This window comes from Sinohyriopsis cumingii, chromosome 16, assembly GCF_028554795.1.
Source record: "Sinohyriopsis cumingii isolate HCF-2022 chromosome 16, ASM2855479v2, whole genome shotgun sequence".
NCBI lineage: Eukaryota > Metazoa > Mollusca > Bivalvia > Unionida > Unionidae > Sinohyriopsis > Sinohyriopsis cumingii.
In genome coordinates this window covers 83,163,358-83,307,536 of record NC_142976.1, presented here as the reverse complement: position 1 = coordinate 83,307,536, position 144,179 = coordinate 83,163,358, and the positions used below count along the sequence as shown (strand labels likewise).

General features: G+C 37.5%; 3 protein-coding genes across 7 annotated transcripts; 2 read left to right on the top strand and 1 right to left on the bottom strand.

Moving 5' to 3' along the window:
- Positions 1-28,329: 28,329 nt before the first annotated feature.
- Positions 28,330-70,643, bottom strand: LOC149780909 (SH3 and PX domain-containing protein 2A-like). Its single transcript, XM_089938007.1, has 3 exons — positions 70,143-70,643; positions 67,757-67,854; positions 28,330-30,826 (listed from the first exon to the last, which is right to left on the bottom strand). The coding sequence occupies exons 1-3, from the start codon at positions 70,435-70,437 to the stop codon at positions 30,701-30,703; spliced, it is 519 nt and encodes a 172-aa protein (XP_089794133.1). The 5' UTR covers positions 70,438-70,643; the 3' UTR covers positions 28,330-30,700.
- A 28,248-nt stretch (positions 70,644-98,891) lies between these two features.
- LOC149780907 (large ribosomal subunit protein mL52-like) lies at positions 98,892-119,740 on the top strand. Of its 5 annotated transcripts, none has more exons than XM_089938006.1 (5): positions 98,892-98,981; positions 114,275-114,395; positions 117,544-117,611; positions 118,203-118,267; positions 119,455-119,740. In XM_089938006.1, exons 1-5 carry the CDS (start codon positions 98,963-98,965, stop codon positions 119,578-119,580), a joined length of 399 nt encoding a protein of 132 aa, XP_089794132.1. In that variant the 5' UTR covers positions 98,892-98,962; the 3' UTR covers positions 119,581-119,740. The 5 variants fall into 5 exon arrangements, with proteins under 5 accessions (XP_089794132.1, XP_089794127.1, XP_089794129.1 ...); XM_089938001.1 differs by lacking the exon at positions 98,892-98,981 and adding an exon at positions 103,962-104,106; XM_089938003.1 differs by lacking the exon at positions 98,892-98,981 and adding an exon at positions 104,593-104,685.
- Positions 99,306-101,761, top strand: LOC149780908 (uncharacterized). Its single transcript, XM_089938000.1, has 3 exons — positions 99,306-99,623; positions 99,914-100,025; positions 100,436-101,761. Exons 1-3 carry the CDS (start codon positions 99,359-99,361, stop codon positions 101,622-101,624), a joined length of 1,566 nt encoding a protein of 521 aa, XP_089794126.1. The 5' UTR covers positions 99,306-99,358; the 3' UTR covers positions 101,625-101,761.
- Positions 119,741-144,179: the final 24,439 nt, after the last annotated feature.

The following is a 144,179-nucleotide window of genomic DNA, read 5'->3' as shown; positions in this document are numbered from 1 at the left end:
TATGACAGATGATAATTTTATCAAATATTCGTATCGTATACGTGAAAATAAAAAACAAATCAGCAGGGACGATACAAAATACGATAGACTTGTAGATGCTATACGTAAACTTGAAATTCCACCATCGCAACCTCAAGAAGAAAAATCACCGTTGCAACACACAGAACGACAACAATATCCTTCACGGCGAAGAGCAATAGATCCTGACCTAACTCCGTTAAGTGAATACGAGGCTGCATCTGAAGGAAGTCCGCGGGGCCAAAAATTCAAACAAACTAGGTCGCCGATAATTAGCTTAACAACATCTTCTGAAAGTTTGCCTCAAGACATTTTATCCCCAAGAATTGTACCATCAACAGGGGAGGGTTTAGGATCCGGTTTTATTGCCTGCCCTAATAATATCATCGATGATGTATCACGGTTGGAAGTTCTCATCGGAGGAAGACGTGCCGGAAACAATTCTCCGGAAATTATAAATGAAGCCGCAGATATCTGTCAGAGACTATTTCAGCGTGGCATCATGGATATCAGCATCTACCGGGGGCTCATTGATGAACTCGCAGACGGTTACCACAGCGACTAATAATTAAATTTGCTAGCAAATTCAGTTAGATAAACAATAATTAAATAAAATGATACTACACGATTCTTTTCGCAGACCAAGAAGTGTCAGAGTAGTAAACTCACGATTACCAGTATACGAGGTTGTTTACGGAGATGGAGTCGGTGATGTTGTTAGGGATTTAGTCACAAGAATCGCTCCGAAAGCTGGACCGTTAGCAAAACAATTCGCGATGAAAGCCGCTGATGTTGTCAAGGATAAAGCCATTGGCACTGTTGGTAGTCTTGCCGGGAAAGCATTTCAATCAATCAAGGATCGACTAGCACAGCTGATACGAAAAAAAAACCCAGTCGAGAGGTTGGTGCCAGTAAAACTACCATCCACTGAAGCTATGCCGGCAAATGTTAGTAGCGTAGTAAATAAGGCCGTAAATCAGAAATTAGCTGAGATCGCAACAGCAGGAATTACCTCCAAAGCGTTGCAAGATAGTGTAACTGCTAATTTGATAGCTGGTAGTGGTTTCCGGTGACGATAACATTTTAATTAGATCATCACAAATAATAATAATGTTTGCACGAAAATCCAATGACGCGTTTGATATGTCCAAACCAGTACTTAAAGATGATTCTGTACGTGATTTTCAATATTATTCTTATGAAGCACGTGATCCTAACCAACGCGGAAGAATTGAACTACAGGTCCAGGATACAAGTAGATACTTCTTGCCCGCTGAGGCCTTCATCGAAGTTGAAGGTAGGCTTTTAAAGAATGATAACACTAACTACGGAATCGGCGACCGAGTTGGATTTGTTAACAACGGCATCATGGCGTTATTTAAATCCGCTATTTACATGATAGATGGAAAAGAAATTGAAACAATTCATGATAACGTCGACGTTGCCACAACAATTCTCGGGTTGGCGAGATACTCGGATGATTACACCAGATCAGCCGGACCATCAATGATGTTTGCAAAGGATATAACCGACAGCCCCGAGAACAGGAATGTAACAATGAATAATGCCGGTGACGCAGTTGCATCGATGAACGAAAATTTTAATTTGGGTTTTGCAACACGTAGATCGATGTTAAGTGGAGATGAAGAGTTCTCAGGTGTGATTCCATTGTCTCACATCTTTGGATTCTGCAGAGATGTCCACAAGGTCATATTCGGTGCCAAACACACAGTTGTACTTGTGCGAAAACCTGATGATAATGACGCTATCTGGCGAGATGCTGCTGTTGCCCCTGGTCAGGTAATACTAACTAAACTGTGGTTGTGGATGCCAGTGTTGTCTCCGTCAATCACCGAAGAACAACGACTGTTGTCTTTCATGGACACGGGCGGTAAATCACTGCTATCCTGGAAAACAACAACCACAGACGTTATTCAGGGTGATAATGGTGGGTTGTTTACATGGCATATATCATCGCAACAAGGAGTATCAGCACCACGACATATTTTCATTGCATTTCAATACCGTGCTAGAACAGATAGCCAGGAAAGAAATCCAATGGTATTTGATACACTTGGAGTTTCTGAAGTTTCGTTGAGAATAAATGGGCATCAGGAGCCATCTGAGGATATATTAATAGATTTCGAACATCATCGTGTCGCACGCGCGTATCATCGTCTGATGTCATTTATGGGGCGCGACCTTAATGTAGACACTGGCCTGCAAATATCACAGCGAGACTTTATGAGTTTATATCCGATTTATTACTTTTCGCTGGAACATCTTGATCTGGTTAAACAATCTGTTGTCGACCTACATTTCCGAGCTCGTGTAGGTGTTCCTGCTGGTGGTTACAGAGCGATTGCTGTCATACTCTCCGATAAAGCAATGCTGCTTGAAGGTGTTGGCGGACGAATGAGGGTCATCGACGCTCCAATCGAGAATATGTAACGCAATTAAAATCAAACTTAGGATATAATGTCATACAGTCATGTTAATGTCACCTTGACTTCCGGTCAAACGAAGAAATTGCAATCAAAGAACGCAAGCACGTGCGGGACATCAATAACACTAAAACGAGATCAGATTACTGGTGGTCCAAACAAATTGTCGTTGACTAATACTCAGCTTAAACATTTTAATAAGGCACTAACAGCAAAAACCGGTGTCCGACTTGATTTCTCTGCTGCAGCTATCAAGGACATGACTAAAACCGGTGGAATATTTCCTCTTCTCGCAGCAATACCGGCGTTGATTGCCGCGGCAGCACCAGCCGTAGCAAAAGCCGCAGAACTCGGTGCAGTTGGAACTGCAGCTGGAATGGCACTAAAAAGGCAACGGGAAAAGGATACAAGAAAAAAAAGGGACGCGGTCTAAGACTACCAGGAACTCCACCATCATGGTATCCAAAAAAATTCTAACGCCGTTGAGCAATTTTGATTTACTCGATGCTGTTAAAAAATTGCGTGTAAAACATTTCAGAGGCGTATTTATGCGAGATCAATTACCGCAACGACCGAATAATCCAGAAACTGGCATTATCAATCTCGACAACAAAGATGGTCCGGGAACTCACTGGGTTGCTTACGCGATCGATCCACGTGGAATTATCTATTTTGATTCGTACGGTTTAGCACCGCCAGTTGAGTTTCTCAAGTATGTCAGCAGATTTTCTAATGTTCCAGTGTGGCAGTCGACGTTACCAACACAAACATTAATTGATCCGCCCATTTGTGGGAGGGAGGTTTTAAATGTTCTTGATGCAATCTCAAGAAATCCAGCAACTCCTCCTCATAAAGTAGTGTATGAATATACCGCATCGAGAAATGCTAGCATTTGAAAAACAGCAATAAGAATAATGGTGGATATTTACGGAAGACCTTTCACACGAGGAGGTAAACCAAGCACAGATGCTGATCTCTCAAAATATGCGACCAAAGATGAAGTCGATAATCTTTTGAATATAGCTGGAGTTGACCCAGATGAAGTTGCTATTTTCCAAGACAGGCAAGGAAAACTAAGAACGAGCAACATTAAGTGGAATGATATAATTCGCAGAGTTCTTGGAGCTACCAAGGATAACTTCGTTGCATTTAGTGATGGCGGCCGGATCAAGGACTCGAATATATCAATCGCAAGCATCAAAGACAGTATTGATAAAGGTGTTGATAAATGTGTGAAAAAAGCCGGTGACACGATGACAGGCGAACTCAGCATGAGCGGCAACAAAATAACCGCGTTAGCGAATCCCGAATCCGACCAGGATGCGTCAAACAAACAATACGTGGACATCGTCAACGGTAAACTAAATACGCTGCGTGCAGAGCATGATGTTCACGTGGGCGCGTTTACAAGATTTCGAAGAAACTTCGTAAAAACTGATGAGGTCGTGGATAAGTTCTTTGGGACTCCTCCAGTCGTCGATGTAAAACTCGCTGATGTAAAGACCGACATTAACACGATCAAACAAACACAGCAGGATATCGTATCGGGTATTCCTGATATCGTTAACAAAACCAGTTTGATTAAAGTTCCCACTGGAGTTACTCCGGGGCATATCACCAACATCGTATTCACGGTATCATCGGGATTCGCAACATGGTCACGACAAAATAACACTATCAAATATACAGCAACAGCCACCGGTGTTTACAGGTTGTCTGTGTTTTCAGCCGCTAAATTTGAAATCTTCACAACATATCCTTGGAGACATTCCACCGATAAGTATTCCGGGGTTTGCACTGTAATACTAAACAGCGGAACCGAGGAAACATTTATGCTTGAAGCCGAGGACGATAGTTTAACAGCAACATCTTACTGGTTTTGTTTGGAATTCGTCGCTGCAACGCCTCAATTGGTTACCGCGTAATTGAATAATGTCAACGACGCCAGATGCTCAACAATATCGATACAATCAAGTCCGTGAGTGGCAATCTGAGTTAAAAACTGTCATCGAAGTAACTAGTCAAAAAGTAAAAAAATACAAGCGCCGCATAACAGTGCTGGATATTATGGTTTATTCAGTATCTGCCGTTGTTGCATCTGCCGGAGCAATACTATCAGCGGTCACTCCGGTAACTGCAGCAGTCGCCGCCACGATCTGTGTTTCCGCGGCCACAACAACAGCTGGAGTTTTCGGCATCATAGCAAAAAAAATATCATCATGTGCTAACACAAAATTACACGATTACACGACAAAATTAAATACAGCCACGACCGCATATCAGAAATTATCATCGCTGATATCATCATCGTTAGACGTGCAAAGTAGCGACGCTACGATATCAGATTCTGAATTCAAACTAATGTCAGATGCGTACAATGACTATTTGAAAACTAAACAAATAAATAATGTCAATAGAACTGCTTCAACAAATAGTCACAAACACAACACCGGTAAGGACCACAATGATCTCAGTGTCCTCGACGACACCAGAATTCGGTATTAATTTTCGAACTCCAATTCCAGTGAGTGAAATCGCGTTAGCAAAGCTCAGTGTGTATCACAGCTGGCCCAATGTTAGGTCGGCATCATTTGGTGGTCTGCAGCCAAATAATTCATTCGTGTTCGGGAAAAGCAAAGCCGACTCCGGCGAACAGGGTGAACTTGACTGGAATACAATTACACTTCCCACTGGGAGTTATCAGATCGAAGAAATCAATAATGAGATACAACGCCAAATAAAACGAATCACCGGCAAGGAAGCCAAAATATCTATAACAGCTCATGAACCAACGCTGTCTGCGGTCATTGAAATCTCAACGCCAGGATACGCCGTGGATATTTATAACAGCTCAATCCGAACATTATTAGGATGGCCAAAGGCCCCCGAGGTTAAACCTCGTCCACCAAAACCTGAAAAATCGGATTTTATGACCTATAAAGAAGCACTACACGACCTCGAGTACAATTATTATTTACTCCTTGCAGATCAATTACTAGCAAGAAAAAGTACTTTAATGCCCGATACTTGGAGTATAGAAGCTCCACGTGTTAAGGGGGGGCAGGAGCTCCGTGTTTACCGTCTAGATGATATAGAATCTGAATTATTTATTCCGATCAATCTAGTACATAAACAACAGCTACAACTCCTGCGAGTATATTTCCAAGATTATATTTCTGATTTAACAAGTCCGCGTGATAATATTATCACAACCATAGAAAAACTAAACAAACTCGCATCGGCCATGGAAACTATAAATCTAAGAATAATTCAGGCTTTACTGGATCTTAAAGACTATATCGATGATAATTATAGACAGATAGCCAGAGCAGATTTTGCAATTAAATATGGTATTCAAGTGAATGATATTTCAGATTTTAAATTTCCTGGATATAACGTGCCCGAGCTGAGAAAATCAGTCTCTGATCTCATCGATCAATCTTTCGAAGATATTCTTGCCGCGTACGAACGAATAAAACCACAACCTGTTATTCTCAAGCACGACAACAGTACAGCATCCGATGGCAGACACATCTCACCCGGGATCGTAAATATCACAGATGTTATTGCGGTCAATCTTGTATGTGACGTCATCGATGGCAGTTACAGCGCATCAGATACTACGACGGCACAACAGGGGTTTATCCTGTATACGTTCACACCAAGAGACCCCCCTGGTTTTCTGATTGTGCAAGAACCAATCAATCCGGTCTATCTACGGTGTCATAACCCGTGGTTGTCAACGATAAATTTCAAACTCACCGACCAGAGGGGGAATTTGTTGGACCTGCGTGACGAGACTGTTAGTATAAACTTACTGGTGAAGTCCTAAGTCAAGGGATCCATAATATTTATAATAGTTTTTTTTTCTGCACTGATCCATTTTCGTCATTTTATCGTGCAAATACCCTATCAAAACCAGCATAAGTTATCGTTGAAAGTGCTAGCACGCATTTAAAAAAAAACGGTTGTGTATAATGTATCAACCCGAGTACATTCATGCACGAGTTCATATTCATGATAAGCAAATTCTTTACGAGGCAATAAAAACCGCATTTCAAATACAGACATTCCCAGAACAGTATTTCCCCGTTAAAATAGTTATTGACGTGTATGGTGACGAAGACTTCTTGTTAACTCCGTCACAATTAACAGAGCTACAGCAAAATCATATGATCATAGTTTGGTGTCAACGAGAACAGATTATGAACTATTCTCATTCCTGTATTGATGTTGAAACGCTTAAGCAAATCCTGAAAATCTGAAAGCGCCCTTCACTTGAGAAACTCTTTGAGTTTCCAAGGGCAAAAAAAATAATACACTTTTTTTTTTACCCGTGGAAATGTGCTTTACACTCCAAGCGGGGGGGGGGGGGCGCTAGCGTTCTCAGGTTCTACTTTCACTTTGTGCTGTGAGTCACACGCTATGCGGTTTATACTTCCTTGTCGGCCTCGTAGTCAGAAACACTAGTATTTTTGTCAGAAATGCAAGGCATTTCCGTGTCTAGATTCTTTATATAACCTTTTAACCGTCTCACCCTGGTGCTAATTAATTTTCGAGTCTCATACTCTTGTGACAATCCAAGACGAATCTTCTCAACTGCACGGCACTGTGGAATAAATTCAGATACCTGATTTTTAGTTATCCCGGCAAGTGATCTGTAAACACGATCTTGCAAACCCTTAATGAACCTATAACGAGCAGGGAGATTGTTCTTCCCCAAGCGTGATAGCTCATTCAAGGATTCAAAATCTGACATAATTGTTTCAGTGTCTAGTAAAATATTAAAACCTCGCTGTTGTAATTCTTTAATTTCAACAAGTATGGTATTTATATTTTCGTGATTCATATTATTATATATTTTTATATTTTTAATAGAAACACTTTGCATGAGAAACGCTAGCTTTCCAAAACAAAACGAGACAGTCGGAAACATTTATCCCCTGCAAGGGCCTAGATCGTCAAATAACGTTCTAGAACCCCACGAGGACTGCTTCCGACATGACAATACAACATGTAACACGAAACACTTTATCCCCTGCAAGAGCCTCTAGATCGTCAAATAACGTTCTATAGGCTCAAGAGGACGTGTTTAGTGAATTGACAAGGACAAACATATAACACGTAACTTATCCTAAGGACGGACCCCTCTGACTGCCAAGTGACTCAGAGGCACATTTATTTACAAGACGAGACAGCCCTGGCTTCTAGGATCGAGTTCTCTAGCAGGCCCGGCAAACATTTATTTGACAACACAAACAACCTTTACCTCTGATTCGAGTATCACAGCAAGCAAAGGTACAATGAACATGTAATCTTATCCTAAGAGACGGTACAGAACAGACAACCTTTACCTCTGATTCGAGTATCACAGCAAGCAAAGGTACAATGAACATGTAATCTTATCCTAAGAGACGGTACAGAACAGACAACCTTTAACCTCTGATTCGAGTATGACAGCAAGTAAAGGCACAATGAACATGTAATCTTATCCTAACTTATCCTAAGACCTTATCCTATGACGACACAAACATACACAGGTGGGTCATTTTCTACGGTCAGCAGCAGAGCAAAACCATCCATTGAATCGACCATTGGATGGTGCACAAAAGACACCCGCCATTGGCGGATTAAATTTATGGTTTTGCTTGCGCGTGCTGACTTTCGATCGACCCAAAGGTCTTAGGGAGCGATTTCGTATATAACCCAACTGTTACTTGCGAGTTGGAAATTCGCTCTAGCAGTGGGCGGGACTTGTTTAAAATATTTTAATTGTATGTTTTCTTAAGCGCGGTCATATAACAAGCACAGAAGAGCAAAACAGTCGGATATATTCAGTAAAACGAGGATATTGTTTGTAAAAAAATATATATTCTACGGTAAATAAATGATTACATGTTATGAACTCGATAAAATATTTTATCAAGGTGGCTTTCTTAGGGGGAGCAAATCCTCTGACCAGCAACGACAACTCTGCAAAGCGTTACACACTCTCGGAGGAGTTATCGTCGTTTGTGTCAACGATAAGAGTTATATAACAGAATGAAATCTTCTGTTTGAGCTTCTTTGAAAATGCTGTTTTGTAGATCCCATCTGCGACATGCTGTACAGAAGGTGGACAAATACCGAAATACCTACCGGCTGCGCTCATTGATTGAAATATTATTTCTTCACGAGTCTCAACATTCACAGATTTCACTGCTCTTCTTATAGCTGTTTTACATTTAACTCTTCCTCGTATGGTATTCTTGCTCTGAGTGATCGCTTGAAGGTTTTCAATACTGTTATCAAGTCTGTTCCCGTTAATATGATCAATGACAAGGCCTTTAGGGATCTCTCCGTTAAAAACCTCATAGACGAAACGATGACATAAATACCTCCCTTTCCTAACAGTAAATCTTAAATAACCAGCATTATCAACTGTACCAACTTGTTTCCTCAGCCTGTAGTTTCTCACTATGCCATCTCGGTTTGCCTCATAATTTGGAATAGTTGGATGTCGGACGAATTCTTGATTCATTATACTATAAGCAAATCATTGTCTAATTCATAATTTGTCTGAAAACTTATTTATGTAATCACGCTCGCATTTGAGAGCGTTATCACAGTCTGGATTTTTTTTATCATAATACCGTTTTAGTTCTCGATAGCGTTTTCCACCACACGCTGAACATAATTGCGTTTTTCCTCGTACTCCAATGCCGCATCTGATACACGGTATCGGTCCTAGACTCCCACCGCGGACCTGTTGAGCATGTTGTCCACAGTATTCGCCTCTGCAGGGTTTGCTACACGGCGCTGATGAATTTAGTTTGATCCACTTGCATTGGTTCATCATATAATATATTTGTCTATTTAAATATTTGTCTTAATTATAATAATGGGTTTTGAAAGACTATCCAGAATAAAACCCATATCAGGTTCTAGATTCGATCTTGACCGGTTAACCGCTGATCCACGACGAAGAGAGTTAGCAGAGGTAATTGGTGTTATCAAGAATGCCAAAGAAGAGTTTCGTCGTGATGGTGCCGCACACACGTGGTCTTCGTATAAAATTATCCTCGGAAACGCGAGCGTTTCTCGGGAAATGCAAAGCATTTCTCGTGACCGTATCATTGATGCTACCATGAACGATACAATCGCGCGTAACATAATTGGGTATCTCGACGATAGAAGATATTTCGTACAGATAAAATTTATTGTTGGAGTCGGCGAGGGAACGTGGATTATCAGAGACAAACTAGACCCTGTTCTTGATGCCAGAGGCGTTCGTGGAAAAACCGTTCTGTTAAGTAAAGACTCAAAACCGGGAGTACTTGTTGGGATTGATATACCATATTATGCCAGAGCGTATCCTGTGACCGCAGTTGTTTATGGAATTTATCCGATGAAGAAACCACGCGTTGATAAACTCAAACCGATGAAGGTGTCGGTGTTGAATTGTGTAGCTGAGCGAGTAATGGAACATTTTAAAAATGCAATGCGAGGAAACGGCCTAACACCGCTAAGACAAACTAAAATAACAGCGTGGGCGACACGAGTAGCGGATAAAGGAGCGTCAATAAATGATGTTGCTGAGCTAGAGCGATTACTAAAATTTCCTATAACGGTTTCATCGTTAACCGGTGAGGTATTGTATGAGTGTAAATACAATTCCCGTGGAACACCAATAACTATTATCGATCATAACAGTCACGCCTGGACTGACTCGGTTAGGATATTTCCGCAAGACCGTGTTGTGAAGTATTATCCGGAATTGCAAAGCAATTCTGGGAGCATGTTTGATTTTATTTATCAGATAAGTAAAACCGATCCAGTGTCTGTGTGGTTATTCAGAAGTAGCGAAGATGGAGAATATGATCAGTTTGTGAGACCCAACGGGGAAATATACAGAACAATGGCGTTACAGCAGGAAATGAAAAAACTCGCAGAAAAATATCATGCTGGCAACACTGATACGTTACTGACACACTGTTTTACTGTCCCGGGTGTTGTCGCGCATGTAGCCCGGGAACGAAATTCATGGAGACTAACTCCGAAAAGTTTTCTTGCTGATATCCAGCAGAGCTGTGTCGAATACGGACACGGCGGTTTGTGGAATACTCAGTATGATCACCGCGGTATGATATCCGTGGACATGACGGCGTGTTATCCAGGAAGTTTCCTTGGGCGTGGAGAATGCAGCGAATATTTTAAACGGTTTGGCCACGCTGGCAATACCATGACAAGAGTAGCTGTCAACGGTGTTTTACCCGATTTTGACTTGACCGGATTTGCTTGTGTGTCGTCGTTTAAATTCGCTAAGGATTTACATCCTGTGTGTTATGTTTGGTTTGGCAGACATTTCGTTGAGAAGCGATGGGCACCGATAGTGTTATTGCGATACATGCTTGACAGTCGAATACTGTTGTCGCTGACGGTCAGCGAAGCGATTATATGTTATTGTCGTCAAACCGAAGTTTGGTTGCCAACTCCAACGCCGGTTACGTTAGAAGAAGTCATCGAAGATTGGTCACGAGAATATCCAGAAACTTCTATCGACGCTATCATCAAGAAAGCTCCTGAAGTACTTAAAAGCAAACTCAGAAATGATGAAAGCACAGCAAAAGATCTAGGACGAAGAATAATAGGGAAATTCACTCAAGGTGGAGCGTATGATCATAAACAACATCACAGTCGATTAATCATGGACAAGACTGAATTGGATCTTATTGTCGCTGATGCAGCCACGAACAACATGTTCTGTAACCGCAAAGATGTGTTTCTGTCAAACGGGGAAAAACTAGGGACTGTTTTTAGTTATATTGACGGAGAATCATCTCAGTACATACATTTGAGATCTTCGATGCTGGCTTATGTATCCATAAATTTGTTGTCGATGATCAATAGATTCCCTGTTGCCGCAGTGAGAGTTGCAACGGATTCATTTTATATTGATAAAAAACACTCAGCGCTGTTGGATAATGTTATATCGGATGATCCATCGTGGGGCTCGTGGAGAATAAAGAATGAAATGTTACACGGATATTGTAAATCGGCTGATGTTGAAATCGAGGATGAGTATCGCAGCGCAGAAATATCTTCGATGGTTTCGTCGGGGGCAACTTCGTTGTTGCCGCCGGTGCACGATCCTGTTACAAGACACAAAACAGTTTATCTGAACGGTCCTGGTGGTTCTGGTAAAACAACTCGAGCGATTGAATTATTTAGAAACTCTGACATGATTGTGCTAACACCCACACACAGACTTGCCAGGGAGATGAGACAACGGGATGTTAACGCGTGCACGTATCACAGTTTTTTCAAATACAGCGGCGGCACGTGGACACCTGAACGAATGGGAACGAAATATATTCCCGAGAAAATCATCTGGGATGAGATAGACACTGTGCCGTTGGATACATTAAAACAGTTTCTGGATTGGCTGCTAAAGAAAAATACCACAGTGGTGATGTGCGGCGATCATGGTCAACCACCCCCATTTACAGGTGAATCTCCACACGAGTGGCTGAAAACTTTTGTAGATTATTATGAGGAAATAACTAACGATGTTAGAGCACTCGATGAAACGCTGAAAGAGTTTAAGGCACTGATCAGGCTACAAACCAATAAAGTCCAGTGTGAGATAATGCGTGAAATAATTCCAGAGACTTGGCTGAGCGACTTTTGGGAAACGTGGAAACCAGGTGATTTAATTGTGGCAAGTAGAAAGATAGTCAGGGACACACTTCAGCAGCGGTTATTTCAGTTACATCAGAAGAAATTTCCCATGTTGCCAGTGCCGTTGTGTTATAGACCAGCTGATACGCGATTGCAGAATATTGATGTTGATATTCCAGGGCGCCTGACTGCGTCGGGTCCGGAGAAACAGAATTTAGTATTAAACGATATTGTCACAGTTGATGTTGATGCTGTTGAACAGGCACTGAAAATGAGCAAATCCCCGTGGACGCTAGGATACGCTATGACCATCCACAGTTCGCAGGGACTAACTATTTCAAATACAACAGTTTGGATTGTTGATGATCGCATCGAGTGGTCAAATTTAGTTTATTTAGCCGTGTCAAGAGTAAGAAGGATAGGTCAGTTACGAAGAATTGTATTAGATGATGTTGTCAACGACAGCTCAATCGCTGATGACACAATAAGAAAGAAATTAGCCGGTTACAAACAGAGCGACAAAAAAAATGGTAGAGAGTTTGATCCCAAACAAAGTTTGGATGTTGAATTTGTAATACAATTACAACAACAGCAGAATAATCACTGTGCGAGTTGTAATTGTTTATTGCTGTGGCAGTATTCGAAAAACGACCCAAGGCAATTCACCGTAGATAGAATAGATAGCAGTCGCGGTCATACACGTGAAAATGTGATGTTGACCTGTCTTGAGTGTAACCGACGCAGAGGTGTTGCTGCAGTTATTTAAATGATTGAATCACTTCAGTGCGGATCACTTTAGTGATCGGGGTGGTAATTGTGTATCCTCGGGAATCACCTGAAGTTGCTCGCGTTTAAATCCGCGTTGAGGAGCAGTCGAATCTAATCTGTAGATTGCGTTTCTCCCAGTTGATCTGGTTATGCTGGATATCTTATGTGTAGTAACACTCCATGTGGGATCGGTTGCTCTTTTTTTTCCTCCTTCTAGTTCGCCTGGTTCGTATAAATACCTAACGGTGACATTACTCAGCAGTGGGGACGCTAGCGTCCCTGGCTGCGTTGAAACATTTTGTTGCTGTTGTCCGCGTTCACTGACGCGGGGTATATATTTTTTTGTGATTGCATTTACAGGTCTCATGTTTGTTGTTCTGGTAATTTCATTATTCAGTGCGGCTATCACGTTTGGCAGTCTTGCAACCCATTCACGAGATCTCGTATCGTAAATGAATTCCCTCGCGTACTGGTATCCGAATAATCTCTCAGCGAGTGTTCTATTAAATCGCTCAACAATTGCCTGATCCCGATGAATTTCAGTATGTCCTCGTCGTATGGTAACGTTATGCTGCTTTGTCAGTGATGACACCGCGCCCTGAAATTCCTTGCCAGGATCAACTTGTAATAATCGTGGCCAGTTTAGAGGTCCTCGTTGATAAATTCGTTTAAACGCAGAGGCGACTTCGGACGCTGTTTTAGTCGCTAACGGTTCTGCTTCTTTGTATCTACTGGCAACATCAACTACTGTTAGCGCGTACTTGTATATTTTTCTACGGACAGTATCATGAGGCAGGAATAGTATGTCAGCCTGATGAACTTCATTGGGCACACTAACATCAAAATGTGCAAAGTTGATTTGTCGAGGTGGTGGTAAGTAGATTTGCCATATTGCTTGTTTTGATAGCCAATTTTTGGCAACCTCGCGTGTTACTGATGCCGCGTTGGCGAGTTTATTAATTGCTGAGTTACCTCTCCAGTATCCGATTGGGGAATAATAAATCGCTTGCATTTTTATTTAATTATCCAGCGCCTAATACTAATTTAGATTTCATCGCTGATCTTACTAACCAATTAGCGAGTGACTCCTTAAATGATTTATTTTTTATGGCGCTTAGTGCATGAATTAATTTCACATCCGCGATATGCCTGTCTTGTAGATCTTTACTTCGATAAGCAACATCATGTATGTGACACGCTGCGTCGATAGCGTTTATCGGATACTCTCCCGGTTTTGGTTTAGATTGTTCATCAAGTCTGATATCTAGTCGGGTCCCTGGACCGCAGTAATTGTATCCTGGGAGATGTTTTTCTCCGGGATACTTTGCCCAGGGAGTTCCGGGGAGCTTTCCAAGTTTGGCTGCAATGTCACCTCCGCTAAATTCTCGCTTTTTTTTTGAAATCTAAATTTTTTTGTGCCACATCGCGTACACTTACCAGAAAGTGCTTGTCTGTTATTTTTTGTTGTAATGGTTGTTAGATCATTCGTAGGGGTTCGTGCCTTACACTTCACACAATATAGATCCATAATTATTATTCTTTATATACAAATGGAAATTACAGATTTTTCTGCGACAATAAAGAAAGAGCCAGTTAAGCATAATTCAGTGCTACCAAACTCTATCCGCGCGATTATAATTGGGCCATCCGGTTCAGGTAAAACACAGCTGTTGCTGAACTTGATAATGAAGTGGATGAAATGGGATAAACTGTATTTGATAGCTCCATCTGTAGATGATCAACGATGCTATAACGTTATAAAAGATTTTAATGAGAGTGCAAGCGCGCTGAGTAAAGACGGTGAGGATGTTGTTGAATTTATCACTGATATCGAAGAAGCCCCCAGCGTCGAGGATCTTGATGAATCAATTAACAACCTAGTAGTGTATGATGATGTTATGTTGGACAAGCAAAAAAATCCCGCAAGAATATTTTCCCGGGGACGTCACAAAAACACTGATGTGATTTATGTTACTCAGCGTTATACACAAATTCCTAAAGTAATCAGGGATAATTGTAATCTTCTTGCGATATTCAATGGAGTTGATACACATACACTGAGAAATATTCATCAAACCTGGTGTGGTGGCGATATGGATTTAAATAAATTTAAAAATTTCTTCAGTCATGCTCAAAGAAAACCTCACGGATTTGTGACAATAAATTTACACGATCCCAGAACAAGATACCGTATTGGACTTGATACACTATTTGCAACATAAAAATGTTTTTCCTTGGAAACTCATTTCCCAGAGCAGCAGAGGGGATGGACCCGACCCATGGATTTTTCAATAACGACCCCGCCACGGAAACTGTTTCAGATTTATTGAAGTAACCCAAGTTGTCAGTGCAAACTCAACGAGTTTGTCCCTGGAAACTCTTCGAGTTTTCGGGGGACATTTTTTTTTGTCCTGTATTCTGAATAGAAGGGTTTATTTCGTCGAAATAAGCCCTCTATCGAGGAATAGTTTCCTGGAGGGGTTTATTGTGCAAAAAGTTTCGGTCTGTACAGCCCCTCTGCTGCTGAATGGGATTGCGGAATGGGGTAAGTCAGATTGCTTCTATCTCTTTTTTGTGTTTGGTACATTTTTTCAAACTCTATTTAATACGAATATTAATGAAAAGAATATGGATGTATAAGAATTCTAAATGTTTAAAGGAAGTAAATCAAGCTTTACTAAGGTACTATTGATAAAATGTACATCTTGTATCAGTTGAAATTCTGCAAATGTCAGGTAAGTTTATGTATGCGTGAAAGGTATGCAAATTCTATTAATACTATATATTAATTCTCAGTTTTATTAATTATTGTAAAGAAGCATTCAGTCAAAGATATTCAATTACATTCTTAAATCCGGGAACTAGATTGATAAAGGAAAACACAAATCGTTTGACATTGTTAACATGTTTCGTCGCGTAACAGACCGTAGGTGTCATTAATCGCATGAAATTTGTGGCTGACAGCTGCTCATTCTGCACGTGATGTAAAACGGCTGAAAGGAAGTGTCAGCCACACGTCACAACGCAACGCATTTTATGAGAGACTGGCGGAAAGGTAAACATTTAGAAAATAAAGGCTGAATCCTCCTATATAGGCGGAGTGGGCAAAATGTGCTCATATTTTGGATACTAATTATAATGTCCTCACATTTTGGATACGTAATTATAAAGTAAACACGATCATTTTAGATAAGTATTATACAAAAGCTCGGATTTCTCTGTTAAGTCTATTGTAAAACATTTTTATTTCTTCGTTCGACACTATATTTAATATTTTTCAGACAGGTATTTTAATTTATTCTCGCGATTGTGACATGTTTGGGTTGTAGCTGATACACAAGCTGTAAAAAAGGTAATTGCATCCTCGAACTCAGCTGGATTTAAATTTCAAATATTAAATATGTAATTATGAGGAAATAGAAATAAACAACGAATAAACCTCGCATCCGCCCTCAGTTTCGTTTGATCTACAGATGCATTTGGTTCTTTTTGCCTTCAACGCTAGCTAGCAGCTCCATCCTCTTCTTTTTCGGAAACAAAATCATTATTATACTTCCGTGATGGAAAAAGGAGCCAGATTTCTAATTAAAAATACTTTAAATCAATTTATATATGTTTCCCTTTATCCTATTTATATATCACCAGCATCTACCCAAATTAGGTAAATGACGCTCGCCCAACATCGTTTGGCTAATTTGCCTTCCGTTGTGTTAGTGAATCGGCCAAATTTTTGGCCACTTTTAGCATATACCGGGTGGGCATTTTGACACTAACTTTACATCCTTGAGGCGGTGGTGTTGTGCTAACATAGAAGGTAACCCACCTTGTTCTTGTTGTTGTTGTTGTTGTAGGATTTAACGCAATTTTTCAGCACACGATAGGCTATACATGGCGGCCAGTATTAATGGTGGAGGAAGAACCCGGACAAATCCCCGGAAAGAACCACCAACCCACGAGAAGCTACTGGCAAGCTTTCTCACATACCCACATTGGTTGAATCCGAGACTCGAACCCACGCAGACAGAGGTGAGATGGCAGTGATCCGTAACGGAGAGCGCTTTAGACCACTCGGCCACTCGGGGCCCCTAACCCACCTTGAGAAATATGAATGGCCCAAGAGTAAATAACGCCGGACAGCTGACGTGTTTTCTGCAAGATTTTGAGCCGTAAGGAACGTGATATATGAACGCATGTGTTTACTTTGATGCCAAAGCAGCTTTATTATTCAACGAAGTTCATGTTTTAACGACAATAATATAGTATATGACAATTAAAATCAAAACAAAGAACCCTTAGAGAAATCGGCAATCACAGCATGTCTTGTAGACATATGTGTATAAATTTTCAGATAAGATTGGCATATGTACTTAGTTATTTAATGATTGAATTTGAAATCTGACCAAGGGCAACCAATCCAGCTATAGCAGTCTGAAATGTTTGGCAAATTAAGTATTTGCAGCAATGTTTAGCGGTTCATCAACACAAAATATGGCAATATGGTGCCAGCTCAAAACAAAATTTGAAAATAGAGAAAATGAAGACTTGCACATAACACCTTGTTAGAGAGACATTTCTAAATAAATGTAAACATGTAGTACAATTTAAGTCTACGCGTTGATGACAGTACTATTGCTATATTATTGTACGCATGTTTGAATATAAATATGTAGTGCGCACATTTATTAATATATATTAGGGTTATAAATAGAAAATTGTTACTTTCATTACAACTGTTTTCCCAAATTGGTCGCTATTGATAAAAATTGATATATAGAAGATATCTGCATTTTTGAAGTAAATATACGGAAACATCTCACGAGTAAGACGATGTTTCCAGTTCACGAATGAAATATTTCGGTATATTTACTTAAAGAAATGTAGACATTTCTTTGTTTATTATATATTTTCAAGGCAAACACCATTGATTTGTATGGGATTTCTCCATTCTGTGACAAGGCGATTAACAGCTGAATTAATATATCGATAAAAAGAAGTTCCTAAACTTTAAAATAGGCGCTTTGCCTTGAACAGCGTCTTCTCCACCAGAAGCTACAACAGTGCAGACTGCGACTCCGACCACGCCTTCGTGATCAGCAGGGTGCGCCTACAGCCACACACACTACGCTCAAAACCAAAAGGTCGCCGTCGCATCAACACTGCGCAGATGTCTGTCAAATCCAAGGTGGAGGAGTATGTATCAGCCTTGGACCAGACTCTCCAGGACCTGCCAGAGCACGATGCCACAGCAAATTGGAACACCATGAAGGGTGCCATTTATAGCACAGCCATGTCCGCGTTTGGCAGAAAGGAACGGCCCAGTCAGGACTGGTTCAACGCTCACCTTTCAAGAAAAGAACCAATAGTCGGGGACAAACAAAAAGCCTTCATAGCTTACAAAAAATAGCTTACGACAAAGCACCAGGTGGAGACAGCATCCCGCCTGAAGCTATCACACGTGGGAAACCGACATTGCTTCAGCCGCTGACTGAGTTATATTGCCTCTGCTGGGAGGAAGGAGCAATCCCCCAAGAATTGCGCGACTCCACCATTGTGACGCTTTATAAAAACAAGGTCGACCGCAGTGACTGTAACAATTACAGAGGGATTTCGCTCCGGAGCATCGTTGGCAAAGTGTATGCCCGCGCCATTCTCAACAGGTTGGAGCTCATGACGGATCGTTTGTACCCGGAATATCAGAGCGGCTTCAGAGCAGGCAAGTCGACAATAGACATGATCTTCTCCTCTGACAACTCCAAGAGAAGAGCAGAGAGCAACATCAGCCAATCTGCAATATGTTCATTGACCTCACTAAGGCCTTCGACCTGGTCAGCAGGAAAGGCATATTTGAACTTATCATAAGATCGGCTGACCACAAAATTCTGCAGCATGATAATCTCTTTCTATGCAGATATGAAGGTAACAGTCTTGTACTATGGATCATCCGCATACTCATTCCCCATTAACAGCGGCGTGAAGCAGGGCTGCGTTCTGGCGCGGAACATTCTCGGGATCTTCTTCTCCCTGGTCCTTTCATACGCCTTTGACTCGTCCACTGATGACGTATATCTGCACACCAGGTCAAACAGGAGGATGTTCACCCTGGCACGATTGCGCTCGAAGACCCCAAAAAGGTCGGTACTCATCAGGGAGAAGCTATTTGCTGATGACGCGGATCTAGTGACCCACACCGAGGCTGCCCTCCAGAGACTGGGAGACAGTTTCGCTGACGCCTGCAAGTTGTTTGGGATCACCATCAGTCTGAACTAGAAAAACGTCAGCCTGCAAGATGCCACCACTGCCCCTTCCATCGAAATCGACGATGTCACTCTGGTAGCAGTCAACAACTTTACCACCTGTGGTCAACCATCAGCAGCACTCTCTCGCTCGATGTGGAGCTGGACAAAAGGCTTGGAAAGGCAAACAACACCATGGCACGACTAACGAAGAGTGTGTGGGAAAACAACAAGCTGACAGCGCACGCCAAGATCCAAGTTTACCAGACCTGCGAGCGCAGCACCTTCCTATATGGAAGTGAGACCTAAAGCACCTGTATGAGGTATGAGGGTCGGCTCAACTCCTTCCGTATACGGTACCTAAAACGCATTCTGAAAATCAGCTAGAAGACCGATTCCCACACAGCGAGATCCTGCAGCGTGCAAGTATCCTGAGCATGTACTCCCTGCTGAGCAAACGCAGCCTTTGATGGCTGCGATACGTATGACGCATGGAGGATGGGAGGCTGCCAAAATACATCATATATGGACAGCTCTCCACTGGCACCAAAAGAGTCGGCTGCCCCTCATTCCATTTCAAGGATGTGTGCAAGAGGGACATGATGGCATGCGATATTTCACCCGAAGGCTAGGAAGTGCAGGCCGAGGACCGAGACATCTGGAGACAGACGGCATGTAAGGGCATAGCAGTCACTGATATGAGGAGAGGCTAGCGGGAGGCAGAGAAACGTGAGAGAAAGAAGAGCGCGGCAGCAACCACAGCAACTCTGACTTCCCAGTACGTATGCACCAACTACAATAAGGACTTTCACTCACGTATATGCCTGTATAGCCAAAGCAGATATTGCCAACACCCCAGAGAGAGAGAGAGAGAGAGAGAGAGAGACGACACTCCAAGGGCGCTGCTCGAGTGGTCTCTCGAGACTGAGCAGCCAATGATGATGATTTTTCAAAGCAAACGCCGTCGATTTGTATGGGATTTCTCAATTCTGCGTCAAGGCGATTAACAGCTGAATTAATATATTGATACGAAGAAGTTCCTAAACTTTACAATAGTTTTTTGGCAGCGACGTTTCACAACTTTAGTTTGTACAGATCATGCATCAAATTGCATATTGTCTCAAAATAATGACAGTATTTGCATTTGATTGCATAAATATATTTAGATTGTCTACAGTTCACACATTTTAAAATATGTTCATCTTGATATGGAGGGAGAAAGAGAGAAGGAACATAATAAGGAAGGACTAAATATGGAAATACGGTTTCGAATAACATATATAAGACATATTTCCTAAATGGGAAAAATTAGTCGTGAAAGTTATATCGCCACTATGGAATAAAAAGTGACATCGCCCTATGTGGCAAAATAATATTTCTCCAACTGATATATTTTGTTTTCTCACTGTGAAATATATAATAAACCGAGACTGAGGGAAGCATTAAACCATTTATAGAGTATTGTTGTTTATATTTCAGAAAGCCTGCTCAACATATTATATGATGAGTTTCACTATCTCTTTAGCTAAAATTGATATAAACTTCTATCATGGATCTGTCTAATACAATTTTGCCAGATACTATGAGGACATTCACACGCCAAATTTTAGCCATAGCTTTGACGGAAACTTTTATGAATTTATAGAGAGATAATTTAATCGGGGTCTACAGGACGGAGTAAGCCATATCGAGGCCTTACAGACAAGTATCAATGTAAACGAAGTAAGAAAAATCATTAAAAGTCTAAATAAATCAAAAGCGTCGGGCCATGATCAAATTTGCAATGAACATTTGATCTATGGCAGCGACTACCTCATCGAGTGTATGACAATTTAATATACTCAGATGATTGATCAATCTTACATACCTGTAGATTGCAACAAAAAAAAAAAGGTTAGTAATATCACTGTACAGTGGTAACCGAAAATCAAGGTTACAGGCCTGTTACTTTACAGCCTTTTATCTACACATTTTTGGAGAAAATTATTCATGAACATTTGGTAACTTGGCTCAAAGATACTAATTCTAATATACCCAGTTCACAACAACATGGTTACCAAAAAGGTTTAGGCTGCACAACAGCGAGTTTTTTGATGTTGCAATCAGTATAATATAATGTAAACATGGGTTCACCGGTTTTTGCTGCCTTTTTATACAAAAAAGGCATTTGATACCGTGTGGCACAAAGGACTACTTTTTAAATTATTCATGTTGGGAATTACGGGTAAATCCCTTTTGATATTTGTTAACATGTATACAAATTTACAGAGTAAAGTTCTTGTCAATGGACAATTTTCGGATTGGTTCTCAATTGGCCAAGGAATGAAACAAAGGGGTGTTTTATCAACCTTGATGTACACAATATTTATAAATGACTTGCTGCTACAGTTAGAAAATAGTGGATCTGGAGCAAAGATTGGATCCTTAGCTGTGGGAAATCCAACCCTAGCTGATGACATTTCACTTTTGGCTATATATCCTAGCAATCAACAAAAGCTGTTAGATATAGGATACAACTACAGTAATAAGTGGCGATTCGAGCTTAGTGTCACAAAGTCATACATTATCAGTTTCGGTCCCCAATACAAGAATTATGTCAATGAAATGGTATCTTGGCCCGTCATGTTTGCCGGTTACTGATTCGGCAACGCACCTGGGTCACCGGATTAACTCAAAGCTGACGTCGCATGACGCAATACTCGATGCGTGCAAAAAAGGAAAGAAATAAAATCTTTTCACTGTCTGTTTGGTATTGGCATTAAACCGAATGGTTTAAATCATTTGGTTGCTGCAAATGTAATCGAAAAGGTAATTTTTCCTTCAATGTTTTATGTAAGTGAATTATGGTGTAACATTTCAAAAAGTGACCTCTCTTCATTGGATAAAACTCTGATGTATTTTGCCAAACATTTACAAGGCTTCCCAACACATACAAGATCAGACATCGTCCTGGGAAAGCTAGGATGGACAAATTGATATTTTTTACACAGACTGTGTTTGATGCCTAATAACGTACATACTAAACGTATGTTTAACGTTGTGTTATTTCACTTCATTTTGAGCGGACGCATGTCAAGCTACGGATTAATTTCAAATTTATATTATACGTCAAAGAAGTTTGACTTGCTCGGGTATCTAACTGATTATTTGCATCATTCCGAAATTCAAGATAAACAAAATTGGAAAGAAATTGTAAGGTCAAAAATTGCTGGTTTTGAAAATAGCCTCTGGAGAGTTCGTATGTCTAATCAAGCCGATTTTGATAGATTCTCTTCGATACACGAATACTTACGACCTGCCTCACTGTGGAAGTCGCCTAAAATCAGACAGCACACTAAAGTATTTACATATTTAGCTAAACTATGGGCTGCTGTTCCTCAAACACAGCTCGATATGTGTATTAGATGTGGGAATGTTTATACAGACTTGATACTTCATTGTTGTGTTACTTGTCCTTACATGTCGAATGTCAGAAACTCTTTCTGGGATTTCCTTACTGATAAATTTCCAAAGAGCCTGCACATTACGTTATTTAATGCAGAAGATGAGCTGCAACTACAGTATCATCTAGGTAAAAGGTTACCAGAAGGTGTAATCGACAAAGAAAACTCCAAGCTATTCGTCCTGTCTGCAGTATAGTTTGTCATGCATTGTGGAGCTATCTTCTGCACATAAGGTACTGAAATTTGCAACTTATACAGTTGACGAACACTGTTTGATTGATATACTGTAAGAATGTGTATTGTAATTCTGTTATATATACTTATTTATTGATTGTATTCAGATGATTTATTCTTATATCATGTAATCTTCTATGGAAGGAAATAAAGATGATGATAAAGATGATGATGACTTAGGCATGACATATAATATAGATCATGTTATTAGAAATGCTACTAGAGACACGTCTAATGTCACCTACCCGAACCACAGAAACTTTAGAACTCATTGCTTGAGAGGTTGATTCTTCGATTACCAATGAGGGACAGTGGCATGTTGTCTTCCCAATATATATTTTTACATTGTGCTGCAGACAGGTAGGTCCCTCGTTCCGAAAACGTTGGATTTTATCTCACATCGCGGGCCTATTGTTGCGCAGTAAACGTTTTGCATTTGAATAATAAAAAGTATTAATTCATGCCTGAAACGACATGTATTGAGCCAAACTGTTCGCATAAGTGTAGGCATATATTTCCTCAAAATTAATAACGTTGCAGTACGTGGATACAAGGCCTGACGAGCAGGATTTATAGAGTAGTCACCACGAAGCAAATTTAGCTACGTTTGCAAGTTACATTTTACCGAAGATGACTACGAAAGTGTAACTTACATGATAAGTTTATTTAATTCTGTTTTGATAATAACACTTTTTATCGTGGTAGTTACATACTAACAATATCATGAATAAGAAGTAACTGCAAAAGATAGTTATAAAAAACCGAAACATTAATTATTTTCGATAATAATAATGCAGTGTACTTGGTGTGAATTTCAATCTCAACATGATGGTAGGTGTTTTAGTGCCAATATTACAAAACAATACAAGAATGCAATTACAAATTACCCATGTCAGAATCTACAATTTAAAGTGATTTCTGGTTTGTATGACGTATGTATGTATGTATAACACTGTAGACAGGAAGATAAATCTACAGTTATATTATATACAACACTTTGCAATCAAAATAACATTGAAAATTTTAAGATACAAAATACACGATACAAGAAATCTTATTTAATGATCGTAGTCTAAAAAACATTAATCACTACCCCTGGGCTTGTTATTTTACCGACATCGTCATCTGAACAAATTTAAACACCAAATTCACGTTGTAACTGATCAATGTGACCGCCCTTTTTAATGGTGATGTCAGATCTATAGGTAATTCGCTTTTTAACTGAGGCTAGACAAGCACTTTTCTGAAAGTCTTGAGTGTTGAACATAGACGAAGTAAACCGGAAATGCACGGCCCTACATGACTAAACCGCTGACTTCAATACAAGGGGATATTAACTAATCGATTTCTCCTATTACCAACTGCAGATGTATATAGTTGTCTGACAAAATTCCAGAATATCTGAATGTAATATAGGCGCTTGAAGAGAAGAATATACAGGTGAACAAACCATAAGTTACCTTTTGTTTAGAGAAAATGGATGCCGTATAACCGCTTGCAACAATGAAAGAAAAAACATACCTCTAAAGGACAAAAGAGTACATTGGCAAATATGAGTTAAAACCAGAGAGTGGCGACGACTTCACTTTGTCAAAGTGCACTCTTCCCATTAACAGTTCAAATTAAAACGTAGACAGTCATGAAATGAAGATGACTAATCACTAATATAGGATGATGAACTCCACTGGAAACCATGGATAAAACGGGAAAAAAATGGAATAATTCTCACAATGATGGTCGGAATGAAGTATCAACTGTTGGGGATATCAGTGGTGCTTCTTAATTTGAAAGTAATGCAAATATTCTGCAGAGAGCAGAAAAGGAGAGTTCTGATATTTTAAATGAAATAAACCAGAGTGTGAAGAAAATGAACCCTTCTATATAAATCTCAGAAATATCACACCAGTCATTGGGACACGTTGTTGCGAAGTAATATGATAGAAAAAAAAATTATTCCATATAATAACTGCATAATGATATGTTTTGGAACATTCATAACACTGAATGCCAATCAAAAGCTGACAGCTACAATTGCTGAGTATCTAGACGTAACTATAGTCTATTATAGGTGCTCTGTTATCTTTATAGCGAGCTAATGCCTATGTAAAAAAAACAAACAGATTAATTAAAATGACTGAAAAAATGAAGAGCAATTGCTTGTTCAACTCAGACATAATCGGTGTTATGACACTGGAGAACATCTTGAGCCGTATTCTTTAGATCTTTTCAAGTCGACCATCAAACCCAGTATCTAATCACAAACGGATCCGATAACATTCATGTTACACTTAATGCAGTGACCGCTCCGGTGACCTAGTGGTTAGAGCGTCCGCCACAGATGCGGGATGTAGTTGGTTCGATCCCCGGCCGAGTCATACCAAAGACTTATAAAAATGGTACTAACAACTACCTCGCTTGGCACTCATCATTAAGAGGTTAGTGTTATGATTAGTCGGCCTGGTGTCAGGATAATGTGACTGGATGGGACATGTCTGCGGCATGATGTCTCAGTGGTAGACATCACTATAAACTGCCACACTGAAGACATCGTAGCGATATGACTGAAAAATTGTTAAAGCTACGATAAAAATCCAAATCACACACACACACACTTAATGCAGTAACATTTATGTTGCTATGAAAAGAGAAGACGTATGGAAGTTAAAAAAAATTTGGCGATATAGGTTCAAGCATATATAGTATGCAAGAGTGAGATCTCAGTATGACAGCTATTATGCCTCAAACGCTTCTGCACTTAAAGAAGCTGAAATAGGTGATATATGTAATTCATCAGGTAAAGAAATAGTATAGATGAAAACACCAATTACTGGTTTACAGGCAGAGATATGCACACCATTCAAACTTTGGATCATCCACCTATAAATATGACACCACAAAAGGATAACGATGAAAGTTCGAAACAAAAGAAACTTACTGAAAATGTACATAGCAAATCCACATTAGTGGAAGGAGAAATATTTTGTTCAAGAAGGGAGTAAACTCTGAATGATGGTTCCACATTGAGAGTAAAATGTTTGAGCAGTATAGAAAAAAGAACATCACGAGGATTTTTTTTTAGATTTAGTTTGGTTTATTTAATTATGAGAAGCAGACATGCTGTGGATCAGACAGAGTATGAAGGAGTTTCAGAATGTGGAAGAATAAATGTGTCTCAACGTTTTATGTGACGTATTTGTAAAGATATTGTCTAAACAAAAACTGTTTAATATGCACTGTGAAAGAAAATGTGTACTAAAACAACGTCTGTAAGAAAAACAATTTCCCTTTCTCAGCAGATGAAAGACCAGTGTTTCATTTGTTGTTGCTATTAACACCAAAGGTCAGGAAGAAACAACAACGAAGAAAAAGAAAAAAAAGCAAGAAAATGGACTTAGGATAAAGCCAAAATCTATGGCAACTTTACACCTTTTGACATTCGAGTTACAATCTGTCCTAACAACCTCTTGTTATTGAACATGGTAGTGGTAAGTATATATTATGAAAGAGAAGCCTACTACTATAAGTTCACACTATTCACATGGAGATGGTAAGCCAACATTCTTCCTAGGTGAAGAGATACGGTGAGGTAGAGGATCTTACATTGTTGGGACTTGTCTTACCGTGCATCTAAACTCTATTACTAGTAGAACATCCAACATCAAGGGAGTTGCTCGCTTTTATGTTACTTGTGGTGGGAATAACATAAATCAACGTGTATTGTGACATTCTATAATGTTCAAACACTTGAAAACAATAGGCACATATTAAACAAAAGTTTCTAAAATATGGACGATGCATGCTAGAATTGGAAGAAAAAAAAAAGATTACAGAAGTGTATATTTCTTCACTGTGGAAAAGTGTGTTCTACCTTGCTGGGAAGGTTAATGCCTTATAGTTCAACTGACGTTTATAGACTTACTGGAGCTGAGAAACAAATTCAACAAGAAAAAAAAGTGCTTGTGGAAATACAGGAAAGAGTAAATAAGTTAAAGACGAAGTCGACTCAAGTCGAGAATAAACTATCAAAGAGCCTCCTTGTGAGATATACATGAGAGGTGATAGTGACCTCGGATATAATTAGAGATTAGAAAAAAATCGATCATAATAATCCTGGCTCAAGGGCATCATCCAAACCGGTTACTTTCCGAAGCTTAAAAGTGCATATATTGTCCCTACATGCATCATAATCAATACTTGATGAATAACATGAATATTATGTCCATCCCATTCAGTAAATAAGCGAAAGACATACTTCCGACTTCCCATGCACACAAGGGTGAGAATACTGATTAGAGTTAAACATCATATATATTTAAATCTTTCATTGCCACAAGGAAAAGAGTTTCTTTTGGTTCAAGCATTGTTCATTATTGATGAATAATGTTCAGAAGTATTATCTGATTGTGGGAAAATGAAAGGTTTATTTCTGTAACGTGGTTTTTCTTCAATCACAAGATTAATACAGAATTTGCTGGCGTTTTATTGTCAGAGAATATATATATATATATATATATATATATATATATATATATATATATATATATATATATATATATATATATATATATATCAGTCGATATATTTGTTATTACAGAAATTGCTGGCATTTTATTGTCAGAGAATATATCTCGGCCCATATCTTTGTTATTTATTGCACTTACTGGCGTTTAATTGTCAGAGAAGATATATCAGTCTGTGTCTTTCGTTATTACAGCATTTTCTGGCTTTTTCATATCAGACTATATTCACTTTAGGCAGCGGAATAATCACTATAATGACAATAAGGACTGCTGATTTTACAAATTTCTAAACGTGTTGAACTACTGACTGATCTTAATAAGCAAAATAGTCTTAATACAGTATGCTAGATATACCACAATACAGTATGCTGGATATACCATAATACTGTATGCTTGAAATACCATAATACAGTATGCTTGATATAACATAATACAGTATGCTTGATATGCCATAATACAGTATGCTTGATATACCATAATACAGTATGTTCGATATACCATAATACAGTATGCTTGATATACCATAATACAGTATGCTGGATATACCATAATACAGTATGATTGATATACCATAATAAAGTATGTTGGATATACCATAAAACAGTATGCTTGATACACCATAGTACAGTAAGCTTGATATACCATACTACAGTATGCTTGATATACTATAATACAGTATGCTGGATATACCATAATACAGTATGTTTGATATACCATAATACAGTATGCTTGATATACCATAACACAGTATGCTTGATATACCATAATACAGTATGTTTAATATACCATAATACAGTATGCTTGATATACCATAATACAGTATGTTGGATATACCATAATACAGTATGCTTGATATACCATAATACAGTATGCTTGGTATACAAGAATATAGTATGCTTGATACACCACAATACAGTATGCTGGATATACCATAATACAACATGCTTGGCATTCTCTATCAAAGTTCTGTAATATAGAAATGTGCTTATTTTTTATTTATGCTGTGGAACTGAAGCTTTTCGCATTCTGAGTTCTGATAAAAGACAATAACATAACATGTCTCCCATCCACAAAGTTTACAAAGTTTCTTTGAGGAAGAAAGTACCAACTGCATATATCTCCTTTATCAGAAATGAAAATAAAAAGAGACTTGTTTTAAAAATGAATTGAAACCCTTTCCATGCTTAATCATTTTATTTCACCAATGATTAAAACAGAACAATACGTCCTTTACAAAAATATTGCAAACCAGTAAATGTATAAACAAGACAGATTTGTACAATTAACTCATACATTCAACATCAGATATCTCAAAATGTATAACTTTTTTCAACCCTAGATTTCGTACTTCAACGACTTTGGTTAATGTTAATATTAAATTTTTTTTTCTCAACCTTTATATATTACAACCATCAAAGTAGATGAGTATATGTATCTATATTAGCACCGGACCCCTAGAAAAATGTACCTGTGAATATAACATTTTTCTGGGTCGGATTACGTTTTTGGATTTAGTTCATAGCCACATCGGTCTTTGTAACCTTCTTACATATTGATACACCTGGAATCACTCACTGAGATGTTACATTTTGATCAGCACCGCTTATTCACCGTATATACCAAAGTAGGTCACAGTAATTCATGTTTCGAGCATTACTGACCTTGGTTAAGTTTGGTGTTTTATTGTTCATGCTTGAATCTTTAGATTTGATGACTATATAACATCTCTGTGTAGTACTAAACCTTTACCAAATGAAGGTCACTTGACTTTCGTTTCACAATTTACCGGCTTTTGTTAATTGTATGTGTTAGCTAGTGATAAAACAGTTAAATATTTTGCTTGCATGTTATGGACATGTTATCTGATCTAAAATCATGAAACGTGGCAAGGAGATGCAAACTAAGGACGCATATTCCCTTGCTGCATAAATTTCAAATGTAGGTCATTATCACTTACATTTTTATTGATTCAATGAATTGTGTTAAATGTTGTGTTTAATATCCATTTACCTAGCTCTGTTGATGCTTGAATTGTGAAACTGATGCTTCTAAGTATTCCATAAGATCACAACATAAGAAGATCACATTGATATATATTTCATAGTATACTGGCTTTGGTATTTAGTTCATGGATACATGCGCTTATAGAATGCAAGATGCGTCCTATCTTAGATTTGGGGGCCCCAAGTGGCCGAGTAGTCTAAAGCGCTCTCCGTTACGGATCACTGCCATCTCACCTCTGTCTGGGTGGGTTCGAGACTAGGATTCGGCCAATGTGGGTATGTGAGAAAGCTTGCCAGTAGCTTCTCGTGGGTCGATGGTTCTTCCCGAGGTTTTCCCGGGTTCTTCCTCCTCGTTTGCTGAAAAATGGCGTTAAACCCCACAACAACAACAACAACAATCTTAGATTTGTGAAACATGTTGTGCGGATGCAGCCTGATAAGTATGACACCCTTATTGCAAAGCTAGGTCTCTTTTTTCTATAGTTCATGCTTCCGTGACCATGTTGAAATGTTGCATATAAAGCTCATTGTTTTGAGCTATGTTTAGATTCCAATAATAAACAGCTGTAGCTGCATTGTTAATGCAACACCTTTACAAGTAAAGAAGGTAATGGGTAATTTAAGAAAACCTAATAAATGAACTATAATTCTTATAGAAGCAATCCTGACTATCACCGAGTCCTTTTTTGCAAGATAATTATTTCATGTCTCCGGGACTACTAAAATTTCGCACAGTCAAACTATGTGATAGTCGATTAAATTCTATGTGTGTGCATGAGTGTTTAAGGAGTTCAGGGGTAGGACACATATCTTAAAAAAGAGCATATTGTTTGAAGAAGAATCAGATACAGCCTTTATCAAAGCTTGTTGTCAAGAAATGTTGTTCTTCGCTATGGGTATTTCATCACATGTTAAGCTTTACATGACGGCCAGTATATTTGCTGGAGGTAGAACTCATGCAAACCCCGGGAAGAACCACCGACCCACGGGAAGTGTGCTTCTAGTAAGCTTTCTCACATACCCAATTTGGCCGAATCCGAGACTCAAACCCTGGCGAACAGAGGTGAGATGCCTGTTGTCTGCAAAGGTGAGCGTTTTAGACCACTCAGCCACCCAGGGCTCCATGTCGTCAATAGAGAATATTTAATTAGAATCACACAATAAAGTATGTGCATTATGGGCTCGATTGAAGAAATTATTTTCAAGCTATTTATCGGGATTGCAGAAGATTGTTTGGAACCCTCTGCTAATTTATCGTTTATTTGATGTCGTAAGCATTGCAAAACGTAGGATAGAACATTATTAAAGTGAGTGTCAAATCAATGTATATAACTGGAACATGGTATACATTTTGTATGGCTACGAATCAATACAAATTCATTTCTCGAACAAAAGGGCTTCTGTGTTATCATCCCCACTGGCGCCACCTGGGGGTGGCCTGTATGGAACAGGGTCGCCTGGTCGGTATTCGAAGAAACGGGTCACAATATCATTACTAGATATCTGGAAAAAGAAAGGATACTTTAGTAGGCTAGTAGTACAAGCAGGCACCCTCAGAGGCTGAGAAAGGCTCGGGCCGGTTCGAACGTTAGAGATCCCTAGGCGTTAGTTATATTGAAATTTGGAATGCCGAAACTATCATATATAATATACTATTTAAAGATTTAAAAACAACTAAGTACACACAGAAGTATATTTAATATTTATCAGTTTCAGAATTCTTCAATTATAAATGCATTTCGAGGCATCTTAGGGGTTGAGGCTATGGCCAAATGGCCCCTCCAGGGCCGCCTCTGACTGGGCCTGAGTACTAACAAGCTTATGACTAATATTACTATAAATACTAGAAGTAGTTGTGTAGCAATATTAGCAGTAGTTGTAATTTATGTAGTATAAAGTGTTGTTCATCATAATGATGATGGTGTTGTTGTCGATGATGACTATTACAACGATGATAATGACGGCCATGTTGGTGCTATTGCTGCTGATTATGATGATGAGATATGAAAAATCTTGGACCATCATGGCGACCGGCTTTCTAAAGTTTATGAAACATTTCTGGGCCAATGATCTTCAAAATTGTCGAAACTGTATAAAAGGAAATCCTAGACCAGCGGAAGGCAAATGTTTATAAAAAACCACAAAAACAATATGGCCTTCTTTGGTTTTCCACTTTTTTTGACAGAAAACCAAGTTCAGTGTTCTTAACATTTTATAGCAACATTCCTGACGCATTGGTCCACTAAACTGTATTTTAAAAACATGGGCCAATGGCCTCTAAAAATATATATAGATAACTGGTCGCTAGTAGTCAAAACCATGCCGCTGGTATTCAAAATGTTATAAAGAAACCTACGGAAGTGAGTTTTAAATTTTATTAAAAAGCCCACTAACATTCAAAATATATTTTATGTAATTCAAATGCGATCCACACATCTTATGCGTTCTATGCTCCAAACAAAATAAAATAAAAAGTCAGATATAACCGTCAATAATTTTTCTTCAAATTTAAAATTGACTATGAATGCAAATTAAATGAATTTTGTTGCCAAATGCCTACACTAATATGTAAGGTCTCTCCGTTGTTGATAAACATGTTCCCGCCAACCCCAACCTCACAAAAAGCAAAACAAAACAACAACTTACTCAAAGGGGAGAGTCGCATTTCTTTGCAGGCATTTTGTCCTACCCTGCGCTAAAAAATGTTTATATGTTCAACATCACAAAATTCTTTATTTATATCATGATATACACCAATTATAAAAGTTAGCGTTAAACGTAATCATAATTGTTTACGTCCTGAATGCAATTCGTCTTTTTGTAAATCCTTTTTAGTTACCACTTTATAAGTCTTGAAACCATGATATGTTTGTTCCTAATCAGTTAACTCACTCATTTAAATATGATGCTAGTCCTGTTAAGGTAATTACTTGAGGAAAATATAAGGTAATTTGCCCAATTACATCATCGTTATGTATTATGCACTATCAAATAGACTTATAGCATTATTAGTCAATTATGTAGGGTCATTTACATCATAAAGATTAGATTTGCAACAGCAACAAATTTACCTATAATATCAATAAATTCCTTACGTGACAGTAAATACACGTATCTATTCATTGGTTTTATGATATGTTGACCACGCCAATTTTATATTATTTACTGTCCAATTTCTGCAGTGATGAGTGATATTTAATATATTTTGTTGATATCCATAGCAATAGGAGATATAACGTCTACTGAAAAATTTTGTGATGTGCCATATGTATCATTTTCACTATCAAAAGTAATGTAGTTTGAAATACCAAATCCATAAAAGCGTTTCCTTGTAAATACTAATTATGTTTCTTTGTTAAAGCCTTTGGATTCGTACAACACTTAATTTTGCTAAAATTATTTGTTTAAATTTCCTTATCTGTCTTAATGAGAATATCCCGTTATTTCTACGAATGTTTAAAATAGATATTTAAAGATTTATTACTATAAAGATGTTGTTGTTGATTTTCTTGTTTTATTCAGCAAAACCTGGTGGAGCATAATCAAGCCCTTAAGTGGCAGCTACTATTTTTGGTGCTGGAAAATAAGATAATATATAAATAAAACCGTTTAAATAAACTTACTTACAGTTTACAATATTGAATAAACACGTGATTCTCTTTCTGTATGAACCGAAACATACTGAGTGTCCATAACGGAAAAAGGTGATATACCTCCGGGTAGTTTATCTAACCTTATATAACTATCATCCGGTATTTTATTATGATCAATCACCAATTTACCAATATTATCCATCTAATTATTCGTTACTCTCATATCTATGTTTACTCTAGGTAATCATTTCTCTCCTGACGATTGATTTGTATCAATTCTTTCACTTAATGCAAAAGTCTTTTTTTATCTAATTCATTAATAATCTCTTTATCATTTTCGTCGGTTTCTGTTTGAATTATATATTTTTTATATATAAGTATAATGTTTTCTTAATAAAACTTATTAGCCGTTTGTTTCTGTTCCTTTTCTGAGATTTGGCATCTCGCCATCTTTGAAACGTATTTTAGAATTTGACTCATAAATCAGTAAGTCGTATAATTATATTGTCTTCATTTATCTAATCATACTTTCATTCATATTTACCTCATTTTTAAGTAGCTATCTTGTTTATTCTGTAATCCTTAAAGATTTATTGACAGCAGTTAGCCTATCTTCCAGCATTTTCCACCAGCAATAAAGTCCTCAAATGACTTTTTAATTCTCTTCTCTACATCTGATCCTTCTTTCTGCAACTATTGTAGTTGTTATTGCAGTGTAATGTAATTGTCTGGAGCCCCCACCACCACCACCACCACCACCTCTACACTCCATAAGGCTGATATTTAACTTTTGTTCACCTGGTTCCAATAATTTCGATATGTTTTCTACAGACTCTTATGTTAGAGTTTGCTCTTAATGTTTGAAAGGCTTGTAATACATTTGATAAAGTAATTAATCTCTTAGTAAATAAATCTTTTTCTTGTTTTCATATATTACCTTTGACAATTATGAGAGCTAAGTTGATTTTTTATGTGAGACTTTTATCCACATTGCTTAAATTTTTATCAACTTTTTCTGTTTGCATGCATGCATACATACATACATACATACAGACAGACAGACAGATACATACCTACCTACCTACAGACAGACAGACAGTTAGACAGTCAGACAGTCATGCATACATACATACATACATACATACATACATACATACATATGTAGCCGCTGGTAATGAAGCAGTTGATCTGTCCCTTGTATAAAGATGCATAAAATCAAGAAAATAGCCTATTTCTGCATGCCTTTACTTCTCAAGAAAGAAATTGACATTTCTGGACCGGCATTAAGTCGTGCCTATCATTTTAAATGCCTAATCAAGCACTTCTTTTCTTTATACAACAGACGGCCAAATTGACAACCGTCAAGGTGAAAAAATGACTCAAACTGTTCTTGGAGGAAGTTATAATCAATTTCTGAGACCTAGCATTACTATTGTGGGACTATGTATGCTTACCATACATAGTACCGTGTATGGACATCGAAGAGTAATTTAAAACGGCTTCGTATTTCACAATGACTTAATATAACAGGATTGCGTCACGTACGTTTTCACCAGCGCGGTTTTATGCAACTAAGAGTTTGAACTTACTTGTTAAGAGTTCTCGCTGGAATAATCACGTACAGTGTCATATTGCTGATCGAGTCATTGCAGGTTTGATTCCCACTCTCGCAAAATATTTTTCTTTCCAGCTGAAGACATGTTGAGCTTAAGTTGGTTGTACATTAAAGTGAAAACCAATCTGAAGATGTGCTGTTGCTATACATTATAATTACGAGACATACATAATTCTTTGCAACGTAATTCTGTTTGAAAAAAGTATGAGCGTCATAGTCCTGTCATTTAGCACGCCACGGGTCCGTTTGACGTTGCAAATACAAACCGCGGTAATTATTACTGATCAAATATGACCTTTGACGGTTAGAAGTAAAAGTGCAACAGCTTAACAGCAAGTGCAACAGCTTAACATCAGATGGAATAAATACTGTTTGACAAGCACAACTCAAGCTGAGATTGATACTATTAACATAAAGCGAGTATATTATTAAAGTATATATCTATGCATGGCGAATCCACTGCCTGTTGATGATTTAGACTTTAGAAAGGATTAATGTGGGAATGATGTTGTCCGACCAATGGAGTGTTTGTAATTGTTGTTGGGTTTAACATTTTTCAGCAAACGAGAGGCTATACATGGCGGCCAGTATTAATGGTGGAGGAAGAACCCGGGAAAACCCTGGAAAGAACCACCGACCCACAAGAAGCTACTGGCAAGTTTTCTAACATACCAACATTGGCCGAATCCAAGACTCAAACCCATGCAGACAGAGGTGAGATGGCAGTGATCCGTAACGGAGAGCACTTTAGACCACTCGGCCACTCGGGGCCCCATAAGAGTGTTTGTAATGGCAAAAAATATGAAATCAATGTTACGCTTCAATGCGTCATACAGATTCGTTAAAAAGGCTCAAAACATGTATGACTTTTTAAATACGTGTCAGAAGTTTTAATAAATTAATCGTTTCGCTTAATGCCTTGCATTAGAAGAATAACGACGGAAACGCGGTGAAGATTATGAGAACAGTTTGGAAAGTCATTAGACCAAGTAGAGTTGTTGACATGATTAGTGAATACAGCGATGACAGCGAAATGAGAAGTGAAAATAGCTAATACAGCGAAGATTATTTAAGAACAAATTAATTACGGAGATGTTTTCAACTTTATAATCTTACAACACCATCCACAGTCGACTTCTAATACTAAATGCTGTACAACGCTGCAGAAGCATATCAGCGTAAGCACTGAGAAAAATTCTTAGAAGCTATTGGTACAAATAAGTGAAGCAAACGAAAACTTAAATATACAAGCACACCACCATGTTTTGATGTATTACTCTATAACAGGTCATTCGAGCTCATTGGGATAACACCGTTTTGGAAGATATTTTATTTAAGTTTGCCAATCAGTTTCATGATCCTGGCATGAACAAGCTTCTGTATTTGCAAAGGCCTGAGTTACCCATTTTCATTAATGTGATACGAAAATATGATCGGTTGCTTGATGGACTCCGTAAAATTCTAATATATGATCTAAATTGTATTCTCCTGCTATGCATGCATGCCCATGATTAAATAAAACGGCTGTTACTGGGAAAATACGGATGGAATCAATGTAAAAGTGTATGCCTTGCAAAACGTGAACTTTGCCGCAGATCATCCCATTATGAATACTGTAAATCCAACTTTCTCGCATTAAGTATTGGTCTCGGTACTCGACCATTCTTAATATGTGGTATCAGAGTTAAGTCACGTAATCAGCTTTGCCGAACATGCACATCTGTTTGACAATGTTATGTATATAGAAGTCAGTGAAATAATAGCCAGGAATGAAGCGATTGCACATTGTGTACCTGGTAAAGTAAAAACAATACTACAAAAAATATTGAATTAGATATTGATTTTTTCTTATATACCAGCATGTCGACTGTGAATTACAAGACACCACGCAGGATAAAGATTCCAAAAGGCAGGGCAGAGCAGATATGTGTACTTACCTTATTCGAACTTCACATGGATCAATCGTCTATGACTGCAAAGGAACGCCGCACAGCAGTAACATAGCTAGGTATCAAAATTCCTACACGGACTAAGGGGCCGAAACAGCAGAGCCCCATGGATGAAACAACCCCTTGGTTTACGATATACAAGGGTGTTGTTGTATCATACGTATTATTGCTACTGAGCCTGAGCAAAAGTGCGACGACTCCATGTTCCCGAATCTGACCTATATAAACGTTGTGAGGATTTACAAGATTATCGGGTCAGTATCAAGATTAAATACGAACAAGATTTATACGCTACAAATCATCTCATATCAACATTACAGTACGCAGGCATATCAGCGATTCAAATGGAGACTTTTCGACATGTGCATCTGATTATGCCGTTTAACCGAGACAGCGATGATGTGTTTGAAATCACAAGCCCGTTGATAAACACTGGTTCTTGTGGGACCTTAAACCGCAAAGACACCGAGACCATTAATGATGAAATCGAATAAATATTTGCATTGATTTGGATAGCCTGTAGATAGATGCGTGGAAGCTCAACTGCATATTTCCTCGTCAAAGCTTTCCCACGCATCGAATTATATTGAACGCCAAAACATGTTCCCAGGCGAGCATTGATCGATAAATAAAAAACAAGAATAATCGACGTTGTAAAGTTGCTCGTGAGCATCTGGAATTGATCCATATTTTATAGCCGGCTTCAAACTTGTAAAAACGTGTAAAATACCTTACAGTCGAGACAGATTGCGCGTGAAGATCTCACAAAGGACTTTAAAAAAACATAATTGCACCACTGATCAAACCCATGGGTGAAACCCATGAGTAAGTTAAGAAAGTCGCGGAAACCACTGGAAAAATTCTGGGAACAGAAGGTGAACCCGTTCCAATTGTCAGAACAGCTCGAGCTATTAAACGCTTGCCAGAGACGCTAGCGGCACTAAATAAGAATGGTGGAGAGATACATAGAAATATTCCAGAAAGACAACCACCCGGGTAAAAGTCAGAAATGAAAACAACTCCCCCGTGTATCCATCAACTCAGCTCCTTTGTTTGTCACTATGAGCACACCCCTCACCCAGCTAACACACAACGTTTTCACAACGTTGCTATATGGTTGTGTTTTGGTTAAGTGGGAAAATAACGTTTTGGCAACGTTGCTAAAACGTTACACATGAAATTGAACTTAAATAGTCCTCTGATCTAAAAGATATAGTAAATTACAAATGGTATGTATATGCATTGATCCTAATACTATGGACAAGAATTAATATAATTATTCCAAAGAAATTATATAACGATTTTACAACGTTGTACCAATGTTGCGGTTAACTTTACATTATCAAGGAAAACACTCATAGTTTCGTAGTTCATCCATTTTTATTTTCAAAGCCAATAACTAAAAGGAGGTTGCAATTTTTGTAGGAAAACATTTTACTCGTCAGCTTTTTTATTACAAACATGAGGTACTGCCATTGCCTTAACAATATTTTACGTAGCTCATCCTGTACCAACCGAATCGCAATTGAGGAAGAGACGTACCTCCTGTTTCCCGCTATTTTGAACCACCATGGTATGAACATTAAATAGTTAAATAGTTAACGTATATTCGCATATTTAGTTGCAGAAAATAACGTTTTTTTTATTGGTCGATGTCTGTTGATGCAATCAAGCACTTGTAAACTGCTACGAGCTAGGCGCGAGGCAATGCCTTGGCCTCAATCGCATTTTCAAACAAAGAAAATGGGATATATCGGCCAACATGTTCAACTTGTAAAAATGACCTAACTGCTTGGCATATTTCTGTGACGTTTATCCGACTCGTATTAAGTAATTTATATTGTTACACTGGTACATTTTTGGAACGAAAAATATCGAGGATAGGATAGGTTACAGCAGCAGAGAGGGTGAACAGACCATAGAATTCCGACAAAACAAATAAAACAAACAAATAAATCATCTCGTAGAAAGGTCAAGATTTTACAAATGAACTTTTCCTTGAGATGTTTATTTTTGCAATGACCGATTGTACTAATAAAACCTCAGTTTGAAATAGTATCTGAAAAAATAAAGTACTCTACGTGTTTATTTATTTCTTGTTTATTTTTTTGACGACCAACGTTGCTAGGTACCCTCTCTGCTGCTCCTCTTCTGCTGATATTAATTAAATTATTATGTTATAATAAAAATGATACATCCAGAATCTCATACTGCAAGAACAGCTCGAGAACGATTAGAAGCAATTAAAAAATTTCTTCCTGTCAAAGACTCATTTAGAAAAAATCTACAAGCGCAGCAAGAAGCAAAATTTGAGTTTGAAGAAGGAACTAAAAAACTATTTAAACCCGTCACTGCAGCTACTGAACAAGTTACAACTGTCATCAAAGAAGATCTTCTTCCGGTATCAGAAAAAATAGCAAGAAGAACTAAACAGGCAAAGAAGATTTTACGAGACCTTCCAACTGACATAGCTACAGCTCAGCCTCCACCTGTTGGTGAGGAAATACTTGAAGGTATTGGAGAACTTCGTACTGAAGTCGCCGATGTGAGAAAAAAACTTGCATCCAAACCCAAATCAGCAGGAGAAAACTTAGAATTAATTGAAAAATTTAACGAAGGAGTTGTTGAGGAAATTAGAAAAACTGAAAGAGAGAAATTACCTGAGATGATATTAGATAATATATCTAATAAATCTAGTATTTTAAAACCCGGTCATGAAAAAACAAATGATGATAATTTCATTAAATGGATATATCGCGTATATTACAACAAAAAACAAGCTAGAGGTCTAGAATACGAAAGTCTTGATAGAGAAGTAAAAAGACTTTATAGAGAGAGACTGAAACAACTAGAACAAGAAGAATTCTCCCAGTATCAGCTTCCTCCACCTCTGCAACAAATAGAACAACAACAATCTTCTTCGCCACAGCAAAGGTTGAAGTCGGAACTTAAAAGGGTTAAAGAGTCACTTAAAAAATCACCCTCCTCGAAGAAAATTTCTTCACCTTTACGTAAAATTTCTGCACCGGATGTAACATTTACACCGACAGGTTCACCACATGGATTTCGAGAAGGTGACTCACCCCCGGCCACCACTGAAGTACTTACTCCGGTAATGCAACCACCAGTATTTAAAACACCTCAAGATGAACCTAAAACAGGACGTGGTTTATGTCCTGATAATATCATCAATGACGTGTCACGGTTAGAAGTTCTCATAGGAGGAAAACGAGCTGGAAATAATTCACCAGAAATAACCAATGAAGCAGCTGATATTTGTCGGCGACTATTTCAAGGTGGCATCATGGATATCGGCGTTTACCGAGAACTTATTGATGAGCTCGTTGATGACTAGTTGTTAGATAAATGGTAAATAAAATAAGATGATTGTGCATGATAATCATCGTAAACCCACACAGGTTAGAGCGGTAAACTCACGATTACCAATCTATAGTGTTATTTACGGAAATGGACTTGGTGATGTCATTCGGGGATTATTCACGAGGATAGCTCCAAAAGTAGCACCTGTTGCAAAACAATTATCGATGAAGGCTATTGATATTGTTCGTGATAAAGCTCCTGGTGCAATTGTCAATGTTGCTGGTAAGGCGTTCTCGGCGATCAAGGAAAGACTAGCACGATTATTGCGACGAAAACAACAACCACCGGTGAAACTGGCAAGTACTGAGGTGATGCCCGCAGACGTAAGTAAAATAATAAATCAGGCTGCAAATCAAAAACTAGCGGCGATATCTGAAGAAGCAGAAAAAAATATAACAGCAAATTTAATAGCAGGAAGTGGTCTTCGTCGACGATGATCATCATTTGGAAAAATGGTAACTATAATAAAAATGTTCAGGCGCGAATCAGACCCAGCATTTGATATGGAGGCACCTGTCCTTAAGTACGAGTCGGTACGTGATTATCAATTTTATTCTTATGACGCAAGACTACCAAATCAGCGGGGGAGAATCGAATTACAGGTTCATGATACAAGTAGATATTTCTTGCCCGCTGAGGCGTTTATTGAAGTAGAAGGTAGACTTGTAACGAATGTTGTAGCTAATACGGCATATGCTGCTAATTTGCGTGTTGGTTTTGTCAACAACGGGATCATGGCATTATTTAGTGGCGCCACATACATGATTGATGGAAAAAATATTGAATCAATTCAGAATGATGTCGACGTTGCTACAACAATAATTGGTCTGGCGAGATATTCTGACGACTTTACAAGATCAGCCGGTCCAACAATGATGTTTGCTAAGGATATTACTGACAACGCTGATCATGTTCAGTATACCAAAGTACTGGTAACACGAGCTACTTCAGTTGATCCACAAACGGCTGATTTTGAGCACGCAGACAGACCAGGTGCTGATTTTGATATTATAAAAAGTGTTAATGCGACTTTCAACTTGGGATTTGTAACACGCCGATCAGCTCTGTCGGGAAATGATAGAAATTTTTCGTGTGCAATTCCATTATCTCACATCTTTGGATTTTGAAGAAATGTTAGAAAAGTCATCTTTGGAGCTAAACACACAATTGTGCTCGTAAGAAAAGGTGATGATAATGATGCAATCTGGCGAGGTGCTGGTGTTGCTGATGCTGGTAAAGTAAATATATCAAAACTTTCACTATGGATGCCAGTAATGACTCCATCTATTACTGAGGAACAAAAATTACTATCTTTTATGGATCAAGGCGGTAAATCATTGCTATCATGGTTAACAGTAACCACAGATGCTGCTCAAAGCAATATTAATGGTTTATTTACATGGCATATAGCATCACAACAGGGTGTTTCTGCACCACGACATATTTTTATTGCACTACAAGATAATGCTCGGACGAATAATCAACAACGTTCACATATGATATTTGATAACCTTGGAGTTAATGAAGTTTCCTTACGGATAAATGGACATCAAGAACCAGCCGAGGATATACAACTAAATTTTGTTCAAAATCATGTAGCGCGCGCATATCATCGTTTAATGTCATTCATGGGACGTGATCAAAATATAGATACAGGTTTGCAAATATCACAACTAGATTTTACAGGTCTATATCCGATTTATTATTTTTCACTAGAACATCTTGATTTATCCAAACAATATGTTGTTGATATACACTTTCGAGCTCATGTTACTAACCCTCCTCCTGATATAGCTGGTCCACCAATTGTTCCCGGCTTCTACAGAGCGATCGCGGTCATACTTAGCGACAAAGCCATGTTACTTGAAGGTGGCAGTGGTCGAATGAGGGTCGTTGATGCACCGGTGGAAAATCTTTAATCGTGTTATTTAGAAAAATATTATTTATATAAAAATGTCGTATAGTCATGTTAATGTTACTCTGACTCCTGGTCAGGTAAAAAAGCTTCAATCAAAAACCGCCAACAAATGCGGAACTAAAATATCACTAAAACGAGATCATATTAGTGGTGGTCCAAACAAATTATCGTTGACAAATAATCAGATTAAACATTTCAATAAAGCCCTAGAATCAAAAACTGGAGTTCAATTTCATCTCTCCCCGAGCGCCATCAAAGACATGGTTAAAACAGGTGGTATATTTCCACTACTTGCGGCCATTCCGGCATTAATAGCTGCAGCTGCTCCAGCCGTAGCAAAAGCGGCCGCGTTAGGTGCTGTTGGAACAGCTGCTGGAATGGCACTAAAGAAAGCAACAGGGCAAGGATACAAAAAAAAGGGACGCGGTCTAAGATTGCCAGGATCTCGTTGGGGGAGAGGCCTAAGGCTTCCAGGATCATTTCGTTAGACGTTCCAGCATCAAATTTTGATTTACTTAATGCCGCTAAAAAATTAAAAATATCTGCCTTTAGAGGTGTTTTTATGCGAGATCAATTACCGAAACAACCAAACAAACTAGAAACAGGTATTATTAATCTTGACAAACGTTCCGGACCCGGTACTCATTGGGTATCATACGCGGTTGACCCGCGTGGAATTGTTTATTTTGATTCGTACGGGTTAGCTCCACCTGTTGAATTTATCAAGTATGTCGCACCACTCCACGCAACAACCAGAGGTTCCAAAGTTTGGTATTCAACGCTACCCACACAAACAATGACAGATCCGCCAATATGCGGCCGTGAAGTAATTAATGTACTCGACGCTATATCAAAATCATCCAGGCCGCCACATAAAGTCGTGCACGATTATACAAGCAACCAATTTGTTGCGCGTAAAGCATTTTAAACAACGGATCTTATTATAATGGTTGACATTTACGGAAGATCTTCTTCACGCGTTAAGAAAAAGCCCGGCGACGTTGATCTGTCGAAGTATGCGACTAAGGATGACCTCGCTGATATCATGAACCTGGCTGGAGTTCACCCAGATGAAGTTGTTATTTTTCAAGATCGATATGGTAAACTAAAAACCAGCAATATCAAATGGAATGATATAGTCCGGCGAGTACTTGGTGCAGTTACAGATAATATTCCCGTGTTTACTGATAGCGGCAAAATCAGAGATTCAAGTATGTCACTTAAAACCATCAGAGATGAAATTGCAAAAAGTGTTGCTAATCGCGTGAGAAACACCGGTGACACAATGATGGGTGAACTTAGCATGAACGGGAACAAAATAGTAGTTTTAAAAGATCCAACATCTGACGAAGACGCAGCAACAAAAAAATACGTCGATGTCAACTATGGCACCGTAGACGGTAAATTATCCACGTTACGGGCTGAGTATGACGTTCACGCAGGAGCTTTTGGAAGATTTCGAAGAAATTTTCAAAAAACCGATGATACCATAGATAAATTCTTCGGTACTCCACGCGCCATTGACATGAAACTCGTTGATATCAAAAATAACCTAGACACGATCAAACAAACACAGCAAGACGTCGTAGCGGGAATTCCTGAGATTGTCAGCAAAACCAATTTGATTAAAATTCCAGCTGGAATAACTCCCGGGCATATCACAAACATCGTATGCACGGTATCATCGGGATTTGCAACATGGTCGCAGCAAAATAATACTATCAAATATACCGCAACAGTCACTGGCGTGTACAGGTTGTCCGTGTTCAGTGCTGCAAAATTTGAAATATTTACAACGTTTCCATGGCGTCATTCCACAGACAGGTTTTCCGGGGTTGTATCTGTTGTATTAAATAGCGGAACCGAAGAAATATTTATTCTGGAAGCAGATGATAAGAAATTAACCGCAACATCCTTCTGGTGGTGTTTGGAATTTGTAGCTGAAACACCTCAATTGGTTACTGCATAAAAATATATATGGACGGTGCACAATACAGATACAATCAAGCACGTGAATGGCAGGCGGCGCTAAAAGATCAAGTCGATCAATATACAGTAAAAGTAAAAAAATATCGACGACGATTGGTTATCGTTGATGTGATTGTTTATTCAGTATCCGCTGTTGTTGCTGGAACCGGTGTCATATTATCAGCGTTGACAACGATGGCACCAGTAGCTGTAACTATTTGTATTTCAGCAGCAACAACTATTGCAGGTGTGCTTAATATCATCACAAAAAAAATATGTACTTGTACGAACGAAAAATTATCCGATTACAAAATAAAATTACATACAGCGACGGTAGCATACTCGAAATTATCCTCGTTGTTATCAGCGAGTCTCAGTGATGGAATTATATCTGATTTCGAATTTTCAATGATAACCAAAATATACGACGAAGGTATTAAAGATACAAGTATCAATAATGACAGAATTACTCCAGCAGATCGTGACCAACACAACTCCGCCAAAGATAACGATGATCTCGGTAAGTTCAATTAATCCTGAATTTAGTGTTAATTTTCCCACTGCAATTCCAGTAAAAGAAATAGCACTAGCACAATTACGAGTATATTACAGCTGGCCAAATATCAGATCAAAATCATTTAATGGTACACCAGCAAATAATTCGCTTGTATTTACTAACAAGAACAAACCCGATGGAACACCTGACTGGGTTGTTGTTGGTATACCAACTGGCAGTTACGAGATTGAAGAGATCAGTGAGGAATTTGCGCGTAGAATAAAATCAATAACAGGAAAAGAATCAAAAATATCAATTAATGTTCATGAACCCACCCTGTCCTCGACGATTGAAATAAACTCGCCTGATTATGCCGTTGATATTTATCAATCCACGATAAGATCCGTACTAGGTTGGCCTGAAATATCACCACCGATAACACCGATACCACCAGAACCGAAAAAGTCTGATTATGTCACGGATAGACAATCATATCATGAAATTAATCCATCATACGGGGAAGAACTACGTATTTTAAAAGGTAAATCGATGCTCAGCAGGTTTTTCGTTTTCAGTTATGATGAGTTATGGGCTTTTAACAATTCCGGGGAAAAAGCAAATAGTTTTAGTCTTCATCGGAGTGATATTATTATATATTTTCAGGAAATCAATCAAGAATGTAAAAAAACAACTAGATCAACTAAATCAATATTTTAACGAACATATTTTTGACATATCAGCGTCATCGCGTGAAAAAATCATCACGCGTGTGGAAATATTAAATCAGCTTATATCAGATATGGAATATTTTAATAACCGAATAGTTCAAGCGATGGTTAGTTTAGAATCATTTGAAGGATATGATGCAAAAAGATGGTTAGAAAAATATAAATTAACAGAAGCCGATGTACCAAATTTTAAATTTCCCGGGTATAGTGTAACCGAGTTAAGAAAATCTGTCAGTGATGTCATTGATGAGTTTTTTCCTAAAATACTCGATGCGTGGAAAAAACTAGCACCACCAGCAGCTGTTCTTAGACATGATAATGATCCACACGGCGGTGGAAGACACGTATCTCCGGGAATCGTTAATATAACACCGACGGTCGCGGTCAATCTGGTTTGTGACGTAATCGATGGCAGCTATCAAATAGATCTCGGAAGATCAAATCAAGCTCAACAAGGATACATCCTGTACACGTTCACACCACAAGTTCCCCTGGAAGTTTAATCGTGCAAGAACCAACTAATCCTGTGTATTTACGGTGTCACAATAATATGTTAACGCGAATCAATTTTAAACTCACAGACCACCTTAATCGCTTAATTGACATACGTGAAGAAGAGCTTGTAATAAATCTGTATGTAAAGTCGTAAGACTTTTGTCGTAAGACTTCCGTCGTAAGGATTTCTGTCCTAAGGACTTTTGTCGTAGATCTTCATGTAATGGAGGGTTTTTACACGCGAGGATTTCTTAACAGTTAGAAGAACATTTGTAACAGAGATCAGAATCAAATTCGATCAACTTAAAAAAATAAATAAAAAAATATTTTATTATTACTGGCACAAATTTGTGTTTGGTACAAATTAATCGGCCCAGGCAACTAAAAAAGCTGGTCGATGAAAGTAAAATTAAAATTTCTATCACAAAAAAAAATAGGATTTATTAATTTTCCTGATTTTTACTGAAATTGTACAAATTACTTGATTTTGATTACCAACTACCCCCTCAGAAACATAAAAATGCACGAATTACTTGATTTTGACTACCAACTACCCCGTCAGAAACATAAAAATGCACGAATTACTTGATTTTGACTACCAACTACCCCCTCAGAAACATAAAAATGCACGAATTACTTGATTTTGACTACCAACTACCCCCTCAGAAACATAAAAATGCACGAATTACTTGATTTTGACTACCAACTACCCCGTCAAAATCAAGAAAGTTCTAACTTTGTCAAATTGTTCCTAATAAATTTTATTTATTATAAATTAATTTTATTTATTAATAATATTATTTTTACTGAGATTTTTATTTTTTTTTTACTAAAATACAACGAAATTGCTCAATTTTCCTGATTTTGACTACCAACTACCCCGTCAGAAATCAAGTAATTCGTGCATTTTCTTTGATTTTGACTACCAACTACCCCGTCAGAATCAAATAATTCGTGCATTTTTCTTGATTTTAGTAAAAAAAAAAAATAAATTAATTCAGTAAATAAATAAATTAATTCAGAAATAAATAATTTGTAAAATTAAGAAATTTGTACAATTTTATGTTTTTGATGGGGTAAATGGTAGTCAAAATTAAGAAATTTGTACAATTTTATGTTTTTGATGAGGTAAATGGTAGTCAAAATTAAGAAATTTGTACAATTTTATGTTTTTGATGGGGTAAATGGTAGTCAAAATTAAGAAATTTGTACAAATTTGTTAAATTTCAGTAAAAAAAAACAAATTACTAACCCATCAAATTCAGAAATAATATTTCTGATCAAAGATCTCAGTCATCTTCAAAATTACTACTTTGGATCGTTTCACCAGTAACGAAGTTACTCTGGATCGTTTCACGATCTAACATTATTTTTCTTAATAGTCTTATACGGGTACTAATCGTTTTCTTTGCCTCATACTCGTGGGATAATAACGATTTAATTCTTTCTACGGCGGCAGAGAGAGGAACGAACTCCTTCACATGATCATCTTCTACGGTAGCTAGCGACTGAAACATTGCCGATTGAATCCGTTTCATGAGCCTGTATTCAGATGATAGTGTGTGTGTCCCCATGGTTTTACGTTCTTGTAAAATCTCAAAATCAGAAACTATTTTTTCAGGATTAAGTTCATCAGATATATTAATTCCATCTTTTTTCAATTTTTTAATAGCGACAATTACATCATTGATATTTTCATGGTTCATTATATAATATATGAATCTTTAAAATAAAAAAAAAATATCCCTAGAACACCTATCGAGTGTATTAGCGAGTTCGTCGGGATGTTTCAGGGACAGCACAACCAAGAACTCGTAGCTTGCCACCGCAATCTACCAAGTTCATTAGGCAAATATTCCCTCTACGAGAGCCCCTAACCCGCCAAACAACGGTCTAGAGGCCCAAGAGGGAGGACAGCACAATCCTCATTAAACTCGTAGCTTGCCACCGCAATCTACCAAGTTTAGAGGATATACATATAACATATAACTAACTAAGGACAGCACAAGGACATCACAATCCTCATTAAACTCGTAGCTTGCCACCGCAATCTACCAAGTTTAGAGGATATACACATAACTAACTAAGGACGGCACAATCCTCATTAAACTCGTAGCTTGCCACCGCAATCTACCAAGTTTAGAGGATATACATATAACATATATACAATGAAATGGATATATACAATGAAATGGTTATATACAATGAATGAAGAGCCCCTATCGAGTGTATTAGCGAGCTCAGATTATGAATGAACGGCACTAACTAAGGACAGTACAAACATGTACGCTCAGCAAAATCCCACCCACAATAATTAATCCAGTGGGTGATACGAAAATATGTATCACCCACAAGTCAATGTTGTGGGTGGGAATTTTGCTGAGCGGGGGGGGGGGGTTTGCGGTTCCCCCCACTATTATAAAAATCGCAATTATGCGTACACCACCGACAAATTGTCAGCCATGGGGGTTTGATCCTGGACCGCGAGCGTCACAGTCCAATACCATACTGATTGAGCTATCAAACATTGTTACGAACATATGTTTCGGAAGTTAATATATAGTTAGCTATATAGCTAGCTATATAGCTAAGGAACCAATATTTACACTAAACAGCGGTTTCTGAATAATAACAGTTTCTGTATTTATAACAGTTTCTGAATAATAACAGTTTCTGTATTTATAACAGCGGTTTCTGAATAATAACAGTTTCTGTATTTATAACAGTTTCTGAATAATAGTTTCTGTATTTATAACAGCGGTTTTCCTAAGCAGACTGAGAATCAATAACAACAGTTTCTGTATTTATAACAGCGGTTTTCCTAAGCAGACTGAGAATCAATAATAACAGTGGCATGAACACACACCTGCAGGTCGATTACCATGACAACGGTTTCTGTTCCACACACAGCTTCCTACGGATCAATAACATTATCATGATCTCTCGTAATGTTGTATGATGGGGAAATATTTAAAAAACATAAATAATACTTCTACGAGTAATTAGTTAAACTGACTAATTACGATCATAAAAAATCAAAAATCTACGAAGAAAACTATATATTACAAAGTAATCTCCCTTTTATATAATCAAAAATTCAGTAGTGTATGGAGGACCTACTGTGACATAAATTAAAAAAATTAATTCAATGTGGTGATGATAGTTAATAATGTGGTGATGATAGTTATTGATACTTAAAGATAATTTTCTGTTTATATTTTTTCGATAAAGTAGATCTGGTTATATTTTCTGCGACGTATTTTACCACACGCGAGTCAATATCAAAATATGTCGCAGCCGCGTTCATAGACTGAAACATAATTTCTTTGCCGGTTTCTATGTTTGTGGAAATTACCGCCCTTCTAGAAACTGTCTTACATCTTCCCGTATTACCACATGCAGAGTTCACGCTTCGTGTGACAACACGAAGGTTGGATAAATTATTGTTTTGAGGATTTCCATCAATATGATCAATAACAAGACCGTCATTGATCATCCCATTATGACACTCATAGGTAAATCTATGACACAGATAATGTTTCTTCCCAACAGTAAACATTAGATAGCCAGTATTAGAAACAACGCCAACTGGTCTCTTCAACTTGCAGTGTCTGATGATACCATTAATATTTGATTCATAGTTTGTTATGACAGGATGTGGGACAAATATATTTTGCTCCATTATAATAATATTATACGTTTAAATCATTGTTTGTCTGAAATCTTGATATATAATCCCTCACGGATTTTATAGCGTTTTCACCGCTATTATTTTTTTTGTCATAATATCTTTTAAGTTCTCTGAACCGTTTCCCGCCGCACTTCCCACATAATCCTGTCTTTCCTCGCACTCCAATACCACACCGTAGACATGGTATTGGTCCTAGACTTCCTCGTCGTATGTTTTGTGAGTGCATCCAACAAAATTCCCTTCTACAGGATTTGTTGCATCGATTTACCGAGCCGATCATCAACCATCTGCATTGGGACATTGTATATATATATATAATTTTCTTTATTTAAATATTTGTTTTAATTATATGAACGAGTTTGAGAGATTATCCCAAACTAGGCCTGTTAAATATAAATTCAACCTTGACAGATTATCTTCTGACTTGCCAGTACGAGATCTGGTTGATCCGAAAAATAAAAGTTTGATCTCGAAAATTCACGACGCCAAGAAAGAATTTTACACGGATGGTGCATCTCATACATGGTCAACGTTCAAGATTATACGCAACACTGGCAAAGTCAGTGTCGACAAAGTCAAGGACGCTGTCAAGGACGCCACAATGAACGACAAGCGAGCGGCAACTATCATTAACTACATCGCTGAATACGAGGGCAATCAAAAATATTTCTTCAGAGTAAAATTTATTGTATTAACAGAAACAGATAGTTGGATTATCCGTGACAAATATGATCCTGTCCTTGGCAATAATAAAACTATCATATTAAGTAAAAATTCCAGACCGGGTCTACTGACAGGTATTGACAAACCGTATTATGAACGAGCGTATCCTGTAACGGCGGTTATTTATGGAATCTATGAGATAAATAAAAAACCCAACGTTGATAAACTAGCGCCGATGAAATTTTCAAGGTTAAATTGTGTAGCCGAACGAGTAATAGAACACTTTACAAACGCGATGCGTGGAAATGGATTAACCGATTTAAGGCGTGAAAAAATAAACTCGTGGGCTGATTCAGTTAAGGATACCGGTGCTACAATAAAAGATGTTGCTGAGTTAGGAAAAATATTAAAATTTCCAATAACTGTGGCGACAATAACGGGAGAAGTACTGTACCAGTCGAAATATAAATCGAAAGGAGCTCCAATAAATATTATCGATCATAACGGCACGCATGGACTAACGCGGTAACAATATTTCCACGTGATCGAACTGTTAGATTTTACCCCCCAGATAATTCTGGGGCAGATAGTATGTTTGATTTTATCAACGAAATAAGTAAAACCGATCCTGTATCGGTATGGTTATTTAAAAGTAATGAGGAGGGTGAATTTGATCAGTTTGTCAAACCGAACGGTGAAATATATCGCACAGAATCCCTCCATGACGAGATGAAAAATCTTGCGACGTTTTTACAGTGCAAGCACGCGGAAAATACTGACAAATTACTAACTAATTGTTTTACCGTTCCATCTGTTGCGGCTCATTTCGCCAGAGAACGAAATTCATGGAAACCAACACGATTTGATTTACTCGAGGACGTACGCGCAAGTTGCGTCGAATATGGACATGGCGGATTATGGAATACCAAATACAATTACAATGATGTTATTTCGGTTGATATGGTTGCATGTTATCCAGGAAGTTTTCTGGGATGCGGAGATTGTTCTGTGTACTTTGAAAGATTTGGTCACCCTACAAACGAGATGACGCAAGTGGCAATTAATGGACCATTACCTGATTTTGATCTGACTGGATTCGCCTGTATTGAATCATTCGAGTTTAACGAAAATATTCACAAGATTTGTTATGTTTGGTTTGGTAGACATTTTTGTGAAAAACGTTGGGCACCTATAGTTTTGTTGCGATATATGCTAGATTGTGCGATACTGACATCGTTGGTGGTCAGTGAGGCGATTATATCATATCATGCACATACGAAAGTTTGGTTGCCCATGTCAGATTCTGAAGTTATTAGCGAGTTTAAGGAAAAATATCCTGATATTTCCGGAGATGATATTCCTAATAAACTCAAAACCGCAAAAGATCTCGGTAGAAAAATTATAGGTAAATTTACTCAAGGTGGTGCATATGATTATAAAAGACATCACGCACGATTAATTCTAGATGATGCCGAGTACGATTTTATAATCGCTGATACAACGGCGAAAAATATATTTGTAAATCGAGAGAGTGTTTATTTATCCGACGGAACAAAATTGGGTACGATCGTTAGTTACATAAATGACGTATCCCCACAATATACTCATCTAAGATCTTCCATGTTGGCTTATGTTTCTATAAATTTATTATTGATGATTAATAGATTTCCTGAGACCGCAGTCAGAGTCGCAACAGATTCGTTTTATATTTCAAGTAAATATTTAGAACCTGTTATGAAATTTACAAGTAATGATGAACGATGGGGTTCGTGGAGAATAAAAAAGGAACTATTACACAATTATGTAGAATCAGCAGATGTTCCAGTGAGAGATTTTTATCGTGAGGGTAATAAAATATCAGAAATGTCGAAGGCACCATCGTTGAGTGATCCAATAACTAGATATAAGACAGTATATCTCAATGGACCTGGTGGATGCGGCAGAACAACTCGAACGATTAATGTTTTTAGAAATTCAGATATAATCGTGCTGACACCCACACATAGACTTGCACGTGAGATGAAACAGCGGCAAGTACAATCGTGCACGTATCATAGTTTCTTTCGGTGGCGCGGGGATACATGGACTCCTGAACGGATGGGAGAAAAATATATACCTAAAATAATTATTTGGGATGAGATATGCACGGTCTCATTGGATACATTAAAAACGTTTCTTGATTGGTTGTTGACGAAAAATACCGCCATAATAATGTGTGGCGATCATGGTCAACCTCCGCCTTTTGTTGGACCATCTCCACATGATTGGTTAAAAAATTTCGTTGATTATTACGAAGAAATAGATGATGATCATAGAGCTCTTGATGCAAATTTGAAGGAGTTTAAAAAATTAATCAGATTACAATCAAACAAAATTCAGTGTGAAATATTACGCGGAGTGATCTCAGAGACATCAATGAGTGATTTTTTGAACTCATGGAGACCCACCGATTTGATCGTAGCAAGTAGAAAAATAATCAGAGACGCTTTACAACAACAGTTATTTCAACTACATAAAGAAAAATATTCAGAATTACCCGTACCGTTGTGTTATAGACCATCAGATACACGAAAACAGAATATTAATGTTGATATTCCAGGACCCTTGACAGAGTCAAGGAAACAGAATCTCGTATTAAATGATATTGTCGCCGTTGATATCAGTGTGGTCGAAGATGCAATACACGCTGACAAATCTCCATGGGTGTTGGGATACGCTATGACGATCCACTCGTCTCAGGGATTAACTATTTCTGACACACGAGTCTGGATTGTAGACGATCGCATCGAGTGGTCAAATTTAGTTTATTTGGCGGTATCGAGGGTCAGAAATATATCTCAATTACGTAGAATTATAATTCCTGAAATCGTTGATAAATTTAACATCATCGATGATGATATAATAAGAAAAAAATTAATCGGATACAAACAATCTGATAAAAAAATAAACGTGACTTTGATCTTGATGTTGAATTTATTATTGAGTTAAAACAGCAGCAGAACAATCATTGCACCAGTTGTAATTGTATAATGTTATGGCGGTATTCGAGTAATGATTCAAGACAATTTACCGTAGATAGAAAAGATAATAGTCGCGGTCATACACGAGAAAATACCATGTTAACCTGTCTTGAGTGTAATCGACGCAGAGGCGCTAGCGCCTTGGGTGCTAGTTAAGTGATCGAAATCACCGGAGTGATTTTGGTGGTAGTTGTGTATCCGCGGGAATTATTTGTAGTTGTTCACGTGTAAATCCACGTTGAGGAGCGGCCGAATCTAATCTGTAGATTGCGGGTCTGGAAACGCCTACATTTCTTCCAGTGGATCTTGTCACGGTAGATATTTTGTGTGTGGTAACACTCCAAATAGGATCAGTTGCTCTCGCTTTACCACCTTCAAGTTCACCAGGCTCATATAAATATCTGACTGTGACATCACCTAATATTTTTTGTTTTCCAGCATCTTTTCGTTGTGTTGGTATATTTTTTTTTGTGACCGCGCTAATGGGTTTCATGTTGGTTGTTCGTGTGATCTCATTATTTAATGCAGCTATCACGCTGCCACCCATTCGCGAGATCTTTTATCCTGAATAAATTCCCTCGCGTATTGATATCCAAATAACCGCTCAGCAAGTGTTCGATTAAATCGCTCAACAATTGCTTGATCACGATGAATTGCAGTATGACCTCGTCGTATTTTGGTATTATGTTGTTTCATCAGCGATGATACTGGACCAAGAAATTCCTTACCAGGATCAACCTGTAGTAGCTGTGGCCATCGCAGACCACCTCGTGGTCCACCACCTTGTGGTCCGAGTCCTCGTTGATAAATTCGTTCAAACGCATCGGCTACTTCAGATGATGTTTTCGCTGATAGCGGCTCTGCTTCTTTATATCTACTTGCAACATCAACTACGGTTAGCGCGTATTTGTACGTTTTTCCACGCACAGTATCATGCGGTAAAAACAGAATATCAGCTTGATGAACTTCATTAGGAACACTGACATCGAAATACGCGTACTGAATTTGTTTAGGACGTGGTAGATAAATTTGCCATATTGCCTGCCTGGACAACCACGCGCTAGCAGTAGAATGTTTAACCGCCGCTGCATCAGCGAGTTTACCAATTGCTGCTTTGCCTCTCCAGTATCCTCTCGGTGAATAATAAATTGATTCCATTATTAATTACCAGCCCCAATCGCTAATTTACCTTTCATCGAGGATCTTACTAACCAATTAGCTAATGATTCTCTAATATTTTTATTTTTTATAGAATTTAATGAATGAATTAATTTTACATCTGCAATATGCCTATCTTGTAGATTTTGACTTTTATAAGCTACATCATGAGCATGACAAGCTCGATCAATAGCATTTATTGGTTCCTCGCCTGGTTTTGGTTGATCTTGATTATCGAGCCTGATATCGAGTCGAGTACCAGGACCGCAATAATTATATCCTGGTAGATGTTTTTCTCCACTATATTTAGCCCATGGAGCCCCTGGAAACTTTGACATCAAATTAGCAATATCACCACCGCGCTTATTAGGTAAAAATGAAAATTTCTTTCTACCGCATATAGAACATTTTCCACCGTACGCTATTTTTTTATTTTTTGTTATAACCGTAGCTAAATCAGTAGTTGGAGTTTTAACTCTACAGCGTAAACAATATAAATTCGTGTTATAATATATATGGATATAATTGATTTCTCAGCAACTCGGCAGCGAGAGCCAGTTAAGCATCATCCTGCGCTACCGAACTCCATCAGAATGATTATCATAGGACCATCTGGATCGGGTAAGACGCAATTATTACTTAATCTGATAATGAGATGGTTGAAATGGGATAAGTTGTATTTAGTAGCACCATCCGTTGATGATCAGCGATGTTATGATGTACTTAAAGATTTCAATGAAAACGCGCGATTACTGGATGAGGATAATGATGTTATAGAGTTTATAATCGATATTGATGAAGCACCATCCATAGATTCCATAGACGGATTTATTAATAATTTAGTTGTATACGACGATGTGATGCTAGATAAACAATCAAATCCAGCCAGAATATTTTCCCGAGGTAGACACAAAAATACAGACGTGATCTATGTTACTCAACGATATACACAAATTCCGAAGGTGATCAGAGACAACTGCAACATTTTAGTTGTGTTTAATGGCGTAGACACACACACGTTGCGAAATATTCATCAAACTTGGTGTGGTGGTGACATGGATATAATTAAATTCAAAAATTTCTTCTCACGAGCGCAAGCTACTCCGCATGGATTTATAACAATAAATTTACATGATCCAAGAACAAGATATCGTGTGGGTATTGATAAAATATTTGGGTAACAGGGGGAGCAGCAGAGAGGGTACCTACCAACGTTGGTCGTCAAAAAAATAAACAAGAAATAAATAAACACGTAGAGTACTTTATTTTTTCAGATACTATTTCAAACTGAGGTTTTATTAGTACAATCGGTCATTGCAAAAATAAACATCTCAAGGAAAAGTTCATTTGTAAAATCTTGACCTTTCTACGAGATGATTTATTTGTTTGTTTTATTTGTTTTGTCGGAATTCTATGGTCTGTTCACCCTCTCTGCTGCTGTTACCATGATAAAATGCCTTCCGTTAGGCTAGTATGGAACGCCAGAGCTGTCTTAAGATGAGAATATTTATTATATGCCGTGCTTTTGTACTTATATGATGTGCAAACTTCTTTATATGCTGTGCTTTTGTACTTATATGATGTGCAAACTTCATTATATGCTGTGCATTTATACTTATATGATGTGGAAACTTCATTATATGCTGTGCATTTGTACTTATATGATGTGCAAACTTCATTATATGCTGTGCATTTATACTTATATGATGTGGAAACTTCATTATATGCTGTGCATTTGTACTTATATGGTGTGCAAACTTCGTTATATTCTGTGCATTTGTACTTATATGCTGTGCAAACTTCATTATATGCTGTGCATTTGTGCTTATATGATGTGCAAACTTCATTATATGCTGTGCATTTGTACTTATATGCTGTGCAAACTTCATTATATGCTGTGCATTTATACTTATATGATGTGGAAACTTCATTATATGATGTGCTTTTGTACTTACATGATGTGCAAACTTCTTTATACGAAACTTCATTATAATGAGATGGCCGATAGCTGCCGCCATAATACAACATCAAAGTAACATGAATCTGTCATCAACTTGTTATTAGCAAGTGTGAATTTCATTCATGTCATAATTAATTGCTTTTAGACTCCCAGCTAACTTTCCAGCTAGAATGCCCCTATTTCAGTTCCCTGTGTTTGAAAGCTAGCTTTAAATATGGGGGTTCTATATTGTATTGTGCATAATAGATTATAGGTGATATTTTGTACCAAAATAAGATTAGCAGACTGTTATTGTGATGTGTTTGATTGACAGGTACTCCAAATACATTGTCTGAATAGTGTTGTGATTTTTTTATTACAAGAATACTTAGCTTTATCTTGAAATATAATCAAGAATTCCAAGCCTCAGTTTTATATATATATATATATATATATATATATATATATATATATATATATATATATATATATATATATATTACATAGCTTTATACCACAGTAAAAAAAATAATGTTTATAGTATCAGTTAAGTTTAAGTTCAATAACAGTTCAATAGCAATAAGTTCAATAACAATGCTGTTTTCAAAATCAATTTTGACAATTTGTTTTATTTACATATCATCAATAGGAAAATAAATATCAAGTTCGTTAATTGGATGGGGAGGTAACATTTAATATAGCCATGGTATATTATGTTATACATTTGTATTAGGGACTATAGTTCATGAATCAGGCAGCCAGTCACATCATGGTTATTGGTTTGGACGTTTTTTGTGGATTTATCACAAGTTGTCAGCACACAATAGGCTATACATGGCGGCTAGTATGGCAATCGTTTTAGACCACTAGGTCTCTCATGTTCCCTGGTTTCGATGTCCCAGCCTTAAGTACTGGATGTTTGTAAATTTTTACTGGTATAATCATTTAAAGTTTCTTTATTGTCAACATATAAGTACAATGTTTCTTGGTATTTGTGATATCCAGGGAGTGATATGAATAGGTAAGAATTTTAGTGTTTTGAATATAATTGTTTTGCCTTATTGAGTGAAGAGAGATGTGTTAAGATATAGGCAAGTCCACAAATGTAATATTTGTATAATCATAAATGGGGTAAGAGCGACAGGGAATTCTATCAAACCGGAAATACTACTAATGTACAACATATTTATTTTTATTTGCATTACAGAAGGAAATAATGTTTGAAACAAAATTTATTTCGACAGAATACTTTTTTTTACTTGTCATGCGTACACACAAATCATTATATATCACACACACACACACACACACACACACACACAGAGAGGACCGGATTATCCATATTGCAAAATGGGCAACATGGCCAGGGCCCCCAAGGCTCAAGGGGCCCTGTATAGTATCGTCTGATTTCACAGGCAGTATAGTTAATAGTACTATAACCATATATATGGACAAGGCAGGATAGCTATGGGCCCCTATGTTGGCTGTGCACAGGGTCCCCAAAGGCCTTAATCCGGTCCAGTATATATAAATTACAATACAAAATAACAGATACTGATTATGCACCCATGTATATTGCAGTAGCATAAAATAGTTATTACATGGTTGGTAGAGCGCTATACTTTATATTTCAACCTGTTCTCATTTCTTAGGCATTTATGAAAACTTGGCTGAGAACACTGACAGGGGTCTCCTTTCTCTTCTATTCACCTACTGGTCATCATTATTTTAGCTCGAATTTTAAATAAAGCAATGATTGTTTACACATCTGAAACAGAATATTACGTCTGCTCACTTGGAAATAAAAATCAGAAAATACATTTTAAGAAGTCTCATCATTTCAAATTATTTGATTCATGAAGTTCATTTGAAATGAACAACATACATGCTTAGAATTGGAAACAAATTTGTAGCCATAAGGACTAGTAGAGTGAGAAATTTACTTGTCCTGCTGATCTTTCAATACTTTGCTAGTCTTTCACACAACATACTGTCAGACAGGTATCAAGAGAACTAGCCATTGAACTAATGAAATTATGTAAATTACTAGTCGGACAGAAATTGTACTAGTCTTGGACTAGACGACTACCAGTAATTTCGACGCCTGTAAATATATATATATATATATATATATATATATATATATATATATATATATATATATATATATATATATATATATCATGTGTGATGTCATCTTGTTGCTGAACTGCAATCAAACTAGTAAATGAATACTACTTATGCATATTTTCAAAACCTTTAATTGAGAGTAATGATTTTTTCTTCAAAAGGTTTATTATATGTGCATAATTTCTTTTCTTATCTTCAAGTTATTAAAGAAAAGATGAGCTTTTGGGATGGCATGTTGCCTGTCCATTAGTATATTTATTATCACCACTTATCGTAATCTAATTTGGAGGATTATCATGACACTTTATGCACACATGTTCATTCTATGGTCTACTCGGTTGTTAATGAAAATGGTGTTACTCCGACATTTAATATGGCTACCACAGCAGGCATCTTGAAATCTTGTTATTACTGCTAGTTAACGGAATTGAATGAATGATAAAAAAAATTAAAGTCGCCTATGCATCAGGTGCTTTTGCGACTGGTTAAGTCTCGAATGTCGAGATTCTGAACTGTATGAATGGTACCACTACAGTTCCGTGTTTATGTTTGAGTGTCACACTTCTTAATTGGTCTGTCTGGACGAGGCAAAAGTAAAAAGAAATTTAGGATAGACCCTCAACACCAAACAAACAATTTCCAATCTGCCAACTAATAAGAGCGTTTTATTAAATTCAATTAGCATTTCCAATAATAGTTAACACCAAATATTCCCAGCTTAAAGAATTAAGTTATTGTGAATTCAGCCCTCAATTACATTTATTCAATCTTGGTTGCATATTACAAGTTAAATTTCTACAAGAGTATTAAACTACCAATCAAATTTGAGTTAATATATCGAACCTTGCAAGTTGCAGATCCAGCCAAAGAATTCAACCTCCAATCAGATGCAGCCTTACATAGTTAGCATGTTTGAGTTAGCTCAAGGTCTCACTGGATGGTTTCGTATTTTGACGCCCCCCCCCCCCCGCCCCAATTTTTAAGGTAGAAAGCATGAACCTAATTATCACAAGCCTAGCATTTATAAATTCATACATAAGCTAAATCTATAATGTGGTTTAGATTTACTTTGAGTTAGGCTTGAAAACAGGTTGGCATGTTGGTGACTACCTGTCACAGTTAGATGAGCATTGGAGATCAAATGCGTAACTTGGGCTGCAAATGAGTTGCCGACTTGGCTTACGTATTTATGTTACCTCCCCATCCAATTAACGAACTTGATATTTATTCTCCTATTGATGATATGTAAATAAAACAAATTGTCAAAATTGATTTTGAAGACAGCATTGTTATTGAACTTATTGCTATTGAACTGTTATTGAACTTAAACTTAACTGATACTATAAACATAATTTTTTTTGACTGTGGTATAAAGCTATGTAATATATATATATATATATATATATATATATATATATATATATATATAGAGAGAGAGAGAGAGAGAGAGAGAGATATCAAACTGAGGCTGACATTAGTATGTGTAGGTATGTGATACACTGAATATGTGATATTACAAAATACTGAATACAAATAATATAGAATGCTTATCATTTCTTCCTCTTGGAATTCTTGATTATATTACATACTCCGTGTCTTCAAGATAAAGCTAAATATTCTTGTAAAAAAAATCACAACACTATTCAGACAATGTATTTGGAGTGCATGTCAATCAAACACATAACAATAACAGTCAGCTAATCTTATTTTGGTACAAAATATCACCTACAATCTATTATGCACAATACAATATAAAACTAACTTAACATACAAGAGAAGAACAGATTTTGAAAATTCTACTATCGAATCAATATGGATCGAGTTAAGTTTCCTCAATAGCAAATCACTCTATATCTGCTCAGCATACCGACCCCCAAACTCCCTCTCCTCATGGACTGACCAATTTGAACACGAGTTAGAGGCTGCTTTATCTTCCAACAATGAAGTAATTATCATGGGAGACTTTAATATTGACCTCATCTCTGATACTAACACTAAATGGCTACATATGATACAACTGCACGACCTTACACAGGTAATATATGCTCCAACAAGAGTAACAGCCTGTACTTCTAGTCTGATCGACCACATCTATACTACCCATCCAACCAATCTCTACGAGATAAACATACCATGTTTCCCTATTAGTGATCACTATTCTATATGTGCAACTCGTAAGCAACAGAGCGCAAAGAAAAACAACTTACACTTCTACATGCAGTACAGATGTTTCAAAAACGTTTCTGAAAATGAATTTCTCTCCGAACTATCACAAAACATTAACGCAATATATTTCCCTAACATAGACCCAGATTATGACTTGTCTAACTGGAATCACTGTTTCCTTACTATCCTAAATAAACATGCTCCCATACGATCAAAACAACAAGAATGGTATACTAAAGAAATCGCAGCGGCACAACGCAAACGAAACTACTACCATAAACATAAAGACTTCACAAACTGTTGTTTATGGCGAAACAAAGTCAAATCAATCATTGTAAAACACAAACGCTCCTTTTTCAAAGAAGCCATCACATCAAAGTCCGATAACAGATCCATCTGGAATCGCTTACGAAATCTAACTTCAACGAAACCTGCACCTCTAGCTCCATGTGAAATTATAGTTGATGGCACTAAATATACTGAAGAGCTCGATATTGCAAACCAGCTGAACCATTGTTTTTACTAATATATCCCAAACGCTTGAAAGGTCTAAGAATACAGAGCCTAATTTAGACAAACTTACTAAATTCGTGAATGAAAGGGTACCCGATCATGTTTGTTTCAACATTCCCTTAATAACAATAAATGACACTTTTGATATTTTAAATAAACTTGATACAAACAAATCAGCTGGTCTAGATGGAATTCACAGCAAAACTCTGAAAATGTCGGCTTTATCCATCTCAGAGTCGTTGAAAGAAATAATTAACTGTAGTATCACTTCCAATAAATTCCCGCAGTCATTGAAGTTAGCAAACGTATTTGCAAGTTATAAGTGAAATGAAAAGAATGACCCATCCAACTATCGACCCATATCTGTTCTATCCGTACTTTCAAAAATTATGGAAAAACATGTCAGCAAGCATATTTTCAGATATCTTGACAAGTATCAACTCCTCCATAGATCACAATCAGGTTTTCGAAAGAATCATTCATGTCAGACTGCAGTGACAAAACTTATAGACCAATGGCTACTAGCAGTAGAATCAGGTGAACTTACTGGTGCAATCTTCATTGATTTTAAAAAAGCATTCGATTTGGTTGACCATTCGGTGCTCATTAAAAAACTTTCAGCCAAAAAGTTTTCTCCAAACTCAGTTACCTGGTTCACGTCATATCTCACAAACAGACACCAGGTTGTTTGCACGGGTAAACATATATCCGAACCAAGTCATATCTTATGCGGTGTTCCTCAAGGATCTATATTAATATTAAGGCCTCTTCTTTTTCTACTATTTATCAATGACTTAGCCTTGTATCCAGCGCACGCTAACACAGATCTTATCGCTGACGATTCGACATTGTATTTATCTGATAAATCTCTAGACTCCATTAAAAATAAATTTCAAACCGATCTCAACAATATATCAGTTTGGTGTCATCAAAACAAAATGCATATTAACATCTCTAAAACGAAATGTATGACAATTGGAACAAGGCAGCGTCTATCTACTAACATGGATTTACTTCTAACTCAAAATGGCTTAGAGTATCTATTGTCAAAAATCAAAAACTTCTTGGTATCTACATTGATCAACACCTCAGCTGGAATGCGCATATCGATCACTTATGTGCAATGGTAGTCAAAAGAATAACTCTATTAAAATTGCTTTCAAAATTTCTACCTCCACACTCACTTGAAATTTATTTTTCGGGTTATATACTACCACTGATAGATTACGGCTGTACCATATGGGGAAACACATTAAATTATAATCTGTCCAGAATTGTTAGACACCAGAAAAGGGCAGCCCGAATAATACTGAAACTTCCTGTTATGACTCCCTCAAATGTTTTGTTTTCACGTCTGAAATGGCTACCTATACCTATTCTTTATTTTAAAGGAATCATGACATACAAGTCTTTAAACGGTCTTTCTCCAGATTATATCTCTAACATAATTGAACTAAGATCATGAAATACTGAGTGTAATCTCCGATCGACGACAAAACAACGATCTCCAGATTCCTTGGTCGAAAACCAGACGACAAACAACGATCTCCAGATTCCTTGGTCGAAAACCAATCATTACAAAAGCTCATTTTCTGTATCAGCACCTACTGTATGGAATTCCTTACCAATGAGGATACGTAATTCAACATCCCTTGCTTCTTTTAAATTATCATTAAAGAAATTCTTTCTAGACCAGCTGGAATGATAAATTAAAAGCTCTGAACAGAAAACTTTAAAATCATATCCATAATTGATATATATTTGTATGTTTCCCAGTATAGTCACACATAGTCATTCATGTCAAATATGTACGAATGAGTGTGCGACGATACATGGTTATGTGCATGAACGTCTATTTTTATTATTTTATTACAAAAACTGAGGACCACATGGCAGATGGGTCAGCCATGACCAAATGTGTTATCCTCGTTAAAGATAGTTTATTATTATTATTATTGTTATTATTATTATTATTATTAAATGCCATATTTAAAGCTAGCTTTCAAACACAGGGAACTGAAATAGGGGCATTCTAGCTGGAAAGTTAGCTGGGAGTCTAAAAGCAATTAATTATGACATGAATGAAATTCACACTTGCTAATAACAAGTTGATGACAGATTCATGTTACTTTGATGTTGTATTATGGCGGCAGCTATCGGCCATCTCATTATAATGAAGTTTCGTATAAAGAAGTTTGCACATCATGTAAGTACAAAAGCACAGCATATAATGAAGTTTGCACATCATATAAGTACAAATGCACATCATATAATGAAGTTTCCACATCATATAAGTATAAATGCACAGCATATAATGAAGTTTGCACAGCATATAAGTACAAATGCACAGCATATAATGAAGTTTGCACATCATATAAGTACAAAAGCACAGCATATAATGAAGTTTGCACATCACATAAGTACAAAAGCACAGCATATAATGAAGTTTGCACATCATATAAGTACAAAAGCACAGCATATAATAAATATTCTCATCTTAAGACAGCTCTGGCGTTCCATAGGCTAGCATTTCGAATTACGCGCGCTTAGCTCAAGAGCGTAAGATTTATCGTTCTTGACCAATTTTTATTTATTTATATAAACACCAAGTAATATAAATTGATTTCAATCACAAGTGAAATTCAAATGAATGTATGCTTAGACACATGTATACATATGCTGATTTACATAGCTGTGAAAATAGAAAATGCATATTAAAGATTAAATTTTGATAATTACAGAACATGGTTGTAAATAATCTATAATACAGGCATGTTTTCAGCTATAAATTATGTACATGATCTTTTTGTGAGTTATAAACACAGCACATATGAAAGACATCTGTCATTAGCTATGCAGTATATTTACTAATTAATAAGATGGAAGAACTTGTTTACATTTGAAGTTGATGGGTCTAGGTTAGTCCTACCTGTAAGACCTCTATGCTGATTTATGTTGTGGATGCATTTCTAATTTGCAAACAAAATCAGCTTATCATAGTTTCCAGGACTATTAAAGCTTGAGTACAGCTAACTACAATTTTCATCCATCTTGTCTGATAGGACAAGTGCTTCCACTTGGAATTTTTATTCACATACAATATTTGGACAAAATAAATTCATCTTTGCGCAAATTGATTTCACCATCCACTTGCCTGAAATGACACATAAGTATAAAGTTATCTTGTAACTTGGCTTAACAATATTAAGGGAAGCACAAGTGCAGTGAAGAAAGTTTCATAAAGTTTAATAATGCTAGTTAATGTGACTTCTGCATATGTAAGCGGTGCTGAGATGATATGTGACTTTTAAATTATTTTTTAATTTGCAGGTCCTGAGCAGAAGAAGAAAGAGATACTATTTAGAGTGGAGGAGGAGACTAATTCTGAGTCCTAATCTTAATTAAATCTAGAAAATAAACAAAACGTGATATTAAAATATATGTTGTATTGTTTCCTTTTTCCTTTTTGTCTTTTAAGAACAAATGTTTGAACCTTCAGTCTGCAAATTCAGGGGATTCCTTATCAGGCAAAAGCAGTGTGGTTTACCCATCTACTTTTACATTACACCCTGCTACCTAATTTTTTTTTTTTTTATCCCCATTGGAGTAGATCTCCCCAAACCCCTGCCTACTTTGTGAACTCACATGTCCCATTTAAATCTAATGGAAGGCCCTGCTGTAAAGTCTGTTAGGAAAACTACCTACCAAGAGGATTTCATACAATGAACAGAAAGCAGTGTTTGCATATAATCCGTGTTAAAACACCTGCACTGAAACTGATTGCAAACTTCAGAATGGACATATGGATTTTTATTAAATTAGTATCATTACTACTTAATCTAAGATTCTTTTTAAGTGCATGAAATGATAAATAAAAATTCTGTATTGTGAAGAGTGCATTATTATATGTGCAACTTTCAACTGATTTGTGAGAGTTGTCACGCATCAATGAATACAGAGTGCTATTCCTATTAGTATTATTATTATGGTCAAATGACTGGTGATGTTTGGTTTGTCATGAATGAAAATGGTGCAGAACTGACACCTAATACTGTCACAATGGCAGTCTTGACATTCCTGCTACCGCAACTCCTAGCTGGATGGTAATGTTGAAATTTTTGTAATGTTGTCGATTTTTGGACATTCTTGCCAAAAGTACGGAATATGTGTTTCAGAAACACAAGCCGGTTTCATCAGATTTCCATATAGGATTTGAATGTTGTAAGAATGTTGTAGGAAGGTTATTTAATAACGTTAGACAACAACGTTGTAGCAACGTTCCCACTTGTTCACCAAATCACGTTGCCACAACATTATTTGACAACGTTGCCACAACCTTACCACAACGTTGCTGCAACGTTGTAGCAACGTGGAATTGTTAGCTGGGCAGGTGGGGATCATGGATCGTGTGACTACCAAAGAAGGTACATTCCTCAACAAATAACCGATTTACGGCCGAAGTGTGTATTTGAGGAGTTTATGGAAAAATCATAGGCTTGGATTAAAGATGATGCGTGGATTCTTTATAATAAAGCGCGTAAGGAATTTCCGTATGGGAACCATTAAACAGTTATTGAATTTTGGAAATAATTTATACCAGACCATTATAAACGAGAAATGATCTCGTCTAAGTCCGCCTATGGAAATCAGTCGTAGACCCTTGACCCCAAAATTGCCATACGATTTTTTTCCCCACAAAACCGAACCTGAACCCAGACATTCAAACGAACCTGAACCCTCCGAAAAACCTTCAGTGGCAGATCTGTCCTCAATCCATGAAGGTATTATCGAGAAACAGACGAAATGTTCCCTGGACAGAAAGGTGTTATCGAGCGAAGAATAAATGAGGCAAAAGCGGAGAAAGAAGCTAAAAGAAAACAGTTTTATCAACAAAAACGTGCATTTTCATCTCAGCTAAGCTTCTGCATGAACCTTTACTTACACGTGAATTTAATCGGCAAACAAATTTAGCCATGTATTGAGAAGCGGATAAACACCTACCGAAAAAGCAACTACATCGAGGAGAAGGATCTAGGAGATGGCCACGGAGAACTGTGTGACCTCCACTACCTTACTGATCGACTGGAAACTCTCAGGCATTCAGTGCGCAATGGGCAAGAACACATCAGAAGATGTAAATGGGGCCCCATCGATTTGTTAGCGATTGCTAACTAACGACATCATTTCACGTGTTGAAGCATGAACGATTGAACCATCTATCAGTAAAAACGAGTAATTGGTCAGAAACGCGTGTGCGTGTTACACCTGAAATACTTCGTGATCACATTAATAATATAACTATGATAAACCCACAAAATTACCGACGTGAAAAAATAATCGAAGCGGAACAACGGCTGCACAAATCCGATTTATTGTCAACGTTGTCGCAGACGGAGCTAGCAAAATTATTTTATTACGTTTGTATTATAGAATACGTTTTTATTCGAAACTTCTGGCAACAGTTCAAAGTGGTCTCAATACAATTACTAACGTTGCTCGATGGCTACTGAAGATAAAACTGTGAGCTTGGTACAGTTTGAAATGGTGCTTTTTGAAATGGAAAACCAACGTCGAATTGGCGCGTAGATACGGAAACGAGGCGTTTGCGACCCAAATGAAGAAGCTAGTTTTCAAGCGGTGAAAAGTGAGTAAATGTTTGCCAGTGCATATTGGTCAGTCTGCCAGGAAGTTTGAAAGTGCCTAGTTACGTTTGTATTGGGGCGCCTTATAAGGACTTCACTTATGACGCTCACGCGTATTGCACTCATTCGTTTTCGTAATCGAGTGGTCGACAGGAATGAAAGAGGTTTGTTCAGTTATTGATCTATGTTAAAGTCTTCACTCACATGACTTACCTCTCACATGGATCCCATCATGGCACCTTTGCCTGTAGGGCTTGCGCACGTTCGTGATAACAATTGTATGGGGAGTAGAAGGTTTGACCTAGATCTGGAACCGAGATCTCAGACTCCATTTATCATACTAATACACGTTCTCGTCAAAATTAGAATTCTAAAGTACGCACAAAGAGCATATATTTTCAATCAAACCATAACGTCCATAACGAAATGTTCTTTTACATATTCACTTGTTTCTTTTCATACAATTTATAATTTTGAATGTACAGTTTATCGTGGGATCAAACAACAGGTTTTTCGCAAGACTGAAAGTTTTGAAATTAACAGAGTTGGTTCAGTATATCTGAGTTAAGTTGGAGTAGAAAACAGCTTCAATACAGGCATTTAGTTAGCATTATCAGCAAAAATACCCCAGAAAAACAGCTTTGGGTTTCTTAATTAGCTTCTATATAACAGAGACTAAACTTTACTTTTTTTTAAATTTTATATATACGTATTTAAAAATAATAACAAAATAATCTGCGCCTTAAAAATTTTCTGATATGACATAGCCAGATCAATCAGCCCCACAAATTTGTGTTGATACTGATGGACGATTTGTGGGACTGATATCACCGATTCATTTAATTGAGTATTGCATAAAGAACTGCCCGTAACGTATTGGTGTGCATTTGATACATTTTTCGGTATTTCTCGCGTCTTGTGAGATACAGTCAGATGAAGGGCCCTTTTGGCGATATGTACAGACTATTTCCGGATGAGATCTTTTGTTTGACGACATGTACATCCACATGGAATTACACAACCCTATGTGGCCATTTTGATTTATCGTGGCTTCCTTCGCTTGTTACCAAAGAACGTGAAGTGTCTAATCTGTACACGGGTGTGTTCCTGACAGATATGCATACAGCAAATGTGCACATTTTAATGAACAGTGGAGATCATACATACAAATAGTCCATCAGTATCAACTCATATTTGGAGGTGGGGTGGGGTGAAATATCGTGCTAGATATGACATCGTCATGGTCTCTGCAGTTCTGTCACGCCCATGATATGAAATTGGTATTACGTGAGACAAATTTAAGATTTGAACAGAAGACATTAGAGAAACTGTAAATAAAAAGTTGAATAATAGAAGATAGATATATACCAATGGATTTCCATGTAAGAGGTCTTTAACAAAGGAATGAAGTTCCAGCTCTCTAGTTTCCGCTAAATCGCGTGTGTTGCGGAGGAAAAGGTTTGTACCTAGAATGAATATTTCAGTTATTGTAAAGATGTGTATAATGAGTTAGGCTGAGTGAATATGTACATGTGTATATTATGTAAACAGATGGCAAGATGTGGAGAAAATCATCAATGATTGCATACACGCTGTGTATTTACACGCATGCCTATTTGTATATATACCTATCAGTCTGCTAATGTAACTCCCTACCAACCTATCAGCCTAGTTACATTCATTACTCACACAAAAAATAACAAAATAAATAAATATAAAACAAGCATGCAAACACACGTATGTACTGATCACCAAAAGACGTTCAACTTGTTTCAGGTTTCTTCTTGGGAACAGGGTTCAAACCCCCTTTCCCTGCCTTGATCGATGACTTTCTCTGGCTCATCAGTTTTCCCTAAGAATAACGCCATGCCTATATCCGATATTGAAGAACCAGAGAAAATTACCTTCAAGGGTAATCAGCATACGGCACGAGATCTTGATCTACAATCGATGATAATGAATTAAATTTAATTTCAGACAGACAGACTATATTGATTGTTCTGAAAGCATCATAAACATATGTCTTTCTTGCCGTTGTTGATTTTGATAATACTGATGACATTGGGTAACATTTAGCAAATGTTGGTTGGATTAATCCCATGTGATATTTTATATCGATTCGATGGACGATGTTTAATCCATTCTATGGTTTGTCTGAATGTTTGAAATACCTAAATCCTTTTCTTGATCAGATAATTACAATGACGAAGAAGCGTTAGAAAATCTGAAAACCGACTCACTCAAAATCATTTGACCCGAATAAACTGAAACATTCATTAAGTAAATATTAATATAATTGAGCAATCATAGTATATGATGACTGGATACTATCTATAGGTGATACATTATTTTGAAGCCAACATGCAGATTGTACATATACAATGCTACTAGTATCTTTTCGCTTCATTTATTAATAGGGGATATGTAGGTCTGAATGCATATTTAAATTGATGGATGGAAGAATAATGCCATAGATTGACGAATGGAAGCATGGATAAAGACATGTACTGGCGAATGGATTAATGAATAATGACAAGGATTGGCGAATAGGTTGATGAATAGATGAGTGCATAGATGAAAGGTGGATGGCTGCATACATATATAAGCGAAAACGCTAAAGAACTTAAATGTATACAGACCATAACGAAATGAAATAATGTTCACCGATAACGTAAATCCACCTTTCTAATCGTTTGTGCACGGAAAGTGTCTATTCGTACGGTTTCCCGTGTACTAAATGTTAGAAAGACTATTTGTCACTAAGACCGCATCCGGCGTCTGCATTACAGTTTGGATTATAATAGTTATGTTATGGTGTAAACACATTTAAAGGCATGTCCGTAAATTTGCAGCTTTCCCAAGAGAAAAGAAAACTGGTAATTTAATTTTACTTTAAGTACAAACTTTTTTTTCTCAGTTGACAGCGACAAGCAAAGAATTTCATCTTCCAGGGTTTCAATCACTCAATCTTTCACGTACAAGATCCAGGATCGAATCCCAACCTTATTTGTTTCCCATTGTATGCTTTATTATTTTGAATTAAGAAAGAATTATGTTAATCAGATTTTCTGTGCGAATATACACAAAATATTGCAGAAAATATACGATAAACAGCTGACATTACCTAAGAAATCGGGTACTTTCAAACTCTTGATAAACGTTAGCTCGTCAACTTATTTTTGAGCAGTAAAGTAATAAGAAAATATGTTGGTTCTGAGTGAATAACGGACAAATTTCATCACTTGGGTGACAATAGTAGAATGTTCTCCAACGAAGTTCACTCAATGTTTATTCAAAATATATATTTCTACCAGAGGTGAAGGACATCAGTAACTTGAAAATATGAAATTAAATGGAATCAGTTGCAGAAAAGTCAGTTTTACAGATCAGTTACGAACCGTACGAAAAGCTTTATGTAAATTATACATAAATTCACGGAGACCATACGAAATCTTTCCAGCTGATGTATACGAAAGCCGTGTGAATAGCCTTTCCCAGTTAAAGTACACGGCGGCCGTGCGAATAGCTTCTGCTATGTGTACATGTAAACTTCAAAATGTATGATTACAAGTTATAAGTTGTTTGCACGTTTTAAACTCTTTTGTCAAGGACGAAATAACGTAGTGACTGATTGATAAATGCATGCGTACACACACACACACACACACACACACACACACACACACACACATACATACATACATACATATATGGACGATCAAAGAACAATTTAGTTAACAACTGGGAGACTTACCCTCTAAATGTGGTATATACACGGGGTTCAAACTTGTGCTCTCTGCATCCAGTCTTACAAAATAATCCTGAATATCTTCGCAAAAATTAACGAAATCTCTATACGTCCGTTTGATAAAAGTAGTTTGTTTGTTAGACCAGTATACCTCCACCACAAATAAATATTCCGTTCGGAATGTCATTTTCTTTTCCACGAATCCTGTGACATTGGCACACACAACTGACGTTTTTATGTCAGAAGAGACGCTAGAGTAGACCCAATCCTCACCATATTGAACGATTTCTTTGTAGCTCATCTTACAGTTTTATCAAATTACATTACATAGTTTTACAATTAATCTCTATAACAATAAAATACGTCATATACTCAGTTCAAAATATATGAAGACCATATTAACAAAGATCACATTGTACGTGCAATAACTATGTTAATTTCTTGTGTAATTTCATTATGTACCTTTCAATTATGATAAACATACCTGTATGGATTGCGGTGTGCATGTACGAGTCATGTAAACACTGCACGCCCCCTTACTGATAGAAGAGCATGACCACAGGACAAAGTTTACATTGCAGATAGTGTGACACAGTAGCGGTTACTTCTGATGTATAAAACGAAGACAGATATATCCAAAAATTAAGACTTTTATTTTATTTGACATTTGCAATGGCAGCGAGTTTGAGTTAAATGGATGACTTTACCGTGAGGTTAAAGGTGTGCGTAGAGATCCTTCGTCCTTGAGATGAAATAAATAATGATATAAAACTGATTGGTACTTAATATCTCTTGTGGATAACATTAATAAAATATGGTCTCGATCTAAAATGGGCAAACATAACACAGTGCTCACATACAAGACAGGGGGCCCCGAGTGGCCGAGTGGTCTAAAGTGCTCTCCGTTACGGATCACTGCCGTCTCACATCTGTCTGCGTGGGTTCGAGTCTCGGATTTAGCCATTGTGGGTATGTGAGAAAGCTTGCCAGTAGCTTCTCGTGGGTCAGTGATTCTTTCCGGGGTTTTTCCCGGGATTTTCCTCCACCATTAATACTGGCCGCCATTTATAGCCTATCGTGTGCTGAAAAATGGCGTTAAACCCTACAACAACAACAATATACAAGTCCATGCTGTCTTTGGCACCAGCCATCGTTTTGTCATGGAAAAGAAAACACATATCCGTAAAGTTAACAAACCGTTTAGTCCCATTTTAAATTCTTGATTCAGGGTTTACGAACACTTTTAAGATGTTTTTAATGGTAAAATAAAATACTTTTTGAATGATGTACATGACTACGCACGACTTAAGTGTGCTATTCAGTTTTAATTTGAACAGACCTAAACTTTTGTTCGCTTTCACCCAAACTGAATTGCTATACATCTTGTCATGCACTTGCCTGCGGCTATAAGCATCGGCGTATAGCTCTCTCGAAGAATCATTTTATAGACAGTAAATAATGTATATCTCTCGAAGAATCATTTTATAGACAGTAAATAATGTATATCTCTCGAAGAATCATTTTATAGACAGTAAATAATGTATATCTCTCGAAGAATCATTTTATAGACAGTAAATAGTGTATATCTCTCGAAGAATCATTTTATAGACAGTAAATAATGTATATCTCTCGAAGAATCATTTTATAAACACTGAGATATATTGAAGAAATACGTTGCAAACGATCTGGAAAAGAACAGAAAATACTCATTAAGTAAATGCAATAGTTATTCGTTTATTTCTCTGATTTTTCTTAGTGTTATTAAAATTTGATTCAGTTGACCGATCACCAGGACAAAATAACCATACCTGCTCATTAGCACAGGACATAACATAAAATCAGTGCATTTTATTTTGACACTTGACCCATATGAATTAGTAGTAGCATTTTGTTAATTTTGTTTTGCATTTTTTTTGGTTTGGGCTAGGTGGCGGACATCAGACTTGGATGTCCGACAAACTTTCAGTGCGTTCGTCAATCACGTGTTGCTCACACTTTTGCCGGCCATATTATTGGTCGGCGGTCCATAGTTATCAGCAAGTGTTAAGTATGACTGACATTCGGTAATACGTTAAAGTGTTAATTTACCACTAAATGTCAATTAACACTAAAGGTCATGGTAGATAGCATCTGACATATATGGGTTTTGTTATTGCTTGACATTCGGAGACCGGGTGAGGCGACAAGTAGATGGCCCACAATCTTTTCATCCGATTCACAAGTAACGAGGACGAAAGCATATGTCGTGAGGAATGGGGTGGACTGTAAACCACTGTCTTTTAATATGTCAAAGACCTTCCCTGCTGGAAAGTCGACTAAAGAATGAAGCATTCATTGGTGAAAAAAGCCTTAGTTGCCGACTAGAAGTTTAAAAGCGTCTTTATCGCGCAAATCAAATGAAAGTTATTACAAATACATTATTTGATCAATCTTGAAATCTTTGTTATGCACAATCAGCAGACATCCTAGCACACCATTTTCCAAAGTAAAAACGGAGAAATTTCGAAATAAATATAAGTATATTGTTATTTTCGATCATGTTAGATAACTCGTTCATGGCAAATACGTTTTACTGAAAACATTAAAGATATGTTTTTGTGTATCTCAGCTTCGCAATAGACACATTACTGTGATCGGGTGAAGATGTGAATTTAAATATAAGTAAAACCTTACGTTCTCTGGTTATTTTTATGCAATTTCGTACTTAATTGTTGTCAGGAAAAATAATTGATCTGACTGCCACTATATCAATGAACAGAAGAACAGGAGTTTATACATCAGACATTTCTTTGAAGTCACAAGAACAACGCTATCGTTCGTCCATACGCTCTCACACATTTACTCAATCCAAAATTAAACATGCAAGGAAACTGCTTATTTACATCTAAAAACAAATAATATCAGCCTAATCTCAAAAATTGTTTTCTCTTCCAGTTGACCTGATTATGTACTCGTTGATAAGCCGAGTGCAACAGTAAACAAAACCTAACCTGCCATCGCATAATGCACGGAAGATGACAGTCTTCGCCAATGATTATTCCTAACAAAAGGGATAAATCCACACCTGCAGTATACGACGGCAGAGATGGGTCTCTTCAGTTTGCAGTTGGACTTGAATTATAAGTGAGTACAATAGGATAATTATGATATATAAAATTCCTAAAATAGCAAACCATAATACTGATATAACCAAAATATGTTTAAAACAGACGACACGTTACATGAGTAACATTTTTTGATATTACGATGACTTTGGATACCTGCATTTCCTTGAGACTTCACTGATCATTAATATAATAAATTTTATTTGGCATGTAATATTATTTTGTATGGTAAATCTAATTGAATATGAACACAATGATACTGTATTATAAAACACCAAAGTACATATTTAATGCTAAGTGTTATTTAATGGAAGAAAATGTTTACATTAGGGACATCATTTTGTATTAATTCTATCCAGTTTTTATAGGTCACTGCATATGTATGGAAAATATGAGTTTGGATGGAATAATGCACGACCTTGGGAGTACAGTATATCCATCCGACAAAACGAGTTTATACTTTCCCATACAAATGAAGTAACATTTTTATTATATGTTCATTTTTTAAAATTCTACCTAAGGCTTAATTATCTAAACAAAATACACTACAAGAAACAACGTAAATGAATCTATACCGTATTCCAAACTAAATACATAAAGCGCATATTCATCATTATACAACACCAACATTATTACTGCGCACATAACTCCGCCCAGATAAATTTGAACTTAGTCGCGCGCTCGACATAACTTTCGAAAGAAAATGGCGTGTCTAATTAAAATTGAAATTTGGAGTCATATTGTGAATGAATGTGCAATGAATAGATTTTGGTATTTTTTTCGATTCTACGAAATTTTGTGATTATGGACTGTATTTGTATGAGACAATTCCACATGAAATACGTGGGATTGAATAAGCTAGGAAGAAGCGTGTTGACATCTGCAGATGTGTTTCTGTTTCTGTCACTGAATGTTTAAAATCACAATGTGGGAAAAATATGAAGTCTTTCAATTGCAATTATCAAAAAGACGCTATGGAATGTAATGCTTATTTCATTTTGAGTACAGTAAGGAGGAGGTAATTGCACTTGTCATCGAAATTACAGTACAATTTCGAAATGTGTAATCAAGATTGAGAACCTATGACATGGCTCATGTAATTCGGATTTGCAGAACTAAGAAAGTACATTTTGAGGAAATCCAGGAAGTAAAACTGTAAGTATATATTTTTTGTCATTCTTATCACCAGCTAAAGAAGACAGTATATGACTTGTCACATGTATGTTATTTGTAAGGAGCTTTTCTTGCGTCTCTTGTATACTGTTGCTAGCCGAAATCCGAAACATTGTATCAACGCGGAATGTGCCAAAGCAACTAGTATGTGGCAGTCCACGAAACGTCTGTTCTAGTTCATTCAGAAATAAATTTAAACAACCACAACGTAAAGCGCCTCTTACGCGAGTTTACTTGATTTGTTTACAAATGAAAAGTGCTGGCGTCTGCGTCCATTGTTTGTTTACAATAGAAAGTAGATCCTTTATGTACGTGAATGGTATATGTGTATTTGCGCGCGGGTTCAGTATCAGGTAATACTGCACGATTCCGACAATGTAAAGTTAACAGGGAAAAAATGAGCATATAATAATATGGTTTATTGGATAACACATATAACTATTATTTTTTCAGTGTGATCACGTCCTACTCGATAAAATGTCTGCACAAAATGAGGCCGTGATGGTTGATCAATGCTATTCCAACTTTTTAATAGGTGTGCACTCTATCTCCCACACTAGCATAAATGTCCAATATCTAACACCGAGTGAGGAAGGTCAAAAGAAACTTGAACTAACTTACGAGTCTATTTAATGTCAATCTAAACTATATACATAAATTTCAACAAATTTTCAGTGCATGGCTGGCTGGATTAAAATCACAACATATTAGTTTAACTCTCTAGGTACAAAAATGATACTCCGCACATAAGGGAAATTTAACGTTAATATTTTTTTGTGAGCGTCAATAATACAGTCTAAATGACCTGTACCTACTCATGCTAACCAAAACACACATTTACTAATTAGATGAGTCTTATTTATGCTATAAAAATCCAATACAGCAGTAATTAGATCGAGACTATTTATAATATTAAGATTATTAAACTGAATCGGAATGTGTCAGAGACTAAAGAAGCCAGTAATATTTTATTATCATGGTAAAACTAAAATTCCAAAACTGAAACAGCAATTAACGGAAACTGAAAACAACCGGAATATAATATTACAAAGTATAATTGAGACAAAAAAAAATCTTACTAAAATTCCCCAGCTTAAACGAAATTAAGAGAGACTAAAAGAGTAAACGAAAAGCAAAAGATAATATTTATTAAAAAAAACAACAACAGATTACAAATAAATGCAAAGTTTAAAAAACCTGTTACGACAACAGATTTTAAAAACAAATGCAAAGTTTAAAATACTTGTTACGACTCTAGGTACTAAACTGTAACAGAAAGAAGTGAAATTAACACTTTTAAATAAAATCAAGAAGCAATTTATTTCTCTACAATACAAACTTTAAATTCGAAAGACACATATTTTTGTGAATTAAAATCCAGCTAATCCTACATGTCCTTTCACAAGTCCTAAAATACAGAATGTTCTGAATGAATAATAATAGTCTTGAAAGTATGCAATTCATAATGTCTTTGAATGAGATCACAATAATACCAAAGTAGCGTGTATTAGTCCAAAATACAATAAGCAGTGTAATTTTCAGATAAATAATTCATCTCAAATTATATATGAGAGACTGATCTAAAACAGGAATGAATTATTTATAAAATCAATATTTAACTACATTTCACTTGACCTATAATGTAATAGAATGTGACGATTTTAAATGGAAAAACCTATTCTAACATTAAACTACTCTGACCTTAAACTCGTGCTACGTTGTTGTTGTTGTTGTTGTAGGGTTTAACGCCATTTTTCAGCACAAGATAGGCTATACATGGCGGCCAGTATTAATGGTGGAGGAAGAACCCGGGAAAACCCCGGAAAGAACCACCGACCCACGAGAAGCTACTGGCAAGCTTTCTCACGTTCCTACATTGGCCGAATCTGAGACTCGAACCCTCATGCTACATCAAATATGCGTTAAATATTAATCTCCTGGACAAAGGTTAGCTATGTAAACATGATGTTTACAACTTGCAATCATGGACAAAGGTTACTCACAAAATATATATTAAATATACAAGTGGAAAGCAAATGTTAAAAATTATAAAGAACACATTTTGAATTACAAAAGTAACATATTTAAAAGAATTGACTTTGAACTAAATAAATAAAACATTGATCAAAAATTAAAAACAAAGATTTAAAAAGAAAATATTCATTTAGCAAATAATTAAAACAAATTGGCAAAAGTAAATTAAACAAAAATTAAGATCAAATTAAATAAACAAATTTAAAACAAAATATATTTTTAAAATAATAAAATAAAGATAGAAGATTCTATCAATCAATACTTTATGGCAAAGATTAACGTGTAAAATTTAAGCACAAACAAACAATAATTTGAATAAGAAATGTAAATTAATAAATAGTTTAACAAATTAAAAAAGAATAAAGCTTCTGTTTCCTGTGATTGTGCTGTGACTAAAGGTTGTGTTTCTTTTGGTATACACGATTGGAAAGTAAGCATATTTAGGAAAATATCATTTTCAAAAAGGTATAAATGTTACACCGCGAAACAATGAACCATAACTGCATAAAAAGTATACAAGCAGGATTTTGCTTTTCGAAAAAAAAAAAAGGTTTCCGACATACAGCACCCTTGTACAAAGGTAAGAAAACTCATAGTGATCATATTCAATCGATATCTACTTTAAACAGTTATAAAGAGCATGCAGATTTACGTAATGAGGACTTCAATGAGAAACGTTTTCAATATGAAATGTTTGCTTTACATTCTGTAAATGAAATTGAAAACAAATAGTACGAGTGTATGTCAACAATTCGTTAACTGTGGCATTCCCCATCCTTTGTTCCAGAGAATTCAGTCGATTTGGCTTTCTGCGAACTTTTGTCATCGCAGGAAGTTTTGGCGGCAGCTCCTATATAATATAAGAGGGTTCTCAAAGCTCACTTATTTCGACCGCAAGAACAAACTTAAAGACCTAATAATGTTTCCTACTTGAAATATTCTCAGCATGTTTTTTATTTTTTTAATGTTTTTCTAATTTCATGGTGTTTGTTTTTGTAATAATATTATTATATGTTTTTTATCTTATAGGTGTTGTCTAATGTTGTAGAGCGCTTAGAGCTTCTAAAGATTAGGCGCTATACAAAGTCCTCATTATTATTTTTATTATTATTATTATTATTATATCACTATCATTGCCATAACACGATAAAGAAGCATTAAGAAGAGCTATATACAATTTACAAGAACAAAAATTAAGAAGATACTTTTGTTGAACAGCATGAAGAAGAAAAGAAGCAAATGGTGAAAACGTGACAATCAACGGTATACCGAGTTAACCTATCACACGTGCAAACTTCAGAAACCTTGAGTCTATTACATTAAATCTTGTTTGAAGTGACACGCTGAAGATTCTTTTGCGAAACCTCTGAGAAAAAGACATGCCGTACAGAGGAGTCCATACCTTTAATGACAACAGTAACACTGCAATGATAGAATCGAAATGGCCGAGAAAGAAGACGGCGAAGACAGCAACAAAAGACGTAGGATAAGGATTAGACAGCTTCAATATATCACTGTCTGAAAGCTGTTTTAGCCACATGGTCATCAATGTCTTAGCATAGCCGTCAATATGCGCCTCATTGTGATGCTATCGGAACACATATGTGAGCCATTAAGAAACTGACTTATAACACTACATGTTACGATACTCGTGTTATACTTGCAGATTTACTGTTGATATACTATGGCGTTTGGAAGTGAAAATAAGTTCAACGAATCTCAATAAACTGTTACAAAACACGTACACAGAAACAGAAAGATATTCATGCTTTCTGGCAGTATCTATATTTATAAGTTGATTTAGCTGAGTGTGCCTTGTTCAAAATGGAGTTATGGTTGCCGCTTATAGGAGAAAATACCAGGATGTATATCGTCTAGGTAGAATGGACAGAAATTCGTCTGCTAGTGACCTTACATGAGGCTACCTTAGTAGTGAAAGGGGATACCCTACGGACAATGGGAATTAGCATTACAGAACCCCTTGGGACAATCTACGGACAATGGAAATTTAACATGGCGAAAAATCGTGGGACAATCTACGGACAAGGGGAATTTAACATGGCAATAAATCGTGGGACAATCTACGGACAAGGGGAATTTAACATGGGATTTTTTTTAAAAAATTTTTTTAAAAAAGGGGTAGGCAATTCAAAGACTATCTCTTTTCGAGAAATATGGCTGGCCCTGAAAAGGGCCTTTGGGTTTTCTTCTAATTTCTTCTTTTCCTCCACCAAGTTCTTATTTTATCTCCTACACTCTTTCTCTTCTTTTTTTTCTTCTCCTCTTCTTTCTTCTCTTCCTCCTCTTCTTTCTTCTTCTTTTCATTTTCTTCTTCTTTTTCAATTTTTTCGTTCCAATTGCGTATTCTTATTCTTTCCTCTTCATCCTCCTTCTCCTCCTTGATCTCTTTCATGACACCACTAATCTTGTCCTTTGCTTTCCTTAAGTTATTAATTTCCATCTTCACACGATGGGGACTATAGGAATAATGGTCTTCAACCAGTCTTAATAGCATCTGTTCCATTATTCCTAAGTTGTCTAAAACGTCTTGCAAGGTTTGTAATTTGTCCATTTGGTTTGACGCCATCTTCTTTGTATTCTTTGCAGAATGGTTTGAACAACTAATACTGTGGGTTCTTATACGAAAAGCGCGAACGTGAAGGAAAACATCCCCCTAAAACATAAAATGGATCTTACCTAGATGATGACCCAACATCGCGCGGACGTGAAGGAAAACATCCCCCTACTTTTTTTCATATAATAAAACCCTAACTGTACTCTTCACATACTCTAATAAACCCATAATCTACTATTCACACAAACATACCTCAGCTCTTACTAACACATACACTTCCACTATTCATTAAGAGTTAGTGTTTATTTTCACACTACTCTACCTACACACATTGGCAAATTAATAGTTATTTCTTTTCTAGAGTATTGGGTAGCCCTGAAAAGGGCTGTTTTTTAACTTCAGAGACCCTGGTTAATGGTGGCACCTTCCGGGTCTGGCACCACAGACACAACGTCTACTCCAATCATTAGTCCAATTCACATGACTTGTTTGAAGAGCAGACGGTGGGTGAGTGGCTTCACTATCCCACTCCTCCGTTTGCGGAATAGTGAACACTTCTTCTTCCCTCTGTCTTCGTTGTGATTGTGGTTCAGCTACAGGCTGGCGAGATGTCCTTGCCTCAGGTGTCACCTTGCACACAGGGTTCATCATAGGGTGACACCTGATCTCTCTCTTTCTTTCATTCTCTTCTTTCATTTTTCTCTCCTCCTCCTCCTGTTCTATTCTCACTTCTTCCACAAGGGCTTCCGCAGTCAGCTCGTTCAGTAGGTATCTGGCATACTCCAGATGCATCTGAAGTTCCATCAATTTAGTCAGTCTGCTGCTCATTTTTTTACTGTTGATCAATCAAAAAGGGTAGCTGGACTGCCGAACGAGTTTCAATTTATAGTGAAAGCGCGGACGTGATGGAAAACATCCCCCTAAAAACATAAAATTCATCTTACCTAGATCATGACCAAAAAAAACAACAACGCGCGGACCTAAAAGAAACACTCGCTCACTTTTTTATGCTACCCATCACTTCAATAGACTATCCACATACTCAAAATATACACCTCAAACAGCCCAAAAAACAAACATCATTTTAATCTACTATCCACACCAACCTACTTTATCACTTACAAACACAATCACACAAACACACAAACACATACCCTCACATTTTTTAAGAAAGAGTTAGTGTTTATTTTCACACTACTCTACCTACACACATTGGCAAATCGATCGTTATTTCTTTTCTAGAGTATTGGGTAGCCCTGAAAAGGGCTGTTTTTTTTGTTTTGCTATGGCATTCTTTTTTAGTTTCTAAGAATGCGATGTCCTCTGAGGATAGACTTTCTGGCGATAGGTCTGCTTCTTCGGAAAGAGAAGAAGAATTCTTTGGTGTCGATACGACAATCAACAAAGCCTCTGTCAGCTTCAGGTTGCTGCTGCTGCTGTTGCTGTTGTTGCTGCTGTTGCTGCTGTCTCTGAAGTCTGTACTTCTCTGTCCATTCTTCTTTCTCCCTGTTCATTTCTTCTCTGAAGAGCTCTTCTATCAGGTCTTCAGTGATTTTTAACATTCTCACATTCTCTATTTCTTCTGGTTTCGGTATCAGACTGTGTCTGACCCTATGCAGATTCACGTAGGCTTCGTTGAGCTTAGCTAGTTTGGAGCACATCTTCTTAGGAGGATGAGTCGACAATGGATGGCTAGACTGGGAACAACCCGGTTCTTAAAGTTAAAGCGCGGACGTGAAGGAAAACATCCCCCACACGGTTTTCGAGCCGCAACGTTCATGAGAGGGATAGTAAGAAATGAAAGAGCATCAATCCAACATTCTTATAGCTAAACAAAAGACAAAGTCATTTTTTTCTAAACACAACATTTTTTATTCAAAAATCACTTAACACTAAACAACAACATTTTTAACAATAATCCAACACTATAACATCAAACAATTTTTTTTTCAAATCACAAACATTTTTTTCTTCAAATACAATCTACTTTAAACAAGGCTTACAACGTTGTGAATGAAATTGTGATTTCCACTGTTGGAAATCATTAGGCCATTGATGGACACTACGTTTCCTAGCTTGAGACAAAAGATAAGCATAATGGTCACAAAACCATCGATCTACTTTCACATCGTTTCTAGCAGAAGAACGAGGATCAAAATGAGTCACTAAATGTTCTAAGGAATAGCCCAGGCTGCGATGATGCAGAAAATACACACAGTACTGTCCACACACCAAGGAATCTGTGCCTTGTAATTTCACGTTATTGAATCGGGTGGTTTGAGCATTTCTTCTCATAAAGTCGATGATATCGTCTTCCAAAGGGGGCAATCCATACGAATCGAAATATTCCACACATCCTTCTTGAGGAAAGTAGACGGCTACCCAGTGGGTTCCTGGGAGATGACTGTCGTCCGTGTTGATCACGTAAGCTTGATGGTCTTTAGGTTTGCGATGAGGGAGTTCATCTTTAGCACAGACGACGGGATTCCAAGAAGACGTATACGAACTGTGGTTCAAAAGGTAATAAAGTTCCCAGGTATCCATTGTTTTGTGTTTGTTTTCTTCTTCACAGGTAATAATAAGTCGTCAATTCGATCCTGACTTTTTGCTTGAAAATGTCTGACGAATAAACGGTTATTCGTTCTGTTTCCTCACTCTGATTCAGGACAGCTTCGATACGATGGATCTCTTGAGTGGTTAATGCTGGACAAGAATGTTCACGCAAGTCTTTATACCACTGGTGCAACACGTCTTTGTTCGAGATGAGGCTCCAAGCTTCGTCCAGATACTCGTCCAATTTTTCTTCTTGACTCAACATCAGGCATTTATCGTGTTGAATTTGACTGGGATGATCGTTTTGACATCCATAACAATTTTTCTTGATCAATTCCGTCATTTTGTCGACCAAGTGTTTGGCAAAACAGCAGACTAAATGGGCTTCTTGTTCTGGCCATCTCGACTTCATCATGATATCTTCTTCGTCTTTGTCTTGAGATTCTTCTCCTTCCACGGTCTCCTTACATTCCATCTCCAAAGTTTCTCCACTAGGTAAAGAGGGATAACAGTCTTCCATGACTTCTAGTAATCTAGAATGACTTCTCTCAAACTGTTGATTTCTATGGTATTATCGAATTCTGCATACAGGATGACGTTCACTGTCTCTGGCAGTTTATTTGCAAACTGAAGTTCCACACGAATCTGGCCAGATTTTATAGGGTGGAAATGTCCCTCATCGCTGCCTTGGTCAGGAGTGAAATCGAAAGCCCACAAAGCGTAGCCTCCTGCATAATCCTCATACTCAATGCCGTGACTGGTGTTGGTTCCTAACTGGCCGGTGGCTTCGTACAGGGACAAGTACGATCTCAAGTAATTCTTGTTCTTGTCACTAAAGTCAGGTTCGAAAGGTCGGGTACACAAGGTCTTGCCATCACGACTGACTTCGACTTTCTTCACTAAAAAGTGTTGAAAGTTGAAAGGATTTTCTTTGAAGGCTCCGTTGAAGGCTGAATTCGAGACCATACCAAGGATTAAACGCTTGGGTAACTGTCCTTGAAACAGATGATCTTCGGTTATGGATTGAAGGTTAGCGGGAATGGTGAACGTTTTCACTTCCACGCGTCGTATGGGATACTTGGCAGTCGTTCTGCTCAACGTTTGACTGATGTCGTTACCCACTTTGGGTAACACTTCTACGCGTCGTACGTAGAGTTTGGCCTCCTGGATTATGCTTTTAGGAGCCTTAGTAGGATCAGCAGCTATCAAATGGAAAGCGGCACTGCTGCGATTCAGTCTCAAGCGGACATTCACCCCGTTCAGCAAATATTTCTCTTGCAACCACATGTCCAAATGCAAACGATCCATCAGTTCTAAACTTTTCTTGTCTAAGATTTTGCTTTCTCTTGCCTCAAAGCCGGAATTGCTTCCATCTGTTTTGTCGAACTTGTTCGCTTCGTCAGCTACCCACAGCACGCAGGCATTGAGATGACTATCCTTGGCATCTATTCCGTACGTCAAGAGATTTTCCAAGTAGGCACGGTAAGGGTAAGTATCCATGCTGCTGCTGACTAGTTTGTTATTCAAGTACAAATCCACTGAGCTGAACAAGGAATGCATGAAATTGTTGACGGGAGCTATTTCGTCAGCGTCATCTACTCCACTATCATCTTTTTCTAGAACTTGGACTTTCAAGTACAAGTAACTGCTATTCAGATCGATGTAATCTTCGGGCTGCCCCTTGATTTCAAACTCGATGGGAGCGGAATCGGTCAATGAGGAGATGGGATTAAATTCCACCCATTGGGATTCTTGCATCGTCATCATGGTGGGGGGCATGGCAAACAGATCCAGTTCCGTCTTGGAACAGGCGCAAGACTCTCGGTGCATCATTTTTTGTTGTTGCTGTGTTTCAATAATCGAAAACGTCTAAGTCTCGAACGGTTCTTCTTTTCTTGGCCTTTCTCGCTTGAAGTCTGGTGAAAGGGTGTTTTCTTCTTCGTCGTCTCTTTCTGCCTTGTCCTTGCTGAATGCTTGACTCGGTAGCGTGCAGGGCATTTATAGGTGTGTCTCGTCGGCCCAAAATGTCTTTGCCCGTTTGCAGCAAGACATTTTTGCCTGCCCTCATGAAGGCTTCTTTAGGGTTTTGTTTGTCGATGATGACATTTTGGAGAAATTCTTTGCCTTGTGTCAGTGCCGCATCTTTCAAGGCGTGCAATCCGCGTGTCACCATCGGTTTCAACACTGGGGCCACCGAACGAAAGGCCGATTTTAACATGTCTCCTAAACCGTGTCCTCGCTGTCGAGCCACCCCTTGGTACACTGGATACATGACTTACTTACGAGTCGTGAGAGAACCGTTTTCGAAAATGGAGTTTCACCGTGACTTTTCCTTTGGTGAATGGAATATTTTGTCCCAAATCTCCTTTTATAGTAATGTTGACCGTGTCCAAATACGACTTGCTGACGGGTAAATAGTGAGGATGGACAAATTCGCGGTGGACGTGGTAAGTGTTTCCACCTTCCTCGTCAGCGTTTGTGGCAGAATCCACTTTGAAAGGAATGACACGCAGTAACGGCACGGAGGTGTGTCCCACCACGTTGTACTCCACTATATCGGAATACACAAAGATCAAATTCAGTCCTTGGTTCAGTTCTACCGGGCTATTAAAATACTGGCCAAAAGTCACGTTGTCGTGAATGATGGGTAATTCGGGTGGTTTTTTTTGTTCTAATTTCTTCCTCAGCTCCATGTTACCGCCCAACATGTCAAACAATTCAGGACAAAATTCAATGCCCACGATTTTACTTCGCTCAAATTTCATCAAGAAGCGACGAGCTACTTTGTGGTACTCCATGGTGACACTTTTGTTCTTGACAATGTCAAAAGCTTTCCCAAACACGCCATTAAACCTGGAGGCTATGGCGCTGACCAAATGATGACCACTGAAATAATAGCCTGGGAGAATGGACAACTGGTAGGTCCACGTTTTAGTTTTGTCATCATAGTCTTTAATGTCATATATGGTTCTCTTATCCAACTCCTGTTGCAATTGCTCGTCATAAACTTCCACCTTAAACCAATTTTGCTGGGCAATGACATTGTGGACTTGGGTCGGGTGAATCATTTCTACTAAAGCCACTTCCCAATGGGCTTCGTGATCTAACGCGATGGCTTGAGGTAATTTGGCCGTGTAACAGCACAACGTGTTGTTGGGAAACACCTCCATGGAACTGTCACTGGGTAAAGTTAAGTAAAATTGGTTTTGGTGACTCATAATTCCAGAGTTCTGTGGCTGTCCGATGGGTTAGTGAATGTCAGAGGCGTGTCTCCGCCCAAAATGGGGTTTTGGTTGTTGTTGTTGGAGTGGTGACTGGCACTGGCACTGGACACAACGTTCCCGTTCGAGGAGAATTTCAGGGAGGGATTGGGAAGCAGGTAACCGATGCAACTGCTCAATAAAATGGTCCACAATTGTTTGTCTCCTTGTTGCAAACTCAAATTGGCAATGGCTGCCCCGATGACACAATACACCACGAAGATTTGGCAGAAAAAGACGATTTGCGTTTTAGGCACACGTTCTCCACACCACACCCACAAGGGTTGTTTTTGTAAATCTTGCACAGAAGAACTAGGGGAAGAAGGACTGGTCGACGTAGCTGCGTCTGATGTGTGAAAGGGCATGATGGTCACTTCTTCTTTTTATAGTCGATGACTTGCGAAGCGTCGATCCAAGAATCGAAACTGGGTGGATATCCTTTCCAACGTACTTTGACTTCTTTGACACGTCGTTTGCCCACTTTACGGGTTCTGCGTTCGAGAATGCTTTCGATGTCGTACACGTCGTCTTCTTTTTTGGTGACACGTTGTAACTCGGGCAAATAAAACGTTCCTTTGAGTACTTCTCCGTTCATGTCTTCCAATTTATAGACGGCAGGATGACGGCCATGTACTCGTCCAGTGACGCGAAACAATTCGTTCGTCCAGTTAGGTAAGTAACCTTTGTCGAAAGTGCGTTTGGTTTTGCCAATGCGCACCCAATCTCCTACGGTCAACTCTCCACTTTTCTTGGGGACAGCCCTCGTCGGGGACGTACCGAACAGGCGCTCGAACACCAGCACTTCGTTGTCGGGAGTCACGTCTTGCGGGGCACGTCCGATGCTTCGATGGTAAGATTGGTTGTACGCTTGCACCAGGTGCGGTAAGATGTCGATGTACTTCAGAGTGTGGTGATGCGTAAAATATTTCCACATGCGTTCTTTCAAAGTGCGTTGAAAACGTTCCACGATGCTGGCTTTGGTTTCGGGATTCTCGGTGGTAAAAAAATGAATGTCACGTTTCTTTAATTCTTTTTGGAAAGCTTGGTTCAGAAATTCGGTGCCTTTGTCCGTTTGCCATCGAAGAGGGCGACGACCGCTTTGTTTCAACACCCGTTGCAGGGCTCGCACTAACTCGCTGCTGGATTTGGAAGTCAAGGGTACGACCCAGGCAAATTTGGAAAAGACGTCGATGACACAAAACAAATATTTGTAACCACGATTGTAGCTGGCCAAATGAGAGACATCGGCTAAATCGGCTTGCCATTGATGATCGATGCCTTCCACTCGGGTGCGACTTCTGGCAAACTTGCGTCGAATGGGTTTGTGTAAAGTGTAGGTAGCTTGTTCTTGTAACCATCGTTGCACTTGAGGTAAACGGAGACTTTTCAGTCGCGTTTTGGCAGCACGATACAATTTTTGAACTCCTGCGTAACCTGCAGGATGCGAGGGATCGTAGTAAATGCTAGCTAAGACTTTTTCCATTTTTTTGTGTTGATTGGTGTCTTAATAAGGCACCCACTCTTGGAAGAGGCTACTCTTTTTCTCTTGGGGTATTTTCTTGGATTGCAAGGCTTTGCGTGTGCGGCCAGCAATAGGTGTCGAAGAGGAGGAGGATGTCTGAGCAGGGGATATCGGCTCTTGTTTCACTTCTGTCTTCACTTCTGTCTTCACTTTCTTTTTCTCTTGTGAGGAAGAAGGGGTGGCCATCATCTTTTTAATCCATCCAATTCTGGAGGTAGGTGGTGTTGTTAACTTGCGTACTTTTTCTGGTGGAGTTTGAAACCCTTCTTCTTCTTCTTCTTTTCCTTTTTCTGTCTTGGTCACGGGTACTGGTGGTACTGGTACTGGTGATGGTGCTGGACTTTTCATCAAGGTCTTAAAATCTTTCAGAGTGGGTAAAGCTGTTTCGTCTAAAGCTTTCTGGTGAAAGAGTTGCAGTCGTTGCAAGAGTTGACCGTACTTTTGCGATTTTTCTGTTTCGGACAAATCTTGGCGATCCAGCAAGGATTGCAATTCGTGTTGTAACTGGGACATCTCGCTCAAATTGGGATTGGGAGGTAAATGCGGGGTGCGTTGTTCTTGCCACCGATGGTATTCCATCCATCGTTTGTAAGGCACTAAAGCTAGTTTTCGTCCTTCCATGGGGTTGTCAGGGGTGAATTCTGAGATCTTGGGACTTCCGAAGGCCTTTTTATCTTGCTTCCATCAGTCCTCCCAACATGGTTCCCAAGACTCCTTTCAGTATGGGGCCTAACAAGAGAGGTAAAATGCCTCCACGTTGGACCAACATCTTCTTTTTTTGACGAATGGGAATTTTCTTTTGAACCATTTTCCGAAGAACGTGACGATGTTTGCCTAAGCATTGTTTCTGGTGTTTGGACAAAGGGATCGTGCCTTTCAAAACGTTCAAACAACATTCGCACACGGTATCGATGACCTCTTTGGAGGCCGTTTGAATGAGTTTTTTTCGTAGGGGTGGAGAAGCTTTGGACAGGACAGATAACAGGTCCCCATGTTTGGCTAAACGTGGTGGTAGTCCTTTTCTTTTCTTTCCTTGGGGTTTTCTGGAGGGTGACATCTTTGAGTCTTTAGGAGCACCTAAAAACACTGATACCCTACTCGGTCACAGGCCTTTTTTATACTGGAACGCGTCGCCACTGATTGTCTTTACGTTTTATCAGTATGAGGACAGGCATGACACGTCGTGCAGGGGTACGTAACGGACTAAATCGAGCCAGTTCTTGCTTGGACAAATCCAGTAAACTTTGTAACATGCCCGATCTTTCTTGAACTTTGATTTTGGGAGAAGGTACTTTGTGAGCAGCAGCCACTGCCGCTAAATTGGAAGGTCCTGCCACTGGGGAAGTTCTTTTGGGGGTCATCAACGGAGAAGTTCTTGGTGTAATCAACGTCTCCAAGTACTCTTCAGTTCCTGGTGACATCAACGGAGAAGTGGACAAACGTGAGGCTGCCGGAGACGCTGTGGCAGGTCGTGGCTTGCGAGTGTAAGGTTGCGTCCTGGCCGAAGTGCCTCTCTTGCGACTAGTTTTCTTCTGTGGACTTTTCTTTTTCTGGGGACTTTTTCTCTGTTTCTTTTTCTGGGGGCTTCTTTTCTTTTTCCGGGGTGATGGTGGTGGTGTCTGGTAAGAGGAGGGTCCTGCCACTGGAGAAGTTCTTCTTGGGGACTTGGTCTTTTTCTTTTTCTTCTTGGGGCTTCGTTGAACTTTTGTCTTACGGATAACTTTGGGGGCATTAGGATCCCATCTTAAGAGTGAGCGAATGATGACCCCTCCTAGAGTACCGCTCCCTCCAGGTTTCAAAATGATTTGTTTTTTGGTTTGAGTGTCGATGCGGGGATCGGCCAGTTGGACCAAAGCGACTTTGTTTCGATCGAAAAAGCGTTGGGTTTGATGAGGAATCTGAATGATTCCTTGGAGTAATTGACGTGCCGTCACCGTGAACCATCGTAAGACTTCTTTGAGACTAGCTTCTAAGACACGGGCTCGTGTTTGTGGATCTTTTTCTCGACTGATGCCATACAAGGCACGAATCAATTTGACGGGAAGATGCGACTGAAGGGACGTCATGTTCACACTGTGTGAGACAGACGAAAAAGGGTCTGAGGTTTTTATAGATTTTTTTCATGGGAGGACGGAGACGTGTACAGGACAGGCCCTCCGTCTTGGCACCAGTGGTGAAACAAGTGGGTACGAAATCGCAAATCCTCGGGGGTCGTAGGTTTCAAATCGACGAGCAAATAGGCGTGTGGAGTTTGAGTGGCATCGTCGTACGCCTGAGTCAGCCAAGGCGTTCCTAACTGTTTGGCTAAGACTTGCACTTGCGATTTATCTCGAGGGCTTTTAAACAAGACCACGTAATGCGCATTGAGACTGATGGTGCGATGGGCTTTACTTTGTTGAAACAAATTTTGGGTGATGTAAACGACACTGGCATTACGGTGATGCCCTTTGCGCGTAAACCACAATTTAATTTCTTCTTCGTCTTCTCCTAACATGTCGTCGAAAATGACCAAATGGGTTAGACGGGAGTCAGAGACGATGCCATCGTCTTCTTTAGGAATGCCTTCCACAAACACGATGGAATCGCCTTGACTTTCACGCAAGAGGTTGTACGCCGATTGCCACTCTTTGTAACACCACACGATCCGTTGAGGGGGCCGATCGATCAAATGATGTTTATGTTCGATCAAACGTTTGACGAATTCGGTTTTGCCTGAACCGCTAGGTCCAGCAATGAGCATGTTAAAGGGATGGCGAAGATACAAAGCCTCCCAACTGGCACGATCTAAGTGTTCGTCGATGACTTTGACAGTAGAGGAAGAGGGAGCAGAGACAGCAGAGGTAGCCATGGTATGAGAAATGTCACTTGTGACACGAAAAACAAACAAGACAAGAGTTTATATACTTTTTTCAGAACACGTTTATTGAATGTTTCAAATATGAACACGAAAGACAAAAATACATAAAACCCAAATAGTGATGTACAGGAATATAAAACACAGCAAAGCGATCAAAGTGGAATATAAACAAGTGTCTGTACAACATGTTTTGGGTAACCAAGATGTCCTAGGGACAGTGTGTAATGTTCTTACAGTCTCTACATGAGGTATTGTCACACAAGTGTCCTCCCGGAATGACCTTTCAGGAATGTCCATGACAGTCCTGTCCTGAAGCGAGTGGTTGTTCTCGGTGACGGGTTCTTCTGGCACCGTCACTAACACAGGTTGAAAAGTAACTTTTTTCCTTGAACAACTCTTGTGCATACTGGGCCACTTCTTGGGTCCAAGCCTCAAAACCCCCCTTTTTCCAGTCACGAACATCTGTCCAATGGGGATGTAAGTCACAAGCTACACACACATCGTCATACACGTCTTGGGTCGCTAAAAGTTGACGAATCTTTTTTTCCTGTTGAGGTCGAGAAGTATCCAGATGAAATCGCAAGGCTTTGAGCAAAAGGAGTTTTTCGTGACCATTTAAGGCCATGGAGGTGGTAAGTACTGATCGTAAAGAGTCCACAAGGAATCGGCTGGTAAACGAAATCCCAGAAAACAAGTCACTAAGACACACACCACTTGTCGTCCCAAATTGAATGGATATAGTTCTTGTAATAATTGATGGTAATGATCCACGGTTTGAATATGGTCATTGAGTTCCTTCCACGGAATCTGTTGGATGACATGTGACATAAACCGTGGCATGGCAGCCTGTTTTTATATTCTCTTTTTTTCGGATGCAATAGACGTACTTTCTAGCCAGAGATCTTCGTTCTCCAGTAGGGAATCTAAATCTTGCATACTGTAACCGAAACGTCAGAGTTCGTTTAGGTGTTTCCTCTTCCTCTAAGTAGATTCCACGTAAAATATGTTGGTAATCCTTTAACTTGTCTTCCTCAATGCATTGCACTAGGTGAATCTCGAAGTAACCATAATCATGAACATGTCGATCATTAGCGACCTCAAAGTTTTGAACAATGTCTGACCATTGAAAGAATTTCTGACGAATCAGTTCTCTTATACCATTCAGGTACCAGTGGTTAAAGATCTGGTGACGTATCGGATGCAATTGTTCTTTACGTTTCACTTGTATTTTGACCAGCTCTCGGTAAATGCGTTCTCTCAACTCCACAGGCAAAGCACGAATGTTCTCTTGTAAAGTATCCATGAATAGGTCATACTAAATCCTCTTTGGTCTGACACAAGAAATGTACTCTTTGCACAAACATGGTTTCACTTCAGTGTCGAATTTAAATCGTTGAGTCACTAATCTACACATTACAATTCGTTCAGAAGTTTCCTCTTTCACCAAGTTGACATTGTGTTCAAGATGTTGGTAATTCGTTAACTCTTCCTCTGGAATTCGATGCAGTACGTTTACAATGTAGTAGATAGAATCGTCAATACCAAACCATTCCTTTTTATAACCAGGAGGTCGTTGATCAATGTCTGTCCAATGGAACACTTTCAATTGAATCAGTCCTTGTATAGCCTTCAGGTACCAGTGGTTCAAACACCGGTGACGTATCGGATGCAATTGTTCTTTACGTTTCACTTGTATTTTGACCAGTTCTCGATAAATGCGTTCTCTCAACTCCACAGGCAAAGCACGAATGTTCTCTTGTAAAGTATCCATGAACAGATTATTATGGTAAAAAGTTACTTCAATGTCTCGGTCCCACTAAAGGTAAGTAATGACAATTCGGTGACCATCGAGCATGTTCTACGTAGGCCGAATCTTGCGGTTCCCAGTGGTGAAGTGACACACCGCAACTGAAGCACTTGACTTTATCTCCTTCGCCCAAGTAGAAAAATCCGGCTCTGGCTAATTCTTCGGGGGTCGGTCCTCCCAGATACTTAGGCCATTTTCCTTTGAACGATTGAAGACAATTTTCAAAGTCGCAGTATTCAGATAAACGCACAGGAAACGAATATTCGTTTTTCACAGGTTCGTTTCGATGAGGGTTGAGTGAAATGGGCAGGAGTTTGCTCAGGGCTGGATGACATCCGTAGGGAGGTAAACGTGAAGGTCGACATTCCCCTTTAAAACGAAACCCAGTAAAATGTCCAAGAGGACGAGCAGCATCGCTTTCGCATCCCACAGGTTTGACACGCACAGCATCACTTTCCATGACAGGGGTAGGGGCACTAAAGTTCCCATGATGCTTTACGGCATCGCTCAGGTCACAAGGTACAGCATCGGTCCCATCGCAAGGCTCACAATCGCACTCGTCTGCAAACTCCGTTACGCAATTACAATGGTAACCACATGGACAATCGCAGTTTCCTTCCGGACATTTTCCGTCGCAATGCCTGGGTCTTATCCATCCAATATTAGTCACACTAGAGGAAGATACAACTTTTTTACAATCCCCAAACTGGAACGATGCCTCTTTCAAAGTATTCATCTTGTTCGCTCGGTCTTGGTAGTCACAATGAACTATCGATCTTGACCATAGCCCCCTTTTTATACTAGTCGCAATGCAGTCTCCAGCTTGTACATCTTTCCTTTTTTACGTTTTTTATGTCTTGTTTCGGAAGGTACCGTCTCTAAGGTACCGTCAACATTGTACCGTAGTGTAATGGGTGGAAAGGCCATAGAAAGGTAAGGGCAGTGCGGAGACCATCGAGTATGTTCCAGAATAGCTGAATCTTTATAGATACATAGATCCATTCGTAACTTCAGTCCGCAAGCGAAACACTGTACCTCGTATCCCAATCCTGACTCAGGTCCCAAGTAGACAAATCCTGTTCTAGCTAAAACATGCGAAGAAGGTAATCCTTCCCTATCCGTAGGCCATTTCTGAAACGTGTCCAATCGACGGGCACAATCACAATAGTCAGGTAAGAAGACTGGAAAATGGTAGGGTTTGAACTTGGAGTTCTCATCGGGTTTCTCACTCGATTCTTGCTGTGGCGAAGTCATCTTTCTGGTGGGTGGCTATTCCCTTACAACCAATGTTTTATACCAACGTGTCCATACGGTAAGGTGAAATGATTGGGAAGTCGAACTCGCTTCTGGTACACGATTTGATAGACTTTTTCCAAAGGTCGACTGACGATGTGGTGAGTGGGTAAACGTACAATCTTGTTCGGTTGGTGAGTGGTCACTTTAAAGTTTCCATCCTCTCCCGATTGCAAGGCTTCTTTCAATACCCCAAAGTTGACCACTCGACTGGTACGATAATTCAGAGTCAGTCCTTTCACTTTGCACGTTGTGTGCACTTCTCCTTGTTTGTCCCGGTATTCGTAGCCGTAATTTTTGGGACCGCCACTGACGAAACTTAGAATCTTGTCGTCGGGATGCTCGTCTGTCCAGGCTCCTAAACGGTCTCCTTCGATGTTAGGGTGATGTTGAATCGGGTGATGGATGTAAATGCAACTGTCCGTGTCAAAGTACAGGACGCGTTCTTCTAACAGTTCTAAAGCTTCGTACAATTTTAAGCGAGCATGGGCTGTCACGTAAGCCGCAATGATGACATTTCCAAAAGGGTCGTCTTGCACAAAGTCCAGATCTTCTTCGTAATTGACCAAGATCAAATTCTCTCGAACGACGTCCACGTGTTTCATGTATTTGGTTTTGTCGTGAATCATCTGGAAGTAGCGGGAAGGTTCTGTCAAATATTCCGTCTTGGGTAAACACGGTCGTTGTGCCATTTTACCCCACAAGCAATTTAACATCACTTTGGCAAACGATCGCCTGCCTTCGTTTTTCTCGATGTGGTCTAAAGTGATGCCTTCTTGTTCATAGTATTTCTCTTTGAATTGTATTTGGTCTTCGGGAGTGTGACACCAGGAAGGATAGCCGCTGGCTTCTTGCTTCAGTTTCAAAAAGGCATCCACGTAGTCTGCGAAAATGCCTTTCTGACTGGGATCACCCTTGCAATACTGTTGTGTCTTGGGAAAGTGGCAAATTTCGTACACTTCTAACAGTTGGTATCCCATGTCCAAAGCTTTGAACAATTCTACGCTGACCCAGGTTCCCGTCAAGGCCCGTTCTTCCTGGCTGTGCTGACAAGGTTGATCTTGGTTGCACGTTTCGGCACAAGTACGGCACAAGGGAAACATCAATTTGCCTAGACAATGGTGAGGTAAGACGGGATGGTATAGGTTCGTGGGAGGCAAAACTTTACACTTGATCAAGCCTTCGTATTGTCGAATGTTTTTCAGGTCGATGTGTTCCGTCAGCAATTGCGGGTGCCCTACAGGAAAGCGACAATATTTGCACACGTAGGGATACAGCGAACACACGTCCAAGTATTTGATTTCTTCTCCTATCTCTTCGTCGGCTTGGTACAGCAAACAGGTGGCATTGGTCCTTCCTCCGTACAAACTATCCCTCGGGTTCAGCGGGTCCATGAACTGGTAACTTTCCACGAGGCGTTTAAACTCGAGATCGGTTTTCATACGGTGATCGTACTCGTGTTCCCACATTTCCACCACTTGGTATCCTTCCTGTTCTAACTTTAGGCGTCGCTGACAAGTGTCCTGGTACAAGTCTTCCATGGTTCGTTGCAAAAACTGATTTTTAGTGCCACGGTCAGGGTAACAGACGGGACATCCGTGAAATAAGCAACCGTTAAACTCGTACACGATCTTGGAGTTTTCTAAGTCCCAGCCATCGACCGAATACGTTCCGATGGTCTTTTCGCCCCCTCCGTTGCGGGCATGCTGAATCCACTTGTCTTCCTTGTCGCACAAGTAATGTAACCAACGTAGGGCTTTGACCGAGTATTGACGTTTGACAAAGTGGGTCGTTTGAGGACTGATGACAGCCACGGTCTTTTCAGGCATGAATCGTTGTCGATACACTAAGGAACACGCTTTGGCAATGGTGCAAGCTTCTTTCAAAGGATCGACCCCTCCGTGTTCCATGAACAGTTCTCGAAATTTTCCACAGCAACGCCGTAAAATGTCCACGTCGGAACGACAATACTTTAACATTTCTTCCTGAAAGTCGAAGGGGTCCGAGGCGTGAATCTGGTACCAAGCGTAGAAAGCTTCTCGTTGTTCGGTACGCATGTTGTCGGGGTCGTAATAGTGAGCCTCAGGTAAATGGGGTAGAACGGCATGTTGATTGGCTTCCGTATTGAAAAAGTGTGGAAAGTACCCTTTAGCCATTTCTGTCATTCCAAACGTTTTAGGCATTCGACTCAAAGGCATGGCCAAATAGCTCATCGAATCTTTAAACTGTACTTGTCCCACTTGCATGAAAATGATTTTGGCTCCGTTCAAAGTCACTTTAGGACGCTCGGTGCCTTGTTCCGTATAGTATCTGAGAAGAAACTGTCCATCGTATCCGGAGAAATTGTGAGCCATCACCGTGGCATGACGATGACAATCTCCGTAACGTTCGATGTCCTCTTGGCTCCACGTCTTGTCGACGGGGTCTAAGACCCATTGGGCAAAATCGTCTAGCGTCTTTGGTCCCCGAAAGATTTTTTCACTCCCTCCGGGAATCTTGCTGCAGTGAGGGCAATGACTGAAGATAGGTTCTTGAATGCACTTCTCGCACGCTCGATGAGCCACGCAGAAATTAGGAATGTGAATGCCAGTCTCTTGCATGCATTCGAAATCGAAAAAGATGAAATTGCCTTTCTTCTTGTGACCGTCCTCTTTCTCTGGTGGGGGTTGGTATTTTTGCACGTAACATTCGTGTTCCAAGTCCACGATGTGGTGACAAATGTGACATTTTTTCTTTCCTGAACATACGTGTGCCTTGGTATTATTGGTACGTATGCCTTGTCCACACGTAGGGCACAATCTCAGGAGTTGACAAGCGCATTTCTTCTGTGAACCTTGCGTCTTCAAATGTTGTTGGTAACAGGTAGGGCTGACAAACGTGCGCAGACAAGTGGAACAAGGCACTGGTTCTTCGCTCAGACAGGGTGGAGAGGCCAAACATCCTGAGCATTTCCATCCACAATGTTTGTGTTGCTCTCGATTATTATAACCATAGTCACATTTCTCACAGTAATAACCGTATCCCAGGAATCCGGTGATACTGGTAATGGTATCGAAATGGTCATCGTGATGATAAACATGAATGTATTTTCCGTCCTTAAAGTCTTGGCCTCGAAACAACAGAGGTCCGCGCACTTCTTGAGGGTGCACTTTTAAGGTGTATCGTGGAGCTAGGGCATCTTGCAATTTTTGCATCTCAGGAATGCCACAGGGTGTGTCTTTGGGCAGTCCGGCTTGTTGTAACAGGAGTTCTGCTTCGTTTCGTTGTTTGGCTCGGTCGGAACGTTGAATAGTGTCCCAGGTTCTTTTCCATTCTACCGTGTCGTTCTTGTTGGCATAGGTTCGTCCCACTACGATGGCACGGGCTAAACACATCTGGTCATGAGGGTTGTTAATTCGGACGAGACTCGTTTTGGTGTTGCGAAGGTCGTCCACCAATAACATCTTTTTGCGTCCTGTCCCTTGAGGAGGAGAGACGTGGGTCATGTCCAGTGTGGCTTTACCATCGGTGATGTCAAACTGATCATTAGATTGTTGTACGTGTTGAACCTTGTCCATGACTTTGGAAGCAGTCAATTCTGCAGGGGTGCTAAACTCGATCCAAACAGGGGATTTTAAACCGTCGTGTTGTATGGAAAGTCTCAAGCGATCGTCTTCTTTGGGTTGACATTGTCGCTTGAGTGCAGTGAGCAAAGAATCCCACACCTCGGTGATGAACACGTCTGCTTTCTCTAACGGCACTTCAGCCTTGAAATCTTTAAACTTCACCGTGTATTTGTAAGCCGTGGTTCTAAATTTTCTAGAGGAGCGCTTTTCCGTCTCTCGAATGGAATAGTACTTTTCAGGGTTGACTAAGGGTGGTGAACTTGGTTTAGAGGGTTCGGATTCTGGTTCACTCATGTCCTCTTCAAAATCACTGGCATGAATTTGTGCCAAGATTTCAGCCCTGGTACGAGGCGATAGATCACGTTTCTGCCTCTTACTTTCTTCTTCTTTCTTCTCGAATGAATGGGATCGTTTCATCTTGAAAGCAAAAAGTCAAATGACTCAAGTTCAAACACCATAAACTACTTTATAGTCATAGCAGACCAGCGTATATAAAAGGGTGTGTGTCTTGTCCTTTCACTATTCATTTCACTCTCAAGCCGAGCACAACGATGGAAGAGACTAACCAGATGGAACGTTTCGTCAGAGCTTTGCGAGGGGTCATTAGAAAATTCTCTTCAGACCAGCCTACGGACTACTCTCCTTCCTTTAGAGATAAAAGTCAAGATACTTGCTATATCTGTCAGAAGAAAGGGCATTGGTCTTCAGAGTGTCCAGACCGTCAAAAAAGAAAAAAAAACAGGGGGTAAAAAAGACAAAAGTCAAGATACCTGTTATTATTGTAAAGAAAAAGGACATTGGTCTCCAGATTGCCCCAAAAAGAAACAAGAGGAGTCAGAAGAAAAGAGGAATTCTTCAGAAGAAGAGAGGGATTCTTCAGAGGAAGAGAGGGATTCTTCTGAGGAAGAAAGAAGACAGGTGAAGAAAAAGAAACAGGAGAAAAAAAGAAGAAGGGAAGAAAGCGAGGAGGAAGAAGAAGAGGAAAAGAGTGTGACGGTGAAGAAATTCAAAAAACAGAGAGACTAAACAAGGAGAAAAGAAGAAGTCAATGAACTTTTTATTAAAGTGTTGTGTTGTGAATTGTGAATTGGATTGTAAAAAAATGGAGAAAAGAATAAATGAATGATATAAGGTAAGAGTCTTTGAGTTTTGATTTTAAAATAAGAAGCTACACTCACGCACTCATACACAGACACGTACTATAAGGGTAAAATGGGTGAGTTTTTTTGAGTTATTGGCAAATTGAAATTGTATTTCTTTTCGAGAAATGTGGGTGGCCCTGAAAAGGGCCTTTTTTTCTTTATGGTGCAGGGGTGAGTTTAAGCAATCAATTTTAACTGCCTTAAGCCTTTGCCACGGCCAAGGCCTACTTCTGGACTGCGTAATGATGATAATGATTGGGTTGAAATCACTAAGGGTGGTACGGTAGGCTTAGTCACAGGGTTGACATGTTTGGCTCGGGAAGGTCGTATTCTCTTCGGTCGTGATAAAGAAGTCTGATACATTTGTTTCAGACTTCTTAACTCCGCTAAAATGTCCAACAGTACCGTGACCGTTTGATTTTCACCCTCTTGTTTCTTTGCTGCTACTTCTTCTTGCTGTTGTTTTTTTCTTACCTCTTCTTCTTGCTGTTGCTGTTGCTGTAGGAGAAAAGCCTGTTCCGCTTCCTTTTGTCGTTGTATAAATTTCTCCAATTCTTCTTTCTGTCTCTGTCTAAAATTCTCCACTTGCGGTAATGAAGAAGGTAACGAAGGTTCCGGAACAAATTCTTGCGAGGAGAGAAAATCCACAAAATCCCAATTCACCTCTTCTGAAAGTAAGTCCGGGTTCCCTTGGGCGGTCTCCCCTGCTGGTGCACCCCACTGGATCGTTTTCTGAGTTTCCGTCATGTTGAATCACTATCGCATAGATTGACTGCACACAAGCGCTAGCGAATCTATATTGACTACGTGACGTCACAGACTGCTCTCTTCGGATTGGATGCGGGCTGACTGAATTCTGTAACGCGTGTTCGGATTGGTGAATGAACTCAATCCGTTTCAATCCTTCCTGTCCCTATAAATAAGCGCCGTTCACTGCATTGATTCACCTATTCTCGGAGCCTCAACATGTGGACAGACGTTGAATCTTCAACCCTTGTGTCAACAATGATGTTCAGGACGGACATGCTCATGTATGTCCGATCCAAGTGGACCGTTGTCCACAGGACCAACAGCAGCCTGTGGATAAGAAGAGTCTATATAGAGAGACAAGGTTGCCTCAAGAGGACTCTGATGTATGGCCCTGCTGTAAGACGAAGTTTGAGGACAAGAAGATGTCGCAAATGCCCTTTATGTTAAGGGCATATTAACATAAACCAAAGGCCCTTTTCAGGGCCAGCCATATTTCTCGAAAAGAGATAGTCTTTGAATTGCCTACCCCTTTTTTTAAAAAAATTTAAAAAAAAAAAATCCCATGTTAAATTCCCCTTGTCCGTAGATTGTCCCACGATTTATTGCCATGTTAAATTCCCCTTGTCCGTAGATTGTCCCACGATTTTTCGCCATGTTAAATTTCCATTGTCCGTAGATTGTCCCAAGGGGTTCTGTAATGCTAATTCCGTAGGGTATCCCCTTTCACTACTTACCTTACTGTAAATGTCAATCAGAATGTGCTCGGCTTTTTCTGCAACACAAAAGTATGCACTGGAGGTAAGTTGGTCCAGTAATTTACAGAAAGCCAGGCACTGTGTCGCTGATAATTTCTTCGCAAGAAAAAGAAAAGAAATTGCAATCATTCTGAGCTATTTCTGCTAATTTGTACAATTGGACTGATTTTAGGATTTTGACACCCCATTTTTAAGGTAGAAGGCATGAACCTAATTATCACAAGCCTAGCATTTATAAATTCACACATAAGCTAAATCTATAATGTGGTTTAGATTTACTTTGAGTAAGGCTTGGAAATAGGTTGGCTTGTTGGTGACTGCCTGTCACAGATTTGCATTGGAGATCAAATGCGTAACTTGGGCTGCAAATGAGCTGCCGACTTGGCTTACGTATTTATGTGTGTCTGCTACAGAGGTAAATATCTAAAAATCTAGATGGTTCAGGGGTGATGAAAGTATGCTAATTTGTTATAGTACTAGTGAACTTTATTCATGCATAAGGTACATACTGATCCTTTAGCTGCCTTGTCACAGAAAAATATTCAAAATAGCTATGAATAAAATTTAGGGGTTGGTGGCAGTGTTGGTTTAGTATAAAAACCACCAGTTGCATCAGGAATTAACCTGATTACTGCAGTCAAAATCTCACATGTATGCTTTCTACAAAAATCGTTAGTTTGTTTTTATTTGTATCTTTAGTGTAAAATTATTCTCATTTTTCTGTAATACATAGTTATCATATGACGTCATAACATACGGGCACCGTAAGGTCATCCGCCATTTTGTGGGTCAATGAGTTTCATGCGCGTGACTGTTTATCACCTGAATAAAATTTGCAATCGCACAATGGTTAATACATGCTGGGTTAAAGGTTGTTCAAACCGTGCAGACGATTCCGTGAAACGTGGCTTTTACACTATACCTGTTGTCAGGAAATTTGAAGGAGAGCAAACGAAAACATTAAGCGAAGAGCGACGACGGACATGGTTGGCCAACATCAACAGAAAGGACCTGCCGTCGAAGCATTCAAAAATCTGCTCAGACCACTTTATTCAAGGTACTTTCATTGAATGTTGCATAGATTACTATCATTATTATTAGTAGTAGTATACCGTATATTTCTTACAGTGAATAACACAGAAACGTAGAAATTTGTGGCTGGTTTCGCTTTGTTTTAAATCTTAAAGTGCATGTGAACTACAGTTCTTACCATTGTTTTTCTAAGAAAATTTATGTTGATATTTCAAATATGCATTCACGATTCTAACTAGATCTTATCAATGCCATATATTATTTATCTAGTCACTTTGAATTATTTACTTTGTTTTGTTTTATTTTCTTTTTCAGGAAAACCTGCAGACTTGTATAGTCGAGCACATCCAGATTGGGCTCCCACCCTTAAACTTGGTGACTTATCTGGACCTTTGAAATCCAGGAAGAAAATGAAAACAGTGGAAAGGTACAAACTGATCAGTCATTAGCATGTCAAAGTAGTTTCCCTTATATATTGTATCATTTCCTCAGTTTGACAAATGTTACTCAGTTTAATACAGATAATTATATTCAAAACCAAATAAGAAAATTATCATGATAGAGTCTATCCTGTAATTTCATATTTATTTAATAAGGTTTTACTTTTCTAATAGTAATTATGTTGTTAATATTAAAGATGCCATATTATTCCATTTATAAAACAAACTAACATGTGCTTTTCCTACGAAATGTGTTATAAAGTTGATAATGTTGTATAATCAGTGGTGTGGTGCTAGATAGAGAAGGGAACGCCATTCCCCCAGCACTACACACCTGGTTTTACTCTCATATATTCTATTTGATAGAGCTTCCTGCTAAAATATTTTTGAATTATAGGTACATCCGAATGCAACACAGACAGAAGACCAGAGAAGACCATGATATAGCTAAAGTGTTGCTAGATTTGCAGCATTTTCCTGAAACATCTGTTGCCAAGGAAGGTGATGAATCTGCTGGTCACAGGGGCAGCTCTGTTTGTTCTTTTACAATCAATGGAAAGATGGAACCCGATCAAGAACTAACACCAGAGACTAACTCCATTAGCCAGAGTGTAGTTGACAGTGAAATTCAACACCTGATTAGTGAAAATACACTGCTTAAAGATAAATTAAGCAGCTACAAAATGAATCAGGAATCATTTTGTGATAATGACGAGAAAGTTAAGTATTACACTGGAATGCCGAGCTACATGACCCTAATGACCCTGATTGAATTTGTTGCTCCATACATTCAAACCAGTAGAGGACTAGAAGTTGGGAAGTTTGAAAAAATTATAATGACACTAATGAGACTTAAGATCAACCTCCCCTTGCAAGATATTGCATACAGATTTCAGATATCAACATCAACCGTGTCAAGGACATTTTTAAATGTTATTCATGTTTTGTATATTAGATTAAAGCCTCTTTTGTTTTGGCCCGAGAGGGAGGAGCTTCAGCTTACCATGCCCATGGAATTTAGGCAAGATTTTGGTGGAAAAGTGGCCGTCATTATAGACTGTTTTGAAATATTTATACAGAGACCTAAAAGCCTAATGGCACGAGCTCAGACTTGGTCATCATACAAGCACAACAACACCATAAAATTTCTTATTGGCATTACACCTCAGGGATCTATTTCTTTTCTTTCCAGAGCATGGGGAGGTAGGGCAAGTGACAAATACATAACTGAAAACTGTGGATTTTTATCAAATTTATTGCCTGGAGATATTGTGTTAGCAGACAGGGGATTTAATATTTCAGACAGTATTGGAATGTACTGTGCTAAAGTAATTACCCCTAGTTTTACTAAGGGGAAATCACAATTGTCTCCTATTGATGTAGAAAATAGCAGAAAAATTGCACACTTGCGAATTCATGTGGAACGTGTAATCGGTCTAGTGCGAAATAAGTATACCATGCTTCAGGGAAAGCTCCCAATTGATTTCCTCATGAATGAGAAAGGAGAAATTCCAGTTGTTGACAAAATTGTTAGTGTTGCATGTTGTCTTATAAATATGTGCGAGTCTGTTGTTCCATTTGACTAGTAAGGATTTGTGAAATAATCATAGATTTATTACATATATATGAGATTTACTCTTTATTTTTGTACATCACATAACTTTGCATACACAATATTCTTACATAATTGTGTCACCATTAAATATTTGTCAATTACAAAGAATTATCTTGTGTTCTTAATTCTAAACTTTTTGACTTGTGTTCCTTACTTTAGTTCTACTGGTTATTGATGAGAAGATGCTATGAATAGTCTGTCCATCTGTTACCATTAGTCGGTGAACGCCACTCATTCTAAACAAGCTGGGGGATAGTCAATATGGTTGCCACTGTAGCCGTCATGAAAATCTTGTTATTACTACTCTGCATAGATGGTCATAACAAGGTGTGCTATAGAATAAGCAAGATATATAGAATACAGAAAGAACAAAAAAAACCACATTTGTACAGGGGAATGATTTATTCACTTTTAATTAATAGATAAGTATGCATGAAGATAAAAAGTACAACAACCACAATATGTTTGTATCCTGTTTTTTTTTTTTACATGCAAATGTCCTGAGAATAGCCTTCTAACACCTTTTAGGCCTTTTTGCTTTACTGCCATATACTGGACAACATTCTGGACAATAGTATGATCCTTTTGGTGCTTTAGTCATATTAATGCACTTAAAGTGAAGCCATATCAGTCTGCAGTTTTCATTGTCACAACCAACAACATTATCAAATGTTTCATCATAGGGTACTTGACATAAACAAATGAGGTCAGTGTTATTTCCTGGCACAGTCTGTCTATCATTGTTGGTGAGAGAGGGTTGCAACACAGATGCATGCAGCTTCCTTTCCATTTGTGCAACAGGTTCAGTGTTTGCGGACTGTGGTCTGGTGAATAATTTCCCTGTCAGTTCAGGCAGAATAACATGAACGAAGAATGATGCTGACTTTGCTTCTATATCTTGCCATAGCTTGGGGTTTGGCAGAATCCTTTCCACAGATATGTCCTTCTCTGTCCAGATAACAAAGTCACAAAACTTCTTTTTGCTTAGAAAGATTTGTGTTTGCACCTGATAATAATACTGATGGCATGTTTTTAATAGTTTGTCTTTGTCCAGGTATGAAATACTTTCATTTTTAATCTGTGTATCTCTCACACAATATGGACACTTCACTTCCACTGTTCCCTCTCCACAACAGTTACATGAAACAAGAGCATCAGGAGATGCTCCAATATGGGGAAATTCAGGGTTGATTATGAGACCACATTCATCAACTATGAGATTGTCATGGAGAGGCCCTATTTTTCTCCTGTATGCATTCACTGCATCTTTTTCATGCTGGCATCCCCACCTTGTTGCCTTATTAGAAAACTTCACTGGGTAGCATATGTCTCGTATGGTGGAAATCGATGGCTTATCAATGGAAGATGTGCACACGGCTTTCATTCTTGATGCTGTTATTCTTCCCGTTCTTAACCGGTGCCATTCTTTACACTCAGCTTGTCCACGAGTCAGCCTCTCTGCATGTTTTGCCTGTTCTGCAGTAACATTAATGGCACTGAACAGATTTTCACAATAGTTTACAAGCTCATGTTTAGACATTAGAGTACATTTGTCATCTCTGAGTTCACAGAGAGGCTTGGGAAGATCATTTGATATTATTCTTGGAATAAAGTGTTTCGCATACTTAGGCATGATTGAAAGCACCACAGGTTTGGTTTTTGTTAAAAATAACTTTGATGTGAAGTCATCGAATTCAGCATCTGTTGGTGCAGGAACATGTGGGAGAGTTGGCTTCGGTTTCTTTTCCTTGTTTTGGGTGGTTCCACAGATGGCATTTTCCAGGTTCCTTTTCTTAATTTCAGCTGACGTGAAATCAATTTGGGAAATTTCCGCATAGTCGACCTTGTCAATGCTTGATGGTAGTAACCAGTAGGCCTTTTCTTGAGTAACTGTCTTTGCATTTTCTATGCGCACAGCTGTCTCAATGTAAAAAAGAAGTGCATCAATATGACTGCATGCCTCCCCAAGGTCATTGTCGGATGAAAATTCACTAGATAAACTGTCCAGTGAGACCTGAGAAACAAATGTAGAGACTATGGTGGCAGGGTCCAGTTTTGTAAATTGGCCCCTGGCAAATTTCTTAACTTAAGGCTATGGTGTGACTTTTTCAGCTATTATTGTTTAGTATTGATAGATATGGATATATTTGTGAACTAGGTGTTTTGGGCTGGTGTTGTTCTTGAAATTGATGTCTGTCATGTACACCTTCCATAGTTGCTCTGCAGTATGTTGATAGTGAAATACCAATAGTTGGCTAGGAAGAAGAGCTAGCCTCCCATAGCAGTAAACAACTAGAGTATCTCAAAAACGGCTTGGATGACAACTATTCTGAATTGCATCCAACTATTTAGTAGACAATGTTTTTCAAAATTTTCATCCAGGGAAAGGGCTTGCGTTTGCACTGTGAGCACCACATGCTGTCAAAAATGGCATTTGGATGTGAAAAATGCAGGTATAAAATAGGGGTTGGGGTGCATGATCCTCTTCTGCTGTGAACTGCCATCGACTTCTCTGGTCAAGTGAATACTATTATTATGCTTTGTTTTAATATAGGTATCTAAAAATATGGACGTTTTTGACCTCACTTGTGTATTTGATTTTTTATGATTTTTTATACTAGGTCACTGATTGCGGCATTAAATTTGTACATAAAAACTGGACCCTGCCCCCTATACTGTATAGGAAAAATAATTATGATCCAAGTCCGGAAGTAATTTGTCGCCTTAGATAGCCTGGTTCTCTCTTTTCTTTTTTTTTTTCCTTCGCAAGTTCACGGTGACTTCGACGAGTCAATACAATCATGGAAATAGCTGAGAGCGTCTGAATAGATTGGGTATCTTTGCGAAAAAAATTACAGGCGTACAAAACTTATTCGCAACTTCGAGATCAATCCTATGTATCATTGCTTTGTCTCCCATAAATAACTGAGGTAGTCCGAATGCAATTAGTATATATCTCGGATGTAGCATTAGAGGCGAGCACAAAGAAATGGACTTGCTTAAAGGGATCATATTATGTAGATTTTGTCAAAGTAAAGCTTCCTATTTTCTTGAAGTAGCCACAACGAATAGCTTGTTTCCTATGAAGTATCTTTGTGATATAGTCATCTGTTATTTCCGACATATTTTTTTCTAAAATTAACAATGCAGGAAGAGGAATACACCATGTTGCTACCTATTACCGTGACGGTTACCTATTTTCGAACCATATTTGTCTCGAACACTTTCATTAACAACGACGAAATAGTATATTCTATATTTTTATTTCATTTACAAGCAGAGACGATTTTACAAAAGTGAGATTGTAGTGCATTTAAAACAGTGCTGAATCTTTGACCGCCTGTAATGTTACTTATGTCCATAGCTATGATAAGGTATTTTGAAAAATGCATTTTCATGAGTAATATTAACTTTTTGCGATTTATATTGGTCTCATTATTACATATTTATATCCCCCCCTACCATAACCACAAAGATATTTTTCCAGGAGCTCTCCAAAATTGAAATCTAACAATAACCAGTCATCAAATTTCCTACTTTTGGAAATCAAGTTTTCTTCTCAACAAAGGGGAATTTGCAAACATGTTAAAAATGGAAACATTTTTTATAATACTTTAGAATAAATAAACGTTAATGTATACAAGTAAAAAATAAAAAAGTGTAAAACATATATTCCAATTTTTTTCTTAATTACTGTGATTTGGAGTAAATTGTGTCTGATTGTGCATTAGGATTCACATCGCTTTGATTTACACGAATCCAGGTGAATTCAAAATACATTGTTTCAGTTTCTTTCTTATTTGTTCCTAAACACTGAGTAGTAAATTAAAATTTGAGACTATATTTAACAACACTTCATCAATATGGCAAAGGGTTAGGTCATATCAATATGAAAATCTCCAAAGTAACAGTCCAGAAGTTTATACCTCATAATGATAAGCTGATGATATATCCTTTTAAAATTACATATTTAGTGTTTGAAAAGTTATCAGTTTGTTATTTGGTGTGCTGATTTTGGTCAAAAAATTTATATACATTTGCAGTGTAACATATTTCAAGCATTTTTGTGAATGACATCACAAACTAGATGAACTTCTTCAGTCATGTTGGTAATTCATCTTCTGGTTTGGAGTATATGCCTGACCCACTTAATATCATAAAAAAATGGTAAAAATTTATGTGTAGAGTGCATATTTGGCCAAATAGGGGACAAAATACAATGTAAACTTTTTACAGTGCCCTTACTCACATTAAAATGCATGCTAAAATTAAAATAATGCTAGAGACAGAATTTTTTTTTTTTGACTTGGCATTAAAACCATTAATTACATACAAGATGTTATCATTTTAACAGAGTATATGGTGCAATGAAAGACCTATTTTGAGATCTAGGTCTAATGTTAATTTTCAAAAGCATACTAGAGTTATCCCCACCTTGTACATAGTTACTGTTCATTCCCTGCTATGCTCAAAGTGGGGGGGGGATAACTCTAAGCAGCTTTTAGAAATTAACATTAAACCAAGAGATCAAAACAGGTCATTTCTTTGCACCATATACTATGCTCACATGATAACATCTTGCATGGGATTATTGGTATTTATGTAAAGCAAACACCTCAAATCTGTGTATTATAATTTTAGCATGCAGTTTAATATTAGTAAAGGCACAGCAAAATGTTTCAATTACATTTTATCCTCTCATGTGGCAAAAAACACAGTCAGCACACTCTGTTAGAAAGGGCAACAGTTTTATCCTTTTTTAAGATATTTTTGAACATTTTAACTGATGTACCTTGCCTGAAATTGAGTTTTGAATCAAGTGGGGCAAGCATGTAATCCAAACTGGTAGATGCATTGTCAGCATAACAAAAGGTGTACGATATATATAGTTAGTGATATCATACTAAAGGCTTTGAAAATATGTGACACTGCAAAAGAATGTTAAATTTTTGATTAAAATTTGTGAACCATATGAGTATTTCAATAATTTTAATAGGTATAGTCTCTAGCTTAGGAAGTGTGAAATTCTGAGCTGCTTCTTTGTCGTTTGTTAGCACCAGCCTAAAGAAGTCCTTCATATTCTTCAGGAGTGTTGTTAAGCATTGTTTTTACTTTAATTTACAACTCAGTTTTTAGGTACAAGAATGTCTGCAATTAGCAACACATATTTATATTCTTTGATTTGCCTGGATTATGTTTTTAACCGGGGAATATATGTTTTGACTGTCTTTTTAGTTCACTTGAAGAAATGTAGGAATATCACAACTGTTCACCTTAAGGTACTATAAAAAAAATGTTTCACTTTTTCATGTCTGCCAGTTAGTCTTTGTTTGAGAAACTGCTGATCTCCAAATGTTGGAAATTTGGACTATACGCTGTTGTTAGATTTCAACTTTTGAAAAGATCCAGGCATAATATATTAAGGTTTATTGGGGGGGGGGGGGAAACCTATACCTATTTAATAATGAGACTGCACTAAATTCAATAAAATTTGCTTCTTAAAATGCATATTTCAAAATATTTTGAGCATAGCTACTCATAGTCCGAGTTTCCTCTCTGTTCCCACTTCATTTTAGATATTTTGACATTTATGTGTGTCAGAGTCAATTGCCTATCGAAAATTTGGAACTTGCTTCCACCCTGCAATGGAGTAGCCACTTACTTGTAGGCCTGCCAAGCTCATATAACCTTACATTGAGCCATACCACATGGAATCAGTACGAAGTTGATTTATTTTCTCAGAAATTGCAAGTATAATTTTCATTTAGTAATTAATCTGCTGGCAGATGAAATAAAACTAAAGCCTTAATGAAATTTGGCTTGGTACTGACCATTATGTTCCAAATCTTTTAACCTACATGTCCATGACATCAGAGGTACAAGAGTCACATGATGTCAGCAATACATCCTTTTCCAAAATCTCTGTACAAAAAATTAAAAAATATTAAATGAAGTTACATAATGTTTGTAGAAAACAAAACGGACATAGTTCTCAACATATTTATTCAGAGAACAACAACTGGAAACCTGTTGTTGTTGGTGCAACTTGGAGAAAGCCAGAGTTATGAAGCAGACAGCATATGTATGTTTTTGTTGGTATCACATTAGTATTGCATTTGGTAGGCCTGATAGTAAGCTGTTACCCTATGCCACTGCAGGGTGTTGGTGAATTTCATTTTTTGAAGTGGCACAATAAGTTCACAATATTGAAAATGGGGTGGGAAGGGTCAGAGTGAACTCAGACTATTTCCCTTCTTGGATTCTCTGGAAGGGTCTACCTTGGGTGACAACTTTCTCTTCCACATTAATTACATGCTGAATAAATTGAAAGGTAAATTGTTAGATTCATTAATAATTCATGAGGCAGTTGAAGTATTTGGGCAGGATACGATACAGACTGCTTGGAATTTCTTTCCTACTGTTTCTATTGTGGCAGTATAATTTCATCAATGGGGAAAAGCAAGCCTAGTATGTAACATACATTTTTTTTTGTAGCCAGGCCTTGTAGATTGAGAAATTTACTAATGCTGTTGGATCTCTACTGTCCATCCTACAAACGGTGTCAGATATAGAGATTTGCTAGCCATTGAAATTATGAAAAGTACAAGTCCAACAGGAAATTTATTAGCCATGGGCTACCAGACTGCTAGTTTTTAACCCTGGGAAAATCTAATTATCTTACTACATCCCCAAATTAGACATACCACAGAATCTACATTTGGCATTAACTAGTGTCACAGAGCAACAAGTGACTTTTAAATTTGATCCATTGGTGAGAGATGGATCCACAGTTTTGTTACTTTCTTTCCTTTTTTGTGTTATTTTTGATTGGTTCAAATATAATGAAAATCCTTTGAAGTAGAAATGCAAGCAATAAGTCTTCAAATTTTGGATATATGTCTTTTGGATGTTGGTTAAAAGTGTTACCATTGTGTTATGACTTCAATCATGAGCCAGTTTGGCAAAAATTCATATAGAGTATATGAATAGAAAGTGCTTCTTGTATATAAATGAACTGTAACTTTTGGAAATTAAGTGCGATTGGAGATATATCTACAAAGTTACTGTATATGAAACAACAAAAGCAGATACCGAAGTGACATTGACCTCTTTGACATTACATACCTTAATGGATGTACCGTATTTGCCAGCCTATAAGACGATACTTTTTGACCAGAAAATCTTAGCTTCGTCTTATACTCCAAATCAACTTATATATGGATTATGTCATCCAAATTGCTTTATCGTATTTTTCATGTGGAAAATAGTTCTCCAAGAATACGAAAAATAATGTGTACAAAATATTTCATTTTGGGGATGAAATCGTGTATGAACAAATATAGGATCCTGCATTGAGTATTTTAAACAATTACATGATAGTCAGTATTAAAAATTAACATAGATGTAATTGCGCTAAATCAGCATGCACCAGTAATGTACATTGTAATATACATTGTTTAAATTTAATTACATAAATGTGTGTTAGAATTAAAAAGTGTTATGTATATTTGATTTAATTTGTATTTGATTTAATTTAATTTTTGTTGTTAGTTTTATTTTTTTATATATTCCATTACATGTTATTGTAATGTAATTTTATTTACTTGATTTGATAATGTCCAGGATAGAGTTCAGTTCTGACTGATTTTTTAAAATTTTTGATGTAAACAGCCAATAATAAAAACACTGTTTCTAGTTTTTGATCTTTATTCAGAACCAGTAGCAGTCTTAAATAAACAACTTTAAAAATTTTTTATATTCATTCCTAGAGTAAAAACCATTGATTTCAGTCAAGGTCATATCTGGCCTACGTGTCAAATAACATGTATCAACTGTTACAAACTTGTGGATTTTCCTGATGATTGATCCACATCCAGGCATGTCTTTTGTGTTGCAGTTAGATTTATTATTGATGTTTTGAGAAATGATAGTCATTCTTGCTATAACACTTGAGATGTCCAAGTGTCTGATGTTGTGACCAGTTTTTGGGCTAATTATTTTATTTTTCTTCAAATTCTTTGGATTTCAAGATTATTTTTCCTTGGAAATAGTATTGCTCTAAATTAATTCTGTGACAAAGACAGTTGTCAAAATTTACACAGAATTAAAATTGGAATATTATTTTCTGTGAGTCAATAAAGAATTGTTGACACATCAGCACGATGCTGACTACAGCATATGTCATCGTCTTCCATTTTGGATTTCATTGGGATTCGTACTCATTTTCATTAGGACTTTTTATTACTAGGACTTCTATTTTTTAATTCTGGGATTATTTTTGATTTGATTTATAAAACCATAAGTTCTTTTTCTCATTTTTACCTTGGTTTTCTAGGGAAATTAATTATTTGTTAAATTTTACAAAGCTTTTTTTCTTTCACTCTTTTATTGTTACTGTTTGAAAGAGCCTAAACACATAGCACAAGTTAGATGATGGATGTTCGAACCCCTGCAGAGTCATACCAAAGACTTCTAAAACTGGTACTAACAGCTGCCTCGCTTGGCGTTCATCATTAAGAGGTTGGTATTACGACTGGTTGGCCTGGTGTCAGGATAATGTGACTGGGTGGGACATGATGCTACATGTCTGTGGCATGATGCCCCAGTGCTAGGCACCACTTTAAACTGTTACACTGTAGACATCTTAGTGATATGACTGAAAAATTGTTAAAGCTACATTATAAATCTAAATCACACACACACACAGGAGATGAATAACCATTCCATCACAATTTTCCTCTTGTACCTAATGATCAAATAATCCATTTGCCCCTCTGAGAGAGAGAGAGAGAGAGAGACAAACAGACAGAGATGTCTTCACGATTGTAAATCTATTGTTCACTTACCTGATGACTGCCAGCCGAGTCATACCAAAGACCTTTGAAAATGGTACTAACAGCTGCCTCGCTTGGCGCTCAGCATTAAGAGGTTATTATTACGACTGATCAGCCTGGTGTCAGGATAATGTACCTGGGTGGGACATCATGCACATGTTTGTGGCATGATGTCCCAGTGCTAGACATCATAATAAACTACCACACTGCAGACATTGTAGCGATATGACTGAAAAATTGTTAAAGCTATGTTAAAATCCAAATCACACACACACACACCTGATGACTGTTTTTACTTGTGTACAAGTGCAATACCAAATTCCATTATCAATTAATACCACTAATTAAGCGATTCCTTCTAGTTTTTGTTTCCACTTCCATTATTAAAAGAATCACATGGCTTTGTAGTGGTATTTACATGCTAATTAAATATGCTATGGCTGTATTAGTCATTCCAAGATAACACGTGTTTGAGGTCAAGATTCTGCAGACCAGATCAGATTAGCGAGGCTACTAATAGGGAAAATGAGGCTACCCATGGGTATTATGAATATAGTACCATGTAGTTCAAGGAGATGCCATGTGGTTACTATTGTAAATTTCTCAAGCAGTGACATTTTTGAACTTGGAGAAGGAACAGACACCAATTTAAAGTACATCTAGCATGAGCAAAGATCAAAACAATTGCTGCCTAAGTACAGGAAGATTGCATTCACTTTAAACAAAATCTTAATTGTTGGGAATGGAGAGGTCATTATACTTGCAAAGAAAATTAGACAGCATACAAAATGGTCATTCTTGGGATTTAGCCTAATGGAGACTGGATGGATATAACTATTGTGAATATTTTAACCCTGAAGGAATATGGTATGTATTTTCATAGTTTACATTTACTGTTTCATTTATTAATGTTTTCTCTCTTTGACAAAAGCATCAGCAACATGGGGGCAATAAGTTTAAAAAAAAGAATAAAAAAATCCACGAAGAGCTGTACTCTATCTCTTTCTCTCTCTCTCAAATATCGGACCATATTTTATTTGATCACAAGGTGCAAAAGGAAAATTGTGATGGAATACATATGCATCATTCTCTGTATCTCTCTTCCCGTCCACTCCCAACCCCAACCCCCAGAAAATGCATTCTAGTATTAATGATGCAATTTTCCTAGTGCTGGTAATATGAAATAGCATACAGTGATACTTTTAATATTTATGAAAACAGAGGTTATTATTTCACATCAAGTATTTGAAATGTATTATGTACTTTTAGCTACACATAATGATGCTGACTAAAAAAAAAATTTGTGTGGAATTAAATTATAATTCCACACAAATTTTTTTTTTAGTCAGCGTCATTATATGTAGCTAAAAGTACATAATACATTTCAAATACTTGATGTGAAACAAATTAGGTAGTTTTAGTTACATTTAATGATCCTGACTGGAAAGGTTACTGAGTTACAGGTAGGATAAAATTTGTGATGCTATGTGGAACAAAGTGAAAAACACAATCCAAGGTGTTGATTCAACTTATACTCCGCATCGACTTATAGGCCAGCAAATATGGTACACATATTCTCAGACATAAGAGTTATGGTAAAATGCTATGATATCTTTTTAAAAACACTGAATTCTAGTTCATAATAATAATCATGGTAGTGTTCTAGACTGAAAATTTTCAATTCATGTGGGTGAGAGGACATACTAAATTTGCCTTTATTTTTAATAAATATTTATTATAAATTTCTTATGGCTTTTTAATAGTTTTTCTGTGTGCCAATCACTGGTTGAAAAGTAAATAAAGTGTTTGTGAATGGAGTTTTAAAGATACTTTATCTTACTGTTGAATGCAACTTCAGAAACCAGTGTAGTAATTCACCTGTTTGTAGCCGAGTACTGTAGACAGTTTTTAAGTAGATGATTCAATGTGAATACTTGGTCACATATTTCTTTTATAAAACTTATTACAGTTCTATTACTTCACTCCATTCAAATGTGCAGATTGTGATTTTGAAATGGATGTTAAAAGTTTCAAAGATAAAGCTATATATTGAAAATATACTAAATTCTTTATATTTTATGTCATTGTCTTTGATTATTTTTTATACATCTCTTTGTCTCTCTCTTTCATTGTATTCATTTTAATTAGTTATTACAAGGGTTATATTTACGTTAACTGTTGTAATTCTGGGTGAATAGGTGATTTAGTGTTAATTTCAACTATATCATCCCTCTAATTTGTTCTTAGTGTTGCTGACCATGCTGAGGTGAAATTATGCTTCATCTTTTTCGGATAACTGGGGAAGGTGGTTGATTTTAGCTGTAGTCTTACTTCCAAAACTTGGAAGTTGGAACAGTGCCTTTAGGTTCCACCTCCAAATTATTCTGAATTTTCTTAACCTTTGCATCCCTTAAGTAGACAGTGGAACCAAGTAATATAAATATTACAGAACTTGCATGTGACTTAGTATGTCAATATATACATGTACATATCTGCTCCATGTATATTTACTACATATCAAATTTACTTTCTTGCAATTCAGGTCCAGGTTTAAGAAACAGACCTTATTTGTCATTGCATAATGCACCAGCAGATCAGAGACTATGTTGTTTGTTCTCTTGATTAGTCCTATCAAACTACATTGACCCAGATCTGCTAGCCTATAATACAATGACAAATCTGGGTCTATGCAACTTGCATTTGGATCTGACATGTGAGTGAGTGGAGATGGTAATTTCAAAAGAGGTAAGTTCACTGAGATTGTTTGCTCAGGCCTGGGATCATTCTCCAGTTTGTTTCAAATCTAATCTCAAAGTATGCAAACATTGATGGATTCAAATTCATTTAAGTAGCTTCTTGTGGGTTGGTGGTTCTTCCGGGGGTTTTCCAGGGTTCTTCCTTCACCAGTTATACTGGCCGCCATGTATAGCCTATCTTGTGCTGAAAAATGGCGTTAAACCCTGGAACAACAACAACAACAAATTCATTTACTTTTCTCTTTTGTCTACTGTATTACATTTTCATGCATCTACAAATTATAAAGGGTCATCTAATATCATATTACTTAAGTTTTAAGATTGCTGTATCTGAGCCCCAATTACTTCACCTTTACAAAATGGAAGTAGCTTGGACTATGACTATTTACATGCATGTAGAACTGCTCCAGTGGCCAAGTGGTTAGAGCATCTGCCTTGGATGCGAGAGGTCGCAGGTTTGAACACTGACAGTCATACCAGAGACTTATAAAAATGTTGCTGACAGCTGCCTTGCTAGGCACTCAGCATTAAGAGGTTAGTGTTGAGACTGGTTGGCCTGGTGTCAGGCTAATGTGACTGGGTGGGACATCATGCTACATGTCTGTGGCATGATGTTCCAGTCCTAGACATCACTAAAAACTGCAACACTGCAGACATGATAGCGATATGGCTGAAAAATTGTTAAAGCTGCATTAAACATCAAAACCACACACACACATGGTCTGCCAAGTGACAGACTTTGACAAGATTAGTAGTGGTAGATGTTGCCAATATACCATTTTGCCTGCTATCAGCTCTGTTCTGATATAGATCAGTAGAGACTATCCTCTGTTCTGATACAGATCAATAGAGACTATCCTCTGTTCTGATACAGATCAATAGAGACTATCACTAAATTAATGGGATTGGAGTGTGTTTGTTGATCCCACAATGTCAACAGGGATTTTGAAAAAAGGCATCAGGAGTTGAAAGCAGGCATAAATCACCATTGTATTTCTTTTGTCCTATGGCAAGATATCTTTTTTTGACAGACCATTTCCTGAGAAATGTTCCATGGAGAGTAGTAGCTTCCAGTTTTAGTACTACATCTGCATCACTGGACTTCAAGCAACTAAATCCTTCCAGAGGCTTTGGAGCTGCCTATAGACTCAAGTAAGTCCTTTGTTTTCATGTACTCAAATCCCATAAATTCAAACATCCTTGAGATCCCCCCAATATAATCAGTATTTAATTTACTAGGAGTTTCACAGATGGGAAAAAATGGTCTTTTTCTGAGTGCTTATTAGGGGTGAAATGATACACTTGTGCTGTGTATCAATATGATTCATGATTCACAGCCTGTGATACTTATCAATACACATATGAACTTTATGGTCTTTCTATCTTCGGAAGGTTGGTGGTGCCCCTTTATGTATGTTGTATTTCCAGTATACAGATTACATATGGCGATATGGTTTTCATATATTTATATGGAATTCTCATTGAAGGCAAGAAAACTAATACTTTCAAACAGACTATCCATTGGTTGTCAGTGAGTTTTATTTAGCGTGTTAAAGCCATTTAATGATGGCTCCCTTTAACTCACTTTAGCCACCAGGCCCTTTGTTTTGCATCGCATGAATGCTTTGAAAACATCTTATTAGCAATTTCATGTCTCACTTAAACTTGGAAGACATTATGATGTTATCTTGAAAACAAGAAATAAAGCAATTTCCTCGTGCAAGGAAAATCTCATCTAGAACAAAATCAAGGCATTGGAATGAGGATGAGTACCAACAAAACCTATCACATTGTAGGTCCTGCAGATGCATGAGACTGCAGCAGCCACAGGTACTTCTGTTTGTTAGTGGAGAAGGAAAACTATTGACAACACCCTATCCTATTCTATAATTTTTATAATGTTTTTACACAAAATGATAAACTTGAGCAGTTTAAAATATGCCTCCATACTGATTCTGTGCTAATTTTATTTATTCCATCAGCACCACATAAAAGTGGTTTATTAAGTGATGAGTAAAGTACTTCATTATACATGTGGAACACATCTGAAATGTGTCCTTTATGCTGAACATGCTGCTGGGTTAAGATAATTAGCATGGAATGGGTGTGTGTGCAGATTACGAACCATGTCTTTTTGTTTTAATTTGCAGATGGCAAGCAAGTTTTCTCAGTGTATTTTTTCATTTTTACTAATAGATATTAGTGCATAGCACTGCAAATGCTATTTCAGATGAATTCTGTATTTAATGAATAACAAGGCAAACTAATAATAATTATTCATGACTGCTAAAGACTAAAATGACACATGGTAAGTATCATTTTGTATCGATTTGCCTCTGGTGTTGATAAGTGTATTGGTATGGCTATAGTACTGATTCATCAATATATCAATGAATCGTTTCACCCATAGTGCTCATATGATATGATAGAGAGAGCAAATGCATTTATGAGTGATCATCAGTTCTCTGTGTGTTGGAGTGCGCTAAATTAAGGAAGCTGTTATTTTTAAGTGTAATAAAATTTTTGCTGAGCAGCATACGTTCATTCTGAAAATCACATCCTGTCACATAAGGGATACTATTCTTCCACACAGAAGTACATTCCTTGTTGCAAGAATATTTGACGAATGAGATTTTTATGTCACATTACTTTAAGTCCATTAGGATTAATAATGATAAATTCATCATTTCTAATTACTTCATAACATTAGTTACATTCACAGTTCTTCAGCCTGGCTTGATCATTGTCTGTATTTTTCTACATCTTTCCTTAACTAATTTGGTTTGTGTTTTTCTTCAGGTTTTGGTTAAGGTTTATATTTGCATATTTCCTGAACATATTCATAGATTTGTATACTTAGCTTAACTATTAATTATGCTTGCCCTTTTGAACTTGAGGCCAAGATCACAGTCGTAGATAATTTGCTGTAAAGTTTGATTAAAATTGTTTCATTTGCTAATATTTTCTGAACTCCTTGTTAGCTTTTTTCTTCATACATGGGATGAAATAGTATGAAGCTAAGATAATTAAGTCTCTGATTTGCTTTCTTACTGCTGTGACCCTGGGACTAGTTACCAGTTTATTTCTGTAAAAGAACAATGTTTTAAATAAGTAATTTTTAAAAAATTCTGTTTTTATGAATTTGTTATTGTACCACAGTTTTCAGTATCATAGAGAAGTTTTTTTTTTGTTTTATTGTCTTTTATCTGTTATGCCCTGGCCAACGATTTTGTCAAGATCAGCTTAGCATAGATTTATTTTCAGCATTATAATTATTACTTACAGTGACTGCAGGAGACTACCTAAAGCTTAGTAGAGGCAAGCCCTGTAATTATTTGTACTTTCTTGTTACTTTTTCTTTGATTCAAATTGTCTTACAGGTCCAGAAAGTACATGTAACATGGTTATAAGCTCCTGCTATTTTGTATTAGATACATAAACATAATGCCAGTCTGAATGATTATGTAAGAGATTCAGATGGTGATTTACTTTACAGCACAGCTTATAGCTTAGAAATTGGATAATTGACAAGTGAATGATAAGAGGGCATTATTGTCTCAAGGCTGTATTATGTGGACACTTCCCTCCTTTGGTCTTGCCTTGCCCACCTTAGGTTATGCCTTGCCCTGTCTGGGATGCACTTTGTCCCAAATCTTTCTATATGTTGTCATTCAGTAGGTGCAGTTTGTGCATCATTAAAAGCATTTTTTGTTTTACTTGCAGTACAAATAGTATTCTAATATCACCAGTAGAGTGCATACAAATGCCCTTTCTCATAGATAGGATGTCCTTAAAAGAAACTTTAATATTACTAAAATACCTCAACAGGATACCTAATAGCCCACTCAGATAGTGGCTTGGGGAGAACAGGGATCCCATCATTGAATGTGCTGCTTATAACTGGGCCCTTAAGGGTTTTTACTCAAGCATTAAAACCTTTGTAAGGTGTTTAGGTATCCTGAACCTCAGATAAAAGAAACTCGGCAAAGGAGTAAGAGAATATAATTTTGTTTTTCTCCATTGGATATTGTCTCCAAATCAGCAGGCAAAATAAAAATTGGTAGTATTCATAAACTTAGGAAAAGAAATTTCTCAGAACTAAAGCAGTTATAGTTGTTCTTTGCCAGCCATTTGCAGCCGTCATACACTAACACACTAAGGCAACCATACTAGAACAGTATTCTGCTACAAAAGTATTCTCACCATCCTGGTTATACAATTACATTTGAGTTATTTTGTGCCCACTAGATTATGCAACCAGATTTTGAAGTATAAATGTTGCTTTGTTTTCTTGTTTCAGACATGGGCAGGCAATAAACAAGACAAGATATGGTCCTCTCACAGATCTTCCTGACTTCACATTTCTTGGTATATATATATATATATATATATATATATATATAGGTTGGCCTCAATTATCAAAAATGCAAAGCAGAAAGCAGAGCTTTTGATAAGAACTTAAGAAATGGATATTATACTCACTGGCTTAAAAACAATGTTGCATTTATAAAAAATATAATGTCTCAGGGTATTTTGTGAACATAGACTTGCACTACCAGACTGAATCTTAATCATCAAAATTCAAAATGTTAATCATGCCATTTTCCTTATATCATGCAGCTGAATGATCATGATTATTTCAGGGTGAAATCACTTATACAGCTCTCCTGAACTTGAACTTAGTCTAGCAGAATAATTTACATTGCAATCAGAAAATATGGACTGTGTATTATATGCCTTGTTTCTGTCTTTTAATCTAATTCACCTGATAATACACATCTTAATAATTTTGATTACATTTGTGCAGTTTGTGGTTGTTTACCACAACAAAATTTGTTTTAATTGTCAGAGATTGTTCCTGTTGTTTAAACTAGAACTTCAGCATGTACTACATGGAAATGTACTATAGTCAATAATTTTTAAAAACTTTTCTTTGTCAGTTAAATTTATTTACTTTAGATGGTAGACCAACTCCATTGGCTCCAGGCCAGAAAAGACGCCTTGATGAGAAAAAACAAATGACTGTAAGTATTTTGCCTGAAATAACTGGTTAACTTTGTTTTCTGGTTACAGGGTTTTGGGGAGTACACTAAAAGCAATGAAAATATTCATGCCACACACATTGTCTTACCTTCTGTACCAAAATGACTGGGAAAAAAACCCAGTCCATATTTCGAGTTTTTTAGGTTCTTCATTTATCACTCTTCATACCAAGATGAGAATGGTTATCAGAGATTTGGTTGGGATGTCCTCTGTCATTACATAAGAATACTCAGCCGCAGGTTATGACACATCCCAGATCATGCGCCTAGTCGTGACTGGGGGGTATTAAACAATAAAATTAACATTTAGGATGATTTGGCTTGTTAGAATCAGAAACTACACTTTAAGATTATGCAGATTCTTCTTATATTTTCAAAAACAGATTTATGAACAACTTGCTCTTGAACAGGTCCAAGTCAGATTTACCCAGTCAAATTAAGGTTGTACTGAGAAAACACTTAAGTATTGCCAGATTACTGCGTGATTCATAGTACAGAGCTAGGTTTTGATATTTGTAATGCTCAATTTCAAGAGTAAAGCTCAATAACCATTAAGTAAATTTAGATGGAATTTGGTCAGAACATTGTCTCTTACACTTCAGTGTCTCTTTTATGTTTTTTTTATCAGCTATACCATTTATGACAGAGTTGTTGTCCTTGTTATTTGGCTTTGTATTTACACATGGTAGCTGTTTGTAATCACCATAGTTCAGTAGCAAAGCAACATATTCAGGTACACGCTTGTATAAACATTGTTTTAAAGACTTACATGTGACTTTTATGGATTTGTCTTATCTACACTGGGAGAGTTAGGGCCCTTGCCAGTCAACTTAATATCTTTATCTATACATGGGTTGTTGCTTGCAGGGATGAGCCTGTGTAACAGGTGAATTTTAAGCATTTCATGTCATCACTATGAGGAGTTATGACCCCTGAATACCTGCTGTGTCCTTTAACTTTGGCTTTCCCACACAACTACCTTTGTCTAAGGCCGTACAGGACACATTGTTATGAGTGAGCCCTATGTGATGCACCCATTGCTAATAAACTCAAGTTAATAATATCTATCTATCCATCTTTCTATCTGACTAGCTTGCTCCCAACCTGTCTGTTTGTATAAGTTAATTTTTTTATTCATTTTTATTAAAAGATAATTCTTTTGTTTGCAGACTGTTATAATGAAAATGCTGCAGGAAATGGATACAGCAGAGAAATATTTTAAAGAGAAACAGATGGAGGAGAAACAACAGAGGGAAGAAATGCTCAGAAAAAAATTCAAACCTAAATCATTTTGATTATATGCTGATATCATCCCAATGTTGCTTTAGGATTTGTGTATTATTACATGTGCATGTTTCTTGTCATTGGAGAAGAGTGTATGATTCCTCGCTGATATATGATATATATGTGAAATAATATGCACCTATAATCTTTATTAAAGTCTTGTGTTATTGATCATTCTAATGTTTTTATGTTCAACACTTAAATTTTTGACTTTGGGGCCCTGGGTGACTAAGTGGTCTAAAGTGCTTGCCTTTACTGATCAGTGCCATCTCACCTCTGTTTGTGTGGGTTCAAGTCTCAGGCTCTACCATTGTAGGTATGTGAGACCATCAAATATACTGACCACCATGTACAGATTATCATATACTGAAAAATGTTGTTAAACCCAAAACAATAACATCATGTATGTCTTTAGGTATTACCATATTTACTTTATATGTTGGGACACCATATTTGTTGGGAGACCATACATTAATTTTAAAAGTAATTTTTTTGTGCACTGTATGTTCTGGGACACATCGTTTTTTTTCGAGTCGTAGGTTGTGGGACACCTTTTAAATCATTCGAAAATTACATGTCAGAAATTGCACTCCAACTGAAATTTTATTTAAAAAAATATAAAACTGTGTACTTGAGATAAAACTCTTTAATCCACTGCAGCAGCATCTCTTCAACACAAACCTTCTTCTGCACACATATGATCTATTATTTTGCTACATGAATACTTTTTTAGCTTTCTTATACCATGAAAAATTGTTAGAAGCAACACACCACCTGAAGCGGAAACTGTAAGAACAAAAGTAAGATTTTTTTTCAAATCTGCACTAGTCTTGCTAATTCTCACACTTTTGATGCCCATCTTATCATCAGTCCATCCAGGAATGCGATCAAAGTACACTAGAGTTTCATCCAGGTTAATGATCATATTGTCGGCAAAATGATCTGTTTCTCTTCTGGCCTTCACGAATTCATCACATGATTTTATTTTCTCCAAATCTTCTGGATGATGCTGGGTCATCGATGTTCGCGCACGAAGCACTATATTGTGTAACTTTAAAAACTGTTCCATTGTTTCACTTTATTTTCAAAATTCCCGTGAATACAGTTGAAGAGGAACCCAAGTTTGCTTCCATATCTTGGCCGTCTTTGTATATTCAAAAAAAAAATCGTCTCACCTCACAGAATCCATAGTCAGCTTCCAATGTCTGCTTGCTTTGCAATAAAATAACCTTTGTATTGATAACCTTTACAAAAAAAGTAACCAAAGTCGGCTTCTGAGATCGGCCTGCTTTGTAATAAAAATAACCTTTTGTCTTTGATGTCCTGTCGGTAGGTTCAAAGAAGGAGTTAACTGCTTGCTGCCAGTTGTGTTTATTCACCACCAGGGCTTCTATGTGCTTGGCATCTGTGGTTAAAATTAATACAAAGGAGCATTGATGTCTGCGGGTAAATAGTAAGGATAATTATGTAACCCAAGCTGGTGAAAAGATTGTCACTTGCACTAAAGTGAATGTGTTTTCAAATGATGATTTTTATTTGCGAGATACTGTCATACAGTAGACCTGGATATAATTCAGTCTTGATTATTTTGCACCCAACACCGTGTCATGTGTTTTTGTTGGCTCCAGTTTTCAGTTGGATAACATGTTCAAACCTATGAGCACAGCCACACACAATTGTTTCTCAATGTTCATGTCAATGAACAACGTGTTGTGTGGTATCAGGCATAATTGATACACGCTACAGTATGGAAGCCTACGCTACTTATACGGATTTTTTGGAAATATTTTATTCTTTAATGCTCATGTTGAAATAAGGAATAAATGATAACAACACAAGGTTAGTTTCTTTCTTTTTATTATCAATTAAGTGTTTTATTTATCTATTTATCGCAACGTGCAGTGGGGGGGAAGCACAAATGCAATACAAATTTATTTCGTTTCTTAAGTCTTGGAACATATGACCAAAGTGAAAAAATGTTTCACCATAAGTTCTGGGAAAGGAAAAAAAATAATTATTTTATTGTGTCCCAACATATGCAGTAAATACGGTAATAGTGAAATCAGTTTACTGTGTTAAGTTCTATTTCACAAAATTTCCCACCCATATCCTTTATTCTTGTAATTAAACCTGAGAATATTAATGTAGACCTAACGATTTTTCTGAGTTAGGTGAAATTTGGTCTTGTGTATGCTTAGAACCTTGCTTGTCTCAGGGAAGAGCATATTGTATCATAAGACTGCAGAGTTGTTGGCTACAAAATATGTAGGTTTAGATTTTTATGCTGATCACAATCCTATATGTAGATAAATGTTTTATATGGCATCAAAAGAAAAACAGCCATGTTATTAATACAAAATGTTGGGGTTTCAAGAGACAACATATATCAACTTAGTCACAGAGAACACTGGAAAATGTTAGGGTTTCAAGAGACAATGTAGATAAACTTAGTCACAGAGAATACTGGAAAATGTTAGGGTTTCAAGAGACAACATATATCAACTTAGAGAACACTGGAAAATGTTAGGGTTTCAAGAGACAACGTTATATAAACTTAGTCACAGAGAACACTGGAAAATGTTAGGGTTTCAAGAGACAGCGTTATATAAACTTAGTCGCAGAAAACACTGGAAAATGTTAGGGTTTCAAGAAACAACATATATACACTGCTGTCGGGCATTTTTGCGCACCTAAGGTTTTCGTTTCCAATATTGAAGCAAAACGCATGTGGAATTCAAGCGATTGACAAAAATAAAATACAGCAATGCTTATCATTTGAAAAGATGCAGTGGTCACCAGAATATTCTGTTCAAAATAATACTAATTTTGGACACGGAGGATGCCACCCCCCTGTTTTTCTGACTCGCGATATGTCGGCCTATTCTGCGCATAGCTTTGAAAAGATATCATGTTTATCCATTTGGGCTACCGAAATGAAATATATTACTTTGGACTGTTTCTGTCAACAGTTCAGTCGAGTAATTAGGTCAGGTTTATAGCTAGTTTTACAAAATTCAATGTAAAAATGCCAATAAATGGCAAGAGGTATTAAGCAAACTAAACCAATGTTGTAAAAAAGTTAGTAAAGTTCAACATTTTATGAAAAATAAGCTATTACGTGGAAGAGAAACAACAATGAATATGATGTAATGTGATTACAATGTCTTGTTGATGGGGAAAAATTACTACAGAATTTAGAAACAGACTATACACCGAGGAATGTGTTGATAATTTATGTTATAGCGGCAAGTAGACACGTTGGGTAGCAGACAATTTTGTACATGTGGGACAACTTCTTTCAAAATTGGAAACTTGGATTAAAATACAGTTTTGTTTTAAGGTACACATTTCCATCTTTTATATAATGTATTTATTTGTATTATTCTAAAAGATGCATAGTAAATTGAATTTTCTGGGTTACAGGTTCAAGAAGGTCATGGAGTGGGTCTTCACATTGCCATTTAGAAATGACATTGTTATGTGCATTTCGAGTCTAAATGTGGGATATTTTTGTACACTTTATGAATATCACTTTTCTTAATTAATGTACAATTGTTCTTTCTGGATACAAAATGGATTTTTGACCCAAAATAGCACGTGATCCAGTGTTTACAGAAATGACGTATCGTTGAGCAGAATTACCTGACATGCAGAATTGGCCGACATGGCGGTAAACTTAGTCACAGAGAACACTGGAAAATGTCAGGGTTTCAAGAGACAGTGTAGATAAACTTAGTCACAGAGAACACTGGAAAATATTAGGGTTTCAAGAAACAACATATATAAACTTAGTCACAGAGAACACTGAAAAATGTTAGGGTTTCAAGAGACAATGTAGATAAACTTAGTCACTGAGAACACTGGAAAATGTTAGGGTTTCAAGAGACATCGTTATATAAACTTGGTCGCAGAGAACACTGGAAAATGTTAGGGTTTCAAGAAACAATGTAGATAAACTTTGTCACAGAGAACACTGGAAAATGTTAGGGTTTCAAGAAACAACATATATAAACTTTGTCACAGAGAACACTGGAAAATGTTAGGGTTTCAAGAAACAACATATATAAACTTAGTCACAGAGAACACTGAAAAATGTTAGGGTTTCAAGAGACAATGTAGATAAACTTAGTCACTGAGAACACTGGAAAATGTTAGGGTTTCAAGAGACATCGTTATATAAACTTAGTCACAGAGAACACTGGAAAATGTTAGGGTTTCAAGAAACAATGTGGATAAACTTTGTCACAGAGAACACTGGAAAATGTTAGGGTTTCGAGAAACAACATATATAAACTTAGTCACAGAGAACACTGGAAAATGTTAGGGTTTCAAGAGACAATGTAGATAAACTTAGTCACTGAGAACACTGGAAAATGTTAGGGTTTCAAGAGACAACGTTATATAAACTTTGTCACAGAGAACACTGGAAAATGTTAGGGTTTCAAGAAACAACATATATAAACTTAGTCACAGAGAACACTGGAAAATGTTAGGGTTTCAAGAGACAATGTAGATAAACTTTGTTACAGAGAACCCTGGAAAATGTTAGGGTTTCAAGAGACAGTGTAGATAAACTTAGTCACAGAGAACACTGGAAAATGTTAGGGTTTCAAGAGACAATGTAGATAAACTTAGTCACAGAGAACACTGGAAAATATTAGGGTTTCAAGAAACAACATATATAAACTTAGTTACAGAGAACACTGGAAGATGTTAGGGTTTCAAGAGACAATGTAGATAAACTTAGTCACTGAGAACACTGGAAAATGTTAGGGTTTCAAGAGACAATGTTTTATGAACTTGGTCACAGAGAACCCTGGAAAATGTTAGGGTTTCAAGAGACAATGTAGATAAACTTAGTCACTGACAACAAGGGAAAATGTTAGGGATTTCAAGAGACAACATTGGTAAACATGGTCACAGAGAACAGTGGAATATGTTAGGGGTTTCAACATAGATAAACTTAGTCACAAAGAACTATGGAAAATGTAAGGGGTTTCAAGAGACAATGTAGATAAACTTGTGACTGACAGCAGTGGAAAATGTTAGGGATTTCAACATAGATAAACTTATTCACCGAGAACAGTGAGAAGTATTAGGGTTTCAAGAGACACCATCATAGAGAACAGTGGAAAATGTTAAGGGTTTCAAGATAGATAAACTTAGTCCTAGAGAACAGTATATTTACAGTAACACATTTGTTTCTGACCTTTTTGGTCATGTTCCTAAAGAATATAAATCTGAGCCTTACAAGCCCATTTCCATATTTTGATAGGTTTTGCCATCCTAAAAAAAAAATCTGGTGACCATTCATGACCATCCAGAATGTCCTCACAAACCTGAGTTGAGTTGTGAGCTGGATTTGGAAACCAGTGCAGTAAGGCCAACCATTATAACTTTTGGCATAATCATTAAACTTTTTATTTATTGAATTACATCTTACACTTTCCTGTCTTAAGAATTATGCATTCTGGTACGTTAAAAAAAAAAGTAAAGCAATAAAAGTTGTTTGTAAATTATATCATCTCTTTATTTCCACTCACCATAAAAAATTTAGAATATTCTAAAAAGAAAGACTGCTGGATAAGAATAGCATAAGAGCCAATCTGTCCATCATACATGTATTTTCCCAATTTTCTATTTATAGCAACTACATGACCCATTTCCAAGAAAACAGGAGGGTTTCTTTATAAAACTTTGTCTTGTAGATTCATTATATTGGTAATGAATATAATTAGTGGGCCAGTATATATTTTTAAAGAAAATGGCACCAGATATTACACGAAATGGACTTTTACATTTTGATTTGTGGATAATGGGTCATTTTAAACTTCCAAACATGTTAATCAGTAAAAGGACAATTCAACACTGCTGTAAAGAAGATGATAGTGATGCAATACATTAATCAGAGTGAGGACAGAATTTGTGGACTTGATGATCATTCAGCTAAAGTAGGCTAACATGTAGACTAGATAAAGTGAATGTTGAATATAAATAATTTTTCAGTATGTTTTGTGTTTGTATTCTGGCTTCCAGTTGCCCTGGATTTTGCTCATTTGTGCCAAGTATTTTGACATGCAAATCCAGGATAATAGCAAAAGATAAGTGACATTTTTCATATAGTGTACTGAATTTATGGCATATAATATATTAAATATGATGTCATAACCTCAACAAGGTAGGGGTACTAATGTTAGTAATATATAGACTACACATAGTTTTTGTTCAGAGTATGCTTTTTAAGTCAATTAGCAAAAATTACGCTTGTAATCTCTCGGGGGTTGGCATGTATGGTGATGTAACACTTCAAATGATATTTACCAAGTTCTAGCTAGCTGACTTTTTGAAATTATTACCAGAGGAAGTAAAAACGTGTTTTAGCATTCATGGACTTTATGAAAATGTCTATGTTAATGTGTTTTTTTTCCTTCATTCTTTGTGTGACAGTGGTTGAGTCTGATTAAATTAAGGGTTGTTTATAATACGTAGAGCTGTCATTCAATGATAAATGTTCCTATTCTCCAAACCTTTTTGTAATTTCCGGTCCACCTTTTTTTTTAGTAAATATTTCTTGTTGAGGAGAATTATTGTTAGAAATATGTTCTGAATGAAGTTTATCACTTTCATAAATGCACATGCAGTAAATTTGTAGGTGAATGAAAATTTCAGCAGAAGGTGGCCTCATGTCAGTGTCATTCATATCTCTGTTATATCGAAGATCTAAATTTTAATCAGAATGGAAAGTGGGTAATCCCTTAATTAGAGTATTAAATAGCAATCTCAAATTCATTTACACACACATTGTTATCCCATCACACAGAGATGGAAAGGGTAGTGGTAACTAGGCCCATACTTTTATATTTTCACATCTGCATTGATAGTTTTGATCTTCAGATCTGACAGATGCCCTGCTGTGCATGCTCTTTACAGTAGTTTATCACCCTTTTGTATGATAGTGTTACAACTCTGTAAATTTGATTATATACCGCAACCTAGCAGAAAGCAAATATTTTGATATCTGTATTACACTCAGTTTAGACTGCATTTTTGCTGTCTTTTGTCTTAAAGGTTTTAGGTCTGAATGCAAAGATTTGTCTAAGTTAAACAGCAAGGAATAATCTCCTAAGGTTTAGCTGATCCCAGGGTCCAAAAAGAGCAAGAGCTGTAATAGTCCAAGTTTTGGTGGTTTACTGCATGCCTTCGTATTAAATACCATTGTATGCAAGTGTTTGAGTTTCCCAGAGTATGTAATGTTACAATTCGTACATAATACCACTAATACATATTTATTATAATGTTGTTAATGCAAATAAAAAAATGTGATTGACCTGTGACCTGAATGAATGTGCCTGCTGAACTGCATAATCAAGTGATTTTGAAGGCAGCTGTCAGCCTGGCAATAAAAGATATCAAATGGAGACCCATCACATCATTCATTTTGGAGTGGGAAGAATGGTATGATTTTGTTTATGGATCTGCTGCATCATAGACCAGAAGTTTTTAAGGAATGGCCTGCTCTCCATTGTCAATCTGTGTAGCACAAGTTTGTTATCACACCTTCTTATAGGATTGCAATGAGTCTTTACAGGCACAATCATCACATTTTCCATTTGGTCTTAATTGAAGATGGTGATACTTTGACATCCAATATATCTGCCACAATGGCCACCTTGAATACCTTGTTATTGTTACTCTTCATGAATGGATGATTATATCAGCATGGAGTTTTCACTAAAAGACATTTTATGACGTTTAGTTGCTCCTACTGGTCATAGATCAAAAGAGCTTATAGGGAGACCTATTGTCCATTTTCAATCTGTTAATTAGTACAACTTTGTTATTGCTGCTACTTCTAAACTACACAGTGGATTGCATGAAACTTTACGCACAAATTCATCCCAAGATTTAGTTGTTCCTAAATAAAAATGGAGCTGCTCAAACATCCAATATGGCCACCACAGTGGGCATCAAAAATTTTGTTCAACTATACCTACATGGATGATGATATCAGTAGGGGGTTTGCACTAAAAGACTACTTATGATATTCAGTTGGTCCTTAATGAAAATATTGCCGATCTGACCTCCAATATGCTGCAGTGACACCCATTTTTAAAATCTTGTTATCACTACTCTTGTGAACAGAAAGTCTTTATCAGCAAGGGGTTTTCACAGAAATACTTATGATTTCTAGTTGGTATTGAAAGAAAATGGTGCAGCTTGGTAAACATCCAATATGGCTGCCACGAGTATATTGAAAATCTTTTACTAATTGCCCCAAACAAATGGTCCTATTTTGGGTTTTCACCATTAGTTTTCTAATGATGTCTAGTTTGACCCTGTGGTGTGAATCTTACATCAAATATGCCTGTCACTGTGGCTTCTTTGGAAATTGTTATAATCAACTTTATAGCTTGTTACTATTTGCAGCAGTTAAAAAGAATAAAATGGTCTTGTAATGAATTCCTTGATATTTTTTGGACATTAGAGCATGAGTCCATTTGAGAGTTTATTGGGCCTTCAGTAAGTGGATTAATCTGGATCAACAACCACTGGTGCAGTACTTTGATTTCATAATAATTTACTTGTTTGCTGCTTTTATGTTGGAGCTAATTAGAGAATTTCTTGATAAATCTAAATGCTGGTCTTAAGTAATAATTTTTTCAGTCCAGGCTGTTAAATTCAGTATTGTTGCATTTCTCTGATTTGTATCAAAAGTATAAGATCAGTGTATGTGGCACAGGAATGTGAGTAGAGAACTCTAAAATGTAACAACAAGCCATGTAATCATGAACATGTATTTGGTTATCAGTGAGTGAGTTGTTTATAAAGCAGCTTGGTTATGAGTGCCTGGCAATATTTTTATCTCTACCAGTCATAGGCAAGAAGATCTTATTGGATGACCTGTTGGCTGTCATCCATCTGTCCGTTTATAACATCTTGTTGGTCATAATGATAATGGTGCACATCTGACTTCCAGTATGGCTGATAGTGTGGCCATCTTGAGAATCTTGTGGTCATATAAACATGGCATTTTAACCAAATAGACCATTAGCAATGTCTTGCTGGTTCTAAATGAAAATGGTGTTGATCTGACATCAGATATAGCCACAATGGCATTCATCTTCAAATTCTTACATTTGCTACTTCTCCTAAGTGGAAAGTCATGTCAACATGTTGTTTTCCCCAGAAGACTTTTTATGATGTCTCATTGTCCCTAAACAAAATTGGTACCAATCTGACCTCCATTATAGTTACCATTGTGGCTATCTTGAAAATTTAGTTATCTCCCAAATGAATGGTGACATTGACATTTTTTATACTGATATATATGTAATGATCTCAGTTGGTTTTGATGAAAATGGTGCCATTTATGTCGAATATGGTCAACACAGTAGTAAGTTTTGAGAATATTTTCAAATCAGAGATGGTTTCTGTACTTAGTAGTTAAAATAGGAAAACAAATGTTTTTTTTAATGTTGAATTTAATGGATTTTTTTCAGCCAGTAGAATGCCAATTCTTTCAAGGCATTCTTTTTTACCCCTACTGTCTGTCTATGTATGCATCTATCTTGTCTATCTGAATGTCTGCCTACCTACCTACCTATCAAATGCATAAACAAACGAATGACATCAGTTGCATCTGACTTTTGTGTGGTATGCCATAATTTTTTTTCTCTCATAATGTTGAGGAAAGCTATTGTACTATCCCTGGCATTCACAGAGACTGACTTTGTGCATACTGTCATGTATATCTATATTGTCTGTGTCTGTGAATCAGGATTGTGGATGAAGGTTTTGCATAACTAACTTTTGTCATGGTTGTAGGTATTCAACAAATATGTTTACTAAAATTTGAGTTCAAGGCCTAAGACTGTGTACAAGTTAGTGGAATTTGCCATAAAATGAAGAATTTCCAGAACATTTTATTGTGTCAGAGGTCAAGTGGGGCTTTGCATATAGTGAACTTGGTAAACAAAAAACTCATTTCTGTTTTAAAATCAGTCCCTGGGATCCATTTCTTATTGGTAAACAAATAACTCATTCCTATCTTAAGATCAGTCTCTGGAATCCATTTGTTATTGGCGTTTATAGTTGTGTTCAGATATAATTTGAGAGGATTGATTTATTTAAATTGTGTATTTGAAACACTAAGTGCTCATTGACTGTGGATTAGCTCATTACTTTGGAGTTTTTGTGAATTCATTCAAAGACATTCTGGATTGCATCATTGGTATATCAGGACATTCATTACTACTGGAGCTTTTTGGAACATTATTTAATTTTGGACTTGTGATAGGACAGTTTGGAATTTAGTTCACAATACTGTAATTGTCTTTTGAAAGTCCACTTTGTAACTTAGAGAAAAATAAATTGTTTGTTGGTTTTACTAAACTTGCTGGGTTTGATTCTTTTTGTTGCAATGTGTAGGGCTTGGAGTCTTAATAATACATGTCATTCACTGTACATTCTTCTTGGTTTCTTTTCATTTAGCTGGTGTTGTTTGCACTGTGTACATTCTGTTATACCTGGGTTCATGAAACTTGGTGAGGGATACATCTTTGTAAATACCACACCACCCTTTTCATAAAAAAAGGTCACAATCACCCAGATTTCATGCTTCACTGGCTCTGATTAAATTGTGGATGATTGCATTTTAGTACCAAATCCTTGCAACAAAAGGTTACTGTGATCTACTTGTCACATTTTATTGGTTTGGGTTAATATTTTGTGCTTAGACATGACCCATTATATTTTTTAACACTATTGATACTGTTAACCTACTGAGCAAAATTCAGGAAATTTTGGTGAGTGATTCATCTTGATGAGCAACCGCTTCTGTGGCCTAGTGGTTACAGCATCTGCCTTGGATGCGGGAGGTGGTAGGTTCTGTTATGTATATTTGACTTAATTATATTTATTTCAATTTAATTGTTTGTCAGTTTTAAATTTTTTAAATTTTTTATTACACGATATTCTAATGTAAATTTATTCACTAGAGATGATACTTTTTTGTAGAAAATAGTTTGACCTTCACTATTAGTTTATAAACACCAGGTGTTTGTTAAAGCACCAGGTAGTGACAGCATCCTGCTCGAAGCTATCAAACATGGGAAACCAACATTGCTTCAGCCGCTGCATGAGCTCCTTTGTCTCTGCAGGGAGGAAGGAGGGGTCCCCCAAGACATGTGTGAGATACCATTTACAAAAACAATGGCGACCTCAGTGACTGTAATAATTACAGAGGATCTCGCTTTTGAGCATCGTTGGCAAAGTGTATGCCCGCATTATACTCAACAGGCTGCAGTTGCTCTGGCAGACCGTGTGCACCTGGAATCCCAGTGCGGCTTTAAAGCAGGCAGGTCGACGACAGATATGATCTTTTCCATACGACAACTCCAAGAGAAGAACACAGAGCAAGGTCAACCACTCTACATGATGTTCATCGACCTCACCAAGACCTTTGACCTGCATGATAATTAGTTTTTATTATGTAAATTGAAGACTATTAAATGCATCGTAGAGGTGATCTAAGCTGTTATTTATTACATTTTGTTTACAATTGCTTGGAAGAGCTGAGATATGTAATAGTTTATTAGACTAGTTACCATTACCTTGAAGAGATGAGCTATGTAATCATTTATTGTACTTTGGTTACAATTACTTCAGAGAGTTGAGATATATACTCATTTATCACTCTTGTTACAGTTATACAGTTACTTCACCGAGTTGAATTATTTACTCGGCTTTAGTACTCTGGTTTCAATGACATCAAATAGTTGAGATACGTACTTGTTTATTACATTGTTTATAATTACTTCAAAGAGGCGAGCTATGTAATCTTTTAGTACACTTTGGTTACAATTACTTCGAGACATTTTCATCCCATTTCCCTTTTGAAATGTACACCATTAACTGAATCCTGCAGCTATTTACTTGTAGATCGAACCAGTAAAGATTACATATATAGTTTGTTTGAAATCTTTTTGTTGGTTATGAAGATTTGTTCTAAATTGTCGAAATTACACTGGGCGTTACGTTCCATTTGTCACGCTGTGGAATACCAACAAATACAAATTTCTTGGGTTTTATTGTATTTCTCAAATGTTTTACAAATTTAAAAATTGAATAAAACACTTTTAAGTAGTTATTGTTGATCAGCCGGTGTATATAGTATGACGAAGGAAGACATCATGTCTGTATACACTTGTTGCATTCGTGTGTATGTGTGTGATACTTTATTTGAATTAACGTTTGTCTTTCACCATTATTTTGCATTAAGTTTGAAACATTTCAAAGAAAACCGATATTCATGCCATTGAGGATACTTGTAGAATACATTCATTGAACAGATAACAGGGTCGGATGTGAGGAAGTGGGTTTGCAGTACAATATATTTCCATTTATGCAATGCAATTCTTATAGCATAATGCTTGGTCAGAATAATTGACAAGTATATATGCTGCAATAATAAGGATTATAATTGATTTTCAACATCCAATGCCTGTTTAGTTTAAAAAACATTTCCTGTATGACACAGCCAGAATAAAAAAGATCAACCAAAGAATTTATAAATCTTACATGTGCACTTTTTGTAATAATTTATATTTAAAAAAAGTCTATTTGCGTTATGTTTTGGTAATATATGAAGATATTTGGCTGATTTTTCCTTTTTCATGGTGTCTGTTTTTATTTAAGTAAAATGTGGCACCTGCAAAATTGTGCAGTTTATTCATGTAATAAGCTTTTAATAACCTCGAATTAGAACATTTAATACCAATGAAATTATAAAATGTTTAATTGGATTTTGATTGAATTTTCGTACGTCTCTGAAAAAATCTCAGAGCTGCATGAGCATAATTGTGATATACTCTTGTATTCTCATACTAGCCCTGGACCAGGCACTCCAAGACCTGCCAGATCACGATGCCACAGCCATGTGGAGCGCCATGAAGGGTGTCATCTACAGCACAGCCATGGCCACGTTTGGCACTAGTTCAGCGCACATCTATCAAGGATAGAACCAATAATCGAAGACAAATGAAAAGCCTTCAAAGCTTACAAAAAATGCCCTAATGAACGGACGCTTGCTGATCTCAGAAGTGCTCGAAGCAACACCCAACACATCGCTAGACAGTGCGCGAACGAGTACTGGTAACAACTATGTGAAGGACTCCAGCGCAGTGCCGAATCCGGAAACATCCAAGGTATGTACTGTGATATCAAGAAGGCTCTAGGCCCTATGGTGAAAGGGATCGTCCGCCAGAAATCTCTGACGGGAGAGGAGATCACTGACTGCGAGCAACAGATGGCCAGATGGGTGGAACACTACTCAGAGCTATGCTCCCAAGAAATGTCAGTCACCGATGCAGCCCTAGCAGCATAAAAACTGCCCACCATAGAGGAGCTTGACAAAGTGCCCACCTTAGAGGAGCTCAGCAAAGCAATCGACTCCGTCCCAAACGACAAAGCACCATGTAGTGACAGCATCCCGCCCAAAGCTATCGAACGTGGGAAACCAACATTGCTTCAGCTGCTGCATGAGCTACTTTGTCTCTGCTGGGAGGAAAGGAGCGGTCCTCCAAGATATACGCGAGATACCGTTTACAAAAACAATGGCGACCTCAGTAACTGTAATAATTACAGAGGGATCTCGCTTCTGAGCATCGTTGGCAAAGTGTATTCCCGCATTATACTCAACAGGCTGCAGTTGCTGGTGGACCGTGTGCACCTGGAATCCCAGTGCGGCTTTAAAGCAGGCAGGTCGACGACAGACATGATCTTTTCCATACGACAACTCCAAGAGAAGAACACAGAGCAAGGTCAACCACTCTACATGATGTTCATTGAACTCACCAAGACCATTGACCTGCATGATAATTAGTTTTTATTATGTAAACTGAAGACTATTAAATGCATCGAAGAGGTCATCTCAGCTGTTATTTATTACATTTTGTTAACAATTGCTTGGAAGAGCTGAGATATGTAATAGTTTATTAGACTAGTTACAATTACCTTGAAGAGATGAGCTATGTAATCATTTATTGTATTTTGGTTACAATTACTTCAGAGAATTGAGATATATACTTATTTATTACTCTTTTTACAGTTATACAGTTACTTCAACGAGTTGAGATATTTACTCGGCTTTAATACTCTGGTTTCAATTACATCAAATAGTTGAGATACATACTCGTTTATTACATTATTTATAATTACTTCAAAGAGGCGAGCTATGTAATCTTTTAGTACACTTTGCTTACAATTACTTCGAGATAATTTCATCCCATTTCCCTTTTGAAATGTACACCATAAACTGAATCCTGGAGTTATTTACTTGTAGATCGAACCAGTAAAGATTACATATATAGTTTCTTTGAAATCTTTTTTTCGCATATGAAGATTTGTTCTAAATTGTCGAAATTACACTGGGCGTTACGTTCCATTTGTTACGCTGCGGAATACCAACAAATAAAGATTTCTTGAGTTTTATTGTATTTCTCACATTTTTTGTGAATTTAAAAATTCAATAAAACACTTTTAAGTAGTTATTGTTGATTAGCCGGTGTATATAGTATGACGACGGAAGACATCATGTCTGTATACACTTGTTGCATTCGTGTGTATGTGTGCGATGCTTTATTTGAATTAACGTTTGTCTTTCACCATTATTTTGCATTAAGTATGACAGATGGCCAGATGGGTGGAACACTACCTAGAGCTATACTCCCAAGAAATGTCAGTCACCGATGCGGCCCCTAGCAGCATAAAAACTGCTAACCATGGACGAGCTCAACAAAGTGCCCACCTTAGAGGAGCTCAGCAAAGCAATCGACTCCCTCCCAAACGACAAAGCACCAGGTAGTGACATCATCCCGCCCGAAGCTATCGAACGTGGGAAACAAACATTGCTTCAGCCACTGCATGAGCTACTTTGTCTCTGCAGGGAGGAAGGAGCGGATCCCCAAGACATGCGCGAGATACCGTTTACAAAAACAATGGCGACCTCAGTGACTGTAATAATTACAGAGGGATCTCGCTTGATCTCGCTTCTGAGCATCGTTGGCAACGTGTATGCCCGCATTATATTCAACAGGCTGCAGTTGCTGGCGGACATTGTGCACCTGGAATCCCAGTGCGGCTTTAATGCAGGCAGGTCGACGACAGACAGGATATTTTCCATACGACAACTCCAAGAGAAGAACACAGAGCAAGGTCAACCACTCTACATGATGTTCATCGACCTCACCAAGACCTTTGACCTGCATGATAATTAGTTTTATTATGTAAACTGAAGACTATTAAATGCATCGAAGAGGTCATCTAAGCTGTTATTTATTACATTTTGTTTACAATTGCTTGGAAGAGCTGAGATATGTAATAGTTTATTAGACTAGTTACAATTACCTCTAAGAGATGAGCTATGTAATCCTTTATTGTACTTTGGTTACAATTACTTCAGAGAGTTGAGATATATACTCATTTATTACTCTTGTTACAGTTATACAGTTACTTCAACGAGTTGAAATATTTATTCGGGTTTAGTACCCTTGGTTACAATTACATCAAACTGTTGAAATACATACTCGTTTATTACATTGTTTATAATTACTTCAAGGAGGCGAGCTATGTAATCTTTTAGTACACTTTGGTTACAATTACGTCGAGACAATTTCATCCCATTTCCCTTTTGAAATGTACACCATTAGCTGAATCCTGCAGCTATTTACTTGTAGATCGAACCAGTAAAGATTACATATATAGTTTCTTTGAAATCTTTTTGTCGGTTATGAACATTTGTTCTAAATTGTCGAAATTACACTGAGCGTTACGTTCCATTTGTCACGCTGCGGAATACCAACAAATAAATATTTCTTGAGTTTTATTGTATTTCTCACATTTTTCCGAATTTAAAAATTGAATAAAACACTTTTAAGTAGTTATTGTTGATTTATCGGTGTAAATAGTATGACAAAGAAAGACATCCTGTCTGTATACACTTGTTGCATTCGTGTGTATGTGTGTGATGCTTTATTTGAATTAACGTTTGTCTTTCACCATGATTTTGCATTAAGTTTGAAACATTTCAGAGAAAACACATATTCATGCCACTGAGCATACTTGTAGAATACATTCATTGAACAGATAACAGGGTCGGATGTGAGGAAGTGGGTTTGCAGTACAATATATTTCCATTTATGCAATGCAATTTTTATAGCATAATGCTTGGTCAGAATAATTAACAAGTATATATGCTGCAGTAATAAGGATTATAACTGATTTTAAATATCCAACTGCTGTATGACACAGCCAGAATAAAAAAGATCAATCAAAGAATTTATAAATCTTACACGTGCACTTTTTGTAATAATTTATATTTAAAAAAAAGTCTATTTGCATTATGTTTTGGTAAAATATGGATCTATTTGGCTATTTTTTTCCTTTTCCATGGTACATGTGTTTATATAAGTAAAATGTGGCACCTGCAGAATTGTGCAGTTCTTTCATGTAATTTGCTTTTGATAACCTCGAACTAGAACATTCAATACCAATCAAATTATAAAATGTTTAATTGCATTTTGATTGAATGGTCGTACGTCTCTGAAACAATCTCAGAGCTGCACTAGTAGAATTGTGATATACTCTTGTATTGTCATACTAGCCCTGGACCAGACACTCCAGGACCTGCCAGACCACGATGCCACAGCCATGTGGAACGCAATGAAGGGTGCAATCTACAGCACAGCCATGGCCATGTTTGGCAAAAATTAACGGCCCAGCCAGGACTGGTTCAACGCACATCTATCAAGGATGGAACCAATAATCGAAGACAAACGAAAAGCCTTCAAACGTTACAAAAAAATGCCTTAATGGACGGACGCTTGCTGATCTCAGAAGTGCTCGAAGCAACACCCAACACAATCGCTAGACAGTGCGCGAACGAGTACTGGTAACAACTATGTGAAGGACTCCAGCACAGTGCCGAGTCCGGAAACATCCAAGGTATGTACTGTGGTATCAAGAAGGCTCTAGGCCCTACGGTGAAAGGGGCCGTTCCCCGGAAATCTCTGAGGGGAGAGGAGATCAGTGACTGTGAGCAACAGATGGCCAGATGGGTGGAACACTACTCAGAGCTATACTCCCAGGATATGCTAGTCACCGATGCGGCCCCTAGCAGCATAAAAACTGCCCACCATGGATGAGCTCGACAAAGTGCCCACCTTAGAGGAGCTCAGCAAAGCAATCGACTCCCACCCAAACGACAAAGCACCAGGTAGTGACAGCATCCCGCCCAAAGCTATAGAACGTGGGAAACCAACATTGCTTCAGCCGCTGCATGAGCTACTTTGTCTCTGCTGGAAGGAAAGGAGCGGTCCTCCAAGATATGCGCGAGATACCGTTTACAAAAACAATGGCGACCTCAGTGACTGTAATAACTACAGAGGGATCTCGCTTCTGAGCATCGTTGGCAAAGTGTATGCCCGCATTATACTCAACAGGCTGCAGTTGCTGGCGGACCGTGTGCACCTGGAATCCCAGTGCGGCTTTAAAGCAGGCAGGTCGACGACAGACAGGATTTTTTCCATACGACAACTCCAAGAGAAGAACACAGAGCAAGGTCAACCACTCTACATGATGTTGATCGAAATCACCAAGACCATTGACCTGCATGATAATTAGTTTTTATTATGTAAATTGAAGACTATTAAATGCATCGTAGAGGTGATCTAAGCTGTTATTTATTTCATTTTGTTTACAATTGCTTGGAAGAGCTGAGATATGTAATAGTTTATTAGACTAGTTACAATTACCTTGAAGAGATGAGCTATGTAATCATTTATTGTACTTTGGTTACAATTACTTCAGAGAGTTGAGATATATACTCATTTATTACTCTTGTTACAGTTATACAGTTACTTCACCGAGTTGAGATATTTACTCGGCTTTAGTACTCTGGTTTCAATGACATCAAATAGTTGAGATACGTACTTGTTTATTACATTGTTTATAATTACTTCAAAGAGACGAGCTATGTAATCTTTTAGTACACTTTGGTTACAATTACTTCGAGACAATTTCATCCCATTTCCCTTTTGAAATGTACACCATTAGCTGAATCCTGCAGCTATTTACTTGTAGATCGAACCAGTAAAGATTACATATATAGTTTGTTTGAAATCTTTTTGTTGGTTATGAAGATTTGTTCTAAATTGTCGAAATTACACTGGGCGTTACGTTCCATTTGTCACGCTGTGGAATACCAACAAATACAAATTTCTTGGGTTTTATTGTATTTCTCAAATGTTTTACAAATTTAAAAATTGAATAAAACACTTTTAAGTAGTTATTGTTGATCAGCCGGTGTATATAGTATGACGAAGGAAGACATCATGTCTGTATACACTTGTTGCATTCGTGTGTATGTGTGTGATACTTTATTTGAATTAACGTTTGTCTTTCACCATTATTTTGCATTAAGTTTGAAACATTTCAAAGAAAACCGATATTCATGCCATTGAGGATACTTGTAGAATACATTCATTGAACAGATAACAGGGTCGGATGTGAGGAAGTGGGTTTGCAGTACAATATATTTCCATTTATGCAATGCAATTCTTATAGCATAATGCTTGGTCAGAATAATTGACAAGTATATATGCTGCAATAATAAGGATTATAATTGATTTTCAACATCCAATGCCTGTTTAGTTTAAAAAACATTTCCTGTATGACACAGCCAGAATAAAAAAGATCAACCAAAGAATTTATAAATCTTACATGTGCACTTTTTGTAATAATTTATATTTAAAAAAAGTCTATTTGCGTTATGTTTTGGTAATATATGAAGATATTTGGCTGATTTTTCCTTTTTCATGGTGTCTGTTTTTATTTAAGTAAAATGTGGCACCTGCAAAATTGTGCAGTTTATTCATGTAATAAGCTTTTAATAACCTCGAATTAGAACATTTAATACCAATGAAATTATAAAATGTTTAATTGGATTTTGATTGAATTTTCGTACGTCTCTGAAAAAATCTCAGAGCTGCATGAGCATAATTGTGATATACTCTTGTATTCTCATACTAGCCCTGGACCAGGCACTCCAAGACCTGCCAGATCACGATGCCACAGCCATGTGGAGCGCCATGAAGGGTGTCATCTACAGCACAGCCATGGCCACGTTTGGCACTAGTTCAGCGCACATCTATCAAGGATAGAACCAATAATCGAAGACAAATGAAAAGCCTTCAAAGCTTACAAAAAATGCCCTAATGAACGGACGCTTGCTGATCTCAGAAGTGCTCGAAGCAACACCCAACACATCGCTAGACAGTGCGCGAACGAGTACTGGTAACAACTATGTGAAGGACTCCAGCGCAGTGCCGAATCCGGAAACATCCAAGGTATGTACTGTGATATCAAGAAGGCTCTACGCCCTATGGTGAAAGGGATCGTCCGCCAGAAATCTCTGACGGGAGAGGAGATCACTGACTGCGAGCAACAGATGGCCAGATGGGTGGAACACTACTCAGAGCTATGCTCCCAAGAAATGTCAGTCACCGATGCAGCCCTAGCAGCATAAAAACTGCCCACCATAGAGGAGCTTGACAAAGTGCCCACCTTAGAGGAGCTCAGCAAAGCAATCGACTCCGTCCCAAACGACAAAGCACCATGTAGTGACAGCATCCCGCCCAAAGCTATCGAACGTGGGAAACCAACATTGCTTCAGCTGCTGCATGAGCTACTTTGTCTCTGCTGGGAGGAAAGGAGCGGTCCTCCAAGATATACGCGAGATACCGTTTACAAAAACAATGGCGACCTCAGTAACTGTAATAATTACAGAGGGATCTCGCTTCTGAGCATCGTTGGCAAAGTGTATTCCCGCATTATACTCAACAGGCTGCAGTTGCTGGTGGACCGTGTGCACCTGGAATCCCAGTGCGGCTTTAAAGCAGGCAGGTCGACGACAGACATGATCTTTTCCATACGACAACTCCAAGAGAAGAACACAGAGCAAGGTCAACCACTCTACATGATGTTCATTGAACTCACCAAGACCATTGACCTGCATGATAATTAGTTTTTATTATGTAAACTGAAGACTATTAAATGCATCGAAGAGGTCATCTCAGCTGTTATTTATTACATTTTGTTAACAATTGCTTGGAAGAGCTGAGATATGTAATAGTTTATTAGACTAGTTACAATTACCTTGAAGAGATGAGCTATGTAATCATTTATTGTATTTTGGTTACAATTACTTCAGAGAATTGAGATATATACTTATTTATTACTCTTTTTACAGTTATACAGTTACTTCAACGAGTTGAGATATTTACTCGGCTTTAATACTCTGGTTTCAATTACATCAAATAGTTGAGATACATACTCGTTTATTACATTATTTATAATTACTTCAAAGAGGCGAGCTATGTAATCTTTTAGTACACTTTGCTTACAATTACTTCGAGATAATTTCATCCCATTTCCCTTTTGAAATGTACACCATAAACTGAATCCTGGAGTTATTTACTTGTAGATCGAACCAGTAAAGATTACATATATAGTTTCTTTGAAATCTTTTTTTCGCATATGAAGATTTGTTCTAAATTGTCGAAATTACACTGGGCGTTACGTTCCATTTGTTACGCTGCGGAATACCAACAAATAAAGATTTCTTGAGTTTTATTGTATTTCTCACATTTTTTGTGAATTTAAAAATTCAATAAAACACTTTTAAGTAGTTATTGTTGATTAGCCGGTGTATATAGTATGACGACGGAAGACATCATGTCTGTATACACTTGTTGCATTCGTGTGTATGTGTGCGATGCTTTATTTGAATTAACGTTTGTCTTTCACCATTATTTTGCATTAAGTATGACAGATGGTCAGATGGGTGGAACACTACCTAGAGCTATACTCCCAAGAAATGTCAGTCACCGATGCGGCCCCTAGCAGCATAAAAACTGCTAACCATGGACGAGCTCAACAAAGTGCCCACCTTAGAGGAGCTCAGCAAAGCAATCGACTCCCTCCCAAACGACAAAGCACCAGGTAGTGACATCATCCCGCCCGAAGCTATCGAACGTGGGAAACAAACATTGCTTCAGCCACTGCATGAGCTACTTTGTCTCTGCAGGGAGGAAGGAGCGGATCCCCAAGACATGCGCGAGATACCGTTTACAAAAACAATGGCGACCTCAGTGACTGTAATAATTACAGAGGGATCTCGCTTGATCTCGCTTCTGAGCATCGTTGGCAACGTGTATGCCCGCATTATATTCAACAGGCTGCAGTTGCTGGCGGACATTGTGCACCTGGAATCCCAGTGCGGCTTTAATGCAGGCAGGTCGACGACAGACAGGATATTTTCCATACGACAACTCCAAGAGAAGAACACAGAGCAAGGTCAACCACTCTACATGATGTTCATCGACCTCACCAAGACCTTTGACCTGCATGATAATTAGTTTTATTATGTAAACTGAAGACTATTAAATGCATCGAAGAGGTCATCTAAGCTGTTATTTATTACATTTTGTTTACAATTGCTTGGAAGAGCTGAGATATGTAATAGTTTATTAGACTAGTTACAATTACCTCTAAGAGATGAGCTATGTAATCCTTTATTGTACTTTGGTTACAATTACTTCAGAGAGTTGAGATATATACTCATTTATTACTCTTGTTACAGTTATACAGTTACTTCAACGAGTTGAAATATTTATTCGGGTTTAGTACCCTTGGTTACAATTACATCAAACTGTTGAAATACATACTCGTTTATTACATTGTTTATAATTACTTCAAGGAGGCGAGCTATGTAATCTTTTAGTACACTTTGGTTACAATTACGTCGAGACAATTTCATCCCATTTCCCTTTTGAAATGTACACCATTAGCTGAATCCTGCAGCTATTTACTTGTAGATCGAACCAGTAAAGATTACATATATAGTTTCTTTGAAATCTTTTTGTCGGTTATGAACATTTGTTCTAAATTGTCGAAATTACACTGAGCGTTACGTTCCATTTGTCACGCTGCGGAATACCAACAAATAAATATTTCTTGAGTTTTATTGTATTTCTCACATTTTTCCGAATTTAAAAATTGAATAAAACACTTTTAAGTAGTTATTGTTGATTTATCGGTGTAAATAGTATGACAAAGAAAGACATCCTGTCTGTATACACTTGTTGCATTCGTGTGTATGTGTGTGATGCTTTATTTGAATTAACGTTTGTCTTTCACCATGATTTTGCATTAAGTTTGAAACATTTCAGAGAAAACACATATTCATGCCACTGAGCATACTTGTAGAATACATTCATTGAACAGATAACAGGGTCGGATGTGAGGAAGTGGGTTTGCAGTACAATATATTTCCATTTATGCAATGCAATTTTTATAGCATAATGTTTGGTCAGAATAATTAACAAGTATATATGCTGCAGTAATAAGGATTATAACTGATTTTAAATATCCAACTGCTGTATGACACAGCCAGAATAAAAAAGATCAATCAAAGAATTTATAAATCTTACACGTGCACTTTTTGTAATAATTTATATTTAAAAAAAAGTCTATTTGCATTATGTTTTGGTAAAATATGGATCTATTTGGCTATTTTTTTCCTTTTCCATGGTACATGTGTTTATATAAGTAAAATGTGGCACCTGCAGAATTGTGCAGTTCTTTCATGTAATTTGCTTTTGATAACCTCGAACTAGAACATTCAATACCAATCAAATTATAAAATGTTTAATTGCATTTTGATTGAATGGTCGTACGTCTCTGAAACAATCTCAGAGCTGCACTAGTAGAATTGTGATATACTCTTGTATTGTCATACTAGCCCTGGACCAGACACTCCAGGACCTGCCAGACCACGATGCCACAGCCATGTGGAACGCAATGAAGGGTGCAATCTACAGCACAGCCATGGCCATGTTTGGCAAAAATTAACGGCCCAGCCAGGACTGGTTCAACGCACATCTATCAAGGATGGAACCAATAATCGAAGACAAACGAAAAGCCTTCAAACGTTACAAAAAAATGCCTTAATGGACGGACGCTTGCTGATCTCAGAAGTGCTCGAAGCAACACCCAACACAATCGCTAGACAGTGCGCGAACGAGTACTGGTAACAACTATGTGAAGGACTCCAGCACAGTGCCGAGTCCGGAAACATCCAAGGTATGTACTGTGGTATCAAGAAGGCTCTAGGCCCTACGGTGAAAGGGGCCGTTCCCCGGAAATCTCTGAGGGGAGAGGAGATCAGTGACTGTGAGCAACAGATGGCCAGATGGGTGGAACACTACTCAGAGCTATACTCCCAGGATATGCGAGTCACCGATGCGGCCCCTAGCAGCATAAAAACTGCCCACCATGGATGAGCTCGACAAAGTGCCCACCTTAGAGGAGCTCAGCAAAGCAATCGACTCCCACCCAAACGACAAAGCACCAGGTAGTGACAGCATCCCGCCCAAAGCTATAGAACGTGGGAAACCAACATTGCTTCAGCCGCTGCATGAGCTACTTTGTCTCTGCTGGAAGGAAAGGAGCGGTCCCCGAAGATATCCGCGTGATACCGTTTACAAAAACAATGGCGACCTCAGTAACTGTAATAACTACAGAGGGATCTCGCTTCTGAGCATCGTTGGCAAAGTGTATGCCCGCATTATACTCAACAGGCTGCAGTTGCTGGCGGACCGTGTGTACCTGGAATCCCAGTGCGGCTTTAAAGCAGGCAGGTCGACGACAGACAGGATTTTTTCCATACGACAACTCCAAGAGAAGAACACAGAGCAAGGTCAACCACTCTACATGATGTTCATCGAAATCAGCAAGACCTTTGACCTGCATGATAATTAGTTTTTATTATGTAAATTGAAGACTATTAAATGCATCGTAGAGGTGATCTAAGCTGTTATTTATTACATTTTGTTTACAATTGCTTGGAAGAGCTGAGATATGTAATAGTTTATTAGACTAGTTACCATTACCTTGAAGAGATGAGCTATGTAATCATTTATTGTACTTTGGTTACAATTACTTCAGAGAGTTAAGATATATACTCATTTATTACTCTTGTTACAGTTACACAGTTACTTCCCCGATTTGAGATATTTACTCGGCTTTAGTACTCTGGTTTCAATGACATCAAATAGTTGAGATATGTATTTGTTTATTACATTGTTTATAATTACTTCAAAGAGGCGAGCAATGTGATCTTTTAGTACACTTTGGTTACAATTCCTTCGAGACATTTTCATCACATTTCCCTTTTGAAATGTACACCATTAACTGAATCCTGCAGCTATTTACTTGTAGATCGAACCAGTAAAGATTACATATATAGTTTCTTTGAAATCTTTTTGTTGGTTATGAAGATTTGTTCTAAATTGTCGAAATTACACTGGGAATTACGTTCCATTTGTCACGCTGTGGAATACCAACAAATACAAATTTCTTGGGTTTTATTGTATTTCTCAAATAATTTACAAATTTAACAATTGAATAAAACACTTTTAAGTAGTTATTGTTGATCAGCCGGTGTATATAGTATGACGAAGGAAGACATCATGTCTGTATACACTTGTTGCAT

Coding starts and splice junctions, on each gene's coding strand:
- LOC149780907 (XM_089938001.1), top strand. CDS start 103,971: ATGACAACTATTCTGAATTGCATCCAACTATTTAGTAGACAATGTTTT. Junction 114,396..117,543: donor GGAGCTGCCTATAGACTCAA/GTAAGTCCTTTG, acceptor TTCTTGTTTCAG/ACATGGGCAGGCAATAAACA. Junction 118,268..119,454: donor ATGAGAAAAAACAAATGACT/GTAAGTATTTTG, acceptor TTTTGTTTGCAG/ACTGTTATAATGAAAATGCT.
- LOC149780909 (XM_089938007.1), bottom strand. CDS start 70,437: ATGAGCTACAAAGAAATCGTTCAATATGGTGAGGATTGGGTCTACTCT. Junction 67,855..70,142: donor GTATATACCACATTTAGAGG/GTAAGTCTCCCA, acceptor TATTCATTCTAG/GTACAAACCTTTTCCTCCGC. Junction 30,827..67,756: donor TCTTACATGGAAATCCATTG/GTATATATCTAT, acceptor TTCTTTTTCCAG/ATATCTAGTAATGATATTGT.
- LOC149780908 (XM_089938000.1), top strand. CDS start 99,359: ATGAGTTTCATGCGCGTGACTGTTTATCACCTGAATAAAATTTGCAAT. Junction 99,624..99,913: donor CTCAGACCACTTTATTCAAG/GTACTTTCATTG, acceptor TTTCTTTTTCAG/GAAAACCTGCAGACTTGTAT. Junction 100,026..100,435: donor AAAATGAAAACAGTGGAAAG/GTACAAACTGAT, acceptor TTTGAATTATAG/GTACATCCGAATGCAACACA.